The sequence below is a fragment of the Apteryx mantelli genome, chromosome 2 (assembly GCF_036417845.1).
Source record: "Apteryx mantelli isolate bAptMan1 chromosome 2, bAptMan1.hap1, whole genome shotgun sequence".
In the NCBI taxonomy this organism is placed as follows: domain Eukaryota; kingdom Metazoa; phylum Chordata; class Aves; order Apterygiformes; family Apterygidae; genus Apteryx; species Apteryx mantelli.
The window spans coordinates 324,525-464,872 of record NC_089979.1 but is presented as its reverse complement, the minus strand read 5'-3'; the positions used below and the strand labels follow the sequence as shown (position 1 = coordinate 464,872).

The 140,348-nt window shown below is 50.2% G+C and overlaps 4 protein-coding genes across 13 annotated transcripts in view; all 4 read left to right on the top strand.

The window, feature by feature from the left end:
- The window catches only part of EPPK1 (epiplakin 1), a 33,044-nt gene extending 2,299 nt beyond the window's left edge, over positions 1-30,745 (top strand). The window contains exons 1-3 of the mRNA XM_067292565.1: positions 1-7,623; positions 26,565-29,914; positions 29,960-30,745. The exon at positions 1-7,623 is cut by the window's left edge and continues 2,299 nt beyond it. Of these exons, the coding sequence (XP_067148666.1) occupies positions 1-7,623; positions 26,565-29,914; positions 29,960-30,745 (11,759 nt within the window). The remainder of the gene's footprint in view (positions 7,624-26,564; positions 29,915-29,959) is intronic.
- A 12,488-nt stretch (positions 30,746-43,233) lies between these two features.
- On the top strand, positions 43,234-77,590 carry NRBP2 (nuclear receptor binding protein 2). 5 transcript variants are annotated; one of them, XM_067290040.1, is made up of 18 exons: positions 43,234-43,439; positions 56,387-56,509; positions 56,825-56,926; positions 57,179-57,268; positions 58,249-58,289; positions 58,383-58,477; positions 58,775-58,798; positions 59,131-59,214; positions 59,953-60,008; positions 60,798-60,893; positions 62,675-62,807; positions 63,001-63,103; positions 63,258-63,308; positions 63,986-64,121; positions 71,559-71,612; positions 73,342-73,405; positions 74,301-74,356; positions 76,272-77,590. In XM_067290040.1, exons 1-18 carry the CDS (start codon positions 43,323-43,325, stop codon positions 76,338-76,340), a joined length of 1,494 nt encoding a protein of 497 aa, XP_067146141.1. In that variant the 5' UTR covers positions 43,234-43,322; the 3' UTR covers positions 76,341-77,590. The 5 variants fall into 5 exon arrangements, 3 of the variants coding, with proteins under 3 accessions (XP_067146141.1, XP_067146142.1, XP_067146143.1); XR_010883261.1 differs by lacking the exons at positions 74,301-74,356; positions 76,272-77,590 and adding an exon at positions 67,537-67,888 and having other exon boundaries at positions 73,342-73,353; XM_067290041.1 differs by lacking the exon at positions 71,559-71,612.
- A 1,640-nt stretch (positions 77,591-79,230) lies between these two features.
- Positions 79,231-112,084, top strand: PUF60 (poly(U) binding splicing factor 60). Of its 4 annotated transcripts, XM_067290038.1 has the most exons (12): positions 79,244-79,290; positions 91,620-91,729; positions 96,710-96,805; positions 98,541-98,630; positions 99,675-99,725; positions 103,835-103,996; positions 104,475-104,567; positions 105,563-105,776; positions 106,130-106,320; positions 109,152-109,287; positions 109,764-109,999; positions 111,650-112,084. In XM_067290038.1, the coding sequence occupies exons 3-12, from the start codon at positions 96,728-96,730 to the stop codon at positions 111,947-111,949; spliced, it is 1,551 nt and encodes a 516-aa protein (XP_067146139.1). In that variant the 5' UTR covers positions 79,244-79,290; positions 91,620-91,729; positions 96,710-96,727; the 3' UTR covers positions 111,950-112,084. The 4 variants fall into 4 exon arrangements, with proteins under 4 accessions (XP_067146137.1, XP_067146140.1, XP_067146139.1 ...); XM_067290036.1 differs by lacking the exon at positions 91,620-91,729 and having other exon boundaries at positions 79,231-79,290; XM_013939591.2 differs by lacking the exons at positions 79,244-79,290; positions 91,620-91,729 and adding an exon at positions 95,204-95,226.
- Positions 112,085-122,174: 10,090 nt separating this feature from the next.
- Positions 122,175-140,348, top strand: part of SCRIB (scribble planar cell polarity protein) — a 158,918-nt gene continuing 140,744 nt past the window's right edge. For all 3 annotated transcript variants that reach the window (XM_067290034.1, XM_067290035.1, XM_067290033.1), the window contains exon 1: positions 122,175-122,336. In XM_067290034.1, coding sequence (XP_067146135.1) covers positions 122,175-122,336 — 162 coding nt within the window. The remainder of the gene's footprint in view (positions 122,337-140,348) is intronic.

The following is a 140,348-nucleotide window of genomic DNA, read 5'->3' as shown; positions in this document are numbered from 1 at the left end:
GCTACTTTGACAAGAAGATGAACTTGATCCTTTCTGACCCCAGTGATGACACCAAGGGCTTCTTCGACCCCAACACGCACGAGAACCTCACCTACCTGCAGCTGAAGGAGAAGTGCATCATGGAGCCGTCTACGGGGCTCTGCCTCCTCCCTCTGAACAGCAAGAAGCGTCAGTTCATCGATGAAGCCACCAAACAGGTGTTCAGGAACTCCTGGCTGCGTGTTAGGTTTGGGCGGTTACGGGGTGAGAGAGTTTCTGTGTGGGACCTGCTGAACTCCGAGTACTTCAGCGAGGGGAGGCGTCGAGAAATATTCAATCACTATCAGCTGAGAAAGCTCACACTGGAGCAAATCAGGACCTTGTTAGAGGAGGAAATGAAAAAATGGGCCCCCATCAAATTCCCAGCGATGAGAGGCAGCGTCAGTGCTTATCACCTGATGGAAACAGGTGTCATCGACAGGGCCCTGTTTGAGAAGGTGTTGGAGGGATCCGTCACGCCAGAGGAAGTCCTGCACATGGACTCGGTCAGAAAGTACCTCTATGGCTCTGGCAGCATCGGGGGGATTGTACTCCAGCCATCAAACCAGAGGATAAGCATTTATGAGGCCATGAAACAGAACCTCATGGTGCCAGGAATAGCCCTGCCATTGCTGGAGGCCCAGGCTGCCACAGGCTTCATCATTGACCCAGTGAACAACCAGAAATTCTGCGTAGATGATGCCATAAAAAAGGGAATAATTGGGCCAGAAGTCCACGAGAAGCTGCAGCATGCAGAAGGGGCTGTAACAGGCTATAAAGATCCTTTCACAGGCAAGAAGATACCCCTCTTCCAGGCTATGAAGAAGGGCCTGATTGCCGACAAACAGGCTCTGCAGTTAATGGAGGTGCAGATGGCTACAGGAGGTATCATCGACCCAACATGTGGCCACTATATTCCCATAGAATTTGCCCAGAAACGGGGCTGCCTGGATGAGGACACAAGCAAGACCCTTTCTAAACCCAGTGACAACAACAGAGCCTTCTGCCTCCCAGACAGCAAAAAAACTGTGACCTATGCTGAGCTAATTGAGTGCTGCCAGAAGGATGAGACCTCTGGCTTCCACTTGCTGCCTCTGCCCCAAACGGTTGCTCCTGTTTACAGTGATGAGCAAATCCAACAGCTTTTCAAGGAAACCATGGTGAAGAAGAAAGGGGTCTCCCTCTGGGAGCTGATCCACTCTGGGTATTTCACTGAGGAGCAGAGGAGTGACTTTGTGGAGAAGTACCGGTCTGAGGAAATGTCTCTAGAGCAGCTGGTTGCTCTTGTCCTTAAACTCATTAGAGAAATGGAAATGAAAGCCCACACCCACATCACCTTGGAAGGCTTGCGGGGCAGCGTCCCTGCTGTCTGGCTGCTCGATGCTGGCATCATTACTGAGAAGACATTTGAAGAACTGGTTCAGGGTGTAAGCACTCCCGAGGAAGTGTCTGCGATGGGGAGCGTGAAGAGATACTTGCAGGGCACAGGCAACATCGCTGGGGTATTCATACAGGCATCCAAAAAGAAGATGAGCTTTTACCATGCCATGAAAAACAATCTCCTCCTCCCTGGAGTAGCACTGAGGCTGCTAGAAGCTCAAGCAGCCACAGGATACTTAACTGACCCAGCAACAAACCAGAAACTCAGTGTGAAGGATGCTGTCAAAGCTGCTATTGTTGGTGAAGAGCTCACTGAGAAACTCCTTCTAGCGGAGAGGGCGGTGACTGGCTACACAGACCCCTACACAGGGAGCTCCATCTCCGTATGCCAAGCACTCAGGAAAGAGCTAATCCCCCTGGGTGATGCTGTTCCCTTGCTAGAGGCCCAGCTGGCTACAGGAGGGGTCATTGATCCCGTTCGCCACCACCACCTTCCACTCCAGGCTGCATACAAATACGGTTTCTATGATGAGGACCTGAACCAAACCCTCTCTCAGCTCAATGACACCACCAAAATCTTTTTTGATCCAAACACAAAGGAGAATGTGACCTACCAGCAGCTGAAGGATAGGTGCATTCCTGAGGCTGAGACAGGCCTCTGGCTCCTACCTCTGTCAGAAAATGCAGTATTCTGTGTGGACAAACAAACAATGGAGGTGCTGAAATCTGTGACTGTCTGTGTCAACATAGGGCGGTTCAAAGGACAGACAGTGTCAGTCTGGGACCTTCTCAATTCTGAGTACATCTCAGACTGCAAGAGAAGAGAGCTAGTGCAAAAATACAAAGATGAGAATACTGAAGTGTTGCATGAAATAATAACAATTGTCACCACACTCATCAAAGACACTGAGACACAAGGCAAGAAGTTTGCATTTAAGGGCCTGAGAAAAAGCGTATCTGCCAGCGACCTCTTCCAGTCTCACCTGATAGACAAAAAAACACTCGATGAGCTCAACCAGGGAAAGAAAACAGTCAAAGAAGTCACTGAAATGGACTCTGTCCGCAGATACCTGGAGGGCAGCAATTTCATAGCAGGAGTCCTTATACAGCCAAGCAATGAGAAGATGAGCATCTACCAGGCCATGAGGAAGGGCATCCTGAGGCCAGGGACAGCACTGGTGTTGCTGGAGGCACAGGCTGCCACTGGCTTCATCATTGACCCAGAGAAAAACAGGAAGCTTTCTGTGGAAGAAGCATTAACTTCAGGTCTAATTGGAGCAGAGATTTTTGAAAAGCTTCTCTGTGCAGAAAGAGCTGTGACCGGCTACACAGACCCGTACACAAAAGCCCCAATGTCTCTCTTTGAAGCCATGAACCAAGGACTAATTGTGAAGAGCCACGGCATCCGCCTGCTTGAGGCCCAGATCGCCACCGGTGGCATCATCGACCCCGTGCACAGCCACCGCGTCCCTGTGGAGGTGGCCTACCAGCGTGGCTACTTCAACCAGGAGATGAACCAGATCCTCTCCGACCCCACGGACGACACTAAGGGCTTCTTCGATCCCAACACGCACGAGAACCTGACCTACATGCAGCTTCTGGAGAGATGTGTCCAAGACTCAGAGACTGGGTTGTACATGCTCCAAGTTGTACAGGAAGGGGGAAAGTACTTCTACATTGATGAGTCTACAAAACAGTTCTTGCACTCAAAGCCTGTCAAAGTGAAAGTTGGAAAGTTTAAGGACCAAACAGTTTCCATCTGGGAGATTCTCTGCTCTCATTACATCTCCGAGCAGAAAAAAAAAGACTTAGTAAAGCAATATAAATACAAAACCCTAACACTGGAAGACCTTATAACCCTCATCCTCAAAATAATCGAGGATACAGAGCAAAGAACAGAAGTCCTCAAGGTTAAAGGCATTCGGGAGGACGTGTCAATATCAGAACTGTTTAACTCTGAGATAATTGACAAGAAAACTCTGGATCAGCTGCAGGAGGGAAGTCTTACACTCAACAGCCTCACAAAGATGGACAATGTCACAAGGTACCTGGAAGGCACAGGATGCATCGCTGGTGTTCTGCTCCCATTACAGAAAGAGAAGATGAGCATCTACCAGGCCCTGAAAAGGGGCCTTCTCACAGAGCAATGTGCACTGGGGCTGCTGGAGGCACAGGCTGCCACTGGTTTTCTCATCGACCCGCTGAAAAGTAAGAAACTCTCTGTGGATGATGCCATCTCATCTGGGCTGGTGGGCAGGGAGTTACATGAGAAGCTCCTGTTAGCAGAGAGAGCTGTGACGGGATATACTGATCCATACACAGGAAACAAAATATCCCTCTTCCAGGCCATAAGGGAAAAGATAATAACCAAGGAGCATGGTATCCACTTGCTTGAGGCCCAGATTGCCACTGGCGGCATCATTGACCCCGTGCACAGCCACCGTGTTCCTGTGGAAGTGGCGTACCGGAGAGGCTACTTAGATGAAGACATGTTTCTCCTAGTTTCTGACCCAGATCATGGCAGCAAAGGATTTATAGATCCAAATACTCATGAAAAAATGAGCTACAGTCAGCTCCTGCAGAGATGTTCCAAAGACAGAGAAACTGGATTCTACTTGCTGCAAGTCATGGAAAAAGAAGAAGACTATTTCTACATCGATGAGCACACAAAAAATATCCTATTATCTACAATGGTACAAGTGCCTGTTGGAAAATACAAAGGGCATACGTTATCACTGTGGGAACTCCTCTGTTCTGAATACATCACAGAGGAGAAGAGAAAAGAACTGGTGAAAAAATACAAACATGACTCCCATAAAATTCTACAACAAATCATTGATACAATACTGAATATCATTAAAGAAAAAGAGGAGGGCCGAAGTGATATATGGTTCCAAGGTATCAGACAACAAATAACAGCATCAGAACTTCTCAGTGCACAAATAATTACAAAAGAAACAATGGAAAAGCTGGAGCAGGGAAAAGAGACAGTACAAGAAATAGCTCAAATAGATAACGTCAGAAGATATCTTGAAGGAACTGGGTGCATCGCTGGAGTGTTGGTGCCATCCAAGGCTGACCCTGCCAAGGTGGAGAAGATGAGCATCTACCAGGCCATGTGGAAGGGCATCCTGAGACCAGGGACAGCACTGGTGCTGCTGGAGGCGCAGGCTGCCACAGGCTTCGTCATTGACCCACTCAAAAACAAAAACCTCTCCGTGGATGAAGCCATATCCTCAGGGCTGGTGGGCAGCGAGCTGCACAAAAAACTTCTCTGCGCAGAGCGAGCCGTGATGGGCTACTCCGATCCATCGACAGGACAAAAGATCTCCCTCTTCCAGGCCATGAAGAAGGAGCTCATCGTCAAGGAGCACGGCATCCGCCTGCTCGAGGCCCAGATCGCCACCGGCGGCATCATCGACCCTGTGCACAGCCACCGCGTCCCCGTGGAGGTGGCCTACAAGCGGGGCTACTTCGACCAGGAGATGAGCCAAGTCCTCTCTGACCCCACGGACGACACCAAGGGCTTCTTCGACCCCAACACGCACGAGAACCTCACCTACATGCAACTCCTCCGCCGCTGCGTCCCCGACCCAGACACGGGGCTCCTCATGCTCCAGCTCATGGACAAGGGCTCGGTGCTCTACCAGCTGACCGAGGACGCCCGGAAAGCCCTGCAGGCTGCCCGCACCACCGTCAGCGTGGGTCTCTTTGAGGGCCAGAGCGTCACCGTGTGGGAGCTCCTCTTCTCTCGCTACATCCCCGACCACCGGCGGCAGGAGCTCCTCAGGAAGTACAAGGCGGGGACGGTGACCATCCCGGAGATGATCACCATCCTCATCACCATCATCACCAGGACCGAGGGCCAGGGCCACAGTGCCGCCACAGCCGTCAAGGTGCCGCGCCAGGAGGCAGCATCATCGCCCGAGAACGGCGAGGCCGCGGGCTCCCAGCGGGAGCGGGAGCTGGAGCGGGCCCTGAGGTCCCACACCGTCGAGGTCTCGGTGGGCGGCTTCCAAGGCAGGAAGGTCTCCGTGTGGGAGCTCCTCTTCTCCAAGTACGTCTCTGAGGCAAAGAGGCAGGAGCTGCTGGGGAAGCTCCGGGACGGGAGCCTGATGCTGGACGAGCTGGCAAGGCTCATCACCGTCCTCATCGAGGAGACGGTGAAGAAGAGCAGCAACGTGACACTTCCGGGCTTCAGGAGGCAGGTGACCGCCTTGGACCTCATGGACTCGGGAATCATCGACAAGGACACACTGGCCGACCTCATCCAGGGCTCCAAGACGGTGAAGGAGGTGACGGAAATGGACTCTGTCAAGCGCTACCTGGATGGCACGGGCTGCATCGCCGGAGTGCTGGTGCCGTCCAAGGCTGACCCTGCCAAGGTGGAGAAGATGAGCATCTACCAGGCCATGTGGAAGGGCATCCTGAGGCAGGGCACAGCCCTGGTGCTGCTGGAGGCGCAGGCTGCCACGGGCTTTGTCATTGACCCGCTCAAGAACGAGAAGCTCTCCGTGGACGAAGCCGTCTCCTCGGGGCTGGTGGGCAGCGAGCTGCACGAGAAGCTCCTGTCGGCAGAGCGAGCCGTGACGGGCTACACCGACCCCTACACCGGTGACCAGATCTCCCTCTTCCAGGCCATGAAGAAGGAGCTCATCGTCAAGGAGCACGGCATCCGCCTGCTCGAGGCCCAGATCGCCACCGGCGGCATCATCGACCCTGTGCACAGCCACCGCGTCCCCGTGGAGGTGGCCTACAAGCGGGGCTACTTCGACCAGGAGATGAGCCAAGTCCTCTCTGACCCCACGGACGACACCAAGGGCTTCTTCGACCCCAACACGCACGAGAACCTCACCTACATGCAACTCCTCCGCCGCTGCGTCCCCGACCCAGACACGGGGCTCCTCATGCTCCAGCTCATGGACAAGGGCTCGGTGCTCTACCAGCTGACCGAGGACGCCCGGAAAGCCCTGCAGGCTGCCCGCACCACCGTCAGCGTGGGTCTCTTTGAGGGCCAGAGCGTCACCGTGTGGGAGCTCCTCTTCTCTCGCTACATCCCCGACCACCGGCGGCAGGAGCTCCTCAGGAAGTACAAGGCGGGGACGGTGACCATCCCGGAGATGATCACCATCCTCATCACCATCATCACCAGGACCGAGGGCCAGGGCCACAGTGCCGCCACAGCCGTCAAGGTGCCGCGCCAGGAGGCAGCATCATCGCCCGAGAACGGCGAGGCCGCGGGCTCCCAGCGGGAGCGGGAGCTGGAGCGGGCCCTGAGGTCCCACACCGTCGAGGTCTCGGTGGGCGGCTTCCAAGGCAGGAAGGTCTCCGTGTGGGAGCTCCTCTTCTCCAAGTACGTCTCTGAGGCAAAGAGGCAGGAGCTGCTGGGGAAGCTCCGGGACGGGAGCCTGATGCTGGACGAGCTGGCAAGGCTCATCACCGTCCTCATCGAGGAGACGGTGAAGAAGAGCAGCAACGTGACACTTCCGGGCTTCAGGAGGCAGGTGACCGCCTTGGACCTCATGGACTCGGGAATCATCGACAAGGACACACTGGCCGACCTCATCCAGGGCTCCAAGACGGTGAAGGAGGTGACGGAAATGGACTCTGTCAAGCGCTACCTGGATGGCACGGGCTGCATCGCCGGAGTGCTGGTGCCGTCCAAGGCTGACCCTGCCAAGGTGGAGAAGATGAGCATCTACCAGGCCATGTGGAAGGGCATCCTGAGGCAGGGCACAGCCCTGGTGCTGCTGGAGGCGCAGGCTGCCACGGGCTTTGTCATTGACCCGCTCAAGAACGAGAAGCTCTCCGTGGACGAAGCCGTCTCCTCGGGGCTGGTGGGCAGCGAGCTGCACGAGAAGCTCCTGTCGGCAGAGCGAGCCGTGACGGGCTACACCGACCCCTACACCGGTGACCAGATCTCCCTCTTCCAGGCCATGAAGAAGGAGCTCATCGTCAAGGAGCACGGCATCCGCCTGCTCGAGGCCCAGATCGCCACCGGCGGCATCATCGACCCTGTGCACAGCCACCGCGTCCCCGTGGAGGTGGCCTACAAGCGGGGCTACTTCGACCAGGAGATGAGCCAAGTCCTCTCCGACCCCACGGAAGACACCAAGGGCTTCTTTGACCCCAACACGCACGAGAACCTCACCTACATGCAGCTCCTCCGCCGCTGCATCCCCGACCCGGACACTGGTCTTTATTTGCTTAAAATTTTAAGAAAATAATCCTAATGCCTTTTTGGTTTGGGGTTTGGGGGGGTTTTTTGTATTGCATTTTTTCAGTATTTACCCATTACAGGTGTTATTTTGCTACTGGTATCTTTCTATCATATTTTTTAATCCTTTTTTTGTGCTTATTCTAACCCACATTGGAGAGTTTCCTCTGTCTTCTTTTTCTTTTTCAGTGACTTTCTGCACAGTAATTATGTCTATTTGGTGACTCACCTCAGCATTGTGGTATAGAGCGTTAGCCCTTTATCTTCTACAGCCTTTTCAGGAATGAAAGACAGTCTGAGTTTATCTCAGGTCATTTTTGCTTTGAATTTTGTCCTCAGACTTCTGTTTTTCCTTTTCCAGCCTTACATAGAGGGATTTTTTTTCATAGTATGTGAGGCATAGTGCAAATGGTATTTATATTCTCCATCTAGTCTGTGTTCTCCTACGGGAAGAAATTTTTTTTCTTAGCACATTTGAGGAGCATTGTTAGAGCTGAAGATATGCAAGCCTGAATAACACAGTGAGGTCAGGTTTCAGTGTAAGCATTGCGTCAGGCTGGTGTTAGTTGTTACTGGAGTGGGATACATTATCTGTGTTTGCTTTTACTGTCTCAGCCTGTCTAGTTACTCTGGGAGGCCCTAGACTGCATGTGGCTTGGCCTCTCATTGATATGTACACTCACTTCACTCAAATTTTGCATTTCCCTTCCCTTCAACTTTCCAGGTCTCCAGCACCTCTACAAAAATGTATTCTGTGGGATCCACGCAAGAGCTAAGAGACCTTAGCATACATTGTCATAGGACATGTCTCTTCAAAACTTTCCCAATATCCAGCTAGCAATAAGGGAAACCAGGAAAAAAGAAACAGCTACCTCCAGCTGAGAATTTTGGTGCATTTCTCAGCTCTTCTTGCCATTCTACATCCTGAGCTAACTTTCCCTCTCCCATCAGGTACAGCCCACACACCACATTCCTAGAGAGCAAACAGCTTCAGAATCACTTTGCTGTAAAGCACATTCAGGGATAAATAATTCTGCTACTGTTTTATAAAAGGTAATTTACAATCCTTGTATATATTACCTTTGGCTATTTGCCTTAACTAACCCAGCTATGTCCTGGAAAAAATGGATTTGTCACCACAGCTTCTGTAGCTAATAGTTGAAAACAAATGTAGATTAGCTGTAGAAATCCTTACCAAAAACTGTTGTGTAGTCCAGAAATTTGAATGGGGTCAAAAATGATTGGACAGATTAATGGGAGAGAAATCTATTGAGGGCTATTAAATGCAAAGACACACCTTTGTTGCAGAAGTCCCTGAGCTGCAGGTTGCTAGAAGATAGAAGACAGAATCAGAGAGGTATCAGTACAGGCTTGCCCTGTTATTATATACTTAACCCAGCTCTGATATTGGATAAAGTTGGCTGCCGTATAGTGGAGACCTGGACGTTTGCTCTGGCCTGGTATAACTGCTTTTGTCCTGCCACCATCTTCATTCTGATAATGGGAAAGCATGGGAGAAACAGCAGTTTACCCAAAATACCAAAGAGGGGTGTCAAGGGGAGGATTTCAGGGCTCACCATGTTCTGTATTGGGGTTAGTCTAGCTTCTGCCCATCAGTCTGTCCTGCAGACACTGTAATATCATCTCCAGAGAGCCTCGATGATTCAGGCTCCTGTGTAAATCAAAAGACATCCTATTTGTCTTCCAGTCATCTGTTCTTTTCTGGAAATGGATTAGAAGATGCATAAGCCAAAATCAGGGAGACTGATCCTCCTGTATCTTTTATCCCTGTTGGTCTTGTGCCATCTCCAGATCAGGGAGTCTTGCATATTGCCAGAATACATATGTGTCTGATAAAGGAAAGATCCCATCACACCCGCCTGATTTCCTTTTATTTTTAACCTGAAAGCCCACTGCTGGCTGCCACAGGAGACAGGACACTGGGTTGGACGGGCTCTTGCCCTGGTCCAGTGCAGCCATTCCTATGTTCCTTTGCACTCCTGTTTCCTTTGGACTGTCTCCTCTTGTTCAGTCTCTCGAGTTCCACATCTTTTCACCTGTACCACTTTTTCTTATCTGACCTGATGCCTTCGCTCCTGCTTACTAAATGTCCCACTTTCCAGCCTTCTTTTTCATTGGCTTATGCCTCGCTAACAAAGCCATGGAGACCCAGCAATCCCTGTGAAACTGCATGAATGCTTGCTACCCTCAAGCTGTTCACTTTTCCACTGTGTTTTATCCCTTCCCCTTTCCAGGGTCTATTTTCTGGTAATAAGTTCTTCTTGTTAAAACTGCCCTGTGTCTGTACTGAGCCTAACATTATAGGCCCATTTCTTGATGGGTTCTTAGGTCTGATACAGCTACCTAAAAGCTATTATAACTAAATCTAACTAAAAGCCATTATAAACACCATTAGTTATAACTCTAGGGGAATAAAAGATCCACATTGTCATATGCACCACTGTAAGTCAGGCATTGCACATCACACTGTTGTACACAGGTCAGGGTTCTCCGTACAAACACGTTCCGAGGCGCCTGGCAGACAGGCTGGAAAGTATTTTTAATATATCCACTAGAATGTACAAGAGAAAAGAAATTAAGAGCAAACTCAAAGTATTCTGAGATGTAAATTGAGTGGCTGTACAAATCAAACTCTATCTATTAGAGCCCTTCATTTGAGGGGTGGTGATTAGATGGAGCCTTTGTTCTCTTAAACATATTTCAGGTTGCCCAGCCTTCTCGCACATACAGGTTTTCCAGAGAGGTTCTGTAATCTCCACTCTTGGAGATACACATAATTCAACTGGGCAAGGCCACGAATCACAGTGGCCATTGCTCTGGATTCAGACTCTTTGCCCTGGGCTGGGGTGCCATCTGCAAATGGTCAACTCTTCCTCAAGCTTGGCTGACATAAAATAAGCCAATCTCACACTGAGATCAGGAATGGGAAGAGGATAGCGCAGGATGAAAAGCACGTGCTAGGGAGAGGAAGCGTAGGGTGCTGCAGTGTGTCACCCAGGGTGGCTGTGGGCCCAGTACTGAAGCTTGGCTGTCTTCCCCGCTGCGGTGCTCCAAACCTCCCAGTGACCGCAGTCTGCCATGAATGCACTGTCCCAGAGCAAAGCTTTTTGCTGGGAAGTCTTGGGGATCCGACCTGCCAGCCTGGCTCATGAAGTCTCCTGCTTTAGGACCCAAAGGATGGAACAGTGGGATGGGCGCGTGCACGGCCATTTCCCTATTAGCTCTGCAATCATTGCATTTTCCCCTCAGCTGGTTATTGATAAGCATCGCTAGAGTCAGCCTGTGCCTGGAGCAGCCTTCCTGGTCTGCGTGTCAGCCCGGCCTCAGGTGGAGGCTATGGGGCAGGGTGCAGCCAGCAGCCCGGTCAAGGATGGTCAGAACTTCCTCAGGCGGAGGAACAGAGGCCCCCATGGCCACACGGGCCATCACGGTTCCCTTCAGGGCTGCTGTGGGACGGCCACACACTTGACGAGCCAAGAGGTAGCGATATCCATGGTAAGAAGTGCCTGTTCTAGCTCAGACGGAGAAGCCTAACAGGCACGTGGCAGGGGTGATGGTTTTGTCTTCGAACCTCCCTCACGAAGGAGTCGGAGTGTGAGCTGAGGCCAAACAAACTTTGGCACTCGTGATCCAGAGTCACACCATGACTTGCCTGCAGCGGGTGGGGTGGTCAGATCTCAGGACGTTTCTGGACAGGCTCATAATTAAGTGCTGGGGAGAAGCCAGTGACCACAGGCCCCACACAGAGGGAAGTGGAGGAAAGAGGTGCTGACATTAAAATTTAGGCTTTAGGCAGGATGATAAAAGCCAGGGACTCCGTGAGAGCATTCTCCAAAAGGCCAGACAGTGAAGCAGAGACACAAATTCATAAGATGGGGCTGAGAAGCTGAAAAGATGTTGTCACAAAAGTTTTGTATCTATCTTTGACTGAAGGAGAGGGCAGAACGGGCACGATGATTCAAATATAGTGAAAACCAGCATGGAGAAGAGGAAAAGGGAAGAACAGTTCGAACAAGCAGAATCTTTTTTAAACACAGGACAGAAAAAAATAGAGAACCAAGACATAAGGCTGAGGAACTAGAATGCCTCTTCTTAGATAAAATATTGGTATGTCATAAACTTCTTGGAAGGAAGCACGCCAGGAGAACGTTGCAGCACCAAGGTATAAAGTGCACAGGAACAGCAGAGGAGGTGGTGCTGGTAGCAGTGAGGCTGTTCGTTGAAAAGGGCTTGGAGTCAGATGAGGCAGACATTAACTACGCTGGCAGGGAACGCAGAACCCGGGACTGAAATTCCGGCTCAGACAGTGAGGGTAGGGCAGGTGAGGAAGACGAGCAGACAGACACATGGGGCAGTGGCTCTCTGTGCAGGGGCTGAGCTAGGTGAGCAGCGTCTTCTGCAGTCAGCAGGAAAGGCAGCTCCTACATGGGGACATAGGAGGGGCACGTAAACACGAAATGGCATGGTGCAGACAACTAGGGGATGAGTATTGCTATTCTCATAAGAGCTAGGCTGTGGGGTTAAATCAAAAGTATTTCTTCACCCAGCACACAGCTAAACTGTGGCAGTTTCTGCTGGGATGTCATGGAGGCAAGAGCTGCGAAGGGTCAAAGGAAAGAAAGAGCAAGAAAAGTGAACTCATAGCGTGGGAGTCACCAGTGGAGCCCAGAGGGACTCATGCTGAGAGCTGGGCTGTTTAACACATGCAAACATGGTCTGGGAAACGATGTGAACAGTGAACGAACAGATGGTATTAAATTATTCAGGTTAGCAAGGACAAGTGCCAGCTGCAAAAACTGCAGGAAGACCCAGCAACATATAGTGACTGGGATAAAAATGGAAGATGATATTCAGTGCAGGTAAAAAGGCACACACAGAGAAGCAATCCTGACTTTCACATGCACAACTCTGTAGGAGCAAACACTGCAGGTCGTTCAATATGTGCTCAGCAGCAGCCAGAATACAACAAACCAAGTGTTAAGATTAGGGAGGGAGCAGAGAACGAAAGGAGGACCACCGTGCGCCTCTGTATAATTCCACAGCGGCTATTGCAGTCCAGGCATCCCACCTGAAAAGCATATAGTGGGTTTTGGGGAGGGAGGTATCCCACTTTCCACACCTTTTCACGATATGCATGGCGTGAAACTGCCCCCAGAGAGGAGCTGTCACAGGGTCACTGTGCTACTTGTCCATCAGGTGGTCCAGCCAAGCACTTCTTGGGGAGGGCCCCAAGCAGGGCCATGGTGGACACTGGGGCCATGGGAAGGGCCTTGAGCAGGGTCATGGTGGACACCAGGGCCTCAAGCGGGGCCATGGTGGACGCCGGAGCCTTGAGCAGGACCGCAGCAGTTACTGAGGCCATGTAGAGGGCCACAGCAGTTAACAGGGTGGAAGCGGGACCTCGGCTAACAGGGCTTCAAGCAGAACCTCAGCAGTTACCAGGGCCTCTGTGGCCACCGGGGGCTCAGCAGCTGGTGGGGCCTCGGGCAGGGCTGCCACCATGGCCTCAGCAGTAACTGGGAAGGGGAGCCTAGGTGGTCGGTGGGGCCTCAGGGGTGACCAGGGCCTTGGCAGTGACTGGGACCTTGGTGGTTGGTGGGGCCTTGGGGGTGACCAGGACCTTGGCAGTCTCTGAGGCTTCAGGGGTGACCAGGGCCTTGGTGGTCGGTGGGGTCTCAGGGGGGACCAGGACCTTGGCGGATGGTGGGGCAGAGACATTGCCTGTGCATGTAGGAATGGAGTCAGGAAAGCTAAATCTCAGCTGGAATTGAAGCTATCAAGGGAGGTGAAGGGCAGCAAGAAAGGTTTCTATAAGTAAGTACATCAGCCGGAAAAGTAAAGCTAAGGAGAGTGTGGGCCCATTACTGGGGGTGGGGGGATAGTCATAAGGACAAGTGGGGCAGGAGACATAAGGACAAGTGATAGGGAGAAGATGGGTGAAAAAGGTGGGTTAAGATCACTTGACCCACTTTGACGTACACAAGTCCATGGGACCAGTTGGGATGCAAAGGTTGTTGAAGGATCTGGCTGATGTCACTGTGAGGCCACTATCCCCTTGACAGGCGATGGCAATAGGGGAAGCTTCCCAATGATTGGAAAAAGGTAGACATCACACTCATCTTCAAGAAGTGCAAGAAAGAGGCTCTTGGGAACAACAGGCCCATCAGTCTCACCTGAGTCCCTGGGAAGGTAAGGGAGCAAATCCTCTTAGAGACCATTTCTAAACACATGAAGGTGTTTGGGAGCAGCCAGCATGGGTTTACCAACGGCAAATCCTGCGTGACCTACTTCATCCCTTTGATTGATAAGGTGACTGGCGCTGTGGACAAGAGGAGGGCAGTGGATGCTGTGCACCTTGACTTTAGCAAGGCCTTTGATACAGTCTCCCATAGTCTCCTTATCACCAAATTGATGAGGTATGGGCTGGATAAGTGGACAATAAGGTGGGTGGAAAATTGCCAAGACTGGCAGGCTCAAAGAGCTGTGATCAGTGATGCAAAGTCCAGCTGGCAGCCATTAACTAGTGGGGTCCCCCAAAGATAATTAGTAGGGCCAATGCTGTTTAAGGTCTTTATTAACAACCTGGATAATGGGACAGAGTGTACTCAGGATGTTTGCGGATGACACCGCACTGGGGGAAGTGGCCAACATGCTGGAGGGCAGGGCTGCTATCAATCAGAGGCGCCTAGAAAGGTTGGAGAAATGGGCTGACAGAATGTCATGAAGTTCAACAAAAGCAAAAGCAAAGTCCTGCTCCTGGGGAAGAATAACTCCTGCAACAGGACAGGCTGGGGGACAGCTGTTTGGGAAGCAGCTCCGCAGAAAAGGAGCTGGGGGTCCTGGTGAGCAATCTGAACACGAGTCAGCAATGCCCCTTGGCAGCAAAGCAGGTCAACAGCATCCCAGGCTGTATCAGAGTGCAGCCAGCAAGTCCAGGAATGTGATCCTGCCCCTCTATTTGGCATTTGTGAGATCACATCTAGACTGCTGCATCCAGCTTTGGGCTCCCCAGTACAAGAAAGACAGTGGCTTTGACACTGGACTGGGGCAAGTCCTGTGGGGGCCACCAAGCTGGTCAGCAGGCTGGAGCACATGACATAAAAGGAGAGACTGAGCAAGATGGGCCTGTTCAGCCTGGAGAATGGAAGGATCAAGGAAGACCTTGCTGTCTACAAATACCTGATCAGAGGATACAGAGAAGATGGAGCCAGGCTCTTCTGGGAGGTACATGGCGATAGGACAAGAGGCAATAGACACAAGCTGGAGCATGGGAAATTCCAATAGATACTAGGAAAATATTTTTTACCATGAGAGTGGTCAAAAACTGGAACAGGTTGCCTAGAAATGTTGTGGGATCTCCAGTCGTGGAATAGTTTAAGGCTTGACTGGACGCAGCCCTGAGCAACCTAATCTGATCAGACCTGCTCCGAGTTAGACTAGATAAGCTTTGGAGGTCCCTTCCAACATAAATTACTCTACAATCCTGCTTCATTTTGTTGTTTTAAGGAGAGGAAAATGGACTCTGCAGCCCCAGCAGCTCCAGCCCCTCTGCCTCACCTGCCCATTGCCAAAGCCCATGTTGTCCAGCCCGAAGGTGGCAGCACTTTCCCTGCTCTGGGACGCACCGCAGCCAGCCCGGGAGCTGCTCCTCTGGGACCGGCACAGCCCCGTTCACCACCCCACGCCAGTGCGTCAGAAAAGAGAATCCATTCACGAACGTGCCCAGGCAGTAATTAACACTTACCGTGGATAATTGGACATGAAAGCCGCAAAGATGAGCATCGCACACACACACGCTGCCTGCCACATCCCACTTCAGGCCTGGGGGCCCTAAAACGTTTTGTTCAGGACCCAGATGGGAGATGGGTGGAAGGGAGGACCCAGGCAGGAGGAGGGCTACACGACAGCAAAGGAGGAATCCCCTGTGCTGGCTGCCCTCGGGGCCGAGCACACAGCCATTTTGGCACCCCGGAGCCGTGCCTGCCGGCAGCACTGTGCCGCTTCGCCGCCCAAGGCACGGGGTCAAAAACGCCCCCCCTGGCCTTTCCAGGCTCCTTATTGGAAGCGTCTCTCTCCCTTTTTGGCTGTTTTACCCTCCACGGGAACTGGATTTCCTCTTTCACGATGGCAAACAGGAATAACTGGTGTCAGGTCCCCGGGCAGCCGGCTGCCTCCCTGGGCGTAACATCGTGACTCGACTGGCAGCAGCGCAGTGTCTCCTGCTGCTGCCTCCCGCCCCGGTCTTAGCAGAGCCACGCTGTCTCGCGGTCCAGCGGCCACAGCCCGGGGGTGCCACTGCCAGGGCCGCGCACTCGCTGCGCAGCGCCGTGTGCCTCGGAGCTGTCCTCCTCCCGGCAGCAGAGCCTGGAAGGTTTCTGTAACCTCAAAATGCCTTATCTGACCGGCAGCCCCAGCACCAGCCCTCGGCAGATCTGAGGACAAGCTGCTTGCAAAGCTGAAACGGTGGCAAACGTGAGTTGGTAAGGCCATGCAGGTAGACACTCATCTCCCTCGCTGCCCTCAGCTGGGACCAGACCTGCCCGGGAAGTCCTGGGTGCACTGCAGTGACAAGGTGCAGCCAGGCTGCCCCACCTGGCTCTCTGCGACATGACATGCCCAGCGTCCTCGAGTGCCGCCTGGATTTCCCAGGGCATCGCTGGGAGCTCCTGGCAGCGGATGGCCATTTTGCGGCGGCAGGGTTTGTGGTCTGCCGTTGGTGGATGTTTCCGGAGCGCTCAGCTGAGCGCCGTGAACTGCAGCGATCAGCACAGCGGTGGCAAACACTGGAGACCTGTGTCACCGTTTGGCTGGGCAGCACGTGGCTGTGCGTGGTGCGGTCTCCTAGCAGGCGTCAGCGGCTGGGATCCCGCTGTTGGCACACGTGGCAGCAGAGAGGGTGCAGAGGCTCAGCCAGCCCAGAGCCAGAGCGCAGTCGTACTCCAGGGACGGACGTTCGCCAAAGCACCAGCTCAGAGACAACCCTGACGGTCCTTGCCGCCAGAGTGGGGACCCCGCTGTGATCTCACCGAGCGGGTGTGAAGAGTCAGCCTGGGTGCATCCCAGCGGGAGCTCGGGATGATCTGGGACCACGGCGTGCAGCCCCGAGGGCTGACTCAACTGTCCTGTTTTTCCCGAAAACCCTACCCTGCAGAACGGGTCAGTACGAGACATAGACCCCGTGTCCCCTGCACTGGGCCTGGCAGAGCTCCCTGCACCGGGGCGCTTGTGGCGATGATCTTCGGAGCGGTTTTCCCTGGTTGCTCTCCGCAGGCTCTTTTGGCAGTGACTGCCGTTCACCAGCTGTGTCCCAGGAGCAGGGGGCCGATGGCGGTTTGTCTGGCTCTCCAGGAAGGGCAGCAGAGCTGCACTGACAGCCAGCTGGCAGCAGGGACAGAGAAGCTAATCCCACCAAGCTGCATCCAGCTGCGCGTGTCCCAGTGGCGTCCAGAGGTCAGCTCTGTGGGACCCGATGTCCTGGACAGCCTGGGCACCGCTCTGCACGGGCTGCGGGGAACCGAGCTGCCCCACAGCCCCAGCAGGGGCAGGAGGCTGCGGAAGCGGAGCGCTGTGTATCCGCCATCTCCTCCTCTGCCCTAGGAGGACAGCAGAAGTGTGGGTGGGGAGACCGAGCCCAGTCCATAGCACGCATCCCTCCCCCTGCCAGCCGTGCCCAGGAGCCGCAGGGAGCTGCGGAGCAGAAAGATAAGCCAGTTCTCTGGAAAGGGTGACAGGAAGTTGTTGTTGTGATAGGGCAACTCCGGCACCACCCCAGCCCCTCCTGGCTCCTTGCTGCTCCCTGCCCCTGCCTGAGGCCAGGTGGCCAGAAGCACCGGCGAAACTCTCACTGATCCCTGTTTACCGGGAATCACGTGTTTCAGCAGAAGATGCATGAGAGTCGCTTTCCCACAGAGCTCAGTGTTATGCAATCGCATTCCTCAAAACCAGAAAAAAAAGGATTTTTGTCTTTTCTCTTTGTCCGTAGCTACTTGCCTGTGCCAGTCCCTTAGGTGCTGGGCTTGGCTGGTTCATAGCGGTTTTTTTAGAGGACATTTTTGTTGTTCTTTCCTTAAAAAGCACACTGCATTGCTCACCTCAGCTGGGAGTGAGCAGGGCTGAGCAGGTGTGGCAGGTGCCAGATACCTGCAATCAAGGTGAAGTTCCTCCTCTGGTCCAACAGCACCCGCTCACCCAGGTCTGCAGGTCCCCAGTCAGCCCTGCGCCAGCCACCAGCACCCAGCCTCCCAGGCTCGGCGGCTCCACGCCTCCCTGGCACAAGCAGGCAGCTCCGTTGGGAGGAATCCCAGCGCATGAGCTCCACACAGCGGGTCACACGAGACAGCGGGACGCTGGGTGGCTGCCAGGTTTTCTCCTGTTGATGCTGTCCCCGCCTCGCAACCGCGGAAGCCGATGGGCAGACACCCCTGTGCAGGGTCTGCCCAGCGCGTGGATGTCCCGGGAAGGTTGTTCGGGCACAGCTTTGCCCCCCGTCAGGCAGCGAGGCTGTGGCTGCTCTCCGCACCACTCTCTCCATGGGTGTCGCTGAGCAGCTCTGCACTGAGCAGCCCCACGTCCCAGGGACGCAGCCACATGGCTCCAGGGACTGACGCTCCTGGGACCTGCTAGAAGGAAGTCATGTCAGCACCTGGCTTCTGGCAGAGGAGGTTTCCCAAATCAAAAGCCCAAGGAAAACAGCACTCCCCAAACACGCAGTGCTAAGGCATCCTTGAGAAAGCCATCTCCCAGCTCTCTGATGTGGTTCACGGCTCCTGCAGCCTAGGACACCTACACCTTCCGGCAGGTGAGGCCAGGCCACCAAGCTGTCGATACCCGAGCACAGGTGTCTCCACGCCAGGCTTCCCCACGAAGCCGCACGGCCGGCTGGTGAGTCACGGGGCTCTGCGGAGGCGCTGCACAGGGAGGACCAGGGCGACGATGGGTCTGGGTTGGCTTCGCTCTTCGTGGAGTTAGGGGCGCCTAGTGAGGTGGAGGCAGCACATACTTGTGTTTCAGACACTCCTGAGCTCTGCACACTCCTGAGTTTTCTTTACCTCTCTTTTTAGGGTAAAGCCCGTCTGCCCTTTCAACCCTGGGCAGCTTTGTGGCCAGGCAGATACTGCTGGATGTAGCTGAGTGGCAGCCACAGGTATGGATCCTGGCGTGGTACGAGTGCCCTTCCCAGCTGCTGCTGCTGTCACTGCTCTCCCTTCCCTTCGATGCAGGATGTGCATTTGCTCAAATAGCACAGACCCCACCATGCACGGAGGCATTCCTGCAGCAGTAGACTCAAGACTTTGCAGACTCCCCCTGCTCAGGGGAGATCCCCTTTGGAAACACAGCTGCTGCAGTCCTGCTCCTTCCAGTCCCAAAGCAGCTAACCTGATCTGTCAACCTGATCCTCTCCATCTGACCAGAGGGCGAAGGGAGGCAGCTAGCTGTGAAGGCACTTAATGAGGAGGTGGTGTCTCCAAGGAACCCAAAACCCGAGTTCACAGCGTGGTATGGCCAGAAATGCTGGCTAGATGATGTGTTTGTAAGGTGTGAGTGACAAGCACCGTGAGGCCCTGGGAAGGTTTGTGCTGCTAGTCGAGCTGTCTGGGAAGCCAGAGCGACTGCAGTTCAATTAACCCCCCAGGCTGGAGGCAAAGGGAGAAGTCAACGTTCCTACTTGAGACAAACTCGAACAAAGTTTCATTTGCATCCTCACAAACATTCAGCTCCTGGAACTGAATACATGGCAAATGTGAAGCCACTATATTTTGGCTGGTAAACCAAAAGGGGAACTGCTGCCTGATCCAAAAACCTCTGATCACATGCAAATTACAAAAGGAAGAGTGTCAGCTTATAATGGCATTTCAGCCTTCCTCCGGAGAAAGAAGATGGCATTGCAGGATCTCTCATTACTCAGCAAAGACACTGGTTTCCAAATAACTTGCAGGCATTCCTCTAGTATTCTCACAGACGGGGCAGCTATAGCAAGCACACCACATGCAGGGGCCCCGAAAGCAGTTGAGCAAAGGGGCTGGAAGCATGCCTGGAAGCTTTAAAGAAGGACAATGACACCCCCCTCTTGGCTCCCAATGGACCTGAAGCAGCAGGGCTGGTGGGAGCCCTGAAAGATGTCATCTTTGAGATGTCTCCAAGACTTGGTACAGACTGGGAACATGCCTAAGGAACAGCTTCCTTGAGGGACTGAAGGCTGATATCCCATTTACCTTACATGTTTCTTTTGTCTCCAAGTTTGCAGTCAAGTCTCCATCTTTAAGAACAGCCCTGTGGTTTTCCTGTGAGGCTTCTTGGTTGGTAGTAATAGGTGGAGTTGTTAAAGGCAAGTGTCAGAGCTGGGCTGGTGCCTTCTAGGGCTAAGAGAATGAGGAACTGGTATCAGTGTCATCAGGCAAGAGAAAGCAGGGTTTAAATAGCACAGTGTAGCAGTATGGCAGCAAGCTGACGATGCTCCCAGGCTCCAGGCAGAGAGACAAGAGCCCTCCTTCAAGTCTGGAGCCTAATCATGGGTCCCAGAGCAAAGGGAAGGGACAGAGGCAGGGCAGGAGACAGCACAGTCGCACACACCTGGCACTGGCTGTGCAATAGTCCACCTAGGCTCTGTCTTGCTAGGTACGTGTCTCAGTGCCTTTAACGCCACAGTGCATGGGGGCACAGGGCTGCAGCAGCGCTCACACGCAGCGGTGTCCTGTTCCCTGGGGAAACGTCCCTCTGGGGCAACCGCTGCAGTGCTGGGTGCAGCAGAGCTCAGCTCACATCCGTCTCCACAAAGCTTTCGGCAGTGCCTCAGAAAAGGCCTTCAAAGAACTAAGTTGCTTCAGGGATGAAAAGAAAAAGTTTTTTCATGTCTCAGAAACAAGTCTCAGAGGTAGGAGGCAAGGAGTAGGGTTAAAAACAGCCCTCATCAGGCAAAAGGGAGCTGTGTTCTCTGTATGTGAGCGGACAACCTGGGAACGGGCTCGGGGTGAGACGCCAGCGTTTCCACATGATACAACACCATTTAAGCCCGTTGGTGCCTGTGAGGAAGGTGGGGCTGTTTAGAGACCTGCACGTGCAAGAGAAGGTGACGTTCAGGGCTGATTCACTGCAGATGTTTGTGTGCCGTGGAGGTCACCCTGGCCGCCCCATGCAGCCGAGGGCAAGCAGGTCCGTATGAACAGTGGTGCTTTGTGGACACATCCTATGGCAGACAGACGCAAGCAATCAGAGGAGCCGTGCCCTGAACTCCACCGAATGTCCTGATGTGCTCTCCACGGCTATAACGGGAGCTTGGGCTCTGGCTCAGCGGGAGGCATCCACCGCGGGGAGATAAATCACAGCCTCCGTTTTGACAAATGCAAAGTAACGCACCTTCAAGGGACGCCGCCAGCTACCATCACTTCAGAGGTGTCTAAACTAGCTGGGCCAGCTCCAGATATAGTGGTCCAGTGTCACCGGAACAGCTCAGAGGACAGCCCTGCTTGGCCGTGGTCAGCGATACGTGGTGCCTGAGGAGCAGGAGAGGACCGACACAGGGCAGCTTAATGCCACCTTGCTGGTGTTCATCAGGGCAGGGTCTGTGCTGCACAGAACAGGCCTGTGAGAGGAGACAGACGGGATCCTCTTGCCGGGGACAGGCCAGGAACCCTTGGCACCCCCTCACACCCAGCGCCCGCCAACGATGCAGCCCGAAATAAAGCTCTCGCTGTCGTCCGGCCAGAATAGCTGAACCTTATCCTACAGTGAAGTGCGATTAGCAGTGAATTTGTGGCACCAGTAACCCTAGCCCACATAATGCAGGCTAAAAATCAGTGTCAGACAAGGAAGGGCTTCTGAGGAGGAAGGGAAGGCAACGGAAATGGGTCTTATGCCCACTTTACCCCTGCGAACAGAGGGACCTGCTGCCTGGGAGCCTCTCCCAGAGCCAAACTAGCCTTAGTGAGTCAGTGCCTCCGTGTGCTGATCATCCAGTCTGGCAAGCACCCACGCAGGCAGGAATGTGCACCCAAAGCAGGACACCCAGGGAAGGAAGGGCAGGGGCAGGCAGCAGCCTCCCCTGCACGGGGACACCGAGTCACGGCCACCCACGCAGGATCACACCAGCGTGCACGCAGTCTCGCACACCCTCAGACGCACAGCTGCACAAGCAGGCTCAGCACAAGCATACAGTCTCTCACGCGCACACACACACACACACACAGCCACATGTGCAATGCACACGCAGAGACGCACACAGTCACGCACAGGGTCACACAAGCGCACGTGCGGTCGCGCGCACACACACATGCAGCGGCACGGCCGCAGTCACGTGTGCAGGTTCACGTGCGCACACATGCAGTCACGCATGCACACAGCCACAGACACCGTCACTCCCAAGCACACGTACAGCCGCACAAACCATTGCACACCAAAATGATCCGACCAAACCAACCCACCTTCGTGCCGGGAGCAGAAGCCAGGCAAGCCCCATTCACCAGAGCTGTAGCTTTGGTCTCATGGGATGTGGTCTGTCCTACCCAGACCCAGAAGCGGACTCAAACATGAGACCATTCATCAGCCCCACTCGGCCCAAACCTGGCCAGAGCCACAAGCCTGCCTCCTCCAGCTGGCCAGCCCATGCAAGCCCTCTGCAAGCAAGCTGTCTACCAGCCACCAGCGCTCTCATGCAGACACTGGCCAGCAGCACTGGGCTGGTTCGCCCTGCTGATACGGAGCAGAAGATGTTCCCATGCTGAGGTCACTTCAACCAGCAACACAAACCTTCCCAGTCCCAGCCATGGTTGCAGCAGGGGGACAGTTCCTCCCAAGAGGAGACAGACTCAGTCTCTGTCCTGGCCAGAGAGCATGGACAGCTGTACAAGGACAGCTACCGCTCCCTGCCCCTGCCAAGAGGTTCAGCTAGTGCAAAGGCAGATTTACCAAGCCCAGATCCATGGAGACCTTCAGTTGCTTGGAGCGAAGAGCAGGAGGCAAAAGCCCATCGTCATGCAGAGGGGCTGCCTTGCTGAGCAGAGGGCTGGTTGCTCTGGGCTCTGAATACCCGTGCGAGGCAGGGGGTTTCTCCAACAGACCGGGCAGCGTGTGTCCAGGAGAGGGAGAGCAGTGGAGGAAACCTGGACCAAAGACGAGCTGCATGACCCCGAGGGCAATTAGCCCTTGGCTCCTGCCTGAGAGGTCCCAGGACGGCAAGCGTCTCCTCAGCTATCACTCGCCAAAGCATCAGCAAGAGAAACGCCCTGCAGCCTGCACCCGGGGCCGGTCACCGTGCCCAGAGCCCCTGGCCCCGTCTCACCGACCGGCTGGGCTCGTCACTCCTGGGCAGGGGCTGCAGGCTCTGCGAAGGCACCAGCGCAGCCGCGGTGGGCAGATGCCTGCGTTTCGGCTGGGCTCGTGGCACGGGGCAGGGCCAGCGTGTCGTCCCCAAGGGCGGGGAAGGGAAGGATTTAAATCGAGCACCTGCCCCAGCTGCTTATCCTGTCTGAGAGGCGGCAGGAGGAGGAGGAGGAGGAGGACCAGAGCCTGCCAGGGAGCCAGCCACCAGCAGGTAGGACAGAGCCTGCCCGGGGGGGGAAACCAGGGCACCAGGACTCAGCGCAGCACAGCAGCGCTACGGCACGGCACTGTCCGTGCAGCTACCGAGGGATGCAGGGACCTTTCCTGCCAGTTCTGCCCCAAAGCCTGGTGTTAGGAAGGCGGCCGCTGAGGCCCAGGGCAATGATGTGGAGCGGGGGCGGGGGGGGCTGCAGGCACAACTTTGCCATTTCTCAGAAGGGCCGAGGTGACCGACAGACAGCTCCGGGGCTGGATGGAGCCACGGCTCCGTGAGGTGTGCTTTGCGTCCTGAAGACTTTAGCTGAGACGATCAGGACATTGGCATATGGGAGGGAAGTAACCGGAACTGTGGGGTCTGCCGGAGCCTGCAGGCAGCCTGAGACGGGAGGCTGCCGATTCTCACGTCGGATCTCGGCCCTGGAGCCCGGCGGTGGGGAGCTGCAAGGCGAGCGCCCCTGCAACGCGGGGAGGGCTGCGCTGAAACGATTTCGCTCCCCGGGGGCGCAGGACCACGGCACCGCCGGGCCACCCCTGCTCGCAGCCCAGCTGGGAAACCGCTTCCACCGGGGCCTCTCGGGCAGGGCTGCCGCAGCAGCAGGAGAGGACCTCAGCCAGCCCCTGCCCCGGGAGCCGCGTGTGCGGCCAAGCCCCAGCATCGGGAGTCCTGATTAGAGACCAGCTAATGATAGCCTGCAGTTGTGCAACGTCTTTCCAGCGCAGGGTGTTGACACGACACGACACGCGTGTCCCACATACGTGTTGCCTGCTCCAGGGTGTGACACAGCGCTTTGCTTTGCTCTGGAGCCAAGCGCCACCGGAGCAGGCGACACAACCAGCCCGTCGCCCCCCCAGGAAGATGCAGCTCCGTCGGTGGAGATGGGTAGAGGAGGGAAGAGAAGCTGCTCTCCGGGGTTAAAGCCACAAGATGGACCAGAGCTGCCGGCCAGAAAAGAGCCTGGAGCTGGCAGCAGGGAGTCCAGCGGGGCAGGGGCTGACCCGTAAGTGCTGCACGCGCCTCTCCCCACACCGTGATCCATCTACACCAGCATCAGTCCGATATTTAAATGGATCAAAAGCGATGACACAGAGACTTTTAGACCAGTTAGGTAAACAGTCAGAGAATTAAGCTGTGACCCTGTTAATTAACGAGCTATACATATCATTAATGTCAGTCACTGTCGTTTTACGGGAGATGGGTGTTCCCCAAGAAATGTTTCGGGTTTTTGTTTTTGCTGTTTTGACAAGACTGTGGGCTCATCACCATGAGATATTGCGGGTGCTCAAAGTTTAAAAGGGTTCCAGAAGAGACTAGGTGACTGCACAGGAGAGATTCCCCCACGGATTACTAAATAGATGCAAAATGTGTCCAGCCCATGAAATCCACTGAGCTGAAAACAGTTGGAGGTTGACATAGAAACAGGGGAAATATTACATATGTTTCCCTGTTCTTCATCCTTCCCCTGTTGTCCACTTACAACTGAAGGTGGAAACAAGACACCGGCCTACGCAGACCTTTGGTCTGACTCTGTGTGGCTGCTCTGATGTCTACTCGAGAGCGCAGCTGGCTTCCTCTAAAAACATTTCAGACAGCAAAACCAGCATCCTGGCTAAGGGTGCTGCATTTTTATGGGCAAGGGCACCCGCTGGATTGACCAAAAACCGGCCACACTAATTACAAAGTGCCGGTGTAAATGGGAGAGACCAACTGCAAGAAGCCACTCACAGCGAGGCCCCTGAGATACTTGTCCTTAGTCCACTGTTACTATGCAGTTTCTAGAGATATATATTTTAACTATCGTTTTACCTACACTAACAATTATTTTAAAAGGGAGAATGATCATTCGCTACCTCCTACAGCACAGGCGCTAGGAGCTCGCTGTGAAAATACTTTCCCCACAGTGCGTAATTAAATCACGGGCCTTGGTGCCGCAGGACATTGCGGAGGCCAACACCAAAGCTGGGTTTGCAGACGTGACTGAACAGACCCACGGAGGACAGTCTGCGATGGCTGCTAGACCGCGGTCCAGCGGCAAACCCAGCCCAGGAAGTCCAGAGTGCCGCATGCCAAAGGGTCCGGCCAGAGGCAGGATCTGTTTCTAGAGTACTTTCCCTAAATATCCGGAGAGAGCACCTCAGCCCTGCAGCAGGCGGTGCACCCAGCTGGACAAACCCTCACATTGACCCTGCCCTTGTCTCCAGGCTCTAGAACTGGTCAGAATGGTCCCTGGGATGGTTTTTGGCCTGGGCCGACCAACTCTCTCCCAGAAAATTCCCACACACGATTCAGGTGTTAGTACGAGCCAGAGACCGACATCAACAGGCCAGAGGCAGCAACTCCCTGTTTTCGAGGACGGGAGCGTGCAACAGGATGGGCGTTGGGGGCTGTGCCAACCCAGCAGCCTCCAGAGCAAGCGGAGACCCAGGCGCATTTCATCCACAGCAGAGACAAAGCCTTGAGAAGATCTCTGCCAGCTCTGACCCGTTGCTGCATGTGGATTTCAGCAGCTTCCAGCACTCGTCTGCCATTAAGACCATTCCCACGGCCCCTGTCTCATGCCAGCGTGGTGCGGGATCACATGGCACGTTGCTGTTTCTTGGCAAGACCAGCACTTGTCAAATTGTCACCAGTTAAGTCTGCCGACCCCAGAGCAGCACAGGCACCAGTACTGAGGGGACGGGGAGACGAGCAGTGGCCAAGTTCCCCACTGACAGCCCATGGCACCAGCCCAAAAGTGAGCAATGTGTTGTGTCATTCAGGAACATGAGAAGAAGATCTTGCAGGTCAGAGCTTCGAGGCAGTGTCAGCCCCTGGGAGGCCAGGCAGCTCCTTGGAGGGCTCAGAGCGGGACCAGGTTATCCACGTTGTTGATGCTGATGCTTCTTTGTGGAGCAAATGTCTCTCACTAGATCTGTCGCTCTGCGACACGGCCCTCAAATCTCTCTGCCTGCAAGTGCCCTGTGAGGGGCTGGTTGATGCCAGTCCTCTTGTCTGCTCCCCCTTCACAACACGCTGGGTTTTCCTGCCCTGAGAGCAGGAGCTTTTGGGGATAGGCATCTCTGTGCAGAGAATATGCAGCTATGCAGAGACACGTAGAGCTGGCCCCTGCAGCTGGGAGGTGTGCAGCATGCCCCACAGGGAGCAAACGCACCTGCCAGGCTGCAACTGCTGCTTCCGAAAAGCCCCCGTCTGCTCTTCAAGTGGGGCTGGACACGGGGGCTCTTGGCCCTAAAATTCCCACTGAGAGGTGGACGGCAGCAGTGCCCCAGAGCCCGCTCCCAGCTTCTCTCTGGACTCCTGCTACCACATCCAGGGAGATGCTTTTCTTCACACACAGCACAAAAACTGCAGAAGTACCTGTGTTTCACCACATCTTTTGTTTCTCTCTCCTCGCAGACAAGCACGCTGCCCCCACAATGCAGAGCACGAGCGGACACCCGCAGAACAACATGATGAACAACGTGGGAAGTGACATGGTTGCAAGTGGACACAAGGAGATAGGTTGGGGCGGGAGTAACTTCATAGCAGGAGTCTTCATCCAGGCTAAGAATAAGAAGATAAGCATCTATGATGCCATGATGAGGGGGATCCTGACGCCAGGCACGGCCCTGGTGCTGCTAGAGGCGCAGGCTGCTTCAGGGTTCCTCACCGACCCCGTGAGGAACAAGAAGTTGTCGGTGAAAGAGGCACTGGCTGCTGGACTCATAGGCAGAGATTTTTATGAGAAGCTCCTGTCGGCAGAGGGAGCCGTGACAGGGTACACAGAGCCGTATACAGGACACAAGATCTCCCTCTTCCAGGCCATGAAGAAAGAGTTCATCGTGAAAGAGCACGCTATCCGTCTGCTTGAGGCCCAGATTGCCACCGGCGGGATCATCGATCCCATGCACGGTCACCGCATCTCTGTGGACGCAGCCTACCAGCAGGGCTACTTTGACCAGGAGACGAGCCAGTTTCTTTCTAACCGCAAGAATCAAACAAGAAGTTGCTTTGACCCCAACACGCACGAGAACCTCACTTATACACAGCTCCTGCGTCGCTGCATCCCCGACCCGGACACGGGGCTCCTCATGCTCCACGTGATGGACAAGAGCTCGGTGCTCTACCAGCTGAACAAGGACGCCCGGAAAGCCCTGCAGGCCGCCCGCACCACCATCGGCGTGGGTCTCTTCCAGGGCCAGAGCGTCACCGTGTGGGAGCTCCTCTTCTCTCGCTACATCACCGACCACAGGAGAGAGGAGCTCCTCAGGAAATACAAAGTGGGGACAGTGACAATCCCAGAGATCATCACCATCCTCACCACAATCATCACCAGGGCAGAAATGGAAAACAGGGTTCTGAGTTCATCCACAGCAACACCCAGCAACGAGGTGGAGGAATCACAGCCTGCTCAGGATACACGCTCCCAGGAGCATCAGTTGAGAAAGTCCTTAAAGTCTGCAATCATCTATGTAACTGCTGGTGAGTTCAAGGGGAAAAAGGTCTCCTTGTTGGATCTGCTCTTTTCCAAATACATCCCTCAGGAGAAGCGGCAGGAACTGCTGGAGCTGTACAGGGCAGGGATACTGACAACAGAACAGGTGGTTACCGTGGTCACCGCCATCATAAACAAAACAGAAGCTGCCAATACTGCACTCATGGTAAATGCCAGAAGTCCACACAAGGAGGCGATAAGGGCAGGGGAAAGTGGAGATACCCTTTCAACAGAAGATGCAGAACTAGATGACATCTTAAAGTCTACCACCATTGATGTGCCAGCTGGTGAGTTCCAGGGGAGGCAGGTCTCCGTGTGGGACCTGCTTCACTCCAAGTATATTCCCGAGGAGAAAAGGCAGGAGCTTCTGGAGTTGTACCGAGGCAGGGTATTAACCCTGGAGCAGATGATAACTGTTGTCACCACTGTCATTAAAAAAAGAGAATCTACAAGCAGGAAATTTCTAGTTGCTGTGAACACTTCCAGCAAGGACACAGCGACAGCAGCAGATGACAAGGATGCCCACTCCCCCATAGAGGAACCATGGGAAACAACCCTGAAAACCACAACCGTCGACATGGAGGTAGGGAAGTTTCGGGGCCACAAGGTCTCCGTGTGGGACCTGCTCCACTCCAAGTACATCCCCAAGGAGAACAGAAAGGAGCTGCTGGAGCTGTACGAGGGAGGAGTGTTAACCCTTGAGCAGGTGAAAACCGTCGTCAGCACTATCGTAAGCAAGGCAGAAGCAGCAAGAGCAGAGCAATCAGCAAATGTGAGCGGTCCAAAGGCAGAGAGAACGACCATCGCAGAAGCTGAGCACCCCCATCTGCAGGAGGACAGGTCCTGGGAAGAGATCCTGAGGTCTACCACAGTTGAGATGGCAGCAGACGAGTTCCAGGGGAGGCAGGTCTCCGTGTGGGACCTGCTTCACTCCGAGTACATCCCTGAGGAGAAAAGGCAGGAGCTCCTGGAGTTGTACTGTGCCGGGACACTGGCCTTGGAGCGCTTAATGGTTGTTGTCACTACCCTCATTAAAAAAAGAGAATCTACAAGCAGGAAACTTCTAGTTGCTGTGAACACTTCCAGCAAGGACACAGCGACAGCAGCAGATGACAAAGATGCCCACTCTCCCATAGAGGAACCATGGGAAACAGCCCTGAAAACCACAGCCGTCGACATGGAGGTAGGGGAGTTTCGGGGCCACAAGGTCTCCGTGTGGGACCTGCTCCACTCCAAGTACATCCCCGAGGAGAACAGAAAGGAGCTGCTGGAGCTGTACGAGGGAGGAGAGTTAACCCTTGAGCAGGTGAAAACCGTCGTCAGCACTATCGTAAGCAAGGCAGAAGCAGCAAGAGCAGAGCAATCAGCAAATGTGAGCGGTCCAAAGGCAGAGAGAACGACCATCGCAGAAGCTGAGCACCCCCGTCTGCAGGAGGACAGGTCCTGGGAAGAGATCCTGAGGTCTACCACAGTTGAGATGGCAGCAGACGAGCTCCAGGGGAGGCAGGTCTCCGTGTGGGACCTGCTTCACTCCGAGTACATCCCTGAGGAGAAAAGGCAGGAGCTCCTGGAGTTGTACTGTGCCGGGACACTGGCCTTGGAGCGCTTAATGGTTGTTGTCACTACCCTCATTAAAAAAAGAGAATCTACAAGCAGGAAACTTCTAGTTGCTGTGAACACTTCCAGCAAGGACACAGCGACAGCAGCAGATGACAAAGATGCCCACTCTCCCATAGAGGAACCATGGGAAACAACCCTGAAAACCACAGCCGTCGACATGGAGGTAGGGGAGTTTCGGGGCCACAAGGTCTCCGTGTGGGACCTGCTCCACTCCAAGTACATCCCCGAGGAGAACAGAAAGGAGCTGCTGGAGCTGTACGAGGGAGGAGTGTTAACCCTTGAGCAGGTGAAAACCGTCGTCAGCACTATCGTAAGCAAGGCAGAAGCAGCAAGAGCAGAGCAACCAGCAAATGTGAGCGGTCCAAAGGCAGAGAGAACGACCATCGCAGAAGCTGAGCACCCCCGTCTGCAGGAGGACAGGTCCTGGGAAGAGATCCTGAGGTCTACCACAGTTGAGATGGCAGCAGACGAGCTCCAGGGGAGGCAGGTCTCCGTGTGGGACCTGCTTCACTCCGAGTACATCCCTGAGGAGAAAAGGCAGGAGCTCCTGGAGTTGTACTGTGCCGGGACACTGGCCTTGGAGCGGTTAATGGTTGTTGTCACTACCCTCATTAAAAAAAGAGAATCTACAAGCAGGAAATTTCTAGTTGCTGTGAACACTTCCAGCAAGGACACAGCGACAGCAGCAGATGACAAGGATGCCCACTCCCCCATAGAGGAACCATGGGAAACAACCCTGAAAACCACAGCCGTCGACATGGAGGTAGGGGAGTTTCGGGGCCACAAGGTCTCCGTGTGGGACCTGCTCCACTCCAAGTACATCCCCGAGGAGAACAGAAAGGAGCTGCTGGAGCTGTACGAGGGAGGAGAGTTAACCCTTGAGCAGGTGAAAACCGTCGTCAGCACTATCGTAAGCAAGGCAGAAGCAGCAAGAGCAGAGCAATCAGCAAATGTGAGCGGTCCAAAGGCAGAGAGAACGACCATCACAGAAGCTGAGCACCCCCGTCTGCAGGAGGACAGGTCCTGGGAAGAGATCCTGAGGTCTACCACAGTTGAGATGGCAGCAGACGAGTTCCAGGGGAGGCAGGTCTCCGTGTGGGACCTGCTTCACTCCGAGTACATCCCTGAGGAGAAAAGGCAGGAGCTCCTGGAGCTGTATTGTGCGGGGACACTCTCCATGCAGGAACTGGTCAGCACCATCAGCACTACTGCTACACACAGCAAAGAAAAACATCTTGCTCTCCTTCCCCAGCAGATAGTGGATCTCCTCCAGACCGAGGGCTCCTACATTACTCTTGGCCAGTTCCAGGAGCAGAAGGTGTCGGTGTGGGAACTCCTCTCCACCAAACAAGTCTCTGAGTACAGACGAGAGGCGCACCTCGATACTTACGGCGCAGGGGGGCTGACCGTGAACAAGATCACCATCACCACCACGGTCATCACAGGCCCGCAGGGCGGGAAGCGCCACCATCAGCAGCACTAGCACCGTGCGCCCCAGCGGAGGAGGAGTTCTGCCTCCTCGGCAGGACACGGCCCGGGCATCTGTAAAAGCGTTTGCTCTCCACGTCAAGAACTACAATCAGGAACGAGTGCTAACTACCCTGCGTGCGGGACGGGGCGGTTGTCCTGGTTGAACTCCTTGCTATCCGGACTAACGCTTTCCGGGGAGTTCACAGCCCCACAGAGCATCCCCGGAGCAGCTCCTGGGGAGGGAGCAGGAAGGCTCGCCACTGCAGCTGGCTGCCACGCGCGCCCACGAAGGACCGGGAGGCGAGGGCCAGCACCGCTGCGGACGGGTCAGAGACGCCACCCAAACCAGGAGCTGCGGGCAGCACGACTCCGGAAAAGCCCCACAGGGATGGACAACCACTGCGCAAGGCGTCCGGGGCCCCGGCCCTGCTGCGGCGGCAGCAGCGGGGCAGCCGGCACGGCGCAGCGCGGTGCACAGGGACCCTCGGACCTCTCCCGTGCTGCAGCTGCGCCGTGGGCCTGCCGGGAGCGCGGCGCGGTACACGAGGATGCACGGCACAGGGCGTCCATGGGGCGGGGGGATGCCGTGGGGCAAGGAGACGCCACGCCAGCGCCGCAGCCACCGCTGCTGGGGAGAGCCCAGGGCCGCGCGTCAATAAAGGCTCCTGCAAGCTGGGGAGAAGCACCCGCCGCAGCGTCCCCGGCACGTGCCTGTGCCGCGCTTGCGGCACGCCTGGAGTAGCATCTGTGTGTGTGTGTGTGTGTGTGTGTGTGCGCACGTGCGTGCATGCACACACGTGTGCGTGTGCACGTGTTTGTGCGTGTGTGCCCGTGTGTGTGCACGTCACACAGCAGCGTGTGCACGCCTGTACTGCGCTTGGGGCACACCTGGGGTAGCATCTGTGTGTGTGTGCGTGTGTGTGTGTGTGCGTGTGTTTGTGCCTGTCTCCGTGTGAGTCTGTGCGTGCGTCCGTGCGTGCCCGTGCGTGACGGGCCCCCTCCCGCTCCCCCTCCCGCCCCCGCACTCGCGGTGCCGCTGCTGCTCCTGCTCCTGCTCCCCGCCGGCCCGGCGGGACCGGGGCGGGACCGGGACCGGAGTGGGGCGGGGCGAGTGGGCGCGGGGCGGGGTGAGCGGGCGCGGGGCGGGGCGGGGCGGAGCTGACCCCGCCCCCCTGCGCCGGCGCCTGCGGCGCGGCCCCGCCCCCCGCTCCCCTCTCCCCGCCGGGCAGGGCGGCAGCGGGGTCGGGGGCGTCGCTCCCCCGCGGCGCCATTTTGCGCGGCCGGCGGCGCGGGGACGGGACGCTCTGCCCGCCCGGGAGTCCCGGGCCCCGCAGCCTGGTCCCACAGCCCGGCCCCCCACGGTCCGGCCCCCCACAGCCCGGCCCCTCACGGCCCAACCCCCCACAGCCCAGCCCCCCACAGCCCAGCTCCCCACAGCCCGGCCTCTCACGGCCCGGCCCCCCACAGCCTGGCCCCCCACAGCCCAGCCCCCCACAGCCCGGCCCCTCACGGCCCAGCCCCCCGCAGCTCACCTCCCCACAGCCCAGCCCCACAGTCTGGCCCCACACAGCCCAGCCCCACACAGCCCAGCTCCCCACAGCTGGGGCCTCCCAGGCCAGCCCCCCCTAGCCGTGTGCGCTCCTCCAGCCTGGGTCTGCCAGCCCCCCACAGCCCCCCACAGTCCCATGGCCTCCACAGCCCAGGCCAACCCAGTCCTCACAGCCCAGCACCCCACAGCCCAGCCCTGCTGCAGCCTGGGCCTGCCAACCCCCCACAGCCCAGGGCCCCCCCAGAGCCTGGCCCCCTGAGCCCAGGCCAACCTCATCCCCACAGCCCACAGCTCAGCATCCCACAGCTTCAGACTCCCACAGCTCAGCACCCCACAGCCTGGCCCCCACAGCCCCGGGCCCACACAGACCAAGGCCCGCAGTGCTCATCAGGGCCTGCCGACTGCCCCAGCCCTGCCCAGGGGCACCCGAGCCTGGTCCCCTGCCATCCCCACGGCTCCTGAGCCACGGGCAGGTCAGACCTGCAGCCCGAGGCCTCCCTCCGGACGTGCCCCGGCCCCTGGGCTTGGCGCTGGCCACGGCGTGGTCTCCCAGCCGAGCAGCCCAGTGCCGGGGCCTGCCTGGGCACCCAGGCCCTTCTGCCCCCGGCACAGGGCTGCAGTGCTGGAGGCTGTGGCACTCGACGCACAGGGACGCGTGCTTGCCCAGCCAGCCTTCGCCGGAGGTGGGCAGCACTGCTGCAGGGCCCTGCTCTGCTCAGGGGCTCGCACACCGCACCCACGCCAGCTGTTCCTACAGCTCTCCACGCACAAAGTGACAGGGAAGAGGCGAGCCAGTCACCGAGCCAAGGACGGAGGCTCCTGGGGATGAGCACAGGCCCATGGCCAGGCTGCGCTGCCCCGGGGGATGGTGGCACGTTTGCATGGCCAGCTCACATCCTGAGAGCTGCAGGGGCTGCAGCCTCCCTCCATGCTCCTCGCAGGCTCAGCTGTGCCTTTCACGGGGAGCATCCTGCACTGTGCTTGGTGCGGCTGGCAGGTGCCCAGAGCTCGCAGTGTGGAGCGCCTGTAGGGACTGACAACGGGGGGGAGCCCAGGATGTGCCCACCACAGTTGTGGGTGCCTCTGGAGAACATTCCCTATGCACGGAGCTCTGGATCCATGCAAGGGTGCCAGGTGACATGCGGAGCCAGGGACACGGGCTGTCCCTGGGCTGCCTAAATGGCTGCGTCAGAGAGACCCTCACACACGTGTGGACAGCAGCACAAGCCCTGTGTGCCACACCGAGCCTGGGGGCACGGGCAGCAGGCAGGAGGGGAGGTGCAGGAAAGCGCTGGCAGAGGCTCCTGTGAGACATGACCCTTGAGTCCCAGGTGCAAGGAAGCCAACCTGCCAGTGGAAGCTCACTAACAAAAAGACTGACATGGTGGTAAAATAGCACATGGGCATGCAACAGCATGGGAACTTCCTAAACTTACCCCTCTGTTCCACAGAGACAATGGCTTTGCTGGACATTATAGGAAGGGTGCAGAGAGCAGAACACCGTTGTCCCAGCTCATCAAGACTCAGGGAAGCATAAGCATGACAAAACATAGGAAAGGAAAGAGGAAGGACTGAATAGACTTCACAGCCTGGAATAGATGACCAAAGGCGATGACATAGCAGTTGGCAGTGGGGAGATGATCGTGTCTTCACAGTCTTTTCTAACACAAGGACTAGGGGTTATTGCAGAGTTCAGCAGGAGGCCAGCTGAGATGAAAGGAAGTAATTCATCATGTACGGGGTATTTGAGCTGTGGGACTCCTTGCTGCAGGATGTCCTGGATGCTAAAAGTTTATACGGATTCCAAAAGCAATTGGAGTAATCCATGGAGGAAAATCCGTCAAGAGCTAGTAAATAACAAGATAGATGTATGTCTCAAGAGCTACCAGAGCCACAAATCACTGAGGCCTGAGAGGACGTACCAGAGCAGTACTGGTATAGGCTTGCTTTTTCTCACACAGTTTCCTACACACCACTGCCAGGTTACAGAACTGGATGGGCCATGCAGACCTTCTTTATGTTCTTGCACCTTACAGGGGACTGCCACCAGGTCTGTACCAGAGGTCTGGGGCAGACTGAGGGGCCTGGACTGTGTGGGCAGGAGGACTCAAATAGCCAGGGTGGTGAGGCTTCTGATGGGAACTGATGCCAGCTCCAGCCTGGCTGGGGAGTCGAGGCTGGGAGGGCTCCAGATGGCTCCCTGGGGCTCAGATTGCACTCCCACAGGAAGTGCTGAATTTCCAAAAAAGAAGCTGAAAGAAAACAGGACATTGTGTAAGGGAAAAGCTGCATACATTTGCATAGTTATAAGCTGGTTGCATAACTGAATGCATCTGAATAGTATCTGAATACTCTTTGGAGGTATGGGGGAATAGAGGAAAAGAAAGGGTCAGGCAGGCTGCATGTCCACCGCCCAGCACGGGAGAACATGAGTCCCTGCGGGAACATTGCACCACAGTGGACGCACTGGGCAACTTCTCTGTTTTATGAGAGAAGACAGGTCAAGAGCAAAAGCCCAGGGACCTGACCTGCTGGGAACAGAACAGAAAACCAGCAAACCATGTCCACAGGCCAGACAAACCAGAGCCACTGGCGGGGAAGCAGGTCTTGTGCCCACAGCACATGCAGCTTTCCCTGATGAGTGATGGAGTTCCCCTCACACAGGGGCCATGGGTCCCCGTGACAGTGCCCCCAAGTGTGGGGCATGCACCCAGCCAGAGCCATCACCCCAGCAGAAGCACATCAACCCACACAACCAAAGCGGTCATGGTTAGCAGGGCCCGCCTAGGTTAGCACGTCCGCTCCCTGCTATGCAGCAACTTCCCATAGAAATCCTTTTGCAAAATGAGCAGGCTCCCTACACCTCTGCTGTGGCAGTTTGTTCCAGTCTTTCTCCCCCAGCAGCTAGAAACCTCCTCCTAGTTTCCAGCCAGTTCCGACCAATTTCCTCTTATGCAAACCCCATCCTTCAGTTGAAGCAGGTCTCCTCCTGCTCTAGTGTTTTTCACTGATAAAGCTACCGTCAGCAATCTTATCTCCTCTCAACTTCTGTTCTGACAAGCTGTCAAGCTGGGCTGCTCTCATCTCCACTCTGCATTCCCCCAGTCATCTCAGTTGTGCTTCTCTGCACCTTTTCTGCTAGGAATTCATGTTTTTCAGCATGGCTGGTCAGCACTGGTGCATGCGCTGTAAATCATGGTATGTACAACAGCACTGGCACTATCTGCCTTCCCTGGAAATACATCCCAAGAGAGTTAAGAATGCATCAGGTCTTCATGGCTGCATTACCTGGCAGTCTACATTCATCCTGAGGTTGCTGTACACATGCAGGTCTTTCCCTCTGTAATCATTTCCGAATCAGGGGCTCCTGAATTATGGCATAAATATTTGTTCTTTGACCCCAGGGCATGACTTTGCATTTTGTACCAATCATCATTTTCCTCCCATGACTGTTATTTCAGCCTTCAATGTCATCCATTGCTCCTGAATGCTACTCCAGCCTTCTGCCCTACCATTTCACTACCTTGCCTTTCAACAAAGCTCACTGACATGCACCCAATATTTTCTGACAAGGTCATTGATAAAAATATTGAATAAATTTGGCTCTTGGCCGGATTTAGGGCTGGCACTCAGAGCCTACACTCCCAGTCATAATTAATTCCCCTTTCAGCACAATCCAGCGTCTGAGCGGCAGATAGGACATGGGCTGTGTCCACATCTATGCAGCAGCAAGGCTGCAAACCCTACAGGACACAGAAGGGGTTTTCTTTGCCTTTGCTGCTCTTTTGATCTGCTGTTGTCCACATTTGTCTTGGTTTTGTCTTAAAGGAACAGAGAGGGGATTTTAGCAGCAAAGCTCCAGGGGGTCTCTGCTAACTTTAAGTTCAGCTGAAAGTCTGTTTGTTAGTCAAGGAGTTTCTCCGAATGAAAGCTTTCAACTCAAACAGAAAAGGGAACAAAATATACTGTTAAAATGAAAGCCTTGCTTAATTTTTCACTTAACTGGTTCTACTTCTTTTTCTTAATAAAATGTCCAAAAAGTGTTTAAAGGCTGTTGGAACAGGGAACTCCCCAGCTATAATGTTATAGCCCAGGCTGCGCTTAACTGCTTACTGCTGTAAGAGTAAGGATGGGGTTATTTACCTCATTTCCTTTTGGGGCCCGAGCCACCCCTGGCTGCACAGCCCCACGCAGCGCAGGGCGTGCAGCTGAGCTGAACGTGCTGTCCTCTGCTGAGCAGCACTACCTGCAGCCAGGCTTTGCTCTTTGCGAAAGAGGCCAGGAGTCAGGAAAAACTGAGCAACAGCCTCCCGCCAGGGCTCAGGAGCAGCACCAAGCCTCTCCAGCTGCCTGCAGGAGCCTGCCAGGAGACCGAGTGCGGGGAGTGAGGTGTGACACAATCCAGGCGCCCTTTGGGCAGCGCCAGCTGTAACCAAAGAACCAAAGAAAACCGGCCTTCCCTGATGGGTACCAGTCAGAGCATCCCCCTCGCCCAGGGCAATTACCGATAAAGCTCCTCCAGAGCATTAGCACACACGGACCTTTGATGCTTCCCCCCACCTTTACCCCCCTTGTCCCTGCCCTCAACTGCTCCCCTTCCCCTCTGTGCCATAGCTCCGGGCTCCATCGCCCTGGTCACGCAGGGATCCGTTCCTCCCATCGGTGCTCTCCCCGTAGCGCGCTCCTCTGCCTCTCTCTGCCCTGCTCAGCTCCGCGTCGCCCGCAGCCCGTCCCACAGCCCACGTCTGTGCTCTCGCCTCTGGAGACAGTCACGCAGCCACACGTCCCCCCCACCCACTGCAAGCGGCCTGTCCCTCCGTTTCTCCACACACGTTGGCCCCAGCTGCCGGGTCGCCTGCATCCTCCCACCCCCTCACAGACGCCTTCCCAAAGAGATTTAAACCATCCCACTTTTAGCGGTGTCCAGTTGCAGCAAACGCCCTCGTCCCAGCACATACCCACGCAAACACGCCGTGCCCTTTTCCTGCGGTTGGCTTTATCTCTGCTTATGCGGGTGCACTGTTACTCATACAAAGCTGGGAATCTATCCGCAAGTGGAAGCACATGTGGCCGTGCTGGGATACGTGCTTCCCGTACTGCATGCGAGAGCCGCCAGTGGGAACAGCGAGAGCTTGAGCGAGCAGGGCTCAGACATGATAAAAGTCTGCGGCCCCTCACCACGCTCTCTGGCATGAACTTTGCCCTGAGATGTTTGCAGAAGGATATGCTGTCCCAGGGGTGACAGTGGAGATGCTTTCAGCAGTAATAGCTATAAGAAGCAGTTTCAGGAAACCACTCTGCTTTTCTCTCGGGAGGGCTCTGATCCCGCAGCACTGAGCACATGCAGGCCTGCGCTCCTGCGAATGCGCGTCTGAATTACCTGCTGGCACCAGCGGGGTTGCACACATGCGAAGGTTATGCAAATATGTGAGGGACTGGAGAACAGGGGTGCTTAGAGCTTGATGTATTAACTCGGTAAACACAAATAGATTCCTGAGAAGCTATTTGCTGGCTATGTTTGCCCTGCAGAAACCACTAACAAATGTGCTGAAAGACGACAAAGCAGCAGGGAAGATGTTTGTCTGCTTCACAGAGTCAGTCTGGCACCTAGGCTGAACCTTAAACAGTAACAAAGTGCAAGTTGTGCAAAAACATGTGACGTCATTGCATCCCAGCCCAATCCATCAAATGCGGATAAAAATAACTGGCGAGCCAAGAGGGGCCTCCTAGCAGGGAGGGGCGAGAGAAGGAGCTTCAGGCCAAACCTCGGCACCGTAAGTGTCAGCGCCGGGGAGGAGCTGGGGCTCTCTCAGCCCGGGAGCCGGCCTGCCCCCGGGCAGTGCGGTGTGCGTGCCCTGCTCCTGCAGGGACGGATGGTCCCGGCAGCACCGCATGCATCGTCGAGGCTTCGCTGCAAAACCCGGGCCCTGCCGGGCACTCTGGAAAGGGACCAAATCAAACCAGCTCCGAAAGGCGTTCAGGAAACCCCATAAGACTCTGGCAATTTACAGACACAGCTTTGTAGCGTGCGGTCAGAGAACACTCAAAATAATACATACTGGGGACCCACACTAAATAAAACAAGGAGCTTCTGGCCGGCTGCACATCACTGCAAAATGGACCCCTCCGGACTGCCACACTGTAAAGCAACTTTCAGAGCCTCTGCCTCTCTTCCAGTCAAAACATTTGTAAAAGTATGTCAGAGTAGTTCAAACCAGAGTCCTTGTTGCAGCGGTGCCCAGGGTCACCTGTAATCATCAAACTGATTAAACTGAATGAGATCTGGAAAAAAAACCCAAGTTCCACATTTATGAATACCCTGTTGCCCAGTGACCAGTGGCTGCTGAGCAGAACTAGTCCATTCTCCTCTCCAGTCTCTCTGGCAGAGCATAACCCACTCCAAGCAGCAAAGCCTTCCTGGGGCACCTGCTGTATGCGGGAACCATGAATGAAAGCCACAGGCCAGCACGGTCTGTACCTACAAACCCCTTATCATCCAGTCTCACTACTTGAGATCTCCTAACCTCCTTAGCCACGTGTCCCAGCCCAAATGGAGGTGCTCTGGAGGTGTTCCCATGCTCACACCAGCCAAGGAGGAGTCCATGGAAAGACAGGGTAAAGGCAGCAGCAAGCCAGGTGGCTTCAGCACCTGCCAGCAGCACTCTCTCTGTGGCGCAGTGCTGCAGGATGCATGCAGACTGTCCCCAGACTAGGTCCATGACTGCAAACTGGTCATGGGATAAGGTGGGACAAAGCACAGAATCAGCCTGGGAAAGGCCTGGTAAATTGACAGGACAGACCGTGACAGAGGCTCTCTGCAGCAGGCCATACATTAGTGGATCCCGGGTGGAAACTGCCTCTTAGAGACTGGTGAAGGAAACAGCAGCCAGCTCTTGGGGCAAGACAAAGGCAAGGTTATGCTACAGAGCACCTGATGCCAGACAGGAGGAGACCTGGGTTTGAAATGCATGCGTGGAGCAAAGCCCTGTCTGGCCTCATGGAGATGAGGGCCTGTGTGTTACACTTCAACAGCACCCAACGGGCAGTGTTTGGCACCAAAAACTCAGGTCTGGCTCCCTGCTTTACCACAGCCTGGTTGTTTGAGCCTGAGTGGGACAGTGAAGCTCTGTCCTCACCGCAGAAAATATGTACTATGGACGGATCAGGTTTCCCTGCCTGTTGGTACGTGACAGTCAGGACAACCCGATGAACAAAGATCATATTAGTTGTGCCTGAAAATGAACCAGCAAGACAAATATGTCCTACAATACCTTATCCAGCAAGAAAATATGAAGTCAGGGGAAGGAAAAAAAGGAGGTTTACTGCGATGTGGATGAGGCATTGAGGATGACGGGGCAAGGGAAGAGGCAGTGGGACACAGAGGCATTGTCAAGGCAGCAGGGACGAGGGGGCAGCGATGATACAGCGACAGTACAATGCTGTGGGAGTATCTGCTGATCCTATATCACCTCTGCCTCCTGTTTGGGCAAGAGCTTCATTCCCATAATGTGTCCAAAGAAGTCAAGGCGTCACAAGCTGAGAACAGTGCACTCAAAATGATTGAGTTTGAACAGAGATCTTGGACCTAACCATGCTGCTTCTTGCAATTTATATACCTAAAAGGATCTTAAAGATTTCTTTATGAGCTGCCTACGCATGAAGAACATAGTCAATCCAGGGACACAGCAACGTCCAGCTAAGGACATGTCCAGCACATGTGAATATAAAAACAGGAAAATTCCACAAAGAATATGTGAAGGTGAAAAGTGTTACCTCCCTAAAAAAAGACTTGGAACAGCAGACATCATGAGAGCAACTCCATGGGATCAGACCCAAGTCCTACATATCCCTGCATCTTATTGCAAGTTGCCAGTAGCAGATCCCAAGAGGAAGCACACAGGAACCACAGCAGGGGCCAAGCAATATTTTGTCTGCTGCAGACTCGCTGCTTCTGGCAATCTGCAGCTTAGAGCTCTCTTGAGCCAGAGGCTGCATCTGCGTTTTTGTGTTTAATAGCCCTCAATCAATTTTTCTCCCACAAATTTGCCTAATGGCTTTTAAAATCCTTTTTTTACTTTTTGCCTCCGCAAACATCCTATGGTAATGAATTCCACAATGTTTCGCCTACTAAAATTTTCACCCAAGAAACACTGAGTAAAAAATTACTCCCATTGATGTGTTTTAAAACTCTTGTGTGTCTGTTTCATTGGGCAACCCTAGTTCTGGTCTGTGTGAAATAGTGAATAATCATTCCTATGTGCTTTCTCCATGCCATTTATGGTACTGTCAGTTTGCATATACCCCACTCAGCTGTTGCTCTCCAAGCTGTTTAGTTCCTGTGAAAGCCTGCCCATACTTTTGAAACCCTTCATGTATTGCACGAGTCTCTGCAACTCTTCACAGCCAGCTTTAGAGCTGATTATCCTGAATAGCTTGGTGTCATTGGCAAACTCGGTCATCTCATTGTTCATCCCTTTTCTAGACTGTTTATGAACATGTTGAACTGCAATGCCTGGTACTGATTCTGCTTTAGGTACCACGGTAAATATCCTAGCAATTTAACGTTTGCTTTCCTTCAGAACACTTGGGCAAATATCTCCCCCTGGCAATTTACCATTCATATTATTGATTCGTTATATAATCTCTTCTTTTGTCACTTGATTTTGACTTGCCTCCCATAGAGGAAAGCTTCATCTGAGGTCTCCTATATGGTGAGTGCTACCTCAAAGAACTTAATTTGCTTTTCTACTATAGCCCTATCTCTCCACTGACTCCAGTTAGACCCTCAGAATCACAGAATGGCTGAGGTTGGCAGGGACCTCTGGAGATCATCTGGTCCAACCTCTTGCTCAAGAAGGGTCAGCTAGAGCAGGTTGGCCAGGACCACGTCCAGTCAAGTTTTGAATATCTGCAAGGATGGAGACTCCAACACCTCTCTGGGCAACCTGTTCCAGTGTTCAACCACCCCCACAGTAAGGAATTGTTTTCTTGTGTTCGAGTGGAATTTCCTGTGTTCCTGTTTGTGCCCATTGCCTCTCGTCCTGTCACTGGGCACCCCTGAGAAGAGGCTGGCTCTGCAGTCTTATTTACACCCTCCCTTCAGATATTTATCACATTGATAAGATCCCCCTAGAGCCCTCCCTTCTCCAGGCTGAGCAGTCCCAGCTCTCTCAGCCTCTCCTTGTATGTCAGATGCTCCCATCCCTTCATCATCTTTGTGGCCCTTCACTGGACTCACTCCAGTAAGTCCATGTCTCATCATCTATTGACTCTACATATCTTCTTCTTGGGTTCTTGCCTTTCATGTTTTTGAGCACTGTTGTTTTTGTTTTTTAACCTCTCGCCAGTTATTTGTCAAAATCGCTTTTAGCCTGCATTTGGCCTACCTTCCTTGTTTGAACAGGACTTTTACTTATAGAAAGATATCCATTAAAACTGGCAAATCAACCCCAGTATAAGCCATCCACCCAGCATTTACATTTGAATTGACCTACAATTGGCAGAGCTGCAACAGGGAAATAGAGTCCACATAAAATGGGAGACTGTCACAGGAGTGCAAAGGGACTTGTGGAAACATACGCAGATAGAAAAGCGTCCTGGGGAGTGGTGTGTATTTTATCATTTGTTCTAGCCTTTTTATTCTTTGTCCTTGTACTTATCCCCAGCTGAACTCCTGCCTTCCACCTTGATAAGAACCTGTGGTTCACTCTCCTAGAAGTCCTGCCTGGTAGGCGTAGGACAAGGTGACTCTGGGAACTTGTGGCACCTGCCTGAAGCACTGGTGGCAGAGTGGTGTAACTGGTGTCCTGGCGGTGGCCGTGCCCTGGCGGGTGCTTACACAGTCCGGCACCCGGTGAGCAGGGTCTCGCAGGGCCAGCATGGGCTCACGCTGCCAGCTGCCAGCTTTCCAGCAGGGATTTACCCAGGTGGGCTCAGACACGGATCTGCCACGGGGAGCAGCCAGCAGCAATACAGGCACTGTCCAAATGCCCCGGCGTTGCCACAGGGCTGTAGCTGGTGGTACCACTTTCCTTGTAGGTACCCTGCAGTCAAACCAGCCCAGGCGGCTGCCAGGCAGAGGAGCCGGTGGTGCGCCTACGCAAGGAAACACCTCCTGTTCATTTATACTGTGTTTCAGCAAGCAGGACTTTGTGCTCACTCGCTGAGACTAAACAGGATCGCGACACCTGATTCACGCCAGCAGCATCTCCTCATCCAGCGTCACCCTCACCACAGCCCCTCTGGGTTAACCACACCAGCTAAAAAGGGTGATGGTCTGGAGTGAGAGGACATCTCCCAAAATGGAAAGCAGGCGCCGGTGCTTGTGCTTGTGCTTGTGCGGAACCAGGATGGAACAAATAACAAACACTCTGAAAGAAACCAGAGATGACCGCAGGAAAAGGAAAACATCAAGCAAGAGCCAGAAACTTTGCAAAGGAGTGAAAACATCTGGAAGATTTCTTGCTTGGCATCAGGTTCCCGGGTACAGAGCGCCTGGGCTGGCGCCGGAGCCCCGCTAGCTGCTCCTGCCGGGGGTGCAGCGAAGGGCGCCAGCGCCCGGCACGGACCAGCAGCTTTTCAGGGAAGGGAGCAACATGGAAGCACTCGGCCGCTACGGAAATAACGAAAAGGGGTGCTGCAGGGGTGGAGGACACGCTCGGGCCGTGCTGAGAGAGGACTCAAGGGGCGGCAGAGGCCGGGGCCAGCGGCGGGTGGCTGGGACGGGACGGGACGGGCTCGGCGGGTCGGCGAGGGGCGGCGGCAGAGGCCGGAGGCGCCGCCCGGTGCCGGGCGCCGTCGGGGGCCGCTCGGCGAGGCCGGACCCCCCCGCAGCGGCGGGACCCGCGGCTGGAGCTCGGGGCCGGGCTGCGCGGGGCCCCTCCCCGGCGGGGCGGAGCGGGGCGGGCCGTGAGCGGCCGCACGTCCGGAGCGGGGCGGGCCCGGCCCGGCTCGGTTCGGCTCGGCTCGGCCCGGCGGGGAGCGGAGCGGAGCGGAGCGGAGGGGGGCGGGCGGCGCTGTTAGCCCGCGGCTCGGCGCGGGGATGGCGGTGCCGGAGCCGGACGCGCGGCTGGCGCAGGAGAAGGAGGAGGAGAGCGAGGAGGAGAGCGAGATCCTGGAGGAGAGCCCCTGCGGGCGCTGGCAGAAGCGCCGCGAGCAGGTGGGCGCGGGCGGCCGCGCTGCGGGGCCAGGAGCCGCCGCCGGGGCCGTGCGGGGCCGGGCCGGGTCCCCCGCGGGACCGCGACCGTGCGCGGGCGAGCGAGCGGGCGGGCGGGCGAGCAGCCCGCGGCGGGGTGTCCGCGGCGGCCGGGGCTCGGCGCCCTCCCCGCGCGCCCCGCACGGCCCCGAGGTGCTCGGTGCGCGGTGCTCGGTGCGCGGTGCGGGGCTGCGCCGTGCTGTGCTGCGCTGTGCCCCGGCGGGGATCCGCGCCCGAGGCGCCCGCTCCCGAGCGCTTCCCTCGCCGCGGTGCCTGAGCTGCTCCTGGCGCCCGCCGCGTCGTTCCCCGGCGAGCTGCTGCCGGAGCGGGACTCGCCGTCCGGACGCGGTGCTGGGCAACGTGCTCCAGGCGACCCTGCTTGAGCAGGGCAGGTTGGACGAGGTGGTCTCCAGAGGTCCCTTCCAAACTCAGCCGTTCTGCGATTCCCGGGTGCGTTGCAGGGCACTGCAGTGACAGTGGTGGCCGTGCGCCACCGCCTCCGGGACCGGGGAATCTAGCTCCTCTCCGGAGAGGGGTCTGGACCACTGCAGCTCCTCTTCCCACCCTGGGGCTCAGCAGAGCCTTCCTGGAGCGTATCCACCAGGTTGTTGCAGAGCTCCTGTCATCACTCTTCTCCCCTGCCCACTCTCCTCCGGACTTTCCCCCACATCGCTGTAAGGGCCCTCTCCCCCAAATGAGGAAACAAAGTCTACCTGCTTCCGTCAGGGCACCCAGGAACAGGGACCGAAGGCAGCAGGTAGATCCTTACCCTAGCAGAGGGCAGACAGGACTGAGAGGCAGAAGACCACAATCTCTGTAAGCGCCCAAAGGACGAAAGCGCACATCCAAAAGCCAGTCCTGTTCTTTATCTGCCCACCATCACTTGCTAGTGGCCTCAGTCCATCCTGTGCTTTAGTCTGAGTGCAGGCTGTCCCTTGTTTTCGGCTGTCCCTTGTTTTCCCCATCTAGGTTTTGTTGAGATCTTGATAACCTGCTAATGTAGGTGCCATCCACACCCGTCCTGCTTTTATCCCTTCGGTGCTTCTGGCACTTCCACACCCATGCAGTACAGTAGGATGGATGATCTCCATCCTACCGGCTTAACGGCTCAATTACAAATCTCGTATATCAGGGCCTTGCACCATGGGGTACACGCTGCATCGTTGGTGCCTGTGCCTCCAGCCGTGGTGAGCGTGCAGCAGCAGCGTGTGCCGTGCGGTGGGTGCTGGGGCCTCACCCCGGTGCGTGTGCCCTGCACGCTGGGGTCTTGCGCTCCGGTGTATGTGCCTCGCACGGTGGATCCCAAGGCCTTGCACGCTGCCCTGAAACCACGTTCACAATTCCACAGCTTCTTCCCCTGCTTGTGCTTTGTGCTTCTGGTGTCTCAGATCCCACTTGCGTGCCACATCCGAGGTGTCAGAGCCAGCTTTATCTTTGTCTTGCGTTGTCTCCTTTATTATTTTTGGGCACGGGCTTTGCTGACACCCATCCTCAGCTGTCCCTCTGCTGTGCCCTGCCCTGGACGGGAGCGAAGCCTCGGCAGCAGGTGTCGGCATTTCAGTCCCCGTCATTCCCAGGCAGTCGCTTTGTGCCGCAGGTGAGGCGCAGGGTAGTGCCAGGGGCTCGGCTGACGGCCCCCTGCCTCTCCTGTGGCCGCTCTGCTGGGGTGACTCTGCGGTGGCTTAAGAGGTGAAGGGGAGAAAAGCTACGTGGAAACTAGTTTTTTAGCCAAGGATGCCCTGATGCTACTGTAATTAGAGTTGCAGACTTAAAATGACCTCCATTGTGTGTTAGAAACCAGCAACAGCGTGGAAACATTTGGTCTGGATGCTGGATGAGGACCCATAATTTAATTGCATTTGACCTGCGGCTACATTTTATTTTTTTTACGCACTTCTTGAATGATGTGTGTTAGTCTGTGACCCGCCGAAAGAGTCTGAAACCCCTAGTTGTCCTTTGGAGGTCATTTCTTGTTTGAACAATCGCAGTATATTTTGACCTAATGGCGACATTTAAAGATACATATTTTTACATTTAATTTTGACAAGGGAGTTTACTGGAATAGCGTAGTTGGTGGGAACTGGCCCAATGGAGGTTTGTCCCCTGGTGTAGGGTGTGGGAGAGGTGAAACAAATGTGGAGCACACCACTTGGTGACATTTCCATGCAAATGTTTTGCTAATTGTTGTCCATCTTCAGTAAGTCATTCCTCAGGAGAGGCAGGAGGGGCAGGGTGGCCTTTCCTGACTGTTGCAGGACAGCAGAAAGTGGCAGGAAAGCTTGTGTGTATGTCAGTGGTTCGCAATACAGTCGTGCATCACAGGAATGAGTTATAAAGCTGCAGATACCACATCTTTTGCAAAACAAGAGGCCTGCCAGGGCCTTGCTAGGTCCGTGCTGCTGTGCAAAGCACCAGCAGCGTGGCAGCGTTGCACGCTCCGTGGAGAGGTGTGTGTTCGGGTGGGTGACCAAAAGGAGAGCTGCCTGGTTAACAAACATCAGGTTTCAGGGTTCAGGATCAGTAAAGCTGCCGTGACAAAAACGCGCATGAATTTGAACAGGGATCTGGCAGCGCTGCCTGCGATTGCAAATGAAAGTGAAGGGATTTTGCGTAAGTGACTGGTTTATTGAGCATTCATAGATGCTTCAGTTACATACCAGGAAGAAAACATACTGTTCCGTAATCATATGCTCTCTTGATATATTATTTCCCAATAGCTCTGGATGAATGGGCCATTTCAGTTAAAAGAAATTCTAATCTGCATAAGCACGTCAGGTATTTTTACCGATAGGGATTTTCCCTCGCTATCCTGCTGACTTACTGTATATTCTCTTTAACTTGCTTTTGCTACAACAGTCGAGTCCTCTGTGGGATCCGTGGTGCTGTGCTCGGTCTGTCTAAGGCCTTGCAGCTTCAGGAACGGGTGGAGGTGGAGAACCGTCTTTGGCTTTGCCTTCGCTCCGGTGGCTGCGGCGAAGCCCAGACATTGGCTTCGAGCAGCGTCAAAGTCTGGGTAGCTGAAGTTACGGTGGCGAGTGCCCCAAAAACACCGTTTTCATAATTAAACCCTTAATGCTCTGTATTATAGGCTGAGAAACAGGTTTTGATAAAATGCTGCAAGGATTACACCTGTGTTTCTACGTGCGGCCGGTTGTCTCCGTACTCCGCTGGGAGAGCTCGGAGCAGCGGCCAGTGGCCCTGCCGTGCACAACTGCATGAAGTTTCAGGCACGGATGCAACAGCTAAAACGTGCCGCGGCCCTGGCACCAGCTCTTAACGCTGTGCTGGGTCTGTCCATAGGTGCCAAAGAAGAAAATATTTCCCTTCACGACTTCCTTTGTCTCTGGTGGATGTGAAGTCACAAATCTCCACCACCAGTTCAGTAAATACAAGAATGCATAAAGTACAGTTTCTTATTATTGTAAGGACTGGCCACGCTGATGTGCGGAGGGGATCTAGTTTTCCGTAGGGGAAAGGGTTTTATTCTCAGCAGCTTAATTTTTATGATTATTTTATAATTTTTTATTTTCAGTGACTCAGAGGTTAGGCACAGATTCGTTACTTGCAGGTTTGGTGTTTTGCACCATAACAAAATCCAAGTCATTTATGAAATCTAAGGCTGGGAGGGGGCTGTTAAGATGAAAGTTTGGCCTTTTTTTATTTTAAATATTCTCTTTTATGCCTTGGTCTGCATCTATTTTAGCTTTCTCCTTTTACTTTTTTTTTTCCCTATCCTTTAGCTACATGTAGGTGCACTTAAGTATCTCTGCAACTTCTGTGCAGAAGCAGTCATTTCAATCCTTCAGTGAGTTCCTCTTTGCTGTCAGCACAACCTGTCTTCTGCCCTCTTCACTTCCCTTCCTGACAGACGTGTGAAAGCGCAGCAAAGGAATCCTGGTGCTGCAGACTTTTCCATTTAGGAAGATGAATTTTCTCATTAGTTTGATGACTTCATTTACTTTTTCCACCCATCCTGTGGAGTAAGAGCAGTAAGGAAGATGAAACTTTTTTTTTTTTATGGCTTATGTTAAAAGACAGTTTTGCAAAACTTCTCCCATGCAGCCAGTTTCCTAATCTGAATAGTTTCCTGGATAAACTCGAGCACCAGATTATGGAAAAAAAATAAGCACTTTTATGTAGCCATGTTGGTTTGCATTTGCAAAACCTGCGTCCCTTTGGAAAGAGAACTGCTATGAGGAGCGGGTGTTTAACTCTGCCGTTCATGAGCGCTGGTACCGCAGCTTTAATCTGTAACGTAGACCTGCCTCGGCCCGTTCTTTAAACGCATCCCTCGTGCCCGTTCCTGCGTGTGCCGCTGCCGCCTGGTCGGTTCGGGGCGTCGTGCTCCACGCCGGCGCGTCCCCGCTCGCGCGCGCTCCGCGTCGCTGCGGTCCCCTGGGTGCGAGCGCTTCCTTGCTGTGGCAGAGCTGAACCGTGGACAGAGAATTGGGAGAATTTGGGGTTATTTCTCCGCTTGCACCCCCGTGACTGCTTCTGTCGAGGCATTCTGCTCTGCCCCGCTGGCGCCTCCTGCGCGGCTGCTGATTGCTAGGACGCAGCTGGTCACAGTTTTGCTCGAAATAGTTCATTGCTCCCCTTTTGGCCACCTTGTTTAGCAAAAGAGTTAATGGCTGAATGTGTAGTGGTACAGAGCCCTTGAACGATGAGCTCTAGCTTCTACAGCCAGCAGAAGGGAAGAAAGAAAAAAGGGAAACAATAAAGAAAAAAAGAAAATTTTAAGCAGATTTTAAAGAAAACAAAGTTATATTAAAAAATCTGCGAGAGGGAGAGATTTACGTAGCGTTGTTTGGATTCCCACAGATCAGAAAATGAAAACAAAATGTGGAAAAATAGTCTAAGCATTTGAACACGTTGAGGTGCGTGCGGGCCCTGATTTTTTAGGTATTAGTTATGTTTGCAGTTTGCGGTGAGGATAACCGCCTCTGTGATATATTGTTTGAAAGGCATCCAACTATTTAATATTTGCCACCAGAGTTATTTTTAAAAGCTGCTTTGTTGCCAGCCTTCCCAGGAGACTAGGACTTGAAGTGTGTTTTGTTCTGAAGTGCTTTTCCAGAGGCAGAGGGAACGGGTTGAAGGACCTAGCTCTTCCTTTTCATGCCATATATATATTTTTTCCCTTTTACAGCTTTTGTGTGCTGTTCGTTTAACTTTCCAGGATGAGTTTGCTTGTGAACCTGCCAAACTGGGCTGATCAGATGGGTTAATATCATCACGAGGCTTTGCTTTGTGCTTTATGCCCTAAATAGCAGGTGGGGCATTCCAGGTGGTTTTACTTGAGGATATTTGGGAAAGCAAAATGAAATCATTTGAACTAAGGTGTAAAAATTCACTCATAGATGAACTTTGCTGGGAGCGGATAGTAACGTACTCTTTTCAGGGTGTATTCTGTCGATTTGGCCATAAACAAAAGATTTTGCATGCTGGGTTTAGCGTCCTCCGCATTCCCCTTCTACTTCATGAGGGCAAATGCATGGGGGACTGTTCTGCCTTCTGCTTCGTGTCAGCTGTCCCTGTGCTACTTTCTCCGTTTCAAGGATCCTTTAATCCTCCGTGATCTTTCCCGGTTATAACAATCCTCTGCCTTGTTCTCATTGCTGGGGAGGGAGGTGACGTGAGCCGAGTGGTAAAGGTTAGTGCAGCAACTTGTCCTTTTTCGTGCAGTGACCTGCTCTTTTATTTCTGCTCGTATTCCCCACCAGAACGCCTTTCTGTTTACAGCGCGTTGCTCCTGGGCTGCTTGGCGCGCTCCTCGCTGAGACGCTGCCTCTCTGCCCCCAGCCCTCTCCCCGTGCTGAACGCGCTCTGCTCAGCAGGTCCTAGGCTGCTCTTCCGCGCTCCCTCCAAACTAGCGTCGGAGAGATGAATGAAAATTACTGGCGTTCGTTTTGCTCCCTCTCTCTTTTTTTTTTTTTTCCTGGGCTCCTCTGGCCCTCTCATTTGTTTTTCCGTGTGGGTATTTTTGTTAACGGTGGCCGGGCGTACTGCATACAAGTCTTGCAGGCTTGCACCAGCTTCCCTTATCTGTCCCTCATCTCCTTCCTCCTTTGCCTCCGGTATAACCAGAGAACACGCACAGTCCCAGGGGCTATTATATTTTTCTTCTAGGACAAAGGTGGTGTCCCATGCTCGTGTTACAGAATGGGCTGCAGGAGGATCGAGTGCTCATAGGTTTCCTTTTCCATGTGGCAAGTTAGCGTTTGGCAGTAAACAAGCGAAAGGCCGTGTTTTTGCATTCCTCCATAGCAATCGGGTGCTGATCAGAGAGGCGTTGGCATTATCTGTCACTGAAACTACGCTAGTGACGTTTTAAGTGTTCATCCTGGGTTTGCTCTGCGCTAGCATAGCGAGAGAGCAACCCCCCCCCCCATGCAGTCAGCAGGGTAATTTGCACCAAATACCTGTTAACGGGGCTAATTTAAACTGGTCGGGCTGGTCTCGTCTGACTCATGAGATTGCTATTTGTCGTCTCCAAGATGAGCTTGGATGGGCAGCCAACTCAGTTCCTTACTTTCTTGATTAGCAACCAAAACCCATCACTGGGCGTTTGTCCCGGTCCAGACCAGTGGGCACTGCAGGTCTGCAGCAGTGAGGTGGAGAACTTGGGTCTCAGCTCGTCCTCGGATGCCTCCTGCTCTCTCCCTTCGCGTTCCCACCCTGGCCCTGTCTAGGCTCTGCTCACCTGCCCGGTGCCCAAGGGCAGGCTGGTGGCAGGGCTCCTTGCCTCTTTTTTACTTTATTCTGCCTGCCGTGACCTGTTTGCCTGGGGGGGCTGCTGGCTCCGAGCTGGCGGTGCGGTGGTGCGCGCGTGCGCGGATTCTAGCAACGCCGCTAGTGAATTTCCAAGGCGCGGTTTAGCCGGAGAGCGGAGCGGCGTGGGCCGGGCAGCGCGCAGCTCTGGCTGACCGCAGGCTCGTGTCTGCGTCCCGGCGGTGTGCGGTGCCCCGGTGATGCAAATAGCTCCCTGCAGCAGCCTGGCTTCCTGCTGGGCCGTTTCCCGAGCAGCCCCTGTCCCCAGGCAGGCGCGCGCGCGATGGCACGTCGTCTGCCTAGGGAACGGCATTTGCCTTGCCTTCGCCGTGCAGGACCTCTCTCGGCTCTTACCTGGGCGTCAGGGAAATGCACTTCCGTTCCCTTTCCCCAGCAGTGGAAGGGGAGGATGAGATCCCGCTGGCTGCTCCAGCAGCTGCTGGGCAAAAGGGAAAGGCAGCCATGGGTGCAGGGAGAGAGGAAAGCCGCAGCCCTCCCGCCCAAAAGCAGAGGGGACGGGCTGGCAGGTGGCTGTGCTTCTGCTCCAGATGCTGCTGGAAGAAGCTTCCTCTTCCAGTCTCCGGACACTAAAGTGTCCTCCCTGCTGACACTGACTGGCAGGCATGGGGTCTCCTGGAGATGGATAGATTTCTTGGGAAAGGGCTGGATGCAGTGGGTGCTCTTCCTGCCCCGGGACGGGAGATCTTGCATCCCGTTGAGTTGGCCATGTGCGTTTCCCTCCCTCGCTCTCCCCTGCCTGCAGGGGAGCCAGGCATCGGGTTGTTTTTCTTGGGTTTTTTTTGGTTGAATGCCGCTTCGTGCTTTCTGCCCACGACTCTGCTGCTCCCCTCCTCTGAGGTTGACCCCTCCGCCAGCGTTGCTGAGGGTGAGTGTCATTTACAGCATTTGCAACGTTGGTCTCTCCGCAATTCCGCTGAAAACATTAAACCACAGCAAAGTTCGCCCTAACCCTTGCTGTTTCATCCCAGCTCTGCAGACTGCGCTCCGCCATCCCTGCTCGGTTAGGTCTCTCCAGCTGGTAGCGTATTGGCCCTGTTTCCACCCTGGTCTGAATTAATGCCGAGAATATGGTTTTGTGAGAGGTAGGATCGAACGCTTCGTTGGAATCAAAATATTTTTCGTCTCGTGTGTTCCCTTCACCTGCTGGTTGTGTAACGCGATCGCGCAAAGAGAACAGGTTTATCTGGCACCGCAGATCCCCCGTCCTCCCCCTGCGCTCGCAGGACTTTGTGGGCCGGATCTGCTGCTGCGCTGTGGACTGGAGATAGCGATGCGGGTGCACGCTGCCCGGCCGGCTCTTCTGCCGCAGCCAGCCTTTGGGATACCCCGCCAGCAGCGCGGCGAGGTTTGGGAGCCGGTTGCTCCCTGCGCTTCCTTCGAAGGTCTCAGTGTGAATGAATCCGTGAATCCCCCCTTGCCCCTTGGCTGCGTGCTGCCTCCGCGCTGCTGCTCCTGCAGGACGTGCTCCGGCGTCCCCAGGGCGCATCTCCGGGCAGGGGTGACCAGCCCGGGTCTGCCCGGCACCGCTGTTTGTTGTCCCTGCCGCTCGGCGAGCTGAAGGAAACAGCGCAGGTGCCAGCGTGCCTCCTCATCCCTCTTAACACTTTTCTTTTTTTTTTTTTTTTTTGCATACTTTTAAAATGATTTCCATGTTGCAGCAGTCAGCCCCTGCCCTGCACGTTACACAGCCTGGAAAAAAGCTGAAGGGAGGAGTGCAGCCTCCGCCCCGGAGCTGGGGAACATGGAGGGAAATCCATATGGTTTGGAGAAAGCGAGGGAAGCCCAGCTCCGGGGAGTGGGCTGGAGAGGGACTCCCTGCAGAGACGCAGTCCTCAGCCTCTGCTGCTTGCGCACGTCGCTCCGAGGAGGCCGTCTCTGCTGCCCGAGGTGCATCCCCTCCTTGGTAACTGTAACCTGGAAAGTCCCTTGAGGACCCCAGCCACGGTGTTCGGTGTTGCCCAGGTTTATGAGATCCCGGAGCAGGGGCCAGGCTGGGGTTCTCCTTGCAGAAGTGCTCTCCCAGGCGCATGACGTTCCCTGCTCAGCCCTGTGGTCCCCGGCAGATCCTGCCAGTTCCACGTGCCGCAGGGGATGAGATGTCCCAGTGCCACGAGGCATCGGATAAGCTGCACGCAGTGAGCGTCGCCATCCGCGTGCCCTGCTGGCCCTCCTCCTGTTGGCAGCAGCCGAGCGTCCTTTGGCGCCCTCGCCTAGCTCAGCGAAGACGCTCGCTCTTCCGTGCCTGGAGGGTTCGAGGCCCGGTAGTCCGGGTTACAGCTTCTCGTTCTTGCCTGACTCCCCCTTTGAACGCTTCTCCGGCCCTTCTCCCCTGGTGCGCTGCGGGACTGCCGCAGCCCGAGCTGGCCGGGACGGTGGCACGGGGCTCCGTCCTGCAGGCGGGCAGCGCGCGCCCTTGCTCGGCGGGGCCGGCGGGAGCCAGGCCGCCGCTCGGGAAGCTGGACGGAGCCTTTGCAGAGGCTTTAAGGGGCCGCCACGCTCCTGTGCCTGCTCGTGGGCTGCTGATTCCCCAGGCTTAATTTTTCCCCTGGTCTCTGGCTGCCTTAGCGGTCCCTCCGCGTTTCTTTCGGTTTCTGCATGTTTATGCCATGGAACGGCGCGGGCTCCGGGCGTGAGGAGGACCCGCAACGTTTCCCTCCCCTTCTCCGCGGGCGCTTCGTCTCGGCCCCCAGCCCTGCAGGAGGGAGCGGGGGCACCGGTGGGAACGTGCGTGTGTGCGTGCATGCGTGCATGCCGCCGCCGTGCCGCTCGCTCCTGCGGGCCCCCGCGCAGCCCCGTCGTGCCCCGGCGCCGGCTGGTCCTGCGGCGTCGCCGGCCGTCGCCTCCCTGCTGGCGCTCGCCCCAGCCTGGTCTCGCAGCCTGCCCTCGTGCTTCCCCGCGGCGCCTGCCAAGCCGGGCAGAGCGAGCGCTTTTAATGACTCTGGCTCCCTTCTGAGCCACCTCCAGCTTTTCCTTCGCTTGTGCATTAAGGTGCCCGGTCCAAACGCGAGTTCCCGGCAGGGTCTGTCGTGTGCTTTTCGGTGGCGTTAATGGGCCCGGGCAGCCAAGGACGGTAACGTGACTCGTCCTGCTCGGCATTAATCGGGGCTGAGTGCCGGGGCTGTGCCCTGCTCTGTTGCCCTGGAGACAAAACAGTAAATTCGTGCCAAACTTGGGGAACGCACTGCACAGAGCACCTGCAGAAGGAGGATGGGTCGCTCTCCGAGGGGGGGGGCGGTGGGGGGCACGCGGGCACCGGCAGGGCGGCGGGATGGTCGGGCAGTCCCCCTTCTTCGCCTTGTTTTCTTCACCAAATTAGGTCCGAATCACAGTGGCGGTGGAAACATCCGCCCGCCGCTCTCCAGTCCCGCACTGCTCGTGTTTAGCAGCTGCTCGCCCACGGCCCGTGGGCTGCACGGCTCGGCCTCTTTCTTTGGACTCTTTCAGCCCTTGTTGGTATGAAAACTGCAGAAGGGAGTGATTTACTGTAAGATGCAATTTGATCTTTTGTAAACCTTCACTTTCTTCTCCCCGGTGATCTCCCGAGGTTGGCCTCAGCTCCTGCCCGGGGCTTTTCTGAAGCGGTCGAATCGGGAATTTTCCCCATCCTGCTCTAGAGTGTTGCCTGTTAGTCCGGGTCCGCGTGGGATCTGCCATTAGCAGCAGGCTGAGGCAGAGCGAGGCGCTGGAGGCCGTGATGCGAGCTAGCCAAGGTGACTTGTGTCCCGCTCCTTTTGCCCTCGGTCGGTTGCGCAATTGCAACGCGGCGTTATTTATTTATGCAGTCTCGGAGCTCAGCGCACAAGACGGCCGTTCAGTGCTTGTTTCGTTCTCATTCAGCACAAGATCGAGCGTATTCACAGCTCTGCGCGGAGCAAGGAGGGTTTCCTCCCTTGCAAGCCCGTCCGGTGCCCGGAGCCCCCCAGACACTGACAGGTCCACTGTGCCCCTGAGCCTTAAGCACCCAGCCCCACTGCCGTCCCTCCCCGTGCAGCCTCCGCCGGGGCCACCAGCCCGATGCTGGGCTCCAGCCCCGTGTTGGCTGCTCACCTGCTGGCCGCGTAGCGCTGGGAGCGCTGGAAGGCCACTGGGACGTGCTGGGGACGTTGTGGTCGGCGAGTGTGTCTGCTCTCCCCACCTTGCTGGCCAAGTCCCGGGGCTGCTGGTGCCCTCACGTTTCTGGAGCACATTTGGGAAGTGCTGACCCGGGGTCAGGCCGGCTGGCTGCATCCCAGCTTTCCGTGCTGGGCTTTGTGCGGAGCACGTGGAGCTGCGAGCGGAGAGCAAGTAATAGAGGTGCTTTGTGCGCTGGCAGCAGGAACTGGGCCACGAGCCACCGGCCTCCCCCCTCGTCCCCTCCTAACGAGCGGTGTCACCCCTGTGGCTGCGCTGGCGCCCGCAGCTGCCCCGTGCTGCGGCTGGCGCAGCCCCGGCGGCAGGGACGGGGCAGGTCGGCAACGGGAGCCGCAGAACAATCCCTCTTTTCATCCGGCGCCCGGCAGCTCTGCACGGCCGCTGCCGCCTGGGAGGAACGAGCTGCCGGCGCGGCCTCTCGTGGGAGCTGAAGGGACAGCGGGGCCCAGGGGCCCTGGCCCCAGGCTGCTTGTGGGCCCTGCGAGCTGCTCAGAAACCTGCAGACCCCGCAGGCTGCCCATGGACCTTGCAGACCCCACAGGCTGCCCATGGACCTTGTGCAGGCTGCCCATGGACCTTGCAGACCCTGCAGGCTGCCCGTGGACCTTGCAGACCTCCCAGGCTGCCCATGGACCTTGCAGACCCTGCAGGCTGCCCGTGGACCTTGCAGACCCTGCAGGCTGCCCGTGGACCTTGCAGACCTCCCAGGCTGCCCATGGACCTTGCAGACCCTGCAGGCTGCCCGTGGACCTTGCAGACCCTGCAGGCTGCCCGTGGACCTTGCAGACCTCCCAGGCTGCCCGTGGACCTTGCAGACCTCCCAGGCTGCCCATGGCCCTTGCAGACCTCCCAGGCTGCCCATGGACCTTGCAGACCCTGCAGACCTCCCAGGCTGCCCATGGCCCTTGCAGACCTCCCAGGCTGCCCATGGCCCTTGCAGACCTTGCAGACCTCCCAGGCTGCCCATGGCCCTTGCAGACCTTCCAGGCTGCCCATGGCCCTTGCAGACCTCCCAGGCTGCCCATGGACCTTGCAGACCCTGCAGACCTCCCAGGCTGCCCATGGACCTTGCAGACCTCCCAGGCTGCGCATGGACCACACAAGCTGCCCGCAGATCCCGCAGGTGCACACCGCCCCTGCAGAGCTCCTGGCTGGAAGAGGCAGGGACAGGTCTGGGGCAGCTGAAGGCTGGTCCCATGCAGCGATGCTCTTGCAGAGGATGAGCGGGACTGTGGTGGCTCAGCCCCCAGTGCAGACAGCGGTTTGGGGAGCAGCACGCGCCATTCCCAGGAGGCAGGCCCCAGCGGGTGCCTGGGGTTGGGGTGATCTCTGTGTTGTTGGTCTCTATTGGGACCAGATGCCTTTCAGGCACGTTTTTTGTAGGCTGGAGCCGGATCCCCACTGGCCTGGGGACCTGCAGTCTGGCGCTGCTGGGAGGTGCTGCCCGCAAGGCAGCTTCCTCAGAGACCCAGCGCAGGGACTGGGCTGCCATGGGCCAGGTCCTTGCTGGACGCGGCTCGTGGAGGTGACATCTGCAGAACTGCTCCCTGCGGGGCCAGAGATGCAGCTCTGGCCTCCGGGGGTGGGAGTTCGTGCGACAGACCCTGGGCATGGTGAGCTTGGCCCCAGCCACCTTGAGATGTTACGAGGGTGACGTTACGGCTTTGGTTCGTCTGGACCTTCTGATTTGCCCTGCGCAGTGCGAGTGTGTCTGCGTCCCTCACCTGGGGCTGCTAAGTGTGACCACCCCGGCATGTGGCAGGACCCCCGTTCCCAAGGGCAGGGCAGAAAAGGCGTCAGGTCGGGGTGTTTGCTCTGCTCGCCCTGTCCCGGCCAGGCTCTCCTGCGGGCAGGAGTCCCGGCAGGAGCGGGCAATGCAGAGGCGATCCAGGTCCATGCAGCACGTCCTTCAGCTGGGGGCTTTGGTGGGGCCGGGAGCCGTGGGCAGGGTGCAGCCAGACTGTCTCACCTCTTCTGGTGGCTTGCAGGTGAATCAGGGGAACATGCCGGGGATCCAGAGCACCTTCCTTGCCATGGACACGGAGGAGGGCGTGGAGGTGGTGTGGAACGAGCTGCTGTTCACTGACAAGAAGGCCTTTAAAGCACACGAGGTGAGCGATCCGTCCCCCGTGAGATCCGTGCCCTCTTCCCTGCGCGTTCCTGACACTGCTGGCTGGCTCCTTTTCCCGGGCCACGGCGCTGCTCCCTGTTACTCATCGTTAGCAGTGTCACAGCAGCGCAGTCGCCTGGGTCGGCAGCCCTCAACGCCAGCTCCGTGTTTCCTCTGTACCCCGGGAACAGCTTTCCCTGTGTCTTCAGGCACAGCCTGCTCCCCGGCACCAGGCTCCCCTGCTCCTGGCGGTGTCCTTCTGGACCCCTTCGCGCTTGCCCCTGCCGCCCTCATCTGTCTCCCTCTCTGCCCGCAGGAGAAGATCAAGACCATGTTCGAGCAGCTGGTGCTGGTGGATCATCCCAACATTGTGAAGCTTCACAAATACTGGCTGGATGTGAAAGACTCGAAGGCGCGGGTAGGGAGGACTCCGGGAGGCACGGGGGTGTGGGAGGGATGCCAGTGCGAATCGCGCAGTGGTCCCAGTGCTGCTGCTCATCCCGATCCCCAGCAACCTCCTTCCTTCCCTCAGGCAAGCGGCCAGGTCTGATCCTGTGCTGGGCTCGGGCACGCGAGCCGGTGTGCTGGCTGCTGACGGAGCCTTGCGGGCCGTGCACGGGTGCCGCTTCTGCGGAGCGGCTGCAAAGCTGACATCTTCCTTCCCTCCCAGGTCATCTTCATCACAGAATATGTGTCCTCAGGGAGTCTGAAACAGTTCCTGAAGAAAACCAAGAAAAACCACAAGGCCATGAATGCCAGGGTAGGTTTTGCTGGGAGCACAAGCATGGGAGGTTGGGTGTCCCATGTGGTGTGTAGCTCTGTGCCCAGTGGGAAAGGGCTCTTCGATAAAGCAGGACAAATGCATATGGTTGCTCCCCGAGCTGCACAGAGACTCTCTCTTGTGGGTTTGGTTAGGGTCAGAGTCCGAGCAGAGCTTCCTCGGAGCAGCCCAGAGATCCCCTTAACGCAGAGCCCACTGCATGCTGCTGGGATCTGACCCTCGGAGGGAGGAACCTGCCAGCTGGTGCTGGAGCCTGCTGCCGTGAAGTGCTGAGCGTGCCTGGGGCTGCGTCCTGCTTCGGGAGGCTTGCGTCTCCGCTCCCCTTCGGCGAGGAATGGCGGGCTTGTGGCTAGGTTGCAGCTTGGGCAGAAGGAACGAGTTTCCTTTGCAAAGCCTGCTCGGTCTGGGTCTGACTAATGATTCTGCAGGCCGATCTCAGTTGGCTGTGACTGAGGAGCTGAGCGACTCTTCTGGGGACCCTGTGCTTCAGCTCGTAAGCCCTGCCAAGAGGCTGGGCTCAGTACCCCAGCAGAGCAGATATGCGCTCTTAGAACTGGGGCTCACTGTTGGCGTGTGCAGAGTTTGCTCGTGTCTGTATGTACAAATCATGGGCAGGGACCCCATAACCACAGCCAGCCTTTGCCCCCTCTCTGCGATGTGTCTGTCCATGCTCCCAGCTGGGGTTTAGTGCTCAGGAGAGCTCTCTTCTGCTAAATGAGGATCGTAGCACTGAAGTTCTCGGCTTTGCTGGTATTCTCCGAACAGGGATTGCAAAGGAGACTGTTGTGGCTGGGACAGTGTGTGGCTCATCTTTGAGTAATAGTCTCCCCAGGGCTAGCGGAGGGCTGCTTTCCCTGATTACTGGATAATAGGTAGGAATGATCCTGCTCCGGCTGCTGGGGACTTCTAGGCTCTGATGGGTGCCTCTGTCTGACTGGAAGCTCTGGTGTCTTCTCTAGGCCTGGAAGCGCTGGTGCACTCAGATCCTTTCTGCTCTCAGGTAAGCTTGCTCCCACCCGTGCCATCAGCCATCATGCTTCTCGCTGGGCTGGATGCTGATAACATGCTCAGTGCGGCTTTGTGCCTTCCCCAGCTTCCTGCACTCCTGTGACCCTCCCATCATCCACGGCAACCTCACAAGTGACACTATCTTCATCCAGCACAATGGGCTCATAAAGATCGGTTCAGGTAGGAAGCTGCAGCCCTCCCAGGCCCACGGCTCCAAATGCTGATGGATGCATCACACAATAGTCAGCGAGAGGAAGCTGTCACAGCTGTAAGAGATGTGAAGTCAGGGAGGCGCTGGGGTGTCTGGGTGGATGGTGACCTGCAGGGAGCTGAGGGGCTCTGGCTGAAGCAAGACCTGCAGGATCCCTCAGGGAGCTGTGTGCATCACCTGTGCATTTAGAGTGACCTTCTCTTCTGTTTGCCCTCTCTTCCATATCCTTCTGGCTCTTCTGGTTCTGGATCGGCGCTGGCTGGCAGTCTGGCACAGGGTGTTTGCAAATGGTGAGTGCCCCTCTCCCACCTCTCCCAGCACATCTGTCCCTTCCTCACTCATTGGGCCCTGGGGATGCTTTCAGCTGTGAGGGACTGCAGTACCAAGGAGTACTCCTGGTGCTCTGCAGGTGGAAGGACCTTCGTTCCTCAGGGAATTGCTGCTCCTGTTGAGGGAGCAGCAGGATCTCTTGGGGGAGCGAGTGCTCCATGGGTGGTCTGCACGGGCGGGAGCAAATGCAGAGCTCCCTGCTACCTTGGAGCCCCTATCTGTGCTTGCAGCCATGGGGAGACAGATTAAGAGAAGAGCTGTGAGTCAGAACATTTCTTGCTCCCCAACACAGCCATCCCAGATGATCTTCGAAGCCCCATCAGGATTGAGAGAGAAGAGCTGCGCAACTTGCATTTCTTTCCCCCGGAGTATGGCCGTGAGTGCAGGGTCTGTCCGAGGGGGGATGCAGGCAGAGCGGGTGCTCAGAGGGAAGTGGAGGAGGGCTCGTGTGCAAAATGTAGGTGCAGTAAGTTTGCTGCAATACAGAATTATTCATTGTATTTAAAACTAAAGCTATTGGCCGTGAGTCACAGAAAATCTCCTGATAGTGGATGACTGTGTGATAACATTGTAGGTGAAATTCAGTGTTGATTAGTGCAGAACTACGCATATGGGAAAAACAGCCGTGCCTACATGGTAGCGGACTCTATGTTAGCAGTTACTGGTTAGGAACAAGATCTCAGCACGACCGTGGATAGTTCTCAGAAAAGGTCAGCTTATGGCTCAGCAACGCTCAAAAACATGTAAAATGTTAGAATGATTAGGGGGAAAAGCAGAGTAAAGAATCTTTATGCCATGTGCAAATTCATGATGTGATTCCCCATCTTGAATATTCTGGGGCAAATTTGAGGGGAATAAAAGAAAGGTTTGTGTAGGTAATTGAGAGCGAATGTGCGCTAGGGGACAGGGAAGCAAGTGGGAGTGGGAGGCATGAACCGAGAGGGAGGTCAGGTGTGTGCAGGGAGGGGGCTGTGGGTGGGCAGGGATGAGGGCAGGGGTGTGCAGGGAGAGAGATGGGTGCTGGGATGAAGCACGGGTGCAAGCGGATGCCCCCAGCCTGAACAGGTGGTGGCCTGGAACTCTGGTCTGATGTGGTTCTGGCTTGGTTTTGCAGAAAAGGCTGATGGGACTGCTGTGGACATCTTCTCCTTCGGGATGTGCGCACTGGAGGTACGGAGCAGGACTACCACGGAGCCTGGGAACTGAACGTGGTCCCTGGTTTCAGGGCAGGGTGGATTTGTTCTGGCTGAACTTGCTGGGGATCATGTGTGGTCTGGAGAGCTCCCCAGGTGGTCTTTTTGCCCTTTCCCCACCTCGCTCCGAACTGGGGGCTTCCTCGCAGTGTCAGGGACATCACTGCTGGGTTCAGTGGAACACTTGCTGCTGCTGTGGCCCACTCTGCCCTGGGCACAGCAACTGGCTTAGCTCACCCGGTCCTGCGTTCAGCTGGTGCCTCTCAGCCATCGCTTCCTTTCCCTCCTGTGGCCGTGACGGCCCTGGGAAGGGATGGCACAGAGGGCAGGGACGGACCGTGCTGCTCCCAAGGAGACATGCGCTGCCGGGCAGGACCGCTTTCGCTGCAGTCCGCACCAGCTGGCGCGGACTGGCAAGCAGGGCCGTTGGTGTCGTCCACGCTGACCGCCCTCCTGCGCGGTGCCCAGAGAGCAGCCCCCGGCGTCGGCCCTGCCAGGAACCTGAGAGCAGACTGGAGCACTGTGTAGATGGGCGGTGGGTCCCGGGGGCAGAGAGGCAGCTGCCAGGGAGCCCTGGGGAGCCCCAGAGATCTGGACCTTCTGCCCAGAGTCATGATCAGGGCCTGAGACAGACTTGGCCTGGTTGTGTGTCCTGGCGAGGAGCGCTACAGCTGCCTCCCTGCCGGGAGAAAGTCCCTTTGGGAAGCCCTCGTGGACTGACTTGGGCTGGCTGCATGGAGACACGGCTACACTCCTTCTTCCGCAGATGGCAGTGCTGGAGATCCAGACCAACGGGGACACGCGGGTCTCAGAGGAGGCGATTGTGCGTGCACGACATTCTTTGGATGATCCCAACATGCGGGTGAGTGCAGCTGGTTGAGCCTCAGGGACAGAGCCCCACGGCTATAGCCTGTCCCAAATACGGGGCTCAGGCATCCTTCATGAGGTGTAAAACTTCCCATGAATGTCCTGCTCCTCAGCTGATATCTGGAGTGTCAGCATCCCGATGGAGGCGGCCTGACATTCCTGGCTGCTCCAGGATAAAGCACAAGATTATACCACTGCTGAGTAATGGTATACCACACTTAAGAGTAGCCAGATCTCATGAACTGAAGGACACAGGGTTTCCTCCCCTCCTGGGCTGGTTGAGATGAGAGGCTGGTCCTTACTGCTGTTTCCCAGTCCTGCCAATAGCAAGGTTGAGTGCAAATTCCCGATAGGTGCACACGTGCACGTGCACACACACGCTCTGCGCAGACACAGCCGGCCAGAAACAGCTCAACGCAGACTGGAGAACAGTGTTTACCGGCACTCTCATAAACACAGACAGCGCAAATCGCCGGCTCCTGTGTATGAGGATTGATGCTCAGGAAATCCCTTTCTCAGCCCCCTGTCCCACACGTCTCCTTGTTACCGAGTCAGACCCATGGTCTCTCTGGCATCTGCCCGCTCCAGACCCTTCGTTCTACTTACCAGCTAGTTCAGCTTAAAATTCGCTGGAGAATCTCACACACACATTCACATGGAATAGAGGGCAAATCTACACTGTAAATACTTAGGAATAGTGTTTAATAAAAAAAATAGAATAGACTGAGGTGATCAGATGCAGGGCTCAGCTAGACAAGTGTACTGGCCAGCAACCTGCGTACAGGCAGCTGGCACCTTTTCATCCTCCTCCATTTTCTTCCCAGACCCACTTTGATCCCTCCCTTTCTCCTCCTTTGGCCCTTCCCTGAAGCATTCCACAATAAGTTCGTACAATCCCAAATTCTCTTGTTCAGTCTCAGAATTCCCCTAGGCATCCCGTAATAAGTCCTATCCCCCTTTATGCAGTAGTTCCCTTAGTTTACCCCTTAGTTCCAAGGAGAGTTTCTGCAGTTGGACCCTTAGCACCAGGCACAGTGGCTTCACTGTTCACCTCTGATGGTTTTAGGAGCAGCTGATTCAGAGGGATTAGGGTTTCTGGGTGCCCCACCCTATCATTTTTCCTCTGATCATTGCTTAGTCTTTTTGTCTATTCTGAATAGCCCTTACAGAAGCTGCACGGAGCAATTAAAGAGGACAGGCCCCAGGATGGAGCGTGCAGAAGCATGCACTGCATAGAGCAGAGCATCTTGCTTTTCTACCATCAAGGAGCAGTAATGGGCAGATGCCAGCACCTGCCCCGTCCTGCCACTGTTATGAATCCGTGCAGCTCCCTCAGCCTGCCCTTTCTCCAGTCCTACCACTGTCTTTCCTGGTGGGCTGCTGTTCTCAGAGCTGATTCTGGCTGGCTGCCAGAACACACCTCTGCCTGTTCTCCTCGTAGGCTTTTGGTAGGTTTGCACTGCAGAGTCCTCCTTCCTCTGGATGAGACCAAGCAGAGAACAGAGGTCCTGTAGCCAGATTATTTCTGAATATCCAGCAGCACACAGTCTGCCGTGGAGCGCTGCCGCTTCCAGGAGGGGTGGGGGTTTCTCTCGGCGTGGGTGCGCTGTACGCTGCTTGCCTTGCCTGGAGCTGCCTGCTGCGGGAACCAGCCACTGAAATCTGCTTCCCAGGGAAATGCAAGTGTGAGAGGGAGTGAGGGCTGGCAGTAGTGGGGATGAAACAGGGGGAAAGTCCTGCTTTGCCTCTAGCTCATGCCTCTTTTTTGGCCCTCAGGAATTCATTCTGTCATGCTTGACCTTCAATCCAGACAAGCGGCCAACAGCTAATAACCTGCTCTTCCACCGGGTGCTCTTTGAGGTCCATTCCCTTAAACTGCTGGCAGCACACTGCTTCATCAACAACCAGTGTGAGTAACCAGAAGAAACCACAATGCCCCATTTGAGCTTGTGCTCCCATGGTTTCCTGCCCCAGTACAGCCAGGGATGCAGAAGAACCTGGAGAAAAAGACAGTGGACTTGTAGATCCTCCCTGGGCACTGTGCTGCAGAGCCCGCATGTACAGGAGCTCCCAGCTGACGCCCCTTTCTGCCTTTGCCCTAGATCTCATGCCAGAGAACGTGGTGGAGGAGAAGATAAAGGAGCTGGACCTGAACATGGTGATGGCAGAGATCCGGAGAGAGGGTCGGCCTGGAGCACAGTGGAGGTGAGGGCTGGTGCGGGAGATCTTGGAGCAGCCGTAGGAAGGAGACCAGGGCATGTGGCCAGCCTGGTGATCCCGGTGTCATGGCAGTAGTCCTTCACACTGCTCTTCTCTCCTGCTCCCCCCAGTGATTTTTCCCATCCTGTTTCTCTCCTAGGTACTCAGAGGTCTCCTTCCTTGAACTTGACAAATTTCTAGAGGATGTCAGGTGGGTTGTGGGAACATCCCTGGGATCCCATCACACACCCCGTTCTTTGGGCATGTAGATCCCTTCTACCTCAAAGATCCAGACCCTCTTACTCTGTCTGTACCAGTCAGTCTGTACCCTGGCCCCTACTAACTTCTGGGTGTTGTTTGGGAGGGTGGCAGCTGGTTCTAGGCCCAGCCATGCCAGGGACCATGTTAACCATTTAAAACCACAGATGGTCAAGTTGCAGTGTCCAGAAGCATTCCCTGGCACTGTTTCAGCTTCCGGAAGAGAAGTAGCCCAAACTGCACGTGCGTACGTAGGGCTGGTTGACCCGTAACGTGTCGGTCCAGCTCTGGTCTCCAGTCCCTCTCTGCCCTCAACTCCCCAGGCAGCATGAAGTGGTGCCAGGGCCAGGGACTGCGCTGCAGCACATGTGGACGCTGCCCGGTCATTTGTTTCACTCCCCCTCTGCAATTCCCCGTCCCTGGGCTGCAGCTGGGCAGCAGTGTCAGTGGTGAGGGGAGCTCTGTGGCCTGGCACCTCCTCACCGTGCCGCCTGTCTCCCAGCACTGTCGCTCCTCTGGTACAGATCCCTGGTCAGGGCTGTGGCCGTGCCCCTCCAAGGGCTGACCTTCGTCAGGGCTATAACAGAGTGCCGGGCTCAGCTCGTTGTCATCTCTCTGTCTCTATAACAGGAATGGGATTTACCCCCTGATGAACTTTGCTGTATCCAGACCCCACGCCCTCCCACGTGTCCTCTCCCAGCCCCAGGAGGACCCCCAGAAAGCTAAGACCCCCACCCCAGAGCCCTTTGATGTGGAGACCAGGAAGGTAAGGTCATATCTAGGTGGGGACAGATTCCATGCTGGTAATAGGTAGAAAGTCTTCATTCTCTAGTCCAGGAGCACCTCTCCTTTTGGCGAGGCACTGAAGTCCAACCCTGGTGAGAGCATTTCTCCTCGCTCTGTTGGTTGCTCTGAGACTTTGATGCTCCCTTTGGCTGGAGCTGGTACAGTCAAATTCACCTGGGACCTTTTGGAGCAGCCGTGTTGGTTCTGATTCTTTGGCACTGCATTACTTCATCCCATTTTTACAGGCAGCTCTGTGGCACAGTATATTCTGTGCCTTGTTGCTGGGATGTGGGTTTGAAATCCCCTCATCATTTCATACTGACACTGCGGTGGCATACTGAGATGCCAGCTGAGACCAGGTGCTATTCTGCCTGGTGCTGAACAGACGGGACTGCACGCCGACACTGAAGTTGCGGACAGGAAGGTCATGGTAGTGGAGGAAGGGGTGCTGGGGGGGGGGGGGAGAGGGGGGGCAGGGCAAGAAAAGGCAAACAAAACACTAGGGTGTTTAAGCAGAAGTGAAGCCTTCCAAAATCATGGTGTAATCCCTTTGCTTTGTTCCGTGCTGCAGCGTGAGGCAGTGTGCTCTGAGAAAAATGTGGGCTGATTGGAGGCATCCATTGAAGAACAAAAGCTAGAAAACTTGCTTTGTTAAAAAAGCCTGAGAACTGGGGCTGTTTGGCCTAAGGAAGACAAGACAGAGTGGAAATGGGTTGACGGGTTTAAGTATGTAAATAGTTGTTGTAGCAAGAAAAGACATGTATTCTCCATCACCTGGGTGACAGGACAAAAGGTCACAGGTTTAAACTGTTAGCAGGGACATTAGGAAGAGGTTTCTGATAGTGGTGAGAATGAATGGGCAATTTAGGAGTGGCAAATTACCCGCTGCTGGAAGTCTAACACAGGTTAGACAAACATATCAGACCTAGCCTAGGAAGGGTGGGCCTGGTTTGGGCCGAGATGGCATGTTGATATCCCTTTCAGACCTAATTTTCTGGGATTCTGTGATGGCAGCATATACTTTTGCAGGCTTCTTTCATGATTTACTGAATTATTAATGTAACAGAGTAAGAGTTTAAGGTGCTAGGTCTAGGATCTCCAGGACAGTCTTTTTCTTCTAGGCTCTTGGATTTCACCTAGTGTCCCTGCATTGAGGGCGTAATGAGTGTTTGTCTAAGGCTTGTTTTCAGGAAGGGTGGGCAGCTTAGGCTTGAGAACACTTTGAAATTACAAAACCATCACTTCTCTGAGGAGCGGGTTCCAGCGATTAATCACTTCTACTGAGGGAACTGTGCATCATGTTTCCCATTCAGACTGCTCTGGACTTGGTTTCCAGTGTTGGGTCTTGTTGTGTCTTTCAGTCATTCGGGTGAAAAGGGTCTTCAAAAACTCTCTGGTCCAATCTCCTGCTCAAAGCAGGGCCAACAATGAATTCCAGCTGGGTTGCTCTACACAGTTGGGTCTTGAAAACCTTCAAGGATGGAGACCCCACAATCTCTCTGGGCCCCTAGTCCCCTGCTTAATTATCCTCACAGTGATAAAATTTTCCCTGTACCTGTCTAGAACATCCCCTGCTTCAATTTGTGACCATTGTCTCTTGTTCTCCAGCTGTGCACCTCTGCAAAGAGCCTAGCTCCTTGGTCTTCTCTGTAACCCCTTTGTAGGTATGGACAGGCTGCTATTACATCCCCCCAAAGCCTTCCCTTCTCCAGACCAAACAACCTCCCTTCCCTTGGCCTCTCCTTACAGGGAAGGCACTCCAGCCCTTTATCATCTTGGTGGCCCTCCACTGAACTTGCTCATTTTTCAATGTCTCTCATGTGTGGGAACCCCAAACTTGATGCAGTATCTAGATGTAGTCTAACAAGTCCTGAGCAGAGGAGGATAATCACTTCCCTCAGCCTGCTGGCTGCACCCCTGTCCATACTGCCCAGGATGCTGTTGGCCTTCCTTGCTGCCAGGGCACATTGCAGCTCATATCCCGCTCATTGCACACCACAACCCCTAGGGTCTCTCCAGCAGAACTGCTCATAAGACAGGCAGTCCTAGCCTGTGTCCTTGCCAGGGATTATTCCTTCCCAAGGGCAGGAGTCGGCACTTGTCCTTTGCTGGCATGCATATGTTGTAGACAGCCCCCATCATCAGGACATAGCTCAGGCACAGCACTTCTTACAGTGGCTTTTGTCTTCTTGACTGCCAGCCAACTTTGAGAGCAGTCAGAGGAACTCATATTGGTCTGTATGCGCCTTTTGTTTCTTAAAAACAAACTTATACCTGTTATTTCCTCTCTGTAATTACAGTTTTATTCTGTAGACAAGTTCTCTCTTATTCTTCATTATGATAAATTAAAGGGAATAAACTCTTTAAGCGTGGGAGGCACGTTCTTCAGTCCTCAAATCATTTTTATGGCTGCTTCCTGAATGTCCTCCCATTTTTCAACAATGCTTTATGGAAAGGTGAGATGCCCTATCTTTCCTTCCCCATGTCATTCTTGCATCCGTTCTTACAAGTTGTCTCTTTCCACAGCATCCTACCAGGAGCTCATGCTCAAGTGCCTGTTCACTGTGACCCTAAATCTCGTCAGGATGATTCCCCCACCGCCCCAACCAAGCTGTAAGATGTGGTATTGATGTCTTGCTCCAAAATATATTACTTCACATGTAGCTATGTGAAGTACCACTCGCGGAGCATGTCAGCCTCCCAGAGTGACCCAGCTCTCTGTGTGACTGCTTGCCCCATCCTTAAAAACCTATGCCACTGTCTTCATGTTACCACGGATAGTACGAACTATGAATTCATACTTGCATCAAATTAATGTTAAAAGTGCTGTATAGGGCTAAACCTAATTCTCATTCCTGCAATATCCCTTGGAAAGCTGATTCTCTGACAGATATCAAGAAACTGCTGCTGATGTAGACTGGTGAGCCTGGTAGGGGTCCCAGCCCACCACAGCATGTGCTGCCACTTGCACAGCCACAGAGGCGAGGAATGCGTTGAAAGGTGGTTGCAGCACAGCATGGGGGTGAACATGAAGGCGTGTGGAGGAGGCCAGGTAAAGCAGTTGGAAGGTGTAGAGTACAGATCCAGAGGAAACCAGGCTCCCTTTGTTCTGCTGCAGCAGAGCAGCTTGAGGTTCTGACTTACCTTCTACTTTGCCAGTGGCCCTGGATGGGATTTTACCTAGCTGCCCTCTTCCTTAAGTATAGAATCAGGCTTTCTGGCCAACTGATAAATTTTGTTTTAAGTAGCTTTGAATTTTAGTCACATTTTCTGCAGTTTTTGTTTTTTTCTCCTGGTGAAATTCACTTATAATTGTCCTCAGTTGTGGGATAGTAGCTCTGAAAGCACTACAACTGAATTTCACAGATTGTTTAACTGTGACAACCCTTCCACAGAAATGGACGGTTCTGCCCTCATCACGTTCCTGGCTGCTTCATTTCATGCACTTCTGCAATGTGTGAAGTCAGCTGGATGATCTGGCTGGAAATAGGTGCTACCAAGAAGAATTTATTTTCAGTTGCATGTGTGAAGTGATAAATTATCACCCAACTACCATCAGCTGTGCTGATACCAAGGGAGAGAACGGGCAGCTGGCAAGTAGAATGCAAGACTTCTGCTCTGCACCACGATAAGAGCAGCTGAAATTCATTGGTGAGCTGGATACCAAGTGCAATCATGCCACTGGGCACAGAGCCTTGGAGTGCCTCCATCCGAGAGGTACTTCAGCACATTCAAGACCACATGGTTGTGAGTTATCATTAACAACAGTTCATTTAAAGTAAAAGAGTTTTTAGCCTCTTTTGGCTTCCTAAATACATTTCATCATTTCATTATGGAAATAATATGCTAGATTAGGTTAAACCAATTGTACTGTGCTGTATTTTTGTGCTAGACCAATTGTGCTGTGTCCTGCAGACATATCTCACTGGCTTGCCTCACTGCCAGACAGTTACTGGTCAGGGCTCACCAGAAGGAATGCTTCCCATCTCCTAGCACTTAATGTGGCCATCTCCCACATCGATCTCGTCAGTTTGGTGAGCAATCCCCTTTTCCCCTCCCCATGCCCATTTTCTGGAATATTAAAACTTGTCTTTAGTTATAGGTGCCCCAGAGGGCTGCAGCACTGACTTATTTGGACCACTGTTTCCAGGAAATAAATGTGCCCTGTGTCTAGAGACTCATTTGAATGTCCTTTAATCACTAGATAAAATGAAAAATAGTTTTATTCCAGCAAAGCAAAGGGTTATATTTCTGACTAGACAAAGAAGTTAGAAAACATGGTAAAAAGTAACAAAAAGAAGAAGATAGACTTAGAAAATATCTGTCATGATGCTGCTGTCCTGCCTGCTCCTGAGCTCCCTGAAGTATTGCCATAGCTGTTGATCCCATGGCCAGTCCATCAATATCAGCCATAGGCATTACCTCAGAACAGGACCCCATAAGGATTCCTCTGTCACAGTTGAGCCTACTGTCACCCGGAGAGTACTTTGTGCAGGTGAATCCTCAGACCAGCTCTGGGGAACTCCTACCTGTCTTTGGTTTTTCATTAGTTAGAGTAGTTTATGATACAAATGTCCAATCTGGCATTATCTCTCTCTCTCTTTTTTTTTTTTAATAGGTTCAAGCCATCATAACTGATACAAAATGTTGGAAAATACCTTATTTTGTATTTTGTATTCTTTGATAGTGGAGGATCTAGAGAGAGATGATGGAGTCAGAGACTATGCCTAAGTTACATGGCTGAATGGTAGGGTAGATGGCAGTGTCTTCCATAACGCTGGAGAAAGGTGAAAGGTCCAGAGGATGTGTCTGGTGCAGGCACTGATACAGATTTATGAGCAGGCAGAGAATATGCTAGCTCCCACACCAGAGTCCCTGGTGCTGTCCTGGGAAGGCATCATGCCCAGGGCAAGAATCCACGTGGAGCAGAGTGGTTTGTAGGCTTCTTCTGCGCTTGAGGTAGCATCATTGTCCTATGCAGATGCCTCAGCTTGGACTGGCAGAAGACTTATTCACAGTCTCTGCGCTGTGTGGATGTTTCCTAATAGCTCTGAAAAACTGGTAGCCTGTAATCCAGTTGGATTTTCTGGAGCCTAAACAACTACTAATTTACCTCCTTCGCCCTTCGGACTCCATGTATCACCTGTGAAGAGCTTTGCACCAGCACCATAGTTCTGTGCACTGCCAGCCCACGGGGAATTGGCTCTTGCTGGGGAGGTTGAGGTGCCAGCACAGCCACAGAGCATGAGTTGCTAAGGATCTCAGAAGCATATTGTTATTATTTGTGTGCTGTTGTACCTTGCCATCACTTAGGAGCAGTACGTGTGAAAGAATGCTCTAGGTTTTGCACAGGGCAAAGGATGACTCCCAAGCCTGCGAGCTCACCCTGTTGGTACAAGACCAGAGAACAGCTGGGCTAGGGGAGAGTGGCACAGGGCAATGAGAAAGTGATTTTGGCTGCTGTGATGTGTGGTGGCTTCAACACCGGGGGCCTAGTGATTTGCAGGTATCACAGCTAAGGAGATTGATAGAGGGATTTCATCAGTGCAGTTCAATTTAGCAAGCAGTTCTGAGAAGAGATAACAGATACAGGTGACCACATGTGTGTTCTGCACACACTCACAGCTCTGCCCACTCCAACTATTATCGGCTCCTGTGCTCCAAAAACAAATATTTGAGCTGTATCAAAATTCAACAAGCAGGCTACAGGGGATGACAACAAATAGGAATACCCATTTTAGTGTGGTACGGCTGCTCCTTTTAGTCCATGTGTCTTCCTGCTGTGATCAGGTAGGTCAGAAAGTTGGGGTGAAAGCCCACAATGCTTCCCTAGAACAGTTTTTCTTCATCATCATAAATGCTATTTACCCTTCATTCCCTGTGGGTGTTAAAAATTGCCCAGATGCTGCAGAATGTGAATAAAATGGCTTGGGCCAATATGTCCATGGTACTATCTTGGACAAAGTAACATTGACACCATCATTATTATACTGCCTCTGGACACTGCATTTAGTTTCGGGCCCCCAGTGCAAGAAAAACATTGAAAAACAGGAGCGAGTACAGCAGAGGATGAAATAGAGACCTCCTGAGGTCTGTTCCCACCTGAATAATTCTGTGATCATGGGCCATCAGGCAGAGAGAGCTGAGGGGCAAGTGGTAATGATGCACTCAGACATCAGCCCTCTCTTTGACAATACTTGCAAGATGCTAGACGGTTCAGCGTGATACGGCACATTAACAAAGGAGTACGCAGCCAGACACTACTGGAGTCACTCAGGGTAAGGACAAGGTGCCTGCCGTAGGTACGCAGTCATGTTGGTTAGCCCTTCTTGGAGGAGAAATGGATGGTCTGGAGAAGATAAAGGTCAGAAGCCAGAGAGTTTCCTGAGTGGGAGAACTAAAAGCCTGGGGATGTTCGTTATAGAGAGGAGCTGTAATAGAGGGGTTAGAGGGGCAGAGGAAGTAACGAGCTTATAACTCGCCCCTGAGCATAAGCTCCAGATGGAGGCGTGGGAATGCACAGCACAGTTAACCTGGGAAAACAAGGCCTCCAACTACCTGCCAGGGCAGGAGGTCAATCAGATCAGAAAAAAATAGACCAATTTCAACAAACAGATTATCTAGTTTATGATTATTTTGTGGAGACTACATATAACTTGTTAGTTCATCTGCATAGCTTCAGGAGCTGGCTGTTTGTCTGCATATAAGTGAAATACTGTTGGAGTCTGCATGGAATGGGAATGTTGATTCCTTACTGGGGTTTCTGTCTGCTGGGCTGATCAATTGCATGCTGTCTCTCTGGCTTTCCTTTTTTGCAGATAACATGACTTCTGGTGTGAAACATTTTATCACTTCATAGAACCTTGAAGCTGACATACTAATAAAAAGCATTATTTATCTAACATATTTGAATGTCCTGTGACTAAAGCGGCAGTGCTGGGTTTCCAAAAGAAACTCCATATGTCATTTTAGTGATATTTGAGATTTCAGTTTCTCTCTTTTGTTAGTTTTAAGATTGGTTCATCCCATAAGAACGTGAACAAATACCGTATTAAAACATAACCAACAGTTTGGACAGGGCTTCAGGGGAGGCCTTCCCCTGACAAATGGGGCAGAAGAATTCATCCTGGTTGTAAAGTTATTCCAGAATTGCAACTTTTGCAGGGTTTCCTTACCTACCTCTTAATCAGCTGATGTTGGGCACAGTTTGTAACTGGATATTGGACTAAATAAACCTTCAGCTGTTCTACCTGGACAATTCCTAGAAATGTAAAGAGAGGTGAAAGATCAGGTTGGCTGTTGGGATTATGGAGTTTAAGTAGGAATTTGAGAGTCATCTCTGAGAGCATAAATAAAGCAGAGCTGAGGGAGCTAGAGGGGCTGTGGCCAGGATGATATTTATTTTGGCCTCTTCTAGGTGGTGCAAATGCAATGTAACATGGAGCTGAATGAAGACAAGACTCAATGGCACGTACGTAACCAGCCCCACCAACTCCACCAACCCCACCAAGATGAGGCACTGGGGCAAGACCTGCATCTCCAGTATCTGACTGGGACAAAGTTTGGTCTCACTAGTTTGCTCCAGTACCCAAAGGACCCACTCAGTAGTGAGACCAGCATGCTAGGACTGCATGGACATAGAATACCAAGTAGTTCAATCTCACAGCCTAGTAGGAGATGTGGGAGTTGTTAGACACGGTTACACAGATTTGCAGAGACATTTCCTCTAGGCTATATATGAATAATCAGATGACAAATCTCCCCCAGCAGCCCTTCAGCCCAGCTACTAAATACAGTTAAGGTTCCTCCAGGTGTCTCAGTAGTGGCACAGTCACAAGCAGGAGAGAGCAGCCCAGGGAGGAGTTTGGAGAGGCATATGGGCTGGCAGTGGGCAGGATGGTGCCAGGCGATAAGAGGACCACTCTTAATAACAACATAATAGCAAAGCTACTGTGGCTGATAAGTGGTCAGTAGTGCTGGCTGCCAGTTTTCTAGATGGCAGGCAAAGCAATCCTGGCAGTTACCATAAATTAGACTTCTCTCCCCAGCGAAGTAAAGGAACAGTGATTAAGAGAAAAAGCATAAGGCTGATGAGAAATGGAATGAGGATCAGCTCAGAGATTAAATCAGGCCAGGCACACTTTAAACTTGATTTGGTGAGAGACACAAGGTCAGTGAACTGGTGGCTGTCCTGCTGTGTATAAGTGATGCTGAGGCAAATCATCAGCATCGATACATGTGACTGGTCCACACTATGAGTTTTGTTGAAAGAAACCGGCCTTATATTGTAAACAGGTTTGCATACACAAATACACAGTGAGGTGACAAAATGCAGCCTTTCTGCTGCTTGACTGAAATCACCTTCACAAGTGACACTAACCTTCCTCAGAGCTAAGTGAACTCCCCGCCATGAGGCAGTACGTTTGCTGTCCAGAGTGGCTCTTGCATGTGTGCAGCCAGTGCATCCAGGCGTGCATAAGCTGCAGCATGCAACACCTGTCAGTTTGAGCTGAAATGTTTTATGATGCACCCAGCCTACCTTAATGGACACTATGTCCATTCATGCATCAGGAGTTGGCCCTTCACACATTTCAGTTCCCATGGCCAAGCAGAGAGATAAATGATCCATATGTGACCCTGGGAAGATCCTGCATTCAGCCTCAAAGGCTTGTGATTTGAAGCAGAGGAAGAAGGATCCTTCTCTTGCATCCTAGGGAGTGCCTCAGAGCCTACACTCACCTCCACTCCTCATCTCTAGTCAGCAGGTATCTCTTGGCCAGAGAGCTTCTGATCAAAATCTTCCCTCCAGCTAACAGCATTCCATGGATACAGTTCTCCTTTCCCAAAAAAGACTTCTCACCTTTGATCATGCCCCTTTATAATAAAAGAAACCCTAAGAAGAGCAAAGCCATCTCCCCGCTCTGGCTGCAGGACACAAAGTCCTTGGTATCTTTGTGTGGACATCTTTTAACTCTGCCTCTTTCCAGTTTAACAGCTGAAGGTTAGCTGTGACTGTTGAGAGAGAGAATATTTCCCTGAGACATTCAAACTATCCCCTCCACAAAGACATCCAGCATGTCAGTAGTTACCAGCATCACCCGTACTCGCCCCTGCCAGCAGCTTCTAGTGCTGATGGAAGAGTCAGCACCTTTCTTAGGGAGAAACCGGTGTCTGTAAAGTGCACTCTCTTCTTTCTGCAGCTCACTCTCCTGCTGATCCTGGAGGACAAATTGCATCGACAGTTGAGCTACGACTTGCTGCCAAGTAGGTTTACTTTCAAGTTCCATTTTCATGCATAGATGCAGAAGTATTGCCTGATGGCCCTGGTCAGATTTAGGCTCAGAAACACTGAGGTCCTGGATCCACAGATTGTGTTTACAGTCAGCTTTTCTTTCCTTCTTGTACTGGGAGACCAGACTAAACCCTAATATTCATGTACCAGTTTTTGTGCTCTCAGACACTGACCTTACAACCTTTGACATGTGTTAGTATCTTGCACCCCAGAGTGAACCATTGGGCCAGCAGGAATATGCATGTCACCCTGAATGTCTGTTAAAGGGGTGACACTGAATTGTCAGGATTGTGCTGGTCAGTTCTTCCCTCATTTCCCAACTTTGGTGCAGTCTCCATGATACCTTTCACAGGAGAAGGTAAACTCTCCTCTGAGGGAGCCCTGTGGCTCTGGGGAAGGGTCTTCAGAGCATGTCCAGCACAGCAGGTTCCTTCTAAAACATGCAGGAGCACCTTATTGCCTTGCAGCCAAACTAAAAGATAAAGCTTAGAAATTCATGCTTGGGAGTTGCTACTTCAGCTTTTTGTGCTTTTTGTCTACAGGGAGTAGCCTGTCTGCTTTTCATGCTGAGCCAAAATAAGCAAAAAATCCCAGTGATATATTGCCAAGACTGTTGTGCTTTGCCTAATTTGGGGCTGGTGCTCATTCCAGCCCAGAACTTTGTGCAACAGTCATTCACTGCTCACCTGTGTGGTCTGTTTGCCCCAGGACTACTTAGCAGTTGCTCAGCCAACCAAAGGTTTATAGTATGTGTCTGCAAAGCAGAATGCAGATGTGCTGTGTTTCAGGATAGGTGCTCTTTACTGGTAGAGGAGGAACTAAGAGATGCATGAAATTTTCTGTTCTCACCATTCCTTGTTTCTGCAGCTGATAATTCCAAGGACTTGGCCACAGAGCTGGTGCACTATGGATTCATCCATGAGGTAAGCCTGCTAGCTGCTCCTCATCATCTCAGCCGTGCATGCCTTGTGCTTTCAACAGCAGTCTCCAAATCCATGCGACACCTTGTGCCTCCGAGGAATAAGGGCTATTTCCTTCCTCTTCTAGCGGCCAGGGAGCAGTCACACAGACCAGCCTGTAGCTCCATGCTGTACTCACTCTGCCTTGTAGTGAGTGACACTTCTGGTTTTTTTGCTCCACGTTCTGCTCATGCCTGACTCCAGGCTGCTGTTTGAATGGCAGCCATATCGCAATGACAGGGTCACAGCATTGATTACATCAAACTTGCAGTGGTTCTGAGATGTGAAAACCAGAAGAGCTGCCACAGACAAGGAAGTTCAGGTCACTTCCCATCTCCCAGAGAAATTGCCCCAATAGCCAGTGTTGCTCAGACAGCTGCTGTTCAGTCACCTGCAAACTTCTGCCTGCCAGAAGAGACCACATACCCCCAGCACTGTACTTCCAGGCTCTCGCTTGGTGGTACAATCCCAAGAAACAGTTCAGATCAGCCCAGTCATTCAAACAGTAGAAAAGCCTCAAGGAAAGACAGCATGGAGAGAATTAAAGATACATTTATTTCTACTTTGTAAAAGTTAGGAATTCTGGGGCTATAGGCAAAGTTTGGAGAATTCCTCATTCTGGATGCTGACATTAGACAAGAAGGGAGTCAGCTTCACTGAGTGAAAAATTTGTGTGAGTAAACCTACGAAAAGTACATTTAGACTTTCTTCCTTTCTTCATCTGAGCATGGTGACTATGCAGCTTGGCACTGAAACACTGGGGTGCTTTCTCCTGTCCTCTGGAAAATAAATAGCATTTGGGGCAATCTAGTGCTGTAAAATATACCTCACTAGCCTGTGTTCCACAGACTGTAAATTACCTTTCTTTTTCTTTCTCCTAGGAGATAACCTCCTTTTAACATGCCTTCCCTTCTCTAACATCTTTTCTACTCCACAGGTACCCACTACCTTTTCTCTCAGATGGTATAACTGATTCTTATCTCATTAAACTCTGAGCAAGTGTCCTGAGCGTGTGTTTAGCTTAGAAGTATCCTGCCTATTTCTGATCTGAAGGACTTGTGTACCCAAATGCTCATCTGGTTTTCCAACTATAGTGGTTGGTCTAACAATATATCACCTATACCTTACAAATCTTGTCTTCAAAATCCAAGTTTTTTCTTAAAATAAAAGTAGTATTGGGTAGGCTATTTAGCAGCAGTAGTGACAACAGGGTGCCTTTGAGCAGCAGTAAAACACCTAGCTCTTTTTTTTTAATTTGAGTGAGAATTTCAAGTTGGTTTCTGGCAATTCCAAAAACCCGTATGACACAAGGTGAGGCTGTTTTGCCCCCTTTACATACCATTGTGTATTTACGTTACTTCTTTCTTAGTGAAAAGACTACTAATTACGATAGAAACCACCTACTCCTGAATGTATAAGAAAAGAGATTTCTGTACAAAATAGTTGCCAAGTCAACAAAAAGCGATGTTAATTTTTCTTTTTGATAGGAATGAGGGTATTATAGAACAGCTAGCCATAGAAAATAACCTTAAATCCAGTGATAAATTAGTTAAGCTTAAATTAAATTAAACAAAAGCTGGACAGGTTTTGTTCTTTTAGATTTTAGATTTAGATCCAAAGAACAGTGTGGTCTTTTGCATTTATATAGCACCCGGCACAGTAAGGCTCCGTTCTTGATAGGTCATGTGATGTTATTCAGTAAATACGATAATGAATAGTAGCATGTTCCAGATGTGCTTGCAAGGTGTACTCTTCCCGTATTAAAAGTCAGATATGAAACCTGATGCCTTGGGATGGAATCATGTAAGGAAAGAGAAGAGACATCCAAGGTATCCAAGCTGAATTAATCCTTTGACTTTTTTTTTTTCTTTTCTTTTAGGATGACTGTGAAAAACTGGCTAACTTCCTGGAAAATGCTTTCCACAAATACCAATCTCCTCCCTTGTGAGTCACCTCACTGCAGTCTGGCGTAGAGTGGTCCCCCTGTACTACAGGGGGTGGGAAGCGTACCAGACTAGAAGAAACCGTGGGGCTCCTGACCGAACTTCCTCCAGCAGGACTGACCAGGCCGCTCACTCCTGACTGAATCTTTACAGTCCATGAGAGGTGTATGCCTTAGCTGTGGTGTGAAAAGACAACAGCAAGTGGAGGAGAAATCCACAAGCACGAGAAATTACATGTGCGTCATGAGAAATCGGGACCAAGCAAGAATACATGTTGTGGTCCTCACTCCTGAAGCAGCAAGCCAGAGAGCTGTGAGGCGGTGGGGGCGTGGGGTAGCACTCCTGCAGCCCCTTGCTGGTGGTGGTTGTGAAGATGCAAAGCTGCTGCAAGAGTCCCCCAAATTGATAAATTTGCCTCTGGGAATGATAAGCTCTTTCACTGCAGGTCCCAAAGCTATTTTTTCCTCTTTGCCAGCTGGTAATACTTACAGAAGGGAGGAAAGGAGCTGGCTTGGAAAGCTCTGGGGCAGTTTGCTATCTGCCACATTCCACTCTTTGTATACAACTTCCCCTGTTCTGTTAAGATTCCCCCAACACAGATGAACCACTGTGATGCTTTTTAATTAGAATTGCACATCTTGGTCTAAGCTGAAGAGAGGACTTTGTGAGCTGGACTTGACATGGCATGGGAAGAAGTTCAAGAAATCCAAATCCATCAGCTGCGTCCTAACATATGGATCAGCAAGTGTCACTGGTGCTGAACAGAACCCTTGTCATTCCCCAGTTTGTCTTATGGCCTTCCAAAATCTCATGACATCTTAAGGAAAAGCCTTGATGTCTCTTCCTTCCCTGTTTCTCCTGTGGTGTTTGGAACTTCAGTCATCAGCCTGGAGAAAGGGGCAATCCTAGCTGCTGAGCATGTCAGGTTCAATTGGTGAAAAATGCAAATAGGAATTATTTGTGTAGCAAAAGCTATGCAGTGCTGCTCCATGCTGTTCACATTGTGCCATGTGGTGCCGGCTGTATCATGCTGTGCTATGCTGGTGTTCTGTGCTGTGCCAGAGTCTCCCTGTGGTACTGCCTGCATTACGCTGCCCTGGCTTCGCTGTGCTGCGGCAATTGTATTACGCTGGGCTGGGTCCGCCGTGCTAGGATGCTATGAGCTGAGCTGTCAAATTGTGCTGTATTTTCCCAGTTGTGCTAAGCTGTGCCAACTTTACAGAGACTGACAAATCAATAAAGCCATTGAAAGTAACTCACAAGAGGAGTCGATGCACTGAGCAAAGCGCTCCAGAATTTCTTAGTCGCTCTTACAACTTAAACCAAGAAGATGTGAAATAGCTTCCTTGAGTTCAGCAGGCTTATCCACAGAGTCAGGTAAATTGGGTAGAGAAGGATTTCAGTGAAGAAGCATCATACAGCTGCTTGATTCAGAGATTATTCTTTTTCTCTAGAACAACCCTGCACTTGACTCTACAAACTGGTAACTTCCTTCATTTACCATCTGTCTCATTTCTGCAATGAGCAGTAACCCATTTCACCTGGCTGAATTCCTTGTTTAACATTGTCACAGCTCAGTTTGATTGATGGATTTCCCTTCTGCTGACCATGCTGCGCTCAGCAATGGTGAGTTGTTAGCCAGCTACTGCAGGATGTTTTGAATATGTGACAGGCTGCACTGGCACTAGCAACAACCTGAGCGTAAGAATGGAAATCCTGCAGTCACATTTGCATGTTTCTTGTAATTCCTGCCCATATATTATAATTATGGTATTGCACACCTTTTAGTAAAGTATCTAGTCTTAATTTAAAGATTGCGTAACATAGGAATCCATTGTGTCTCATTAATAAGTAATGTTTTCCAGTGGTTAACTGGAAACGGCCTGTTTTAGACTGGAAATAAGGTACATTAGTTTTTATGTTCAATTCAAATACTGTACCTTTATCTGCTAGATGAAAAGAACCTTTGCAATCTAAGACTTTCTCATCAGATAGGTACTTGGATGTTAAGTCATCTTTTAGCTGCTTTTGATAAGCCTTTTCAGCTTGAATTTTCTAAATCTTTTACCATTAAGATAGACTTTCAGAATCTGTAAACTTCTTACAGCTTTCTCCTTAACATTTCCCAGCCTCTCAGCACCTCTTTTGCAGCATGTCAACAGGCCACAATACTCTGGTGCTAGTTTAACAGTGTAGTGTAACAACACACCTCTCTGCCTTACTGAAGGCATTTTTCTTTCAAAGCCATATTGGGAATGTGCATTCAGTGGTGTCTTTCGTGGGCCCTCTGTATGTCAAAGCAGCATTTCTCCAGGTCACCTGTTTCAGGCTGCTTGACCTTGCCATTACTTGCAAGTTTAAAATCGTACATCGGAGGCTGGACCCGCGTGGAGAGAATAAAGAGCAGAGAGGAAAGGCTGGGGACGAGCTCGGGCGGCAGGGCGAGGTTTCGCTTCAGCGGTTCTCGGCTGACGCGCCCCGCAGGCGCCCTCAAAGTCCCCATTCAGCACACACGGCTCTGCCAGGGCGCCGCAGCCAGCGGCTCCCAGCTGCGGGGGGCCGCACGCAGACCAAGGGCTGCTGTGGTGCTCGGGACCCTCCGTTTTTAGCGTCCTCCAGCACGTTAAAGCATCGCCTCTGTCCCCGAGGCGGCGCGGCCCAGCCGGGCGGCGCCCCCCCGCCTCAGCGAAGGGGTCGCCCCGGCAACGGCGCCCCGGCGGGCCCCGCCCGGAAGCGGAAGCAGCGAAGAGCTCGCGCCAACCGCTCCCCCACCAGCCCCGGGGCACGCGAGGCTCCGGAGTTCTCGCGATAAAACCTGCCCTCTTTCCCCCTCCAGCCACGCCGGAGATCTCGCGAGAGTTTCCCGGTCCGCGCGCCCCAGAAAGCTGTCGCGAGATTTCCGCGCCGACTGCCGACGGGGTGGACAAAATGGCGGCTACAACGACGATCTCCCTGGTGAGTGGCGCGCCTGCCGCCGTCCCGCGCCGAGCCTGGGCGCGGGCGCCGCCGGCCTGGGCAGCGTCGGGCGTGGCGGCTCGGCTCGGCCGCGGGGTGCCGCAGGCGGGGAGAGCCCCCGGACCCTGCGAGGCCCGGCGGGGCAGGCCTGCGGCGGGGCGCGTGGCGGGCCGGGCGCCTCGTCTCGTCGCGCTCGGCTGCGCCGCGGTCGGGCCCTTGTGCTGGGCCCGGCGGCGCGATCGGCCGCGGGCGGGGAGCCCCGGACTGCTGCTGCGGGGGGGGGGGGGGCGGCTGCGGGCCGTTCGTCAGCCGCGGGCGGCCGTTCCCGTGGCTCTCGTGTAACGGGGATCCTGGTTTCGTGCTCCCGGAGGCTCTTTGCCTGAAAATCCCCCTGTCACAGTGGAAAGGGCTTGTGCCACCTTTCTGACGATGCCCCCTGCTGAAATCTGCCTGAACGCCCCCACTTCCCCCGAGAAGTTAGCTGGGTTCCCTGAGCAGCTAACTACCCGGTCGGAGCTAACCAGACTGACTCAGGCTGAAGTGAGCTAGAGAGCTCTTGCAGCAGTGCGGAGTGAATGATGAGGCGCTTCTAGGGGTGATATCGATGGCTGAGGCATTATCTGTCGTGTGCTTTCTAGATATCGTGTGTGTTTAGCATGTGCTTTATAACAGCTTTGGGGTTTAGGAAGTAGGCTTTCACTGTACAGGGATATGCAGAGGCTGCTTTCCTCGGTTTTGTTTGATGGTTTCAAAAATTTGCTTGTTAGATCTAGCTAGATGTCAGCCTTTTTAGAAGGTCTCATCAGAGGCTTTTCTCTCCCAGAGCAGTATAGACCTACACACAGGTCATTGAGGTGACACCACTGAGGTTAAAATGTAAGCTATTGAGTACTTTTCCATGGCAATAGGATTTTGGTGCCTAGTGGGTGGTAATTATTCTTATATTTGCTGTTGTTTCTTTTATGTCTTCATCAAAGGATCCCAACACTGTTAATCTTTATTGTTATGAGAGTTCTTCATATTTTCAGTACGCTCTAGAGGGCCCCCCTGAAGGGACTGGTAATGTAAGAAGGCAGAAGAATGTCATTTCGGAGTTTTTTTCTTTTGTGAATTAGCCTTAAACAGAAGAAAGTATTTCATTGAGATGCTATCTGGGTCTTCCTAGGACTTTCTTTTTTATTTTTGACCAACTATGGAATTGTGTAAAATGAAGATATGAAACCTATTGAGTGTCAAGCCTCTAGGGAAGGTAGCCTCTAACGTTCCTAACGTGATAGTTGTGGATGCTGGGGAACTACAAGGCAATTTCTTTCATAGCAAATGTTGGATCTTTCTCATTAGCAGAACTAATTCTAAAGATTCTCTGTTTTTCTTCAAGGATCTACTTTTAAACTGTGAAGGAGCTGTCCTTCATGGTATTCCTTTTTTGGTTTCACAAATGTTGGTGCGTATAACCAGGAGCAAATATGGATAATTCATGCTTTGATTCCCTTCTTGTCTTTGCATATACAGGCATTTATTAAGCTTGGGGACTTGCCTGCTTAATACTGAGAATGAATGTGTGATGTTAAATATGATTCCAAAGACAAAGCCAAAAGAGCGTCACATTGCCTAGCGAGTGTGCGTGTGACTACATCAGCAAAACTTCTGCTTTTCCTCAAAATTAAGGTAGTGCCTGTTCTTTATTTCACATCACACAGGCAGTTCCTTTGATGTCACTATATCTTTTGGTATATGCCATATAAAAAGTGACAATACATGCATTTCAAACCCAGCCTAATTGGCTAGCTTTATAATGAACAGCCACTGCGTGGTTTCACTGTGTGGAAGTGAAATGATGCAGTCAAACAGAAGACTGTCAGAGTTGCAAGCGAGCTTACAATAATTTATCAGTGCCTTACAGAATAAACAGAAAAATAAAGAACTTGCTTCAGAGATTTTATTTTTTTATTATGTATATGTGTGTGTGTATATATATAAAATCTGTTATAAACAGATACGATCAACACTGTAAAAGGAGCTATTGTGTTACTTTTTTACAATCTGGCATTTGGAATGAATATTTTCAAGGCAACGGGCACAAACTGAAACACAGACAATTCCATCTGAACATGAGGAAATACTTTTTCACTGTGAGGGTGACAGAGCACTGGAACAGGTTGCGCAGAGAGGTTGTGGAGTCTCCTTCTCTGGAGATATTCAAAACACGCCTGGACGTGATCCTGTGCAACGTGCTCTAGGTGACCCTGTTTGAGCAGGGGGGCTGGACTAGATGATCTCCAGAGGTCCCTTCCAACCTCAGCGATTCTGTGATTCTGTGTGAAGGGCTGAGCATAGTACAGCCATGAGAAGTTTGATTATTTTTTGTTTAGCTAGCTTCCAGACACCAAACATTCAAGCTTAAACCCATTAGCTTATAGTATCAGCATAAATTCAGAGAGGTATAATTATGTTACAGATCAAGGATTGCATGGTGTCCAAAAAAAGTAAGTCTTTCTGAGGTGATTATTCCTGGAACTAGGAGCAAGGCATGGACGTTACTTGGTGTCTTCAGAGTCATATGGGCTCTGTGAATTTAAAGTTTAGTTTCAGAGCTGGCGCTACTGTGGTGGGTGGCTGTATCAGCCGGAGCAAGGAGGTGGCAGTAGCCCCCAGACGAGGACAAGGAGGCGGCAGCAGGAGTCCTGTGGTGGAAGGAGAAGCGTAAGTACTGGGACAGGTATGGGAAGTGAGGAACAGGCTTCAGACTTGGAATATGTTGTTCTAACTCAGCAGTGTTTGCCCAAGGAAGACTGCCTCTGTTGGTACATCTGTCATTGCTGGCATATGTTGGGAAGAAGCAGTAGCTATCATGACCAAAGAAAATTAAAGGATTAGTTAGAAGAAAAGTCTTGAATAGAGTAAGAATGCAAGGCTTGATATGCAAGGAAGTGGCCTTTTTGTTTCACTTGCTCCCAGATTAGGCGGTATCTCAGTGTTTGAAGGATATATTGTAAGAGACAGTTTTCCAGGAACAGGAATTCCAGCTTGAAAGGTGCTGCATGCTTTTATTTTAAACTTCAGGACATGTTAAGCATCTTAAATAGTGCATTCATTCTTGCCATTGTGATATTTCTCTCAATGAGTTAAGAACTCCCCCCCTCTTCCCCCCCCCCCCCCCGGTGGAATTTTTCATCATTTGCGTGTTGGTTTTGAGAGATGCATTCTGATCAAAAAGATCTCACTGGAAATGGACAAGAACAGCCTGTATCATGTGTTTATTCATCAGTATTTTCATGGCTGTGTTGTACCTTGCTGTGCTAAAAAAACAGAAATGTGGTCTTAGCTTTAAAGTTCTTAAAATGAAGATGCAATTCAAAGGTTCCAGCAACCAACTTTTGCATGAGGATCCCAGGGTTCTTTCCTTAAAAGTTCAGCACTAATGCCTCCAGCTCTTTTACATGCAATTTCCATGCTGGAAAGAAAACTGACTGCTTTATGATATGACCAAGAAGTAGGCCTGAAGAAAGTTCAAAACTTCTGCAGTCTGTGAGGACAGCTTCAACACTTATTTTGCTCGGGGACAATCTAAACCATGAAGGCTGGATAGAAGAGCTTTTAAAGCTAAGGACAAAGCCTCTTCACTTGAGGAACACAGTTCTGGAATTTAATAAGCTTAGATTTTGCTTTCAGCTAGCTTTCTGGAAGTAGATTTCCAGTATAGGCACTGCTACTGTCCTGGAAGCAGTCAAATAGGAAAATAATTAAAAAACAGAGGGGTTTTGTCTCTCAAAAGGAGATCTTGCAGGGAGCCTGAGGTGGTCTTGTTGGTTCTAAGTCAAAGATACGAAATGTCTGATTCATTTCAAATGTACTGTATGCTTATCAGATGATACAAATCTACCTTATATTGAGCCCATGAGTTAACATTTATTGAATGTATCTTATATAAAAGTCATCCAGTTTGATTAGAATACAAGATGGGAATCATCACTTCTTTAGCTAGCTTGTTCTTTTTTTAGTCTTGCCCCTGAGAAAAACAGTCCTTATTTCTCATTTGAATTTTAGATTTAGGCAGACATTATACTGTATACCAAAGTAGTTTTGCAACTATAATTTTACTTAGTGCCAAATGATAGTGATAATGATAAAATGTTTCTGTTACTGTATTGTGTTACCGGGAATGTTACTGTTGTGGCCCACTCCATTGTTATCCTGAATTAGTTTTACCTGCTTTCTCTCTCTCTTCCCTCTGTATATTTTTTTTCAACACTTGCTTGTGATTCTGCTGTCCCTACAAGTGTTACCATAGGTCCTGCTCCTTGGCTTGCAGCACAGGCAGATTTCCAGTATGGCAAGCTCTCTTCCTCCTGACATCATAGCCACAGCAGATCTTTTTCTCCTCTTGATGCGGTCTGCATGTGTAGGAGCCCAGTCAGTCAGCTTAAGCTGACTGATATGTGCATGTAAGATGAAAGACTGCAATACCTATTACCTCCTGTTCCCCTCCCAGCTATTATTTGAAACCTGGACAGCTTCAGGTGTGTCTGATGCAACAAACAGCCTTGGTTCATTTTAAAAGAAGGATAGGAGGAAGAGAAAAGTTGCTGAGCTATTCCATGGTCCTGGCTCTCTACCGAACCAACAGTTACCTCTCCTGGAAAACAAACTACTGAATATCTACATATGCTGCTCTGTGTTGGTATTTGGTGCTCCCCAGCATCCTAGTAATCATCAACCACATAACTGTTTGTGGAAGCTGCCAGACCTTCTAGAACTACAGCCAAGAACCTGGAGAGACACTCTCAGCAACCTCCTTCTTCCTGCATGTTCCCTGTAGTCAGATCAGTGACATGGTTGCAATATGGAGATGCCATGTGTCAGACGTGGCACTTAGACTGTTTGCATGACCATGATGATAAAGCTTGTCCTTTGGGGACAAATACAGATTTGGTAATCCTGAGCAGTGGGGGTTGGGTGGGTTTTTTTTTGTTTAGTTATTACACACAAGCACGTGCACACACGTGGTTTGTCAGGACTGCCACATTGTCAGAGGGAGGGTGTGAGTGGTTTCGAAGAGCAAAGGAAGTACCGTCCCATGTCCCTGTGAGGGACGTAGTTAAGGAAGGCACTGCCATATGTTGTTCCTGGTACAGACTTTATCTACCCAACAAGTAAGTGTTTTGTCTGATTCTTTTCAGTAACTGCCGGAATGGTATTGTACTTTTTAGAACGAGCCTAGTGGGCATTTAATTTAGCAGGTAAGGGGAAACTTTAAGAAGGGCCGCTGTGAAGATAGAACCCAGCTCGGAAAAGATTTGACCAGGAGGTGCTGGGGAACAAATGTGTAGCTTCTGCTCTGGGAGCCATGGCTAGATGACTGCCTGAGACATTCAAGGCCAGTGTGAGACAACAGAGGAGTATTTTTAGCAAAGGTGAAACAGGAAGGCATAACAAGGCTTTCAGGCATGGTTTAGGGCCTGGGAGTGGGGACTACTCTCAGGATGGAGAGACAGAAAAGCAGGCTAATGCATTCATCCATGTGACTTTCAGTTGACCACCAATTTTTTTGTTGCAGCAGCTGTCATCTTTGACAGTCATTTGAAATAATAACCATGTAATAAAGGCTGCTCCTGATTTGCTTCTGGAAAAGCCTCTAAGTAATTGCAAGTTATGTTCTTAAGACCTTGTGGATGCTCTTTTTCTGTGAAACGATCCTCTGCCATGACTTGAAACCTTATTAATATATGGCTTATAGTGTTCCTTTTATCATTACAGTGTAATACTTGGGTTCTAAATGTAACAAAGGATGAGCTGGGAAGGGGGAAACCCATACCCCAGTGGAACAGGGAGAGGGGAGTCTAGCCCTTTTTTTGCTCTGTAAAGGGAGGTAAGGAAGGAGTCCCACAGATCCATCCCGGAAAGTAATATGCCTTTTCTTGCAGGTTGTTTGAAGCCTCACTAACCAGATCAGAAAAGCAGCAATTACTACTAATTCTTTTGTTATTTCACTTTTGTGTTTCTTAAAAGGTATAAATGTGGTCAGTTATCTAGCTGCTGAACTAATCCTTCAATGCTTTTATTTGTGAGCCACATCCAAAACCGTCGCTTGGACCTTGTAATAGTGAAAGCAGTCAGTTTTCAAAACTAGTATGGGTAATTTTGCAAGGGTTATGAAGAGCAAGCTTCAGCTTTCATAATTTTTTTAATTCCTTAACGTTACTGAAATTACTTCACCTTTCCATTGTTAGTTGGATTGCTCTTGCTGCTACCTTTGGTATAAGGAACCTGTAGTATGCAAACACCACAAGTAATTTATTGAAACATCCACAGGGTTGTCTTCTGAAGCATTTTACTGAAGTCAGCTGTCTTGAGGGGGGTATAGCTTAGAAGTACAACAGGACAGTCCTGCACAGATATTTTCAGTACTGAACATTTTAAATATTAGTGTAAAATGCCAAAATATTAATACAGAATTGTAACTTATTAATTGCATGCAAGCTTTGAGGTTTTTGAAGAGTGTCAGCAGTACACGCATACATTCTTCAGCAGGAAGACAACTGTCAGCAGCAGGCAGAAATTACAAAGGTGTTAGTAGTAATATGTTCTTTTCAAATGTCTCAGAGCTCTGCTTATAGAAAGGTTCCCTTGCCAAGATTAAATCTGTACCATAGAGATGGAGAAATAACAATTTTTAGAACCTCGTGAAAATATTAAATGCAAAGTATTGAATACCCAGACTCAAAGTCTTTCTTAAATGGAATTGAAAAGCTCTCCCATAGCAACTAATGAAAATCTTTTTTTCTTTGGGATCAATTTCTTAATCACATAGTGATGTAATGGTACTGGCCATTCAATATATTACCTGTACCTGGAAAATTTAAGTACTGTTGCCAGCCAATTTGGAACTATTTGACTGTAGCGGGGATAAAATCAGCATAATGTTTTTCAGTATCTTGACGTGATCTGTTAGATTTTGTTGACTCATGTCAGCCTTTGTAAGCAATATCAAGAAGCTTGTCTGAAGCGAAAAAATCCAGTTGTAAGTTGCTTAAGAGGCTCTAAATTTAATATTGATAAAGTACTGACAGTTACAGTGCAAAAATAGATATTAATCTTTAAAATGGAAGAAACTCTTTCTTCTGACATTCTAAGAGAAAAGCAAATGCGATGCAAACAGCCACCGTTGTGCCATTTCACACCTTCATTCACATGGATGAACCAGCTGAGCATCTGTGCTTACTTTAGAACAACTTGCTTTCTTGCAACAGCAGAAAGAGCTAATTGCAAGCCACTGTGAAAGTTCAGACCTAACATAGACTAAGCTGTCAGTATATTCAATATAATAAGAGATGCCTTCACAGTTGTTGGATTTTTTGTTATACCCTCAAAGGTATTTTATAGCTGTGAAATTCATTCTGCTTTTCAGGCAGACACATCTGGTAAAATAAAAGACAGTCGAAACATCTCCAACAAAGAGTACGTTAATATAAATATTAGGGGTCTCCAAAACTGTGGACTTTGGGACTGAGGGTACTCCTTCCTAGTCCACCAGATTTGACTCTGGTATTCTCTAAGACCTAGAGGTTCCTTCCATCCCAGTTCTGTTGGTGAAAAGCAGCTTCTCTGGTTCCCAGATCCAGGCAGCAGCAAGGCTGAGCACTTATTTCAGAGTGTGCGCACGTGCTGTTGACATGGCTGGCTACCCAGGTCAACACAGACAGAAACCGGTGCCTTTACTGACACCCACATACGCACACCACTTGCATGAACATGAGCAGCACAGTGGCCTGATACTGTTACCAGTGTTGAAGTCCTCTGGGGGAATGAATGTGTGCACGTGCATGCGCTCACGCTTACACTCGCGCTCTATGGGTCGCACCAGTAGCTGCCCTGTAGATCTCCTGTCTCCCCCAGCTGCTTACACCTGGATCTACAAGCCCCTGAGGTTCATGGTCCCACTTTCGTTGCTGGCGGTCTGACTTCTTGTCATCTTGCATACGTATACCCCCAATCTTTGGGTCACTCCAGTAGCTGGTATTAGCTGCTCAGCCTTTCCAGGAGTTGGCCCCTAGACCTCCTGTTTCCCCCAGCTGCTGGCATCTGGACCTGTGAGGTTTGCTGTCCCGCTCCAGTGGGTCCAACGTGCTTGCTGGTGCTCAGACCTCTTCTCCTGCTTGATGGCTAGTCCAGCTTGAAGTTTGCTTCACGCACACAATCAGAATGGAGAGTACATCCACACAGAAGATAGTTAGAAATGGGATTTAATGAGACTCTGAGATAGACTGTGGTGGTCAGTGCCAGGCTCCAACCAGTGTACTGGCCAACTCCCTGTTTATACTCACCCGGCCCCTTTATCTGCTTTCTCCTCTGTTTTCCCATGCTTCCTCCCCAATCCACGCTGATCCCTCCTTTTCCCCACCTTTGATCCTGCCCCTAACCACCCCACGATAATTCTTGTAGGTTCCCACCATACCCCTGAAACATCAGTATCTGAACTTCAGGATCATTCAGAAGCAAAAAGTAGAAACGACTCTTGCACGTTTATAGCTTGGCTGTAGCTCTCTGCTGTCTTTATTGCAATGGCTGATACTACTTGCAGCATGTCTAGGGTTTGACCTAGTATTTCTTCATGGAGAAACCAGAGCAAAACTTTGCTCAGCTGCTGAGACAAAGCTGACAGTATGTGTCTGACAGCGGTCAAGTGTGTACCAAAGAACAGTATGAAAGTGATTGAAGAAATAGGACTGAACCTTTCTCTTCCACATGCTGAATTATAGTTTAATTCACTAAACTGTTAAAGTTAGTCAAACTAGCCATTCTTAATTTTAGCGGCAAATTAATTAGTGTTGCAGTTGTATATATGAATTTGAGATCTAAAATTCAGTTATGGTGTTTATGGGAGAAATATAATTATCTTCTTAGCATGGAAAATATAACTATGCTTTATGTGCAACTTGTAAGGATGAGTGCAAGTTAGTTCAAGGCTGCGTATATTTCATTTTTTTCCCTTTGACCTGAAATTGCTTTTGTAACAAATCTTTCTTTTGCATTTTGGAAATAGTTCATAGTTTCTGTACTGCTATCACTAGCACTATATCTCTCTATAACATGTAGTGGATTATTTATATATGCTCCTGTGGTGACATAGTGGATGATGATACAAAGCTCTTATAAGAGTATAGTTACAAATTTATGCAATTCTGATGAATTTTTCAATAATTCGATTGATTACCTCTTAGCGGTAAGAAACTGAATCACCTGGTATAACTGATCAAATCATTAATGTCTTGGTAAATAAATTTTTATTTTAAGCCAGGGTAATAGTTTGAGACATTCAGTGCCACTGCTTTTGATATTGCTACTGTGAAAGTGTTGCTGCTTGTCACAATTTTAGACATTGGTCCTTGATATGTTTTCACTGTAAATGGTCCTTTAATGCATGGTATTCGCCCCACCTCCAGTGCTGGTGCCTCAGAGTGACTTGCAGTGTTTATCATTTTGCTGTTTGCATAACTTTTTAATCTCCTGAATTTTGTTTGCACTTATGTTGCTTCTGTTCTTCCTACAGCCTTTCTAGGCTATTGACAGTCTGTCAATTTTTTGTTTTTTTTTTTTTTTTTTTAAGTATGTCTCTCTCTCATCAGTTCCATTCCATTTTTAAGGATAAAACCTCTATAGCATTACTCCTCTGTGTTCTGTAATATTATTAGCCCCTTTTCCCACCGCATAATATACTCATGTGCAATTGCTTGCCTGGTGTCATTTGTGTTATCTTCTTGAAATCACAGCTGTGTGAAATAATAGGTCCTTTCCTGTAGGAGGGATGCACATTATTTGTCTGCGAATTCAGTGATAGCAAATTTTTTCAACCAAAACTAAGTTCACTTAAAAATATTTTGTGCAGTTCTGGAGCACTGATGTTGTAGTTATGGGATTCTCTTTTAACTGCTTTGGGGGAAGCAGTCTGTATACTGAGTCTGTTTGTATTTTAATGAGATTAAGGTGAGTTTACAGTGAATACTTCTTATCAGGATGGTTAATTTTTAAGCAGAGCTGGAAACTAGTTTGAGGGAAAAGCATGTATGTGTAAAACTTCTGCCTGCTTGGTTGGCTATACAAACAGTTGAATTTTCACTCGGTGAGTGAGAGAGGAACAATCTGCAGGAAGTCTGCCTTAGGAGATTCTTGCTATCCACATTCACTGGATTTTTCTTACCCCACATCCTAGAGGGTTCTGCCCTCACTTGTGCCAAGTGCTGAATCAACTGTGAGGCTTTAACTTAGGGTGAAAACTTCTTAAGTGGTGGTAAAAGGATGAATTGTTTTGCGAAAATGGTTATTGCTTACTAAGCCTTTTTATATACAACATCACAGGTTATCACAATAATCTTGAACATTATTTAAACAAGTCCAGTTCCTTCAGCCTCTCCTGACACAGCAAATGCACCTCTGCCATCTTGGTGGCCCTACGCTGGGCTCCCTCCAGTTGGTCAATGTTGTTTTTTGGGGGAGGGGAGGAGGTCCAAAAGGGACACAGTATCTGGACATGGTCTAACAAGAGCTGAGCAGAGGGGGAGTAATCGCGTCCTGCTCTCTGCTGGCTCTGTGCCTGCTGATGCAGCCCGGGATGCTGTTAGTAGTGCACCCTGGCAGCAAGGACGCTTATGTCTACCCTTCAGACCACCAGGACCCTCCGGCATTTCACAGAGCAGCTCTTTGGTCTGCACCATTGCAGGGTGTTAGTCCTTTCCGGGTGCAGGATGTAGTATTTGACCTCCTTGAATTTCATTAGTTTCCTGTCGGGAGTAAACTCTTTTCTGTGCCTGTGATGTAAGACATTGAGGGCAAAAGTCATTTTGGAGCCTGGCAGTATCAAATACAAGGGTGAGAAAGCTGTCTCTTGCTAAGAGCAGGTAGTGGAGAGAACCTGTGATTTAAGGGAATCCAGCACTGTTGTTGAAATTATATGCAAGCTCTCCAGCTGTTCTTACTGTGTTGTCTGTACTGGCGTTAGATGTGGAGGGATTAGTTGAAGGATTTAGCAATTAGTAGGTGAGGTGGTGGTCAGGGAAAGTAGTGAATCCTTTCAGAAGGGAAGAATATGTTTCCTTGTGTCTTGCTTTGCTGTGTGTAATCAAGAGAAAGAGGACCATGTGTGTCTTGATTTATTCTAGCACTGTATTGCGGGCTGTCAGGAACAGGCAGCAGTTTTCTTCCTTTGAGGAGAGTCAGAAATTAAGTGAGGTGCCTGTGATTTCTGGGTTCCATGATAGATAAATGACAGTGCAGAGCATATTGCACATAGAATTGTAACATCTAGAAGATTTAATTTGTTCCTCAGTGCCGATCCAACTGCAAGGAATTCTATCAAATGCAGTGGGAAGGCATTGCAAGGAATTATTTCAAGGGTACACAGGTCACTTGTGTGCATGTATTTTTAGACTTTTCATGTTCTCAGAAGTGTGGGGTTTTATTTTTTAATTTCTTTTTTTTTTAATATCTGATATTGTGGAAGAAATGGGGTATGCTACTGGTCAGCATTAATGAAATTTGTCATAGAATTTCCTTGCTCATTTAAGAGTTTTACTTATTCAAATAAGTGGCCATTTAAGCAGTTCAGTCATGGGATGCTAGAAAGATGACGCATTTTGAAAGGCTTAAATGCCTGCCCAGAGCCTCCATTCTCTCTAGAACACATCTGACAAGATTGGAAAAAAACTTGGACATATCCCACGCTCTAGGTTTTGGCAGAACTTAGTTGCACATGCTTACAGTAACAGAAGAAATAGTTTGCTAACACTGCCCTTCCTTCCCATCTGAAAAAAGTGGTCTGAGAGGAGTGAAAAGGAGTAGCTGCTAAGGTAATTCAGGAATAACCCAATCTTGTTGTGCACAGAAAGGTTTACAAAGTTGTGGAGATTACAGCTGAATCCACGAAGATTTAGATAGTAAATAGAGGCCAAATCCTTCAATGTATTTATTTGCATGAGGTACGACTTTTTTGGCAAAAAGCCTAACATGAGAATAAAACCACTGCCTTTGACCTGGCACTCAGGTGGTTCTTCTTCCAGCTTCACTACTGGTGTGAAGCTTTCTAATATGAAGGTGTTCAGAAGAAGGTTCCCAAGCACTGATGCAAATGATAGAGCAAGGATTAAACTGAGTGTGTTCTCTATTAGCCAAGTGCTTTTTAAGAGAAGCTCCTTGTTTGTTAATGACTTCAAAGATATCATCAATGCTTTTTCCCCTCTGTCTTATTTAATCTTTGTGTTGTTTGCTGGTCATGGTTCTAAAATAAACAAGACTCTGTATTTTTCTTTTTTCTCTTGTGTGTGTTTATACTTTAGAGAAATTCTCATCCATGTAATAAATTTCCAACGAATGTGCCTGAACTCTTGGGAGTTCAAACCACCTTAAAGGGCCAAGCAACGCTCAGAAGCAGTGCTCATAGCAAAAGGTATCCAGTTTCTATTTATTTCCCTTTTAAAAGAAGCTCACCTTCTCTCACTTCTGTTTTCTTCTTTCCTCCTATTTTTCTTGTTCTCTCCTGTTTCAGTGTGTTAAAATAAGGCAGTTCTCAAGGTGGCCGTTGTTAGTATAAAGCACCAACTGCTTTTCAACAGTTACTGTTATATTGCTGCTTAGCAGACTTGAATTAATTGTAAGGTGTGGTGAACCTTTTCTTGATAGTATTGTTGTCCTAATGTGACAGAAAAGAGAGAAGCAGTAGTCTCAGTTTACTGTGAGTGATGATAGAGATTTTACACCAAACCTGTTCTCTGCTTTTTAGATAGACTGGAGTAACGGAGAGGTCATTAGTCCTCCTTGAAGAAACTCTCATTGTTAAAGAGTAGTTGATGATAAGTTTTTAATATAGCTTTACTGTTGATCAAGGAAAGCATGTATCTTTGGTTTCTCTGTAGAGGGTTGTGGGATAGCACAGAGCTTGGAACCAGGTTCAGTGGTGTCTGGGTCTAGGTTCTTGGATACTCTGACTTATGGATCACTTCATCGTCCTTGGTTTTGATTCTTCCTTCCATGCTGGAAATCAGATGTTAGCAACCAATATTCTGAAGCTATGCCATTTCATGAGCTTGTACTATTTCTAAATTACATTGAATATAGATTGATATGATTTGTAAAAGTAACAGAATATTACCTATTTATGGTTACTGAAGTGGCTTCTTTATTATGAATGGTTAAACTTGATATCCCAAGTTTCATAGCTCCTAAACTGTGATAATTAAATTTTAAAAAGCTGAGGGGAAATAGAAACAGCAATAGACATACCTGATTTTTTTTTTTGCTTGTTTTTTAAATTGTCAGTAGAAAACTACGGATGTTTCTGGAGCTGACTGTACAATAGAATATATATAAGATGTAAACAAATGGGAAGGGGAGGCAGAGACTTGGACAGAAAAATTTTGTAGCCAATTGGTTAAGAACTAGTACGACTTTAAAAAAAAAAAAAAAAAAAAACTTTTGACGATCAAAATTAATGATGATGTAACAGTGATGGCGATGGTGTAGCCCTCCTGTCTTTGACGTTACTGACCGCACAGATCACTGTTGCAGCACTGCTTTGTTGATATTTCTTGTTTTTGATTGCTATGTGGACTATGCAATAGTATCTTTTGATCAGTAGCGTGCACTTGAGTTCTCCAGTCATGCCAGTGCAGGCATGGTCTGCTGTGGTCCCAGCTACCTCTGTTCTTGTTAGTGTGTCAGCTTTCTTTTGTTGTATTTTTTTCCCCTGTGTGTCCATGTATGTTATTTAATGTAGCTATAAATTTCATTTTAAAGGGACCAGTAAAGTATTTGCCTCTCTAGAACATTGTATTCAGATACTTGTACAATAGGTTTTTATGTTAGAAGGGTTTATTGGGCATCTGCTCCATGTTCACTGATCCTAGAAAATGCTCACAAATCCCTTACAGTGAACTTGAGACTTTGAATGCACAAGAACAAAAGTCTCAATTGTTGCTGTAAAATGAGAGAGTAAGAATGATTTAGGACGTATCTCTGAACATCAGTGAACTCATCCTACAGCGTTCTTTGCTTTCAAGGTAGGTGAGCTCCTAGTCCTTGCCCTTAAAAGCATGAGCTAAGAACAAGGAAGCAGTCACTGGTACACGGGGACAAATGAGCTAATCTGGCAGAAACTTTGCAGTGAGAGATGTACTTAAATTCCTGTGTTCTGCTTTTAACTTAAATTTTTCCCATGATGATTTTAATACTGATGACAATCGTGTTCACAGACACAATTGCAAATTCTATTCAGCCTACTAAAAATCTTATTTAAATATTTATCCGTTCTGGTATCTTAAGTGGTTGACTGTGAACACTGGTTTGAGAGAGGAAATGAGTTCTGCTTTTGATGGATGATATAGACAGAACTTACATGAACCAAAAAAAAAGCCCATGTCCTGCTACTTTAAACCCAGAAGGCAGTAAGATTGTGAAACTGATTCCAGCAAACTGGCTGACCTTGCTGTAGTCATACTCTGGCTTCTTCCTCTGTTGCAGTCTTACTCTCGCTTGACTTGGCCAAGATCATCAAAAATGCACCCAGAGGTCTCGCTGAGCAAGAAAATTTTCTGATTTCCTGTCAGTCTATACTGTGTTTTCATGCCAACTAAAGTAGTGAGAAGGGTGAAGTTCCCCCAGGGTGCAGTCTGTCCGTGGGAGTCAAACTCGGAACAATCCTGCTCTGCATCTTCACAACAAATGGATAAGATTCTACCCCAAATTTATTTGAAAAACATGAACACTTCTTTGTCAGAAGAAGTCTGTAGTCTGATAGGGTACTTTAGTCACTGCCATTTAGGAAAACGAATTGCTGGAAGATCTCAGGATAAAGAATGACTGGACAATGAGATGGCAAGTGTTAGATTTAGTATGTCAGAACACATCAAGTAATGTATGTGGGGTGGACTGTTCCTATGTGCGCTGTGACAGGCTGTAAAACAGCCATTTCCTGCATGCACTAATTAGGAATAATTAAAAAGGAATATGACCCCACTTTATATGCAGAGATTAAAATAGAAGAATTGATTAATGAGCTGACTAAGCAGCATTTAGCATCAAGTTTACATCAGATCAGTTGGGGAAAAAGATTCGTAGCAACCCTTCTCTGGGGACAGGCAGGTGCAGCCCTGTGTAACACGTCGGAGGAGCGTCAGCTGGCTCCGTCCGGTGAGGAGGGTCGCTGTAAAGAGCTCTACAGTCTCACGATCGATCGTGCATCCAGTATATGAGCAACAGGGGCAAATGGGCCAACAAATACAGCTGGGGATTGCAGCCTTCGTGGTACTTAATGTTCTTAGTATTTAAGGGTTGTCACACCTAAGCTTCTGCTCTTACAGGTCTGTCTTGTAATTACTGTAGATAAAGCAGACTGTTTAGGAGGCCTTGAATTTCGGGGCTGTTGTGCCCTGCATCCCACCCCTTTGGAGTGGGAGGACTCAAGAGTTGTTTTCTTGGGCCTGTGTCCCCAACATGTGTTCTGAGAATACATAAGTTTCTGCTTTTGTGTTTTGTGCTGCCTTTTACTTATTGAACTTGGCAATTTATGTTACAAAACTTATTTATTTATTTATCTTGCATCTAAATGATAACCCTAAATTGAGAACACTGTGTGAACATGCTTGAGCTCCATTTATATTTAGGTGGTATCTGTGTTTTTTATGGAAAGAATTCATCTGGTTAAGTTATCTTTTAACTATTTTTCACTTTTTTCTTCCCTGTCACAAACCAAACATTCTATGTATCAATATATAGAGCAAATATGAAAATACCGTAAGAGAGAAATGGAGCCATCAGCAAGCTTTTGATTCTGGAGGAAATGGATGGAAATGACATTCCTACTGAATGTTACTGCAGTAGACGTAAAGCAGGAATTGGGCTTATACTCTCCTGAGCAGATGTACAGCATATGGCTCTCCTTATGGAAATGTGTGTGTGCTTTCACCTGAAAAACACTGCTAATATTAAGCATATCTAACAGTTCTGTTGTGTCTTGTTGAGAATTGCAGCAGCTCATCCATTTATTAGTACGTGTTGCCCTTCGCCTGGTGGTAGGATAAGGAGGATGCAATGAAAGAGGCAGTTTCTCTGTAACCATGCTGCAGAATCTTTTGCTTCTGAAAGACTGCATTTTTCTCTCTGAAGCTTAAGATATATCCCCCAAGAAGCAATTTTTTGCCAGTCTCCATTTTGGTCATATATTAGTAAGATCTTGATGTACCTGTAAAATTTTCTCTGGTGGAGGTGATAAATGATCTTTCAGAACCGCTTCTGCCTGCGATAAGCTTCTGAGTTGTTAGCCGGTACTGTGAGCGCTGTAAGCAAATGATTGATTCCGAGTGACTGGGAATCAAACTAATGGGCATACTAGCTGTTCCTTGTGCTAAACTACCAATTACTTTGGTATTATACCTTTTCCAAGTGACAATTTTGTTGTTGCAATGCCAGGAGAAGTGTTTTCATTTTGCCATCTGGATGGGTCTGTTCCTTGTTTTTGCTGTAGCCTTCTTGTTGCAGAGTCCTTGCACAATTACTGGACAACCAAGACATCCATTAATTTTTTTTTTAATGATGAACCCCATTTTGACTGGCAGTTATGTGATGGCATTTTTGGGATGCCTAAGAATACTAACCTGAAGATAGAAGTTGGCAGACGCTTACCAGAAAGACATAAGCTGCTGAATTGCTTTCACCAAAACCAGATTGATATGTGTACCTTAGAGAAACCTACTGTTTCTTGACATGGTAGGAATAACTGACCAATTATATCCCAGGAAGGCACTTCAGGGAAAAACATGAGCATGAAATGAAGAGGTCAGTAGAATACCAAAGCACGAAGAGGACTAATATTTGCTAGCTACACACATTTCCAGAAGCTTCTTTCTAGGCCCGTTCTGATGTTGGGGGTGGGAATTTGCATGTGCAGGTAATATGCGTCAAATCAAGTGTGAGAATAGTGCTTCTTTGTGAGCCAGTACCTAGAACAGAATGCGAAGTTTAGAAAGCTCGGAGAAGATTTTAAAAAGAGAATCTGAAAAAAAAAAAGATATAGGAGAAGATGGAAGGAGGAAATAGGGACATTCAGTAGAGGATTTAACTGTTGAGAGGTAGGATGGAGATGATATGAGTGAAAACTGGGAATTATTTCTTTTTACTGAAAAGAGGAAGATTAGGAAACTTTTTAGACCATCTATCCAACATGTACATCAGTTTGTATGATTGATGGCATAGTGTCCCTATTGGAAGTGGCTAGAATATTAAAGAACAGATTTTCATGAATTAGTAGTAGGTTTGGGGAGACTTTTTTTAAAAACTTTGACATCCTAACATTAAGTGCACTGGGTTTCTGGGAATAAGGAAAATGGAAGCTTTTGTAAGAACAGTTTTTCATAAGTATTTTTTATTTTCTCAGGGTACGGAGTCCATAAAGATGGAAAACGGACAAAGCACAGCAGCTAAACTGGGGCTTCCTCCCCTCACACCTGAACAGCAGGAAGCTCTCCAGAAAGTGAGTAAAGCTGATGTATATTTGCTTCTTAGCACTTTTTTTTCTTTCCTTTCCTTCCCCCCCCCCCTTTTTTTTTTCTCCCCCCACTAGCGTCTATTACTGCTCTTGTAAAAGGAAACTCATCTGCCAAGGATACGTATGGGATAATGGCCATGCTGTGTGTAGATTGACTCTTTTAAATTTGTGCCCAAATGTTGTTTATTTTAGTTAGGAGTTTATTGTTGCTTTTTGGGGACATGACAAGGAATTTGTTGGGGGTTTTGGGTGGGGTGTTAAGTCAAAATCAAAGCAGATAATGCTTTGAGATCACATGATTCTGAGACGATATGCAACTGCTGCAAAGTTACTGCTAGGAGCAGCCTGTACTCCACAAGGAATAGGTTTCTAATATGCTCCAGCTGATCTTTTGCTCTATCCACACAAGAACACACTGCAAAATATCTCTACTTTTTCCCCCATGCTCCTTTCCATATTGTTGTAAAGGGACCCCTTAGCATGCAGCAAGTATTTTCAACCCCTTTGAGCCAACCTGTTTTAATCTAGACAAAAATGCAGTCCAGTTCTGATTTCTGGTTGTTGGTCCTGTTTTATACAGCTGTGGGGAGGTTACTACTGACTTCTGGCTCGCTTTCCTGATGGGAGTGAGTGATGCCTGGCTTACTGAGAGGAGAGCAGAGTTGGGAAAAGAGGGGAAGAGAACAAAGCCAGGGAATGTGGGAGCTGTGGGCTAGGTGTCTTCTGTATTCTGGTGAGGCAAGTACAGTATTGTTCTGGGTAGGCTTCGTGTGAATGTTCCCATAATGCTGAAGCTGCTTGTGTGTGTGTTGTTTGGCTCACAGTGCGAAACGGCCTCGTTTCCTCTGGCTGCTCCATAGCTGACAGATGTAAATCCCCTTGTCCGTTTCCAGGTTTCCGAAGCACACGTCTCAAATCCACGGTTTAGAGCCTGCCGTTCCCTGGCACCTCCCAAACACGTACAGCCATGGAAAGCAGGTGCCTGAGGGGTTGGCTGAATGTGTCTGTCCCATCCCCTGGGAGTAGGCACATATGTGGGTTTCCCTTGACAAAGAGCCTCCATTTCGACACCGTTGGGCGTTAAGCTCAGGCTTTGTCAAATTTTAGAAGGCTGAATGAAAAAGACAAATCAGCCTTGTGTCCACAGGCCAGGAACTAGAGGAGGAGAGCTGGAGCATTTTAGTGAGCAAAAGCAGTGGGTCCTCCAAGTTAGAATAGGCCAGATGTGATAAGGAAGGGGAGGGGGAGTGCCCAGTCCAGAGACTGGGCATGGGGATTAGGAGCCCCCTTCCCTTTTGTAGAACTTCTTTATCCAGATGTTCTCTGAGTGGAAAGGACTTGAAGGAGGCTATCTGTCCTGCCCTCATCCCAGCAGGTAAGGTGCTATGGTGGGATCTAAGGGGCAGAGGGAGGAAGAGGGGAAATGCTAAGTGTGTAGTGCATGCTGCTTCCCTAACATTGCGCCTGCTGCAGACTTGAATCCATCCAGTCCTTTGCTCAAGCGTTATGCTGTATTTCAGGGCTCGCGACTCCAAGATACAGACCAAGACGTTAGTAAACCGTTGGCTAATGTAAAGTGCCTTAGTGCTTAGGGCTGGAGCACCGGAAAGCACCATTGGCAGACAGTTGTGTGGTTCTGGGGAGCTGTGGTGTGAAGTCAAATGTCGTTCCCTATTCTGTGGTATTGTCCTGCGACTACAGAGTCTGTATTTCCTTCTAGGCAAAGAAGTATGCAATGGAGCAGAGTATCAAGAGTGTGCTGGTGAAGCAAACCATCGCCCACCAGCAACAGCAGCTCACCAACTTGCAGGTGAGAGACTCTCTGAGATTCTCCTTTTGCTCTTACTCTCCCCTACAAGGTGGAGTTCTTTTTGCACTTAGAACCAGAGCACAGCCCTGAGGTCTTCCCGGAGCCAGGTACTTGCACTTCTGTTTCCACAGGGAAATTGAAGTAGGCTGTCTTCAGCCCTCTAAAGAAATTCCCTTTACTGACTCGTGCAAATTGCCCCCAAATTTCACATGTTCAAAGAGTAAATTTTCTTAAGAATTTCTCTCCTGTTTGAGGGAAATTTTCTCTCCTTTTGGTTGGCCAAATGCTTCTTGAAAAGCCAGAAGCCAAAGAACCTACTGTGGTTTCCACATTCAGCCTACATGGTGTCGAGGGTTACTGGGAACAGTATCCTTTCACCATCTCTTCCCCTTGATGAGTGGGTGCCTGTCTCTTGCATTACTGACAGTGTTACCCCATTTCCTTCCCCCTTCTCCCCTGTACTCTGTCAAGTTCACTGAGAAGTTTGGTTGGCTATTCCTGCTTACGCTGGAATGCCTGTGTCCTGGGAGAATCCTTAAACTGCTATTTAAATCTCCCTTCCTTCAGAAGTTTTTTGAATATATTCCTACCTTTACTCAAAGTTAAGAAGCCTAAAATAATGGTTTTGGGGTGTTGGGGTGTTTTAATGAAGTGTCAGTGTGGATGTGCTTGCCACATTAGGCAGCTCTGGCCTTTCAGGGCTGTGCGTGTTTCTGAGTGGCTGTTCTAGTTGAGGGGCTTCTTTTTAAATGCTGGGGGTGAATCAACGACAGTGGTTACAGAGGTTACTATTGCCTTGAGTCCCCCCTGGGAGAAGACCCTGCTTCCTGAGGCAGTGGCAGCAGCACAACTCCACCCTGACCTGGTGGGACTGGAATCTGCAGGGTCCCAGCGCTGGACAGTCCTTGGGACCAGGCAGTGAGGGGCAAGGAAGGAGAGGCCTCTCTCGCAGGGTCCCTGTGCCGCCGCTCTGCTTGAGTTTTTACAAACAGCCATAGTATGCTCAGCTCCAACAGACTGAACTCTGTCTTTACTGTCTTTCAGATGGCAGCAGTGACAATGGGCTTTGGAGATCCTCTCTCACCTTTACAATCGGTCAATAGACATATTCACTTCTTCTTGGGCACTTTGTCTTAGTCAGGGCCTAGAGTGGGGAAGTATTTAGTGGTAATACAATGCTCTTAATTCAACCCAGCACAACCCTCCCACATACCCACCTGTTATGGACAAGCACAACAAGCAGAGGCAAAGTGTAAACTCCCCAGAGGAAGACCCTGGGCTGGGTGCAGTCTGCTGTGGCACTGGCAGTCGGGGCCCTGGAGTCAGTTGGCAAAGAAAGCTTTAGATTTCGAACAATTCTGAACACACCTGTGAAATTGTGGGAGCTGCATTTCTAGGGATGCTACAGTTCTGAGGTCCTGACCTAAAACTAACTGCCAAGGTAACTCACAAATGGGCAATTTCTTACAAAGCAAACTCACGGCACCAGAGACCTGGCAGCTAAGGTGCTGGGGAGGACTGGGGCACTATAGGCTTGCAGAGCATTTTGTAGCCCAGATGTAAGACTGTTCTTACTGTGCATGTTTCCAGGCTAGGTGAATATGGCATGTCTCAAGTAAAGTAAAAGCAGGATGAAAGTAACAGAATTGCAGGACTATTCAGAAAACCTGTGCAGTCCTTTAGTGCTGGAATTTCTAATCGAACATCACAAAGAGCTTAATTACCTGGGATTATCCATCCCCTCCTTTTTCCTAGACGTGTTGGACAATGGCCACTGCAAAAAGTGCAAAAAGCTCCACGCTGCATGCAAAGGTTCAGTTGTAAATATTTTCCCATCTTGCTGGAATATAATGTATCTGGTTGATATAAAATGCAACTGGAGGTCTGTACTCCAAAGTGAAAGACGCACTAAAACTAAAATCACCTGGTTTCCCTCCTTTAACACTGCCACGGTAGGTAGCATGTCAGCAGGGGAGCCAAGATAAAATTTATCAGGGATGTAAGTTGGGAATGGAATAGAAGGATACATCTCAAAATGAATTCAGCACAGCTGGTTTCTCAACCCTGGTGCCCAAGAAACCTAACTAGTAACCTAGATGCTTACTTGATAGCATTAACTCCACCAGTTTTGCTAAACTGTTTTTGGCAGCCTGTATCATTCACACCTGGGCAACAGATGACAAGCAGGTACTGATAATGTAACAGGAAATGTTTAAATTCTCATTAGCTTCAAGGGCACAGTTAATATTGTGAATTCTTCTCCTAAGACATCCCTCCCTCCATAGGGAGTCAGTAACCACTGCCGGTGGGACAGAACAGAGAAGCAGGAGTCTGCTCTGAATCATTCAGTGGTGGTACAGTTCAGTATAGCTAGGATACCCTTTTCTCAGCAAATGCTTTATCCCAAAGCCCATCAGGAATGTCGAAAATACAAACAGACCTCTGTCCAACATTTTTTTCCTGTTGACAGGATTCATCACATGAAGGAAGTGCAGCCTGAACTTCCTATTGTGGTATTCTAGTGCCTATGATTAAAAAACCTCCTGTCTGCTTAATCCTCCAAGTATTACAGCTCGAGACTTTCCATGTTGCATCAGCAAGATGAGCACAATTTCCTAGCATCATTGCATTAAAATTGAAGCTAGTGGTGATGTTTTTGCATCACCTCCTTCATTTAAAGCAGCATTCTAAGATGGCATTTTGGCTTGTCCTTAAAATAACCCTCACAAGCACTTAACTAACAGCAACATTATATAGATACAAACATTGCTGCTGCCTTTATGAAGGTGGCAGATACCTTTAACTCCGTTTTATAGGTGGAAAAGAGGGCCAGTGGCCAGCTCAAAACTACTGAATGTGGCTAATGAAAACAATGAGATTTCTATTCATGAGTTTTTGACGCTTAATCCTGTGCTTTGGTCACAGGTATATATTGTATCATTCCCCTAACATGATGCTACTGGTTCCTGTTAGTAGTCCACGTGTGCCTGTAGTCCTCATGGTCCAGCTCAATTCTGTCTGTAGGTCCAGATTTCTAATATATTGCAGGTGTAACAGATTCCTCCTAACTCCACCGACCTGTTTTTGATAGGATCTGTGCAGCAGAGCAAGATGTGGATTTCCTCCTGTGAAGGTCGCTCCCATGGGAGCGGACAAATGCCATTTTTCTTGCTACTGTTGCATTGATAACTGAAAGGAAAGGAATGTCCTCTTTGTATATAAACCCTCCAGAAGCTGGGAAATCCCTCCGCCTGGTGCAAGGCTGCAGTGTCTTGTCAAAGAGCTCTCCTAGTAAAGTACTACATTTGTATCACAGGCTGTGGCACCATGGGTGAGGCATTTCACTCACTGATACTTGGGGTTAGAATGGTGATGGCTCTGAAACCTTAAATTGATGCACTGCACAGGATACGGGCTACTGATTACTGGCTTTTATGCACCAAAAACGGGAAGGTGTTGGAGAACCTGGGAGACAACACATCATCAGTCCTGTGTGTGCACGTGCCATGGTCCACCCAGTTCACACAGCACTGCGGAGCTATCAGAAAAAAAGCTGATTTTTAACTGTGTGAAATATTTAAACCTAGTCAAGAGGCAAGTTTAGTATCACTTCAGGAGCAGAAGTACGGGGTGAGAACCATTCCTGATCGCAGTATCCCTGCCACATGGAATAAATAATAGGAGTTGAACCTCGTTGCCTTTACAGTTTCGATTTCTTCCTGTGGTCAATGTCAGACTCCCATACATGTATTATGTAGGACAAGGATTTCTTCAGGTACAGTTTATGTCCGCACTCCTGTGACTGTCACAGTTAAAATGCTGTCCCTTCTGTTCTGCCATTGGAGTTCTAGCATCCCCAGACAGGTCAGAAGTCTGATCCCATTGTGCTCATGCTTGTTCCAACATCACGAAAGTAGGCCTCTTGTGAAGGCCGTAATTGGAGACCCTCTTAAACGGTGGCGGTGGGGAAGAGGAGATTGTTCAGAGCTCCATGCTTTGGTGCCCAGCGTTGTAGTACTGGGGGAAGGAGAGAGGCATCCAGCTTAATGCTGCTTTTGCCTACTCTTTAGCAGTCTGTAGCCCTTACTGCTTTATGGGTTTTTTTCTGTCTGTTCCATGCAGAACAGGAATGAAGCCCTGTGCACATCTCCAATGCACTATAATTCAGTCTTGCCGATTGTAGGGAGTTGCCTCTACAGAGACTTCATTTCTGCCTTGGTCCCAAGACATGCTGATAGGATATGCTGGCCAAACCTGTGATTTTTAGAAGGCAGTATCTTCCTAGAATAATGTTTGTTAGTAGCAGCAACTATAGAATTGCAATATGGGGGGAAAAATAATTGAAGGATACTGCTTTGGGGGATACCTGCTATAGGAAATTTCTGGGTTTGTCTTGCAAACAAGTTTTCAGGTATATTTAGGAGAAAAATAGCACAGAGACCTTCTCTGCACCAAGATTGATAAGGGCAGAGTCATTGGGGGCTGCACAACTATCTGAGCTAGTAACAGCAGGCAGTGATGAGTACTAGCACCACACGCTTAACTAAGAAATTTCATTTAACCATTTGATTTTTGCTTCGCTTTTGAACTGTGCACTGGAAGTGGTGCCTAGTACTGGATCTTGTACTGCCTGGGGAGGGGGGAAGGGGAGGAGGTGGTGTGTGATGCTTGAGGGAGTGGGGAGGAGGTACCAATTCCAGAACCTTTGCTGCCTGGGAGGATGTGGGTGGGGGGACTGACTAGGTGGTGCCCGGTATTGGATCTCTTGCTGCCCCTTGTGGGAGGGAATGGGAGGGATTGCTAATAACACCTAGAATTGGAACTTTTGCTGCCTGGAGGGGGAAGCTGTCTTAGAATGAAGTTATTTCCTCCTCCTGCAAGTGTTGCTGGAGATGTGATCATGCTGGGGTGGGTTAGACCTTATCAGTGGGATTGGAGTTAAGGCTGCTGAGGTGGCAGACCCCATCAGAGATTGACTGTGCCCCTGGGAGTGAACTGTACTGCCTATCCGCTCCAGCAGTCTGTGCATCGAGCAGGAAAATACTTCTTTATTACTACATGTGTGCCAGGCTGTGCTGCAGCCAGTGAGGAGCTACCTGCTGTTGGGTCATAGCTCCTGGGAGGGAAGGAGGAAGGGAAAAGAGTTGTCCTGGCATCCATGACCACCCCCTAATCTAACCAGCCAGTTCTTCTTTCCAATACAGATGGCAGCTCAGAGGCAGCGCGCCCTGGCCATCATGTGTCGTGTGTATGTGGGTTCCATATACTATGAGCTGGGAGAAGATACCATTCGTCAGGCCTTTGCCCCATTTGGACCTATAAAAAGCATTGATATGTCCTGGGACTCTGTTACAATGAAACACAAGGTTGGTTAACAGTGCTTGAGTGATGGTTTTTCTTATCCTTAAGGCCTTCCTGATTATATCCAGGAGAAGAAGGAGCCTTTATCCTTTGTCTGAACCAGAAAGTAGGCTGCTTTAGTGTATTGACTTTGAGATAAATGTTTGTGGCTGCCTGCTCTACTTAGCTTTGCAGAATGCTGCAGTGGGCACCAGATGTGTATGGGGATGTCATGCATGAAAGATGCTGAGCAGTTAGCAGTCCTATATGCAGTGGCCTTTCTCTGTTAGGCCTCTGGGTATGAGAAACTCAGGAAGCAGGTGGCCGTGGGTCTGTGCTTAGCCTGCAGTTTTCTGCTTTGATAAAAAGCTTCTCTAGGGAGAAGCCTTCTCAGGCCATGATAATTGGAATCTGGTACATGGGAAGTCTTGGCTGCATTAGCTGGCACTAATTTGAGACAAGCCGAGACTGGTATGATTCAATAAGAGTATCCTTCTGTCCTAGGGTTTTGCTTTTGTGGAATATGAGGTGCCTGAAGCTGCTCAGCTGGCCTTGGAACAGATGAACTCTGTCATGTTGGGGGGAAGAAATATAAAGGTGAGTAGCAGGCATGCTTTGAAACTTCTTCTTTCTTTCTACTGTGAATAAAGTTTTTTCATGGCTAGAAATGCTTCCCACAGCACTGTGCTGTGGAAAGTAACTTAAAATCTATTTCCTGATGGACCTTCATTTTCGACCCGCTAAGTACATGGTGGCTCTTGGCCCCTTGATCAATGAGGAGAAACCTTCAGAGTGCTTATGTAATCTAGAAGCTTATTCTGGTAAGCTGGCTCGTTCCCTGCACCCCCCCCCCCCACACACACACGCATAGAATGGAAGTCTCTTGAGGGGGGAAAAAAAGTTTTTAGTTTCTTAGTATTTTATGCCTTCTTAGTATATTATGCCTTTGTGGATGATGGATAAGTTGCATCTGGCTTTTGCTGTGGCTGTTGATGTCTAAGGGACTTCAGGTAATGGCTCACCCTTGCCAGATGAAAAGGAGACATTCAGGACAAACTGGAAAAAACAAAGGACTGCAGCTGTGTTTTTCCAGGCAATAAGGAAGAAATGACTGTGCAAAGGTAGAACTTTGGGGGAGACTAGCATTTTCTGCACATACAGTGTTTTATATCTTGCACTTATATCCCTGATTGCATTCTGCATGTCTGCAGTGCCCATTTCCAAGCATTTTTAAGGAGCCTTCAAAAGAAGGGTATAGAAGCATTGTGTCTTGCTTTCAGCATTGTTCTCACTTCCTGGAAGTTGGTCTCTGGTAGGTGAGGGGAGATAAGTGCTTGCTTAGAAAAAATGGGGGGCGAGAGGGGGGTCTGTCTAGGCTCTCAGTCCTTCTGGAATACCATGTAGAGCAGGTTGTATCCCAGAGCTAAGAGTTGACTGTTGCCCTTGTACTATTGGTGACGTTACGATGGGCTGTGTGGGTTGAGCAGGCAGTCAAGCTGCTGTCTTGATTTTGCCTTCTGTATGTCTTGGCAAGTCATGATGGTGCTGTTCAGAATGCTTACCGGACTGTTTGTTTGCTGTGTTCTCTGCAGGTTGGAAGACCGAGTAACATAGGTCAGGCGCAACCAATTATAGACCAGCTAGCAGAAGAGGCAAGGGCTTTTAACCGCATCTATGTGGCATCTGTTCATCAAGATCTTTCAGATGATGACATCAAGAGTGTGTTTGAGGCCTTTGGAAAGATTAAATCCTGCACACTAGCAAGGGATCCTACAACAGGAAAACACAAAGGCTATGGTTTCATTGGTAAAATGGCTATCTGATATTCATTGTGGGGTAGGGAATGTCATTGGGATCATCTTCATTGTTTTTACTCTGGTGGAAGAATTACTTTAAACTACAGAATAGGAATAAGTTTGGAGGGGGATCTGTGCCTGAACTTAGAAATCTAATTAGTTGAGATACCTTGCTGTGCTTACTATTCTTAATGATGCTTGCGTAATCAGAGGGGTAAGATGAGTGAACTAAGAGGTGAGGGGCTTCTCACTGGAGCTCTAAGTGGTCTTTTTACAAATACAAATCTAAGTTGTCCAGTGAGAGAGTGGTTGAGTTCACAAGTCAAAAAGGTCATTTGTAATCATTTCTCTTTCTCATTGCAGAGTATGAGAAAGCACAGTCTTCTCAAGATGCTGTTTCTTCTATGAACCTCTTTGACCTCGGAGGTCAGTATCTCAGAGTTGGTAAAGCTGTCACTCCTCCGATGCCTCTCCTGACACCTGCTACCCCAGGAGGATTACCTCCAGCTGCAGCTGTTGCTGCAGCAGCTGCTACAGCAAAAATCACAGCACAGGTAAGGCATAGGCTGGTATGATTCAACAAAATGGGTGGTTATTGTGGTCCTGTTAGAATCAAGAATGCAAGCTCTTCCAGACAGGTATTCAGTAGTTTTAATGGAAGCTGCATTCCCAGGACTTCACATGTAGCAGCTTGCCTAGGACACTGTGAGGATCTGATACAGCAGCCTTTTGGAACAGAGTCTGGTTGGAACTTTAAGTAAAGAAATGTGTGAGGAAGGTTGAGGGGAGACTCCTTATCTGGATAGGCATACCAAAAATTAGGTAAACAGTTGTAGTAGAAGCTAAAAGAATGCCAGAAAGTATGTGATGGGCAGGTAATAGTGAGAGCAGTAATAGTCATCTGAGCAATATCGTTGTTGAAAAGACTCTGCCTGTGGTACGGTGAAAGGCAGCTGTAACGGCTTTAGGCTGTTCAGAAAACGGGTAATGCAGTGCTGAGCAGAACTGAATATTGATGCAGGGGTGTAGGGGTTCTCAAATGTAGTTTGCTCAGAGACTACCCTAAGTGTCAGAAGTAACAGAAGCTCCTGGCTATGACCGATAGGCACTCATGGAGGAGAACTGCCGTTCAAAATAAGCCCCTGTGTATATGCCCATCTTCCTTGCTTTGGAAGGAACCAGGGCTTCTCTTTCTGGTTTATGCTTCCAGTGTGGTTCTTGTACAGATTAGCTTAAATTAAATACAGACCATATCTGCATATGTTTTTAAGGGCTTTGTGGTTTCAAAATAATAGATCTGTGAAATTAAAGAAGCTAACTGGTAAACTCAGGTGGACTGAAGAATTTGTGAACATCAGAGGGAAGCTCTAAGTCAGAGATGCAACTTCGCCTGGAATTAGCATGCTGACCAAGGAAGGAGGAAGTGTCTCCATACTTAAATAAAAATATGAGTAGAGATAGGTACTGAATAGCAAAGAAAGTTATGTCTTGACAACCATAGTACAAAAGTCAGCCTTGCAACAAAAGTTAAGTCAAGTCCAAGTTTCTTTGATAAGTCCTACTGTTATACTTCATTAGAAGAAAAAAGTTTACTGCGTATCCTACCCATAGCTCAGAACATGATTTGGTAAAGACCCATATGGAAAGCTGTTAGACAAGACCAAGGCTATTACAATGAATTTTAAGATGCATAAATAAATGAAGAGAGGAGGTGAAAATGAGCTGTGCTGGAAGCTGCTTTACCCTTCACTCTGATAGTTCTGGTCAAATTAGTTCTTGATTTATCTCCATTAATAAAAATACTGGCAATCTTAGTCTAGGCATTAGAGTTCTCATGAAATTTGCCAGTAACATAGAGATGAGATGCATTATAAATATAGAGGAGAATTGGAATATCACAAAGGAGAAGTGAGATCTTGAGGAATGGAATAAGAATATATATGGCATTTACTAGTAGAGTACAAGATACTGCATTTAAGGACCAAAACCCAAGAATTTTTGCTCTATGATGGGAGCTTATAGGAGGCCTATGCAAACAAGAGAAGGATCTGGGTAATCATGAGTATAATGTGCTGTTAAACAACAAAGAAGTTGGGATCCTAAGATATATTAAGCAAATTATTTTCAGTAGTTTTATGGAAGTGTTATCATTTTAACAAGGTCTTCATCTGGAGTGTTACTTGAATTTTGGCCATCTAGAGTCAAGAGGTTTATTTGGATTATAGAGAAGGACTGCAGCAATAAGAGAAATGGAAAACCTGATATACAGGAAGAAACTAGAAAAGCTTGGCTTGCCATAACTGTAGAATAAATGCTGAAAAGAGCATCAAATTTTTGTTTGAGTACAGTCCATATGGAGGCAAGTAGATAACAGGATGGGAGAAGAGGCTCAGACAATGTGGATGACAGGAAATGCCTATAAAATGTCTTATCAAAGGTGGAAATTTGAAGAAAGTTTTCAGCCGTCAAAAGGGGTAAAGTTCAGAAAGGCCTTCCCAGTAAAAATGGTGGTGGCAAAACTTAGCTATATGATTATCTCATTCATAAACTCACTGACATGATAACTGTCTGCAGTTGCTATGATCATGAAGGCCAGTGTCAGTGTTCTGTGTTGCTGTCTGCACTCAAAGGTGAAAACTACAGAAACAAGATGATTGATTTAAACTGATCTAAAAGTGCGCAGCTTTTGAAAAGAGCGATATTGTGCTCTGCCTTGCCCTGGCCCTTGCACTTACACTAGCGTTTTTGGCCACAGTGTTCTTTGAACCAGACAAGTGATCTGACAGAAGGCTAACCCTTAAGAAAAACTCAAGCTGGAAGAATTCCCTAGCCTGGTTTGTCACACAGCCCCAGAGCCCTGATGCTGTCAACAAAAGGCGTGGGATGGGAGCTCACATCAATCTGTTTAAATGGATTAGCATTCCTTAGCATTAATAAAAAGCTTTGTGTGTAGACGAGCTATTCAACAATGCCTCGACTTGACTGTTTCGAAGCAGTTGCTGAGGAGCTCTTACGGCCCTCTAGGGTCTAAGTTGAAACAAGTAGAGATTCCTCCTGCTCTGGAATTGCCTGCATCTTACAAACAGTGTACTGAATCCTTTGCTGTCTTTCATTCAGTAGTGTACCTAGCAGCTTGTCAGGATGGGTGAAATTTGAGATATGAGAGAACATTTTTCTTCCAGGGCTTGGTGTCTGGTAGTTCCTATAGTGGGCTCGGTGGCCTACTTACTCTTTTCTTCTGTAGTAGCACTGCAGAGCTGTCATCTCCAGGACCTGCGTATTTAGTACTTTCTTAAATGTGAAGAGAAAAGGGCTGACATAGCACAACTTTTTGATACAGAATTGATTCTGTGTGCCTTTTTTTTTTTTTAATTCTTCCTTGCAGGAAGCAGTGGCAGGTGCTGCAGTTCTTGGCACTTTGGCAACTCCTGGACTGGTATCTCCAGCACTGACTCTGGCCCAGCCATTAGGGGCATTGCCACAGGCTGTAATGGCAGCACAGGCACCAGGAGTCATTACAGGTGTGTTTACTCTTCATTTTGTCACTTGTATAACTGTTAAAAGCACAGTTCTATGCAACTAGGGTCACAGCTAAGGAGGACTTGAAGCTGAAATTCCCCTCCCTGCTCTGCCTTGTCAAGAACTTTTATTTGTGCAGCATAGCAGGAGTTTATTTTGGTATATAATAGATATGACAGGGACTTGAACTTCACAGCAGAAATGAATGGCACCCTGAGTGAAGATGTGGATAGTTATTACTCCATGCAAAATACTGCACTCTGCTGTCTCCCTTCTGGGCAAATATATGATGTGTGCGCTAGGTGCATATGCCCTGAATGCTGACCAAGTTGCTGCTTAAGCCTCCCTGGTTGTTCTTGATGCAGAGCAATTAAAACAATACGGATTCTGTGACCCTCTTCTTCACTGGCTGGTGTCTGTCTAAAGGTTGCAGAACATTGGTTCTTTTCTATATGTTACAGAGTTTGTTCTCTTACAGGTGTAACCCCTGCTCGACCTCCTATTCCAGTCACTATCCCACAAGTGGGAGTTGTGAATCCTATCCTGGCTAGTCCCCCAGCGTTGGGCCTGATGGAGGTCAAAAAGGAGAAGGAGGAGGAGGAAGTGTTCCAGGAGTCAGAGAGACCAGAGATGTTGAGTGAACAGGAACACATGAGCATATCTGGCAGCAGTGCCCGTCATATGGTGATGCAGAAGTTGCTTCGTAAACAGGAGGTGAGTGTAATTTGACTGCTCTGAGCTGGTTCCTGCTGTCAGCAGATGAGAGACTGAGGTTTAGGTCTATCTCAATAGCTCAGCAGTTTATGGTACCATCTTCCAGCAGCAAATACCCTAGGTGCCCCACGGAGCTAATGTGGGAGTACAAAGACCACCTGCTCATGTGCTGCTTGTGAAGGTTCTTTCTTCTGCCTTTGGGAGCTGCTTCTCTTGAGTTTCTCAGGAGTGCTGCCCAGTTGCTAGGCCAGAAAAAGCTTGGCTAGTACAGCTTTCTGGTTAAACCATCTGTTTACTCAGCGTCATTGAAAGGCCATCTTGGTTTGCTTTGACTTATAATTAAAGAAGCAAGCCTGACACATTGTGTCAGAGGCAATCTGTTTCCAAGTGTTGAGTCCACCTTTTCCCCACAACCTCTTACTCTAGGGTGAAACTCTGAGGTGCTTACAAAAAATGTTACAGAAGATGCAATGCGAAAGAGGACAAGAATTAATCCAGGACATTGGACTGAACGTAGATTCATAGATTTTTAGGTCTGGAGGAGGCCGTATTGATAATCTCATCAGGTGTCTTGTACAAGCATGGCCAGAGATTTGTTCCTGTGCATGATTCAGATTCTTCCTTGATACACAGATTTCCTGAGCTCTAACACCGAATGGACCATTTGTCTTCTCTCTCTGTTTGCACAGTAGGGATAACGCTGACATGCACTTCATAAGAGAGAATGGATGAGTTAGTGAATGTTCCCCTTTGCTTTCAGAGGGAAAACAGCTTTATAGACGCATCTTCAAGATTCTGACTTTGCTGCTAACTTTTCCTCTGTCACACCTTTCTGAAAGTTGTTTGGCATTCTCAGCCTATACGTACCCTTCTGGTTTTGCTGCTCTTTTAGTAGGCCTATAGAGACACGTGCACAGGCATGTGTGTATAAGAACTGGAGCAATGTTTTCAATTATACTGGACCTGAACTGCAGTGACCACTAGGCTGTGATACTGGGCAGAGCCAGAGATGTGGGGAGGGGATATGGAATATCTGGGTGTGATGCATGAGAACATACAAAGAAATGCTGTGTCACAAAAAGGCTTGACAGGGGATACATATGATAAAGTTATGTAGCAGGCAGTCTAATAGACTTGTATTTAGTTATCTCCTTTAACGATAGTATCTGGTCAGCTGTCAATTGTCAGAGGTGTAAAAGAGTTGGTTAAACCTTCCGGTGTATGCAGAGATGAAGGACAATATTCACCAAAATATGTAACAATGTTGTTGAAGGTAATGAAGCAAAAAATAACTGGATAGCAACAGCACAAAAAAAAAGTTAGAGAGGTCTTCATGTTAGTTGTGCCTCCAGGATGAGTCTGAAAAAAACCGAGATGGCATACAGCATTTCTGACTGAGGCCAGCCACAACGTAGCAGTCAATGAATGAGAACTGTTTGTGCATCTGATGCCTTGGGAGAAATTAACTAAACAAATTTATCTCTGAGAATTTGGGACATTATTGACTTCGTGTAATATGCTTGCAGTGACACAGCAGTGGAATGTCCTGTGCTGCTCAGGCCTGCTGCATCATCTCTTGGGGCTTTGCAGATTTAACCTCAGTGTCTCATAGGTATATTAATTCACTTATTTTGTCTCTTCTCTCTGCAGTCAACTGTGATGGTGCTGCGTAACATGGTGGATCCAAAGGACATTGATGATGACTTAGAGGGAGAAGTGACAGAAGAGTGTGGCAAGTTTGGGGCTGTGAACAGGGTCATCATCTACCAGGAGAAGCAGGGAGAAGAGGAGGATGCTGAGATCATTGTCAAGATCTTTGTGGAGTTCTCCATGGCCTCTGAGACTCACAAAGCCATTCAGGCTCTGAATGGCCGCTGGTTTGCAGGAAGAAAGGTGGTGGCAGAGGTGTACGACCAGGAGAGATTTGATAACAGTGACCTGTCAGCATGAACTTTATTTGAAAGAGACTTCTCCCCTGCCCCCTCTGCCTGTCTGTTTTTTTTAGCCATGTGTAAAGAAAGCTCCAGGGTGAGCGCAGATCTCTGTGATGTACTTGTAGTTTGGATAAAAGCGCAAAGAAAGCTACTGTGCTTCTGTGTGTGCGTGTGTGTTAAAGGGGCTGACATCATGTCAGCTTGAGTCTAACTTGGGTCTAGCCTCATCAGCCTACAAGAGTGGGGCCAGAGCCCAAGGAAGGGTTGCTGCTTGTGCTCCTGCCTTACACGCATTGTGGTTGCTTCAGAAACACCCAGGTCAAGCTCCCATTTCATCTTTTGGGGGCTGGAATAGCAATTTTCATCAGAGGTGGGCCATAAATGGTTGGAATGGAGCAGGGAGTCTTTTCTTTTCAGGAAGTATTTCAGTAATACCCTTGAATGCTGCTGCGTTGTTAGTAATGTGTTATTACGATGGAGGGTGGTCTGGCCGGTGCTGGGAGGGAGCCTTCCTGAGAAGTGCTGAGCACCTGCATGCTGATCTTGGGCTCTTGGGAGATGACGTGGACACGCTTATACCACAGTGGTGTCTGTCTTCACTTTGCAGACAGATCTTGCAGGGGGTAAGTAGATGTAGGTGTTCTGTGAACCACATATGAAGGACTCTTCTGCATCAACAACTTCTGGCTTGTTTTGTGGACATAAATGCAGAGAAAGGTGCTCTGCAAACCTGGGTCAGAGCCCAGAAGTGAACCAGCTGGGCCTTTTAAAAACTGCTTCATATCCAGTTTGTTCTGATATCGTAGTTTGGACCTCACAGTTCTGTTGATGGGTCAGAGCTACCTTTACCAATTCTCCCTTTATGTGCCAAAAGTAGCAACACAGGCTGCAGACATCACAGCTGGGCTGAGAATAGGAGTAGTGTTGATTTGCAGCACCTAAAGTGCATTTATAAAATACACATCTAGCCCTTGTACTATGGTCAGTGATATGGAAGACATGCTTTGCTGAAAGGAAAAGACTTTGTTGAGAACACAGATTTTGTAATACTTAAAAGCTTGAATGCATTTATTTTTGGAATCTTCCTGTCTAGCTAATGAGTAGGAACAGAATTAGCTCCTCATGTTAATGATTTTAAATATTCTAGGTGCATAAGGGGCAATTATTTTTCTTGTTATGCATAAGTGTTATGCAAACAGTAGAGATCTGAAGAAAATTTTTAGTTCAGAAATTCATGTAACAGAAGAATGATCTCAAAGGAACTTCAAAAAAGAGTTCTGAGTTGAGCCTCCTGCTGCTGCAGGTTGCTTCTAAGTTTAGAGATGCTTTTAAAATTAAGGGGGGGGGTGGGTTAAATACTCAAGAGAATCTTTCTTCTCTTGAGGATTAGAAACTTGTATTGGCAGTCTAACTTTATTTACAGTCAATTTACGTTAACTTGTACTAATATTACCTGTTAAATAAGCTTAAGCAACCTTTCCCTTCCCTGGTATTTAGACTCATTCTGAGTTAATAGCAAGTCTGTCTTTTCAACCTGTGTTTTGATAGCCAGTCTCTTGAGATCGGCTTGCTGTTTCCCTGGTCATCTGTCCTAGCAGCTCCTCTTTGCACTTCTTAGTTTGCATTTCCTTTTCTTGAAAGTATATGATTAGACTTGCTGAATATATTCCAGGTGAGGCCTTACTAGGGCCTGGTGCAGTGGCATTCATGCTTTCTTGTCCGTGCTGGAAATGCCTCATCCCATGCAACCTGTGACCCCATTGACCTGTTTTACAACCACAACGTAGTGGTGGCTCGTAGTCACCCCCTGATTTGGTGATGTGCCATAGCCTCTTTGCTTCTCTTGTCCGTGATACAGAAGAAAATTTACCATTGTTAACTTGTTCCAGGGTTTTATTACTCCTACTAAGGAAAACCAAAAGATCTTTCCCATGACTTACATTGTTCTTTGTCTGGCTTCCGTTCTGCCATTTGCTCCTATTCTGTTGGCTGGATTCGGAGTATAAAGAGTGTACGGGAAGTTTCCTTTTGTCTTGCTGGTAGTACAAAAATAAATAAATAAAAGTTGATTCAAGGGGAAAGCATAGATTAAAGGGTGGAAGCCTGAGGGTTAGTAATCTTACCTGGTTGACTAGATATTTTACAAGTTTAAAGTAAGAAAAGTAACTTTGTAAGCCTGTTGACATGTCAAATGTCTGACAAAAGAGCAGGTATTGTACAACATTTTAATGAAAACACCATAGCATGAGGAAAATACAAATTGATTAGGAATAGCTGACAAACATCTCAAAATATCATCAATAGAAACATCATTGAATTAAGGCTTTTTTTCCTGGGGAAAAAATCCCATAGAAACCTGATTTAGGCCCAATGTACATTTTTTTAATGATTGGGGTTTTTTGAAGTAGGGATAGAAGTGTGCAGATAACAGACTAGGATTACAGGTCACTAACATTTTGTTAGCTTGGCTAAGTGGTTATATGCTTTGTCTGTGTTGAAATGTAAAGTGGCTTATTCAGCAGTAAAGAATAGAGGGTTCTGACTCGAAAAGCTGTAACTCGGAAAAGGATGAGAAGGTTGTGGGGATAATCAGTGGATGTGATGTGTGTTATTTGGATGTTGTAGTGTTCCTCTCTTGGGGCAGCCTCTGAAGGGTTTCGCCATCCAGAAGAGTTTGCCTTCGAGGAGACTCTGCAAGCCTGAGGCTGTCAGTGATGAAAAAGGAAACGTGCGACTGGAGGAACACGAAGTTGCAGTGTGAGCCTTCCTTCCTTGGGAGAAACTGGTAGGCTGTTGCCAGACAGGCTTGTGAGCCAGTCTGTCAGTTGCCTGAAACCACTAGTTCAGTGCTGGATCCTTCACTGAAGCTGCTGATAGACATCCCCCAATCCTCCATGGGCTAGAGCTGCACAAGCATCTACTCTCAATTAACTGTGTATTCTTCTGATTATTGTATTTCCTGTCGTGCTTTCTCAGCAAACTGGAAAAAGTTGCAGATGTCTTTGGATGCAGCATGAATCTGGGAGAAGTACAGGCAAAAGGATGGGTACCACTGCATCAGCCTATGATCAGGCTTCAGTCTTTTATGATATTCCCCTTCTTAAATAGTCATGATCTGCAAGGAGCTTGAACAGTTTTCTAACAAGGTGACAAGTGTGTCTTTAGGTTGTTACTTCATGTTTGGACTTTTTCTATTAACGGAATATACCACTTTGCAGAGTAATAGCCTTCAGGTAGGTGTATCTGTGTGGGGCTTTCTCAGTTGATCCTGATGAATTGATAAGTTGATCCAAGGATGAATTACTTGGAAAATCTTGGCAAATTAGAATGGGCTTTTTGCAGAAGCAACCTCAACATCTGAAAATCTTACCACATGATTCCACCAGTGGACTTTCCTCAATTTGCTGTCCTAAGTTAGGTCCAAGAACTGTGCTGATCTCATTAAGATTCTGGCACAACCGTGATAATTGCCTGGAAGCCACAAGAAGTTTGAACCTGTCCAAATTTGTCTTTGTTCATGCTGGAGTCTATATGTTTAGGTATACCAATACTGAATGATAATCATACTGGTAGCTGTGGTTGTGTCAAGAAGAGGCTCATACATATCTTGAGGAGTGTGAGTAATTTACCTAGTACCAGAACTGGTAGAAAAGGGACAGAACGGAGCGGCTGGGATGCTTTGTTGCCTTTACTTATTTGTGGCAGCAAGCCATTTGGGTGCAGCTGCACAAGCTCTGTCTGGTGTCAACTGTGAAAGGAGGCTTCGGGTTTTAGTGAAGACATCCCAAAAATTTTGGGGTAAAGACAAAACTTGTTTGCCTGAGTGTGCAGAAGCTTACTTACAGTCTGGCCCTGAGCAGCAAAGAGTTGAACTTTTTGCTTTTCACCAGTGCTGCTCCCTTTAGGGATTAGAAGAGACTGATAGCATGTTCTAGATAGGCTTTCATGTCTTGACTCTTCATCACAGGTCACTGGTTCCTTATTACCCAAGTGGTTGGAAACCTCTAGCTCTCACAAATCTGTGGGCCTCCCCTGGAAACCAAAAGGCACATTTTTAAGAGGATACAGCTTAAGTTGAGGTGAGAAGGCACCTTGGAGAGGTGCCTGAGGACTGGAAGAAAGCAAATGTCATTCCAGCCTTCAAAAAGGGCAAGAAGGACCCAAGGAACTAAAGGCTAGTCAGCCTCATCTCAATCCCTGCAAAGGTAATGGAGCAGCTAATCCTGGATACCATTTCTAAGCACAGGAAGGATAAGAAGGTGATCAGGAATAGTCAGCATGGATTCACAAAGGGGAAATCATGCTTAAACAACCTGATAGCCTTCTATGATGGAATGACTGGCTGGGTAGATGAGGGGAGAGCAGTGGGTGTTGTCTCCCTTGACTTCAGCAAGGCTTTTAACACTGTCTCCCATAACATCCTCATAGGCAAGCTCAGGAAGTGTGGGCTAGAAGAGTGGCCAGTGAGGTGGCTTGAGAAGTGGCTGAATGGCAGAGCTCAGAGAGTTGTGATCAGTGGGGCAGAGTCTAGCTGGAGGCCTGTAGCTAGCGGTGTCCCCCAGGGGTCAGTAGTGGGTGCAGCCTTGTTCCACTTCTTCATCAATGACCTGGATGAAGGCACAGAGTGCACCCTCAGCAAGTTTGCTGACGATACAAAACTGGGAGGAGTGGCGGATACACCAGAAGGCTGTGCTGCCATTCAGAGGGACCTGGCCAGGCTGGAGAGGTGGGCAGAGAGGAACCTCATGGAGTTCAGCAAGGGGAAGCGCAGGGTCCTAACTCCTAGGGAGGAATAATCCCATGCACCAGGACAGGCTGGGGGCTGACCTGCTGGAAATTTCCTCTCGTATGAGGAAAGGCTGAGAGAGCTGGGATTCTTCAGCCTGTAGAAGAGAAGCCTGAGGGGGGATCTTATCACCATGCACAAGTATCTGAAGGGAGGGTGTAAAGAAGATGGGGCCAGACTCTTCAGTGGTGCCCAGCGACAGGACAAGAAGCAACAGGCACAAACTGAAACACAAAGTTCCATCTGAATATGAGAAAAAACTTCTTTACTGTGAGGGTGACAGAGCACTGGAAGAGGTTGCCCAGAGAGGTTGTGGAGTCTCCATCCTTGGAGCTATTCAAAAACTGTCTGGACAGGGTCCTGGGCAAGGTGCTCTAGGTGACCCTGCTTGAGCAGGGGGGTTGGACTAGATGATCTTTAAAGGTCCCTTCCAACCTCAACCGTTCTGTTCTGTGATTCCATGAGAAATGCTGCACCACAGAAGTCTGGTACCAGCTGTGCAAGATTGGCTCTTAAGTTTATAGCTTTGAATTAGATGGTTTCAGCCTAGCAGGGAAGAACATCTGTGCCAGGACACAGAAAACGGGCCCTGTGTCTGTGTGCTCTGCTCAGAGACCTCTCCTACCTCTATGGGATTGCTTTCCTGAAAAAGAAGGCTTGAAATATCATCTCAGATGGATAAGGATTCTGTGAATACATTCTGTGAATAAATTCAGTCAGGTATTTCATGATCCAGGAGACTTTTTCATCTGAGTTCATGATAAACTCATTTCAGTCCATTCCTGTTTCTGTCCATCCTGTTTTCCCCTGCCCTACCCCAGCTTTGAAACACTTTTTCTGAATGCTTGGACAAAAGGGATAATCAATCCCCAGTTTTAATGTTGCATATATACACCTTCTAATTACAGAGCAGGATAGTACTGGTATTTTCTTTGGTGATGTCCCAGGACCTTGAATTTCCAGGCCTCAACCCATGGAATACTGTTCCCTGTCAAGTTCCTGCTGTTGACTTCTGTACAAGTTCAAAGTGGGTAAATCCTATGGATTACTGGTGTACTCCTGCATAGTAGATGAGCAGGAAGAGATCAAATAACTTGGGAGGTAGCAGTCTGAAGCAAAATACACGCATAAAAAGTTTTTTCCAGTTTCTGATTGGTACTTGAAAATACTATCTATTCACATGGTCTTTATTCCAAGTAAATGATGTAATTTTCATTATGAATGAGGTAAAATCTTGATTCATCAGCATTTTCCTGTACATGCTGCCTCTTGTAAAGATTTTCAGTTGTGTGGCTATGGTCTGTGTGTGGGACAGAATGACAGGACTCTATATGGCTAATGAATTATGGCAGAGGCATGAGTGCTCCTCTCCTTCCAGAAGAGGATTCCTAACAAAAGAGTTAATGGGGCTGTAGAGGGTTAATTGGTTAGTATTCAGGGCTCAAAGGTAAAAGTCCGTGATCTCTAGCTAAACACAAGAGTAGTCCAAGTAGCCTGAATTTACAGGCAGGGATTTTTTTTATTATTTTATTTTTTGCTATGAGCTAATTACCTGACTCTTCACTGGCAAGACTGGAGGGTTACCACTGAAGCATCTTGTCAGTCGTGCCGGACGGTACGTACCTGGATCTCTCACATGCAGATCAGCTTGAAGGCAGAGCTCAGCCTCCTCCTTTCTCTTCCCACTGACATTAGAGCACTCCATAAGGATACTTCTGTCCTGCCAAGACGTGGTGCAGCTGCTGCTGGCAAAGCTCTCTCTCGCACATGCATTGCACTGGGGGAACTCATTTCCTCCGAGGATCTAACCTGTAATTCCTGGTGACCGGTGCCTAAGAGCTTGAGCCTTGAAGCTGTGGGGCTTCCTATTCTTTTTGCCCTAGCTTCTCTCATCTTTGTAGGTTCCCCCCCACACACACACAGTGTTCCTAAAACGGCCTTGACAATTGGCTATTTTTCTATCAAATGGCCCACATCACCTGACAATCTGTTGTTTCAATGCCAGATTCTTGCTTTCTACAGAACAAACTAAGTAACCTGTGCTAAGTGACAGCTCTGCTGTCTTGGACAAACGGGTCCATCCTGCCTAAGACAACGACCTGTGCAGGTTTCTAGACAAAAGCATAGAAGAAGGCAAGCATGGAATAAATATGCTTCAGATGCCAACAACTTACAGGGAAGAGATTTCCTAAATTAGAGGTGGTGTCTATTTGTGCACCACAAGCTAAATCCTCACTTTCTGGGACCTTATGCAGCACTGGACTCGGGATTTCTCATCCCAGAATCCGTATCCAAGTGTAAGTTGCACCGAAGTGGTCAGGGATGGCTATCTTCAGCTATTACTGTCTTGAGCCCTTTGTACAGCCCTTTTCTCCTACTTTCTTCTGCACTCCTCCAGCTGGCAAAGAAGCTAATGTACTTGCAGATTTCCAGAAAAGTCTTTTCTTCTGGGCCTGTTCTAGTGAACTTCTCACTGAAGCTACTCTGGGTAGCTCCAAGGGCCTAGCAAAACCATAGTGGAGTCCTGAGGCTGCAGGAGGAGCTCTGCTTGCCAAACCAGCTGCTATAGTGCAACAGCCTGTAAGAGAAAGAGCTGTTTGGTTGTCTGTTTTTCAGATGTTCAAGGTCCAAGCTTCCAGACGAAACCTTCACTTTATAAAACTGCTAGGCAAATAATGTGCAAGTGAAAAGGGAAGACTGAGTGACTCTCGCTTCTGAGCACTGCAGGGCAGGGAATGGCGCTCTTATTCCAGCCTGCACCTTTGAGTGTCCTGCACTCAGTTGCTCCTCTGCGGCAGCCAAGCATTCAGTTAGATGAAGTTTGGTCACAGAAACTTAGTCCTCTCAGAAATTTAGTCCTGCAGACTAAGACAGCATTAAATGCAAATGAGCACTAGGTTGTGATGGGACTTTTAAAGTAATCCTTGATAAGCTTTATCCTCAATGTGGTTTGCAAGTCTGTGTGTGTTAGTAGTCTTAGCACTGATTCAGCATCAGATCCTCCTGTACTGGGGTGATAAAAGCCTGACAGCAGTTTGGTGCTTGGGAACTGTGACAGCTGCATAGCGCAAGAGAAGCTCATACAGAAAATATGGTTTCCTTGATGGCAAATTAGGAAAGGCAGGCTTCGAGAGAAAACCAGTCAACTCCCCAATTTGTCAAGAATCGGTCAGATTCAGCTGCATCTCCATCTCTTGGTGGTTTGGAAGATAAGCAATGTTAGGTGCCTTTTGAGCTTCCGTAAGTACAGGCGTATGAACATTACCCTGCTGGGGTAGCTGCAGTTATGCAGAGATGCTTCTGCTGCTCAAAGCTCTTGCAGAATTTTTGTTACATCTTGAAGATCTGAATCCTTAAATAAAACCATTTTCTTCCATTTACAGGACCCTTAAGAATAGTATCAAAATGAAGTTAGCTCAGGGAAGATGAACAAAGTTCATGATCTTAAACATTGAGGTGTACAGATAGTGTTTTTTTTTTCCCAACCTGTTGAAGTTGGAAACCTAACTTATTAGCAACCGGTTTCATACTTGCTCTTGTATTAACACCTTTATTTAGCTTAGATGGGTCTTTTTTATTTTTATCTTTATTAGTGTGCTTCTACAGAATATGATTTCTTGTGATTATTAGTGTTTTATTAGGTTAAATAAGTCAAAATTTATATAATCTTCCTTGAGAAGGAGATTATTCTGGTAGCTTGTCTGAACAGGGATACAAGTTTGAGTTTGTTTTTCTTGAAGTACAAGTGACCAAAACCTTCACATTTCAGAGGTCTACAAGCACCTATGTGATATGTCAGTAACCTATCTACTATATTTTCAGAGTACGTTCAAGGACTTCCAGCTGTGCCTCCCTCACAGGCACTTTTGGGGTTGTTTTCTATTCTGGGTGAATCGTTTCTGCTGCTCCTGTGTCATTTTTAACCAGTGAGCTCATGTAAAACTGACCTTCCTTGTCTCTGACACAGCCTTGCACTTGGTTGTTGAGATTTAGGAGGACCTAGTAATGAAACTGTCTTTAAAATGCCACAGATTTTGTTCTGGATCGCTGCACCCCATTTTCCAGTAAATGGGGTTGAAATATTCCTACATTTTGCTACAAATGATTAAAGGTGGCCCTAAAATTTCAATGTGGGCATAGCTTATTATTTCCTGTTGGCTGATTCATCAGGTATCTTGCGATTCCTGTAGCGACCACCATTTTTTCTAGTGAACTCTGTAACTTCATAGGGGTGCTATACCCACTGCCACATCACGCTAATCACTACTTTTGCCCTGAACAATCAGTCACTTTTTAGGTCATGGGTTAATTTAGCATGGTTTCCTCTATTGAGGAGTTTGCAGATCCTGATTATTTTTTTATTTATTTATTTTAAACCATCATTGCTAACCCAGAGCCAAGGACTGTATAAATAAAGCTGGGATTGTGTTTCCCTTTGGATGTTACATTTTACTTACAGGGACCGAAGGGTCTTTGGGGCAGAGGCTGCTTCCAGTGAGTGACTGTTTCTGCCTGATGGTTTTAAGAGTAAGGGGCAGCACCGCAGGTCTCCTGTTTTCCCTTACGAGACCAATTTGGGCTCCTGCTTCCGAACCCAGCTCTGCTCCTGCAGCGCCCCCCCCCCCCCCCCCGGGGAGCCAGCGCCGCCCCCGCTGCGCCTTCTGCCCGCGCTGCCCCGGCAGCAGGGCCCGGTCCGCAGGGGCCTGGACGAGCTGATGCCGCCCCGGCCCCGCTCTGGTCCCGCCGGGGCTGCTCCTGCCGGGCCCCCCCGCTCGGCCTGGTCCCTCTCGGCCTGGTCCCGCTGGAGCCTGGAGGCCCGGCGGCAGCACCGGCCCGCCTGGCCCCGCCGCGCCCCGCACACCGGCCCCGCTCGGGCGTCGCCGCCCGTCCCGTCCCCCCCCCCCCCCCGGTGGCCCCTGCTCCGCTCCGCTGCCCGCCAGGGCCCGGGGCTCCCCCCGCCCGCCCGGTCGCACCCGCGGGGGCCCAGAGCTGGCCCGGCCCCGAGGCCCCCGCTCTCCCCCCCACCCCGCCGCCGCCTGGGCGTGGCCAGGCTCGGGGGCGTGGCCAGGCTCGGGGGCGTGGCCAGGCTCGGGGGCGTGACCGAGCGCGGGGCAGGGCGGGAGAGCGGGTGGGCCGCGGACTCCGTTTCCCAGGGACGCTCGCGGGGGGCGGTGCGGCCCCGAGCGCCGGCGGGGCCCGGGCGGGGGCGGCAGCGGGCGCCGCGGCGGGGCCAGGCGCGGCGGCGGCGAGGCCCGAGGGGCGGCGCGGAGCGGAGCCCGGGCGCAGCGCGACGCCGGCACCGGGCCCGCAGCGCGGCGCGGCCTTGCCCGAGCGCCCGCCCCCGGCCCGCACATCCGGGCCCTCCTCCGGGCCGGCCCCCGCCCGGCGCGGCGCGGCTGCTCCCCGCCGGGCCCGGCCCGAGCCCCGGCGCCCGGCGCGCCCGCGGCCCGGCGCGATGCTGCGCTGCATGCCGCCGCTGTGGCGCTGCAACCGGCACGTGGAGGCGCTGGACCGGCGGCACTGCTCGCTGCAGGCCGTGCCCGAGGAGATCTACCGCTACAGCCGCTCGCTGGAGGAGCTGCTGCTCGACGCCAACCAGCTCCGCGAGCTGCCCAAGGTGAGGCCCGCGGCCTGCCCGGCCCTGCCCGCCCCGGCCCGGCCCGCGCGGCGCCTCCCGCGGCGCCTCGGCTGAGGCCTGGGCGCCGCCGCGGCCCGGCAGCGCCGCCGCCCCGCCGCGCCCCGCCGGCCCGACCCGGCCCGGCCCGGCCCGCGGGAGGCGCCCGCCGCCTCGCCCCGCTGCCGCTGCCGCTCCCGGCCCTGCCCCGCCGCCGCCGCTCCCCCCGCAGCTGGGCGCTGCCCCGGCCCCGCGGAGCCCCCGCCTGGCGCGGCCTGGCCATCTCCCCCCCCCTCCCCCCCGGCGGCTTTCTCGCTTGGGGTCGCGGTCTTGCTCTGCCTAACTCCTGGCCGACCTTGTCGCCCGCTTCCCACCAAGTAAAGGAGATTAAAGCAGCACAACGGACGCGCTAAAGCGGCCGGGGCAGAGCGTGCCGGCTGGTTTGGGGGGCGGGGGGTCTCGGGTGGACTTGGGCACGCTGATACGGGGCTGCCTGCGGTTGCGAGCCGGTTAGCTGCCTTCCTGCGACTCGCTTCGGGAACGTGAGTTGTTTCCTCTAAGTTCGGGAGCTCCCTGTCTTGTGACAGGTTAATGGACGCCTTAAAAGTTAGCTAGTCTGCCCAATGAAGGGGTGTCCTGCCCAAAAAAGAGAACGCTTTATGTAAATCAGCAGTCCTGTAAGCCACGCTTATTGCTAAGCAAAATCACAAGATGTGCTCAAGAACTCTGTTTTAATCTGTAAACCACAAAAGTGTATTGAGCAAGTATATTAAAAATGAAAGAGGTACTTTTTACTTTTTAGCTGTGACGTCGGCCCATGCTTACCACTTCTTCCTCAATTCCTTTTAATCACAGTGCTCTCGGCGCAGGTAACGCGGTGATAGAACCGTAATGTGCTGCCACGCACCACGCAGCGCGATTCCTCTGTAGAGCTGGAGGACGGGAAATCTGCTCTACAGGCACTGCGGGCTTGACCCAGGCGTCTCTGAACCCTGAAGGGTTTGCTTTCACGAGGCAGGAGTCCTGGGTGCTGGCAGAATTCCTTCGCTTAGGCCTTAAAGTATCGTTCAGCAGAAGCTGAAATGATGATGTTCCTGTTCTGCTGGATGATCTGTAGTGTAGGGTACTGCAAACAAGAGCTGGAGTTTGAACCCGTTGTCTCTCACCTCTCGGGAAGGAGGAGGCCTTAAGACCCTGCTGGGCTATAGGATATTCTGGAGGAAGTTTTTCCCTATCTCTCATGTGGAAACTGTACCATTTTTAAAAAGTTAGTTCAGTGTTCACTTGTGCCAGAGAAAGTATTTGACTGGAGCTTGTTTGGACAGGTGCATGCCAGAGTAACTATGGACTAAGTCGCATTTTACACACCTCAGAGCGTCTTGTTGAATCACTGATACGCTTTTCTTGTTGCCCTGAAATCTGAAAAAATATTTGCTTTTGGTTCAGGCCAGAACAGTTTAGTTCAGTTTTGCTAAACTGAACAATTTATGCAACCCTACTTAAACAGATTCTCTTGTATAGAAATTGCATCACTTTGCTCTCCTGTTGTCTCCAATATTTTTGCCTTCTATCTTCCTGGTTTGGTCCGCTCCGGAAGTACTGTGAGCCAGCTTGCTTCAGTTGTGAGGGCACGTTGTTCAGGTATGGAGAAGCTAGCACAATGCTTTGAGTTCTCCTCCGTCATGTATCTTGAGATCTTATTATACTTTATTTATATTTTTATATGTTTATTTATACTTATACTTTATTTCTCAAACTACTGGAAAGTTTGTGTTACAGGTTACGGGCAGGTTAAGACTGATGAATGAGTGAAAGTCTCTTTGCAGAGCAGGCTAATTGCAGCATGTCTGCAGTGAACTTGCCTGTCCTTGCACTGCTCGGCTCTTTCTTGTATCTTCTGAATAGTCACTGTCTTTGCATTTATGTAGAGACAGATTTTATTGAGATGTGGTGTTTTTTTGGATGTGGCTGGGTTTTGTTTAGCTTTTGAAGAGCATCTTTTGAATGATAAATGCAGATTTTGTATTGACATTTTATTTCGTCTGGGATCAGATAGGTGAAATCCTGCCTGTGTGTCTGCCCTAACCATTGTGTTTTCTTCCTGTTGTCATGCAAAGAACCTGTATTTGCAAACACTGTTGTTTGACTCAAGGTGTCACGTCTGTTCTGCATGGGAGCATCAGAGCTCTTCCTGTGACCTGTCCTGGGATTACAGGTTCCCTCTGTAGTGATTGCATTCCCTAAAATTTTTAGTTTTTTTAATGGCTAGGAATTATTAGAAAAGCATTAGAGAACAGAAAAATACTATTATATCATCATACAAATCTCTGGTGCACATTTCTGGTCCCCCAGTCTCAAAGGAAATGTCTTAAAGTTGGAAGCGATAAAGAGAGTGGTGGGGGGAAATTATCAGAGGTGTGCAACAGTTTTCCCATAGAGAAAAACAAAATTTCCAAGAGACCTTGTCTCTTCAGTCTGAGAAAGATGTTGCTGTTCCCCCATCAGATGATGGAGGTCTGTAGTATCACAAATGGTTTGGAGGAAATAAACAGGGAGCAATTGCCCACTCTTTCTTCCAGGAAACATTCCAGGAACATTAGGTCAAATCAGTAATGGCTTAGTTCAGAATAAATAGAAGGAAATAATTTTTCCATGCGAAGTGCAGTTAAGGTATAGAACTGCTTGTCATATGACACAATGGAAGCTCAAAATTTACACGGGTGCAGAAAAGAACTGGACAAATTCACAGAAGAGAAATCCACCCAAAGTTGGTATACGCAAAGACACCGTCTTTGGCCGAGGCATAGCTCGTGCTGCGTATCCCAGGGAAGTACTTGGAGGAAGTGTTGTTATGGGCCTGTTGTACTAGCTCTCTTCTTCGGTGTCTGATGCTGGTTGCAGTTGCTATTGGTTTTCTCCGGCAGTGACAGGTATCAGCCAATCCCTAGCAAAGCTGAAATGCCCTCTTCCCCGCAAGGAAGGTGAGAGTCAAGTATGTGCTGGTGGGGAACAGAACGGGGACCCTGCGCAGAGCGCTCCTGTACCGAAGAGCTGGTGGATGCTGCCTGGAGGTGCTGTGCTCTGAAGACAGGTCAGAAAGAGGGAACAGAAATAGGTCCCACAGTCTTTCTCCTTTCCAGGCACCCACATTAAAAGTTTCTTCCAGCTGGTGCTGTGAACGGTCACCTAGTCCAGAGGAAGTTGATAAGCAGTTCCACAACTTGGCAGGACCAAGATGCAAAGTCGGAGTGACCTGTGGTGTGACCCCACGTGTCTTAATGTTCTGTGCTTCCCCGAGCAATGAAGGGTGCAGTGCGCTGCTCAGCCTCAGATTTAGTTTGCTGTGCGCAAACCACGTGTAGGAGGGACACTGCTAAAGGCTGTTGCTGCTGGGGGGCTGTAATGGTATGGGCTGATAGCTGCATCAGAGGAGCGAGAATCTGCGCGTTTGCAAGGTGGATGTGGGATGAACATTGAAAATAAATTGCCCTTCCACCAGGAAAGGATGGGAGAGCGATACTTGACTGAGGCAAAGATTTTTCCCTGAGGGAGGGCGATTGAAGAGGTCTTTGACTGGGGAAGGGAGGGTGCTCTCCAGCTGGGAAGTGCTTCGCGGAACGAATGTTTGGTTGGAAGCGTGAGCCTTTTCTGGGGGAGAGGCGCTTGTAGGAGGATTTGTGCGTGCCACCAGGAAGATTCGGAGGAAGGAAACTGTCTGTGTGCTTGTTTCGCAGAGCAGGGCTGCTCGGGATTCGTGGGGAAAGGTTCGAGAGGAGTGCTGAGCCATCTGTGCCGGGGAGGGAGAGGAGAGGAGCAAATGGAGACCAGTTAGAAAAATGTGAATCAGAGGGTATGTGGAGTATTTAAAAACAAGTTTGACCATAACGAGTGTGTTTTTAAGGGCTGAAGCAGGATTTCTGGAGAAGGCTTCTGTGTGGAGGTGGTTTTTGAAGCAACAGAATGGAGGGGAGGCTGGCTTTCAAAAAGGTTGTCATCGTTTACGGTGAAGAAGCAACTTCCTTAGGAAATGTTTAAATTTGTCTGCCTCCTCTTACATGGGTTTTCCTCCCTAGCTCCCATTACTGAACCGTCTCTGTCCGACATGCTTTTATTTGCCTTTCGTCCACTCGTTCCAGACTCCCGAAACATTGGCGATCTCTTGTTCTTTCTGTGGCACCGTTTTCTGTCGTACCAGGACTTCCCATGTCCCTTTTTTGCTACTGCTTTGCTCTTGAGCTGATTACAAATTCTGCCTGCTGCCTGGCGTTTCTGAATGATACCGCCTTAGTTTCCTTAACTCTCTCTTGCGAGTTGTAGAAGTGGATGCTTGTTTCTCTCCTTCCTGCAGTGGCTAGTCCTTTTCTGTCTGCTCTTGCTCCTTTTTTGTTTATCCCATGGGGAATGTTGCCTGTTTTGAGTCCATATTTCTCATTATGGTGGCTGAACTCTGGCTGTTTGAAGTGATAGATTAAATCTGCGTTAAGAGCATCTGCTGTCTTGTCACAGGGATTTGCTGCTAGGGTGATACAGCGTGATTTAATGGAAAATGTTAAATTCTATTTGATAAGTTCCCTGTGCTCTTTGTTAGAGTGTCTGAATTCTACAGGTGGAAATTCCTTGCTCCATACCGACTTCTGCCCTACCTAGCTTGCAGAAAGTGATTTCTGCAGGGCTGAGAGTGTGTATGCAGTACAGCAGGAGGATAAATAGCAGGTCCTTTAGTTTTCAAGGATACAGGCCGCTAAATCATTACGTTAAAGCTACAGAATGCGCCTGAGCCTTTTAGTCCCCTCTCTGTGAGCAGTTCAGAGCGCGCAAATCTAATCCAAACAGAATGAGCCGAGTCTGGAATTTGGAGGTGTAATTCGAAAGCGGTAGACGGGAGCCTGTCACGGCGCAGGAGCAGGACATGATCAGTAGGGACCCAAAGTCTCCTCCGTGTGTTTTAAGAGGAGTGCTCTGGTTTGGAGTACGGGAAGGCAAAAGGGAGAGGTCAGAAGAAACCCGGGTGGAGCAGAGATAGTGGGAGCTGGTGTAGCGCGAAGAGGCGGTGGAACCGAGTAGGGCCTGAGAACAGCGAACAAGTCAACGCAGAGCAGGGAGGAGACCTGCAGCCTGTTTCGGCAGTAGCGTGTGGAGGGACAGGCGGCTGGAAACCTGCTGGTGGAAGGATACCTGGGCGGGAAGTGAAGTGAGTTTGGGTGGGGCAGACTGAGGGATCACACAGTGAGGGAGAAGGAGGAAATTAAAGAGCTACGTTTGATAACAAGGTTTTGAGCAGCGCTGATTCTGTAGACGCAAGCTTTAGGGATGCCTGATTGAGGGGATGCAGCTTCTGGTTTGCTTTTTCCATACCAGAGCTCCCGTGATAGATTGAATCTGATGCAGAAAACTTTTTTTTTTCCTGTTGTCCAGTGAGCTGTTCTTCACTTGCGCCAAAGAAAGGAGATGGACACCTTCCCGGAACGCCAAGGAGCGGAGGCCTCCTGGGTCCTGTGTAGGTTCCTTCCTGTTCTGGCTTGTTGCTCTTTGCATCGCGGCAAGGCCCTTGCTAGGCTGGTAGAAACACTCTGGGTTTCAGTGTTTCCTCCTGTTTTGCTGCAGCTAGCCGGGGGCAAGAGCAGCGGTGTCCTTTGTCCGGAGCCGGGGATCCTACGGCGCTGAGCGGGGTGAAACCCGAGCGGTGTTTGTCACCTTCCCAAGATGAGGGCGGGGCCTTTGCAAGGCTAATTAAGAGCAGCTTTTAATTTCCTGGCATCTGTGGCCTGTGAGGATCTCGGGTTTTATTTACTTCCATGGAGGAGTAAAGCTCTTTCTTTTAATCTCTCCATGCTAATAGCCCTTCCCTGAAAAAGTCAGGGAGCAGTGAATCATGGGTGACTTGAGCTCTTCCCTGTTTCACGGTGCTGTAATGAGACCGAGCATGCTTCTGGGCCCGTTAAGGGTTGTGCGTGTGGTGGGCACATTCTCTCGTTCAGCCTGTGGATTTTCTGCAAAACTGCAGGCTGCATTCGTTTAGCAAAACCAGTCAAGAAACTGGTTTCACTTGATTGTTATGGGACCTATGCATAGTGTTGGCATGTCTCTCGATGCCTTTCAGGAGCCATGTGAGTTAATGTGTGCAGATGGATGTGGTTTTGTTTCTCCAAAAGCCAGGTGTTCTGGATGTGCTGCTGCCCATGCAAGAAATTGAACTAGTGCCGCTCCTCGTGCAACAGCTTTCTCGTCTATAAATTCAGAAGCGTGGTGACAAGGGAGACTTGGGATAAGTAGTGGAGTAATAATAGCTGAATATAAGCTCATTTATAGAAAAAAGAGCTCATACCGCTCTTGAACATATATAAACAAGAGAACGGCAGAGGAGCAGGGAATTGATTTTACTACAGTATAGAGTATTAGCAAAGCTGCACAGGGATACTTTAAGGTCTACAAATAAGACTTCACAATTAATATTGACTTTTGTGTGAGCTCTGAAGCGTGTGGTCAGCTTCCTTTCTGGACAGTGTGTAGGATCTGTGTTGCACTGTGTGGATCACAAAAGGAGCTCAGGTCTCGGAGAAATTTAAATGCATGTAATACGGGAGTAAAAGGGCATGCTGGGAGGCAAAGGGGTTCAGTGAGGCAAAGAGATAATGAAGATTTGGGTGACAGTGGCCTAAATAGTGCTGCCTCTCACCAAATCTTCTGTTACGCTGGTTTTGTGCAATGTAGGGAGGTCATCAGTGGAAACACCTACTTAGTCTTTCCCCCAGAGTTGGTTGACCGTCTTATTGTAAACCTCTAGATAAGTCTCTTTAATGTGGTTAATAACTTCTTCCATGTCTTTGGGTACGCTGGCTGCCAATTTGGCTGCTTGACTGAGTTTGAAACCTTTGAAATTCTTCCTGTTCTTCCGTGACAGTTACCAGCATAGGATCACCTCTCCTTGCTCGTGTTCCAGGATGCCTCTAAAACAGAATACCACAGTGGACTTACAGATACTCCGTTTGCTCAGTACTGGACCTGCTTGTGTTGCATGCTTTAAGATCTCTGCTTATTCCCTTTGACTATTGTCTGAACATCTGCCAGGAATGATGTAGGTGATGTTTTATCAACGGTTAGGGGTAAGGGCAGGACTAGATTAACTTCTTTAGGTCTTGTCTGACCTATTTTATATGTTTCTCTGAATATTCCTGGATTTCATAGCTTCGTTTCACTCTCTCTCCCTGACAGAAACTTGGATGAGGCAGGGAAAGAGCGTGGTGAACGGTAAGACATACCGTACACTAAGGGAGCTGGATGTGATGGCTCGCTGACCTCCGGCATTGCAAGTCCTTTGTGGTTTCTGAGTCCTCCTTTTTCCATTTCTACTTCAGAGTATTTAATAGTATATGTCTGAGCTGTTCCCTTGAGAGCTACTTTGGCACCTTCCTATTGCGTGTACTCTTCCTGTTCAGAGGAACTGTTTGCATCTTTTGTGTCTGAGAATCTGCAGATTGCAGATTGCTGTCTCCTTCCACACAGGGACATTTAGCTCTTCAAGACTTTTTCAGTCCCCCAAATGTGCTTCCATAAACCCTGAGAGTACAATCTGCTGTACTCTGAATACCTTGCTCTGTACTAATTCATAAACTTGACCTCATCTGCCTTGTCCCTCATTTCCCAATTTCAGCATTAGAGCTTATTTGATTTTTTTTTTTTTTTTTTTTTGTGTATGTGGTACCTCTTAAGTCACTAGTGGTGCTGGAGAAGTTGCACCTGTTGTGAAAATGTATAGGGTGATATGATTTCTGTCTCAAGAAAATACAGTCCTTTTTGAAACAACTGGAACAGGTTAGTGGATGACTCTTGGCATTATTCCCTATTACTAATGTTTGTGGCACTGTGGATAAATAAATTACTTCTTTATAATTGCTGGTTGGCCTTCCTTTGATCAGAAGATGGTTTAGAAGAAGAGAACTGTAAGTAGGTGAATCAGGCTCCTTTGTTAAACTAGCGTGGTGGGTATAGTGGAGAAGGCCATTCCTGAAAAGCTAGTATGCTGGGGCAGGGAGGAGATAAATGGTAGACTAGCTGAGAAGCGGGGACAGATCTTTGGGTAGTACTTGGGGTATATTAGGTTTTTCCTTCATCACCCGTAGCCAGAATCCTGTCCCATGTCACAACCTCAATAGATCTCTCCAGCGAACCGGATTCGTGCTTTCGCAGTATTTTCATGCAAAACTGTCACTGAATACTGGGTGTCTGCAGCAGGGAGCGTTGATGTATGAGATGGCCGTCTCTCTTCAGACTCTGTTGCAAGCCCACCCGTGCAGGACCGGGGGTAGAGGCTGCTTGTGCTCCGGTTTCGGTAGGGGCCCTCTGCTTGTGCAGTTGTGCTGTGCTGCTGCCTCACGTGTGATACAGCCTGAGACGGTGAATTGCTGCAGGCAGCAGAACCCCCACAGCTCTTTGCAAGAGTGAAGTGTTAACTGCGGTGTCGTGATCTAATTCTGGCTTGGGGATTTCCTTTCTGTGGCCCTGAGTTAGTCTGTCATTTCATTTGGACCAGAGATTCTCCTTTGCTTCTGCATTAAATTCTTGGGTGCTGTTGCTATTAGCAGTTAAACAGTTGCTGTGTTCTACCCCAGAGGGGGCTGCATTCCTTGGTGCCTGATTAAATGCCTGGGAAGAAGCAGCTGGTGAGCCTTTGGCTCAGAGACAGCTTGCTTTGTCTTAGCTGGAATGTGTTCTTGGTGCTTAAGTGCTTTTATACATTTGAAATACATTCCTCAGGGCCTGATGCATGGGGTTAAATAGTCGGAAATCCGGCCGGTCTGCATTACGGAGCCCTGTGTCGCTGGAGCCATGGAGCAGCCTGCGTGTGCGCAGGTCTCCTCCCCCAGCTCCCAGCTCTGGTACGTGCGGGGCACGCGGAGCCGCTTCTGTTCGGTGCGGTCGCTGCTGCTCCGTCCCATCCCGTCGCGTCCTGCCCTGCCCTGCGTGTCGGCGAGGAGCCCTGGCCCCTGCACGCCGCGCTCCCCTGCGTGCGTCATGGTGCATCTTCTGCTGCGCCGCTCCGCCGGGGTGCGGAGGAGGAACCTCTCCTCCTCGAGTGCCGCGGTGCAGCCCTGGCGCGCGGGGGTTGGTGAAGAGGAGTTGCCCCTTTTTTTGTCTCTGCTGGACCACTCGTGAAGTGGCTTATTTCTGGCGGTCGGGTGCAACCCTGAGTTGGGCTGAAAATTGCTGTCGTGTGTGTCATTTGGCAGTTGCGGTGTCTTTGGGACTCTGCTGAGTAGCTGCGTTTTGGGTGTTTTTGATTGTGTGCTTGTGACCAGGAAAGGAAGGGGTAAAGCCAGTTTAGTGTCGGTGGCAGGTGCCGTGAGGAGCAGAGAGCGAAACGCTGCTGTAGTTGAAGCCAGTTACTGGAAAGGATCCTGTGTTTAGGAACTGCTAGGCAAATGGATCGGGCTCCGCTGTCCTGCGGTCTCGTGATGCACGCCTGCTCCGGTAAGCATGGCCGAGTCTCCTGGTAACTGCTAGGAGGATCTCTGAGAAACACCTGGGTACGAGGGCGTACCTGGACGTTGGTTGTAGGCCCTTCCCGTGGCATCAGGACTTCTCTGTAGCGGCTGAGGTGCAGTCTTTTCACTGAAGCTTCAAACTGGTACTCTGATCTCTCTTGGTGGTGATGATCACTTTTTTGACCTCTGCTGCTGCTGTGTGACCTCTGTTACCATAACCAAATTTCAGGTGGAGTGATTCTTCCTCTTGAATCTAGCTATTCTGGGAGTATATACTGCTTGGATCGTTTCACTTAGTATAGGAAGAGGTATGCCTCAAGTTCGCTGCTCTGGTGGTGAAAGCTAATAGAGGCATTCAGCTCTGCCAGAAGTGGGCTGATTCCTGCTCTGCTGCGGGAGCCCTAGAGCCCTGGGACTGACTCCCTGCCTGAGTTGTCCAAATATGTGGTTCTATGATCCTCACATGTGAGGAGCTGGCCTTGAGCACAGTGACTTGGAGGGACTGAGTTTAACCTTAGAGCGGATCAACTCCCAAGTGCTTTGCTTTGCAGTTTCTGCTTCCAACTTTGCTTGCATGCCTTTCCGACAGCTGGCCTTCCCCAAAGGCAATCCCCCTGGCACAGCCTTCAAGGATCAGCTATTTCTTTCATCACAGATGTAAAAGGAGGAGCCTCAATTCTGTTCATGCTTCTCCTATTTGTAGGTCTCTGAGGCTGGAAAGGCAGATGCACGTGCTGTTACGTATCGCTGCCTCGGCTGTGGAGCACACGACAGAATGTGGGCTTCCTCAGAGTACTTAACGGGTCAAGCCACATTTAACCAGGGAAATGTGAATGAAACACAAGGCCCAAATATATGATTTTTTTTTTTTTTTTTTGCGAGCATTTTGAGGAGCTACCCCAGCTGCTACGTTTCACTGCTGACACCTCCTGTCTGGGTGGTTGAATCCTGTGTGTTTGTTCTAGTCGAGGATGAACACCAAGTTCTGCTGTGGCTGCTGCTAGCCTTTCGCAGTCAGCCCAGCTCTTGGTGGAATGGGAAACCAGGCCCTGTTCTTGCCCATGAATCACCAGCAGGATTGTAATTATTTTCCTGCTACACAGTCTGATCCTGCCTTTAACTAAACACGTGCTGTCCTGCTGAAGGCAGTGGGACTGTACCAGCAGGGACTGAAAGTTGGACTTGAAATTCTCTTAAAGCTCATGAGATGTAAGGAGGCCCTGTCCTCCTGATCACTGGGATTGCTGGTATCAGAAGGGTTAGCAAAAACACCAGCCTTGCATCCCTTTAGCATGGATTATAAGAGAAGTGATGCATCAGGCACTGTTGGTGTGCTCAGTCCCTGCAGCAAAATTGCCTGATTCCGAACATATCTGGCTCTGGGCCTTTGTCATTGAGACAGCCTCCGTGTCACATCGGCAGCCAGGTTGCTTCCGAGGAAACGGGGAGATGTCTGAGACCTGCTCTTTGGCTAGCAGTGCTTGGGAACACCCTGATAGCTTTGACCGCAGCAGCAAGAAGGTTTTGTGCAATTCTAGTGTGAAGACTGTGTTTGTAGCGTAGACCCAGTTCCTGGTCTCCAGATTGTCAGCACTCTATTTCAGAGACGTTGGCCTACATGTAAGGTCATGGTAAGTTGGGTGCGTGACTCTTCCTCTTCCTCTGGCATGCACCCCGTTCCCCTTCAGCAGTGCTGCAGTCACCCCACCTTAAAAAATGCCGCTTTATAAGGCATCTCATTGAAGTCTGCTCAAAACGAGCTTGACCGAGGAGGGAAATGTCCCTGCTGCCTGATGGCACTTGACAGCTCCCTCCCCTCCTTTTTTCTGTCTGCAGGCTCCCCACGAGTGGTCTGCGCTGCCAAACAAAGCAGCTCCTTCTCGGAAGAAACTGGGAGAGGAGCTGGGGTTTCCATCTGCCTCCTCCCGCTGTCCCAGCCAGCAGGGAGAGGGCTCTCCTCTCGGTGTGGGTGGGAGAGCCTGGGGGCTGTCAGTCCGATGAGAGCAGCGGGGCAGAGGCAGTGAGATGAACGCTAGGGAACAAAGACCCCTCTGTCCCAGCCCTCTTCCCCAGGGATTAGCCACTGTACCTTGGACAGGGCTGATGTTTGGGGTGGAAAGTGGAAAAAACGCGTTAGCTCGGACACACGGGGCTGCTGCATGTGTCCTCTCAGTGTTGCAAATCAACGTAGAGGCGCTCTTCTCTTGCGTGAACAGTGGCAGGTGAGAGGAGAGCTATAGCTGCAGCCTCAGACAGGCCAGAAGCAGTTTCTTCTATAGCCTCAAAAGCCAGATTCGGCAAACAGAATCAGGACGCTAACCTGGGCCTAGGCAGGAGCTGGAAGAGGGGGGAGCAGTCTGCACACATGCACAGCGAGTGTTTTCGGAGTCCCAGGCTTCAGCCCCCAAAGAGGCTTTTGCTGCTTACTTGGCCGTAAAAGCATGTCTTACTGCAGATGTGATGGGAGGTACGGGACGTCGGGGCTTGTGCCGCCACTGACATGTGAATCGGGGACGGGCACGTGGCTCTGGCCCTGTCACGTGGCTCCGTGGCCGTGACTCCTGCGGGCCGGCTGGCTGGCGTTGTGGGCCAGCAGTCTGCGCAGGACGCTCCGTGGGCCCGGACAGTTCTGTGTCCTTGGCTCCCTGCCATGCAGCATCACGCTGCGTGGGTCATTTCTGCACCAAAACCCTTTCCTCCTTCCCACCGGCGCAGTGGCCCCGTCTCTGCCATGCCTCTTCTGAGCAGCTAGTGCTGACGCAGGCGGTGGGTGGGTAGGAGTAGCCAGGGACTGCGCCTTTGCAGGAGAGGGGCTGCCTGCCCCGCTGTGCGTGGCTGCCTCTTTGGCCATTAATCCTATTTAGGGAATGGTTGGCTTTCCAGGCCTGCCCTCGGGTTTTTGTTGTTTCTGGGAAACTGCATAGTTGAGTGGTAGCTCAAAGGGTTTGTTCTGATCCTTTTATCCATTGTCCTTTCTCCTTTTTTCATTTTTCCACCTCTTGATCTGATTGAATAAGTGAGCAGAGGGAGGAGGCATGGCTCTGCTGAGCATTACACTGGAGCAGAAAGGGAATCCTTAGGGACGGTGTCCAAATTCTCAGCATCACTGTCTGAATACTGTGGTTATCCAGGCTAACCTCGTAGCTCCATAAGCCTTTTTTCCGTGTCCTGGGGCTTTGCCACAGCCTCTGTAGTAATGCTGGGTGCTTCACAGATATGAGTTTAGACAGTCAGAGAGGCAGGACTGAGGTTTGGAGAAGACCAGCAAGCCAGAGAAACACAACTTAGGTGGAGGCATGCTAATTGCAGAGGGGAGGAAGGAACCTCCTTCAGATATATTTTAGAGCCTCTTCTGCGCAAGAGATTGAGCAACAACTTAAATGGGCCCTTCATGACTTTGCTGTGTATGTACATGCTGTGTATGACTTCGAACGTGCCAGATGGTTGTGCTACCATTCAAAGGGACCTTGACAAGCTGGAGAAACAGGCTAACAGGAATCTCATGAAGTTCAGCGAAGGGAAATGACAAGTCCTGCACCTGGGAGGAATAACTCCATGCACCAGTACAGGCTAGGGAATGACCATCTGGAGAGCAGCTTTGCAGAAAAGGACCTGGCGGGGGGAGGGGAGGGGTGTCCTGGTGGACACCAAGATGAACATGGGCCAGCAATGTGCCCTTGCAGCAAAGAAGGCCAACAGCCTCCTGGGATGCACTAGGAGGAGCGTTGCCAGCAGGTCAAGGGAGGTGATCCTACCCCTCTCCTCTGCACTGGTGAGGTCACGTTTGGAGTATTGTGTCTAGCGCTGGGCTTCCCAGTACAAGAGACATGCACATACTGGAGCAAGTCCAGCAAAGGGCCACAAAGACGATTAAGGGATTGGAGCATCTGTTATACGAGAAGAAGCTGAGGGAGCTGGGACTGTTCAGCCTTGAGAAGAGAAGTCTCAGAGGGGACCCTATCAATGTGTATAAATACCTGATGAGACCTAGTAAAGAAGACAGAGCCAGACTCTTCTCAGTGATGCTCAGCGAAAGGATAAGAGGCAATGGGCACAAACTGAAATACAGGAAATCCTGCTTAAACATAAGAAAAAACTTTTCTACTGTAAGGATGGTCAGACACTGGAACAGGTTGCCCAAAGAGGTTATGGAGTCTCTATCCTTGGAGATATTCGAAACCCAACTGGACATGGCCCTGAGCCACCTGCTCTAGTTGACCCTGCTTGAGCAGGGGGTGGGACTAGATGATCTCCAGAGGTCCCTTCTGACCTCAGCCATTCTGTGATTCTGTTGGGCCTGCCCCCATGATGCAAATTGTCTATTTGACTTAACTGCTGGGTTTGGAAATCTGCATTCCTCTCTGACTGTGCTTACTACATACTCCTTTGCAGCTTGCATGCAACAGTACTTTTCTAGAAACTTATCCTGCTTTCTTAATTTTGCTGGAAGCTCTATACTAATATCCACAGGCAGTAAGACACCTGCCTTACTCTGAGTCTGTGTGAAGGCAGTGGTGACTGGCTCTGCTTCCTCTCTTGCAGGATGGGAGGAGGTGTATACAGCCAGTCTTGGAGTTGGGCAGTCCATATTTCTCACTTAATGGGCAAGGAAGGGATAGAGGTGACTGTCAGACTTCTGTCTCCGCTCAGGAGATAGGCATTTCCCTCTTTTCGTTTGGCCAGCACCACCTGCAGTGCCCCCACCTGCATTGCTGTGGGGCAGTTGTGACGTGCTGAGGACGTGAGGCTAAAAGCTAATGTTCTAAATCGGGTTGGTGTTCATTCCTTCCTATGATTACCCTGTTCTCCCAGGCAAGAGTGCCACATTGACCGAAGCTGGAGCCACAGGCTGACCTGGCTCATAAATTAGGTGCAGGCAGCTTATGTAAGAGCTTCATGTATATATTGAACTCCGTGGGACAGGGAACTCTTGTGCTTCTGGGTCTCACTGGGGGAGAAGCTCCGCAAAGCGGGTGTCGGGCATCCTTGCGTTATCAATAAGAAAAGAGTTCTGGATCGGTGGACCTCAGCGTCTGTATGTGAGGCTCAGGAGTTTTTCAACACACAGGTATTTCGGTTCCTCAGCCAAAGGTGGATCTGCCACATGGAGCCTGTATTTGCTGCTGCCAATGTTTCTTGTTTTCATAAACTGGCTGGGCATGTTATTCTTTCTCTGCATAACCTCAAATAAAACCACAGTGCGCTGTTTGGAAACGTCAGTGTTCCTTTAGTAGGGCTGACCACTGAAGATGAGCCTTGGCCATGGTCAGGATGGCTCTCTGCTTGGCTGGTTGTAACATTTCAATTTGAAGCTAACATTTCTTTCACTGTGCAATGATGATAGGTTCGACTGTTGTCCTTGCAGGAGCATCCTAGTGCTCCTGCTCTATTTGCCTGATATTTTTCTTTTTAAAATTAATCCCAAGACAGTGGTCTGTATCACAAAGTTCATTAATATTTGCACTGGGGTTTCATCCTTCCTCACTTGTGTGTATAATCATCATATTTCAGTATTTGAAGTGGATCTTTTGAAGTTGCTGAGACATCAGTTATTGTTAAGACAGAAATTAATTCCTCCAATTTAGCTGGATGTAGCTGACATACGAGCGTCAGGTACTCTAACAGTATTCGAATAAGCAGCTCAGGATGGTCAGTTAGCCTACCTGGAGTTTCTTGTGAGCCAAAGCCTATTTATAGTGGGTAGCTATGTAACTTGCTTAAGTGCAGCTTCCAAGTAACTGGTGTAGTTTAATTGCGAAAGATTAATCACCATCAGGGATCTCCTAAACTTTTGATGGTTCTCTTGCATTGTTTGTATTGGTTGCGCACTTCAATGGGTCTGACAACAGGATTCATTTCTGGCCAAAACAGGCCATTAGAGGCTTTTTACTTGGTTATGCAGATAGGCCTGTGAGTCTTACCTCATGTTGTGTGTTCTGTTGTTGACAATATCCTTTGTATATCATACACAATAACCTCCTCTCCACCATTCCTGATAGACTTTGTGCTAAGAGGAGCTCAGCTTTCATCTCTGGTCTGTGTATTTAGAATTTGGCCCTTCTTGGGATCTAACAGCGTGCCCTGGCAGCAAGGAAGGCCAATAGCATCCTGGGCTGTATCAGCAGGATCACAGCCAGGAGATGGAGGGAAGTGATGATCTCCCTCTGCTCAACACTCATTAGACCACACTGAGATCCTGCATCCAGTTTGGGGACCCCAGTAGAAGAAAGACATCAGCAAACTGGTGTGAGTTCAGGAGAGGGCCACCAGGGTGGGCAAGGGTTAGAGCATTGCCCTAAGAGGAGAGGCCGAGGGAATGGAGTTGGTTCAGCCTGGAGAAGAGACCACTTGGAGCAGGGGTGCTTCATAGCAGCCTGCCAGTGCTTACAGGGAGGTTCTTGAGAAGATGGAGCCAGGCTCTTCACAGTGGTGCATGGCAGGAAGATGAGAAACACCGGGCACCATTGAACCAGGAGGTTCTGGCTGGATACAAGGAGATTTTTTTCACTGTGAGGACAGCTAAGTGGTGGCCCCAAGGGCCCAGAGAGTTGTGGATAATCTGTCCTTGGAGATTTTCAAGACTTGACCGGATAAATCCCTGAGCAAGCTGGTCTGATCTCATAGCTTACCCTGCTTTGAGCAGGAGGTTGGACTAGAGACCTTCGCAAGGTTCCTTCCAACCTGACTTATTCCCTGATTCTGTGATAAAGGTCTGCGTTTGCCTGCTTTCTCCTTGAAAAGGGGCTGATGGATGAGGATGTCACTGTTGAAAAAACACTACAGAGCCTGTATTTCACTTTTTTTTTCTGTATTTTTTGAAATGCTGTGATTTTGTGGAGGTTGAGGTGATTCCTCATCTTTTGGCTTGTAGTGCTTTATAGGCTCTTCATACCTTTGACTAATTTTCAGCTCGTCAGTATATTAATGAGAGCAATGGCTTATGTATTTCCAATCTGTTATATCACTGTTGTGTTGCACTGGGTATTGTAAGAATTTATGCCGCCTGAAGCTTATTTGCAAGATAATTTCATGGGTTAGAGGGGTTTCCATCTTAGGCATCCCGTAACAATTCTCATATTTCAGCAATAGAATGTCTTTGTAATATATGTTCTGATTCACAAAAGCTTTTTTTTCCCTAGTCACCCAACTATGCTGTTGATGTATTACTGTACCCTCAGAACTTTATCTTGAGGCTTTTTTTTTTAATTTGTGATAACCTCCATCATACTCCGAACTGACTGAATTCCTCTGCACTGGAGTCCTGTCTTACTAATCCTTGTTAGCAGTATGTGGTCTTTGTTTGGACTTCTGGTATGCTAACAAACACTGGAAGATTGATGTTTATTTTTTCTTTTCAAACTTCCATTTTTTGACATTATATCCGTCTAGTCTGGACTCTGAAAGATCTAAATCATGTTTGGGTTTTTTTTGGATGCTGAGAAAAACCAAAAGAAAAGTTGTGTATAGTGCATCTCAATAGAGACAGCGTAGTTTTGCCAAAATGGTGAGGTTTTTTGCCAGCTGTATGCAACCAGGCTAACCTTGATTAGAAAAAAAGGTAATTGCCAGTCTCCAAAGAGACATTTGCTTGGGTTTTCACTTCTAGTGCTAGTAATAATTTTAAAATTAATTTCTTCTCTGCTTATTCCCAGTGTCACAAATGGTTCTGTTGTGCAGTCTTGCTTTGTGAATTTGACTTGGAGTTATGAGTTGAAGTGCCCATTTCAGAAATTAGCGAATGGAAAATTACACACATCGTGTCAGATCTAGCGTTTGCAGCCTTACCAGTTCTTGATTACATGATGTCGTGCATCATATCATGTTAATCGTATAGTCCCAGTAGAGGCAAGAGCAAACTTTGAGTGCTTGCTGTTTTTCTGAGAAGATTTGCTAGCCTAAGTGGGGAGCACATCTCTTCTGTACTTTTAAGTGTTTACTCCTGAAGACTGACCCGTCTCTGAACAGCGGCTGAACTACCAGAATCTGTCCGTCTGTTTCAACAGTGCCGTTCTGCCTGTGCGCTTTCCCTGAGCAAGGACGGTTAAGCCTGTACTTGACTGGTTGTGGAAACGTTGGTACGCTGCACTGGCAAAAGTCCTCTTCATGCTTCGGTAATAAAACCATCCATGAGCAAAGCAGTCTGTAAAGAGGAAATACAGATCTGTTGGTGCATATGTACTAGCAGCATTTCATTGGGACAATCTTGTCAGCAAGGGGTTAACTCTCTTCTCTTCTCATCTCCGATAGAACTTCGCAGAGGAGGACTAAGTCACCGATATGTGCCAGGATTAACAAAAAGGATCGTTTTCTAGTCAGAGTGAACGTGGTGTCTCAATTGTTTTGTTTATTGATTTTTTTTGTTTAATTTTTGTTTAATTGATTAATTTTGCTTAATTGATTCTGTTTTTTGTTTTTTAGCAAATATAAAATTTTAATTTTTGCACAGGAACACTAATTCTCTGGGAAATTGTGGTTTCTGTGACCTTCACTGATGACTTGACTAGTTTGAATTTTTGTCACATCAAAATATTTT

What these genes read in the sequence shown, in the direction of transcription:
- NRBP2 (XM_067290040.1), top strand. Translation starts at nt 43,323, where the DNA reads ATGGCGGTGCCGGAGCCGGACGCGCGGCTGGCGCAGGAGAAGGAGGAG. An exon ending in GCACAGGGTGTTTGCAAATG is followed by an intron (nt 58,799 to 59,130) that starts GTGAGTGCCCCT and finishes TCCCCAACACAG; the next exon opens with CCATCCCAGATGATCTTCGA. An exon ending in TTGATGTGGAGACCAGGAAG is followed by an intron (nt 64,122 to 71,558) that starts GTAAGGTCATAT and finishes GGCCTCTTCTAG; the next exon opens with GTGGTGCAAATGCAATGTAA.
- PUF60 (XM_067290036.1), top strand. Translation starts at nt 79,264, where the DNA reads ATGGCGGCTACAACGACGATCTCCCTG. An exon ending in TGGGGGGAAGAAATATAAAG is followed by an intron (nt 104,568 to 105,562) that starts GTGAGTAGCAGG and finishes TGTTCTCTGCAG; the next exon opens with GTTGGAAGACCGAGTAACAT. An exon ending in CAAAGGCTATGGTTTCATTG is followed by an intron (nt 105,777 to 106,129) that starts GTAAAATGGCTA and finishes TTCTCATTGCAG; the next exon opens with AGTATGAGAAAGCACAGTCT.